This window comes from Rhinatrema bivittatum, chromosome 13 (assembly GCF_901001135.1).
Source record: "Rhinatrema bivittatum chromosome 13, aRhiBiv1.1, whole genome shotgun sequence".
Classification (NCBI taxonomy): domain Eukaryota; kingdom Metazoa; phylum Chordata; class Amphibia; order Gymnophiona; family Rhinatrematidae; genus Rhinatrema; species Rhinatrema bivittatum.
In genome coordinates, this window is record NC_042627.1 from 79880744 (window position 1) to 80024922 (window position 144179).

The 144179-nt window shown below is 46.1% G+C and overlaps 1 protein-coding gene across 1 annotated transcript; it reads left to right on the plus strand.

The window, feature by feature from the left end:
* Positions 1-5996: 5996 nt before the first annotated feature.
* On the plus strand, positions 5997-51505 carry SMAD6 (SMAD family member 6). The gene is made up of 4 exons (XM_029575370.1): positions 5997-6933; positions 22238-22294; positions 23704-23781; positions 50660-51505. The coding sequence occupies exons 1-4, from the start codon at positions 6405-6407 to the stop codon at positions 51229-51231; spliced, it is 1236 nt and encodes a 411-aa protein (XP_029431230.1). The 5' UTR covers positions 5997-6404; the 3' UTR covers positions 51232-51505.
* The last annotated feature ends 92674 nt before the right edge of the window (positions 51506-144179 follow it).

Below are 144179 nucleotides of genomic sequence, written 5' to 3' on the forward strand. Positions count from 1 at the left end.
TGCAAATCCTGTTTATCCCACGCTTCCAAACAGCCTCATAACTCAAGGGTGTCACCAGGCGCCACTGAGTAACGAAATATCTCCGTCACATGGAAACACTTTGAGTTGGGAGAATAAACGTTTTGTCTGCACTGGGAGAAAACAGAGGGCTGGCTTCTCACTCGGAGCTCGCACACGCCTCTTGTCTCCGGATGGATGGATGAGAGAATATTGTGCTCAGGCAGTCCTGGCTTGCTGGCAGGCTGTGATATGTTTTAATGGCCCAACCTGAGCGTGTATATTGGGCACACAGAAATGTTTTTTTTCCCCGCAAGCTTTTATTTATTTATTTTTTTCAGGATGCTGCTTTCTGTGGTTCCTCCTAATTCTATTGCCACAACCTTAGGTAAGAGGAACCATAGAAAAGAAATATTTTTTTGTTTTAAAGTAGACCCCTTGATGTGCAGCAAGACTTTACACCTGTTCTGGGGCAGGTGGGAAATTTGAGGGGTTACTAAATGCGCCTTTGGGTTAATAGCCTCATCCACATGGCATTTACACATGTGACAAGTGCTATTAGCTACGACTTTGTTTGGACACGCGTTTTGGAGGTGCTGATTCCGTTACTGCATTGGGGGTGATGGACATAGGTCCAAAACGCAGGGCCAACTGTGCGCTAGGCTGGGCATTTTATTGCTTCGGCCTTTTAATGTGGAAAAGTGCAAAATGATGCAGGTAGGAAAAATAATCCCAACTACAGGTAGACAATGCTGGGGTCCATGTTAGGACTTACTACCCAGGAAAGGATCCTCTGAATTCTTGTGGACAATTCTTGGAAATCCTCAGTTCAGTGTGCAGGAAATAGAAATTGAGAATAAAAGAGATAAGAGCATAATACCTCTGTATAGATCTTTGGTGCTTTGTGTAACTGGTTGCCCCAGCTCACAAATTAGGTAGCAGAATTAGAAAAGTTACAGAGAAATGATAAAGGGGATTGAAATTGGTCCTGCATAAGAGATTCATGAATACAGTGAGAAGCCTGGGAATGGGGGCCACGCTGTGGAATGGATTACAAATTGGTTGGCAGGAGTCAGGGGTAATGGTAAATGGAACTTACTCTGAAGAGACAATAGTGTTAAGTGGAGTGCCACAAGGGTCAGTTCTGTTCAATATCTTCACGAGCGACGCTGCAGAGGGGTTGAAAGGAAAAGTTTGTCTTTTTGCAGAAGATAGTAAGATCTGCAACAGAGTGGACAAACCTGAAGAGAATGAAAAGCGATTTAAGAAAGTTTTAAGAGCGGTCGAAGGTTTGGAAGCTGGGATTCAGTGCTAGGAAGTGCAGAGTCATGCACATAGAGAGCAGTAATCCAAGAGTTGTCCAGTTCTTATAAAATGCCACTGCGCAATTAATATTGAAAGCGATGTTTAGGGATCATGTGACACCGATCCCAGTGGTTACCAGTAGAACGGAGTGGTTACCAGTAGAACGGAGAATTAAATGTAAAATGTTAGTACTGATTTTTAAAACAATTGAAGGAGATGGCCCATCATATTATCAACTCTTATAGCAATATACAAACTGCAATGATCTTTACGTTCTCAGAATGATTTTCTTTTAGTTACACCTGCTCCTATTCCCTATGTGGTAACAAGAGAAAGAGTAGTTTCTGGAATGTGCTTCTTCTCATAAAGGATTTGAAAACCTTTCGTAAGCAATTGAAGACCCTACTTCTTTATTGAAGCCTTTGGGTAATGTTTGAGTTTTACTTGTTTTGTTTTTATATTTGACTGATTGATATTGATTTATGTTTTATGTTGATTAAGATAATGGATGTTTTTGTGTACACTGCCTAGCCCAACTTTGATTATTATATGCGGTTTATAAATGTTTTTAAATAAATAAATAATAGGCATGGCCAAGGACAGGGACCTTGGAGTAAAAAGTCATGGGATAGGTGGCGATGTTCTTTCGTGGATTACAAACTGGCTAAAAGACAGGAAACAGAGAGTAGAATTAAATGGACAATTTTCTCAGTGGAAAAGGGTAAACAGTTGAGTGCCTCAGGGATATGTACTTGGACCGGTGCTTTTCAATATATATAAATGATCTGGAAAGGAATACGACGAGTGAGGTTATCAAATTTGTGGATGATGATAAAATTATTCAGAGTAGTTAAATCACAAGCAGATTGTGATAAATTGCAGGAAGACCTTGTGAGACTGGAAAATTGGGCATCCAAATGGCAGATGAAATTTAATGTGGATAAGTGCAAGGTGATGCATATAGGGAAAAATAACCCATGCTATAATTACACAAAGTTGGGTTCCATATTAGGTGCTACAACCCAAGAAAGAGATCTAGGTGTCATAGTGGATAACACATTGAAATCGTCGGTTCAGTGTGCTGCGGCAGTCAAAAAAGCAAACAGAATGTTGGGAATTATTAGAAAAGGAATGATGAATAAAACGGAAAATATCATAATGCCTCTGTATCGCTCCATGGTGAGACCGCACCTTGAATACTGTGTACAATTCTGGTCGCCGCATCTCAAAAAAGATATAATTGTGATGGAGAAGGTACAGAGAACGGCAACCAAAATGATAAAGGGAATGGAACAACTCCCCTATGAGGAAAGACTAAAGAGGTTAGGACTTTTCAGCTTGGAGAAGAGACGACTGAGGGGAGATATGATAGAGGTGTATAAAATCATGAGAGGTCTAGAACGGGTAGATGTGAATCGGTTATTTACTCTTTCGGATAGTAGAAAGACTAGGGGGCATTCCATGAAGTTAGCATGGGGCACATTTAAAACTAATCGGAGAAAGTTCTTTTTCACTCAACGCACAATTAAACTCTGGAATTTGTTGCCAGAGGATGTGGTTAGTGCAGTTAGAGTAGCTGGGTTTAAAAAAGGATTGGATAAGTTCTTGGAGGAGAAGTCCATTACCTGCTATTAAGTTCACTTAGAGAATAGCCACTGGCATTAGCAATGGTTACATGGAATAGACTTAGTTTTTGGGTACTTGCCAGGATCTTATGGCCTGGATTGGCCACTGTTGGAAATAGGATGAGGGGCTTGTACACCCTGCAGGTGAGGAGGTGCAGGGGAGATAGGATACAGACCTTCAGATACATGAAAGGGTAGGTTCAATGGTGGAGGAGGAGGAGAGAGGTGCAGTTCCTGCACACTTAGCCCTCCCTTCCGCTCATGGCCGGTCTCAAGCCTGAGGTGATGTGCAAGCAGCAGCCTTAGTAATGAACGTCAGCACAGCCCTGATCCCTCCTCAGACAGGGCTTCCTGTTACCACAGAAATTAGTGCAAGGGCAGTGCCACAGCAAGGCCTGTGAGTGTGTGGTGGCCCCAAGCCACGTTCATTACTAATGCTGGACCCTGCAGAGGGCAGATGAAGGAGGCACTTCTGACCCCCATCTGAGATCATGACCCACGGTCTTGGAACCTTGGACTAGAACCAACTTCAGGAAATATTTCTTCACAGTCAGGGTGGTGGATGCCTGGGATGCCCTCCCGGAAGAAGTGATGAACACAAGAACAGTAATGGAATGAAAAAGAGCAGGGGACATACACTGTGAATCCCTGGAGGCTAGAGGATGGGAATGAGGGAAAGGGGTAACAGATGTTTACTTTAAGTGTAAAATTTCTGCAGGAGGGTAACCTGCACGGAGCGGCAGTTACTGCCCTTAACAGAAACATGGGGGTAACCTGCACGGAGCAGCAGTTACTGCCCTTAACAGAAACATGGGGGTAACCTGCACGGAGCGGCAGTTACTATCCTTAACAGAAACATGGGGGTAACCTGCACGGAGCGGCAGTTACTGCCCTTAACAGAAACATGGGGGTAACCTGCAGGGAGCGGCAGTTACTGCCCTTAACAGAAACATGGGGGTAACCTGCAGGGAGCGGCAGTTACTGCCCTTAACAGAAACATGGGGGTAACCTGCAGGGAGCGGCAGTTACTGCCCTTAACAGAAACATGGGGGTAACCTGCACGGAGCGGCAGTTACTGCCCTTAACAGAAACATGGGGGTAACCTGCACGGAGCGGCAGTTACTGCCCTTAACAGAAACATGGGGGTAACCTGCACGGAGCGGCAGTTACTGCCCTTAACAGAAACATGGAGGTAACCTGCACGGAGCGGCAGTTACTGCCCTTAACAGAAACATGGGGGTAACCTGCACGGAGCGGCAGTTACTGCCCTTAACAGAAACATGGGGGTAACCTGCACGGAGCGGCAGTTACTGCCCTTAACAGAAACATGGGGGTAACCTGCACGGAGCGGCAGTTACTGCCCTTAACAGAAACATGGGGGTAACCTGCAGGGAGCGGCAGTTACTGCCCTTAACAGAAACATGGGGTAACCTGCACGGAGCGGCAGTTACTACCCTTAACAGAAACATGGGGGTAACCTGCACGGAGCGGCAGTTACTGCCCTTAACAGAAACATGGGGGTAACCTGCATGGAGCGGCAGTTACTGCCCTTAACAGAAACATGGGGGTAACCTGCACGGAGCAGCAGTTACTATCCTTAACAGAAACATGGGGGTAACCTGCATGGAGCGGCAGTTACTGCCCTTAACAGAAACATGGGGGTAACCTGCAGGGAACGGTAGTTACTGCCCTTAACAGAAACATGGGGTAACCTGCACGGAGCGGCAGTTACTGCCCTTAACAGAAACATGGGGGTAACCTGCACGGAGCGGCAGTTACTGCCCTTAACAGAAACATGGGGGTAACCTGCACGGAGCAGCAGTTACTATCCTTAACAGAAACTTGGGGGTAACCTGCACGGAGCAGCAGTTACTGCCCTTAACAGAAACATGGGGGTAACCTGCACGGAGCGGCAGTTACTACCCTTAACAGAAACATGGGGGTAACCTGCAGGGAGCGGTAGTTACTGCCCTTAACAGAAACATGGGGGTAACCTGCACGGAGCGGCAGTTACTGCCCTTAACAGAAACATGGGGGTAACCTGCACGGAGCTGCAATTACAACAAGTTACTAAAACCTATCCACACCTAGCTACAATATCTATCTATAGAGTAACAGTAAATGAGGGCAGATAAAGACATTAAAAACTTTCAGGCCGATTCAGAAAAACGTGCGGGAGAGCTGGCGAACGCCCGCTCTCCTGGGCGCGCGATTCAGGAGGGTGGCCTATGCAAATGAGGGCCCGCGGTAAAAAGAGGCGCTAGGGACACTAGCGCGTCCCTAGCACCTCTTTTTTGACGGAAGCGGCGGCTGTCAGCGAGTTTGACAGCCGACGCTCAATTTTGCTGGCGTTGGTTTTCAAACCCACTGACAGCCATGGGTTCAGAAACTGGACGCCGGCAAAATTGAGCGTCTGGTTTTCAACCCATGAGCCGCGGGCTGATTTTAAATTTTTTTTTTTTAATTATTTTAAACTTTTAGGACCTCCGACTTAATATTGCCATGATATTAAGTCGGAAGGTGCTTTTCTGTGCACTTTCCCGGTGCCGGCAGAAATTAGCGCCTACCTTTGGGTGATGAAGCGTGATCTTCCTCAGAGGCCTCACACAGGCCTCACTTTGATACATGTAAATCAGGAACACAGCATGGACAGCTGAAGCACATTCCCTGTAAAGCATGAATACAGTATAGACAGCTGAAGCGCAGACCCTACTCAGACCCTTACTCAGGAGTCACTTTGATAAATGTAAAGCCTGAACACAGCACATAGATCTGTAGTGCAGACCCTCCTCACACAGGAACCATCTGATTAGGGTAAAGCATGTACACAGCTCAGACAGCTGAAGCACAGACCCTCCTCAGAGCCCCAGGCGGGAGTCACTCTGATGAGTGTAAAGCCTGAAAACAGCACGGACAGCTGAAGCACAGACCATCCTCAGAGCGTCACGCAGGAGTCACTCTGATGAGTGAAAAGCCTGAACACAGCACAGACAGCTGAAGCACAGACCCTTCTCAGAGCCCCAGGCAGGAGTCCTGAACACAGCACGGACAGCTGAAGCACAACCCGTCCTCAGAGCCCTGAACACAGCACGGACAGCTGAAGCACAACCCGTCCTCAGAGCCCTGAACACAGCACGGACAGCTGAAGCACAGCCCCCGAGCCCCAGGCGGGAGTCCTGAACACAGCCCGTCCTCAGAGCCCTGAACACAGCACGGACAGCTGAAGCACAGCCCCCCGAGCCCCAGGCGGGAGTCCCTCCGATCTATCTAAACCCTGCCGGCAGCCCGGAGAGCCGAAGCGCTGCTCCTGCGTGACCCCCGGCGCACGAGCTGGCGGGCTGCCGGGCCGGTGGGTGGGGCACCCCCCTCCCGGAGCCGCCGCTGGAAGAGTTAAGAAACTCGAGCTCTTGTTTGCGCAACGCTCGGAGCAGCGGAGCCGCCAAAGTGTCTAGACTGGCACATGACGGGCGGCAGCCAATGGGTCCGGCGCTCGCGCAGGGGCCTCCCGAGCGCAGAGCGGCGCGAGGGGCGCCCGGGCTGGCGCGGGCTCTGGCGCAGCTCGAGCCCCCCGGCCGCGAGCGCATGTTCGCTTCCCGACGCTCGAGCCTGCTGCGGCGCCTGTGGAGGAGCCGCGCGTGCGGGCCGGAGCCCGAGCCCCGGCCCGGCTGCTGCCCGTGCGGCGGGGAGGGCGAGCGGCGCCGGGCATGCGGCGAGCAGCAGGAGCTGCGGGCGCTGCTGCGGCGCCTGAAGGAGCGGACGCTGCGGGCGCTGCTGGAGGCCGTGGAGGGCCGGGGGGCGCCGGCCGGGGGCTGCCTCTTCCTGCCCCGGGGCGGCCTGCCCGCGCCCCCCCACCTGCTGCTCTGCAGACTCTTCCGCTGGCCCGAGCTGCAGCACCCGGCGCAGCTGAAAGCCCTGAGCGGCTGCCAGAGCCACGGGCAAGCAGGCGAGCAGGAGGGGGCCAGCGTCTGCTGCAACCCCTATCACTACAGCCGGCTCTGCGGGCCAGGTAAGGGGCGCCGAGGCGCTGCACTACTGCACCCCCCCCCCCCCAATATGCACTCACTGATTCTCTGTATCCATTTACTGCAGCCGGCTCTGCGGGCCAGGTAAGGGGTGGTGAGGCGCTGCACCCCTCCCCCCCTTCTCTGTACCTCCTCACTGACGCGCTGTATCCACTTACTGCAGCCCCTATCACTACAGCCGACTCTGCATGCCAATTAAGGGGAGGGGGTGGCTGAGGCACTGACCCCAGCACCCTTCACCCACCTTCTGCAGGATCCCACCGTATCCCCCTGTTGCACCCCTCCCCCACTTATTGCATCCCCTCAAGCACTCACTGCAGCCCTTATCACTGCAACTGGCTCTGCATGCCAGGTAAGGAGTGGCAGGGCATTACACTCCCTCACTGACCCTCCTGAACCCCCCCCCCCCATACCCTCATGTACTCTCTGTACCTCCTCACTGACCCTCTGCATACATGCATACACTTAACTGCAGCCCCTATCACTACAGCTGGCTCTGCAGGCCAAGAAAGGGGCACTGAGTCACTGTACCCCTCACCCACCTACTGCACCCCCATCATGAACACACCGCATCTCATCACTGACCCTTTGCATCCATTTATTGCAGCCCCTATCGCTGCTGCCAGCACTGCAGGTCAGGTAAAGGGCATCCAGGCACTTCATCCCCTCACTGACCTACTGCACCCATCTGCTGTACAATCGCACTGTATCCTATTGCACCCTGTCGCCCAGCTATTGCAGCCCCTATCACTACAGCCAGCTCTACTGTCCAGTTAAGGGGCACTGAGCTACTGCACCTGCTCCCCCCTCACTGACTCGGTGCAACTACCTACTGAACCTCTATTATTTCAGCTGGCTGTGGGGGCCAGATAAGGGGTGCCAAATCTCTGCATTCCCTGACCCATCTACTGCACCCCTTACCCACCTGTTGTGTCCAGTCAGTCATGTATGGAATGCCTATGTACCTGTTGTACCTGTTACCTATCTATTGCACCGCTTCATCTACACCACTCATACCTTACCCACCTACTGCACCCATCTACTGCACCCCTTACTCACCTGTTGTATCCAGTCACTCATGTATGGAATGCCTATGTACCTGTTGTACCTGTTACCTATCTATTGCACCGCTTCATCTACACCACTCATACCTTACCCCTTACCCACCTACTGCACCCATCTACTGCACCCCTTACTCACCTGTTGTATCCAGTCAGTCATGTATGGAATGCCTATGTACCTGTTGTACCTGTTACCTATCTATTGCACCGCTTCATCTACACCACTCATACCTTACCCCTTACCCACCTACTGCACCCATCTACTGCACCCCTTACTCACCTGTTGTATCCAGTCAGTCATGTATGGAATGCCTATGTACCTGTTGTACCTGTTACCTATCTATTGCACCGCTTCATCTACACCACTCATACCTTACCCCTTACCCACCTACTGCACCCATCTACTGCACCCCTTACTCACCTGTTGTATCCAGTCACTCATGTATGGAATGCCTATGTACCTGTTGTACCTGTTACCTATCTATTGCACCGCTTCATCTACACCACTCATACCTTACCCCTTACCCACCTACTGCACCCATCTACTGCACCCCTTACTCACCTGTTGTATCCAGTCACTCATGTATGGAATGCCTATGTACCTGTTGTACCTGTTACCTATCTATTGCACCGCTTCATCTACACCACTCATACCTTACCCCTTACCCACCTACTGCACCCATCTACTGCACCCCTTACTCACCTGTTGTATCCAGTCACTCATGTATGGAATGCCTATGTACCTGTTGTACCTGTTACCTATCTATTGCACCGCTTCATCTACACCACTCATACCTTACCCCTTACCCACCTACTGCACCCATCTACTGCACCCCTTACTCACCTGTTGTGTCCAGTCAGTCATGTATGGAATGCCTATGTACCTGTTGTACCTGTTACCTATCTATTGCACCGCTTCATCTACACCACTCATACCTTACCCCTTACCCACCTACTGCACCCATCTACTGTAGCTGCTCACTCACATAGTTTCCACCTACTGCACCTCCTCATCCATCTCTAGTACTCCTACTGCACTGTATCACTTTTGTGGGCTAGGTAAGGAGGTGATGCAGCCAGGTGATATACCATCTCAGAGCTACTGCACCCAGCTCCTGTGCCCTCCTACAACATCCTCATAGTAGTATCTGCTGTAATCATGCCCCTCGCTGTATTAATGTCAGCATGGGCTAAGTAAAGGAACTGTCTTTCCATCCCTGCTTCACCTACAGCGAATAACTGTACCCACACCATACTTCCCACATAGAAGTACCTGCTGTGCTCACCAGCACTTCTTACTGTATCTGCAAAACTCTAGCATCCCTGTGTCCTCACTGCCACCTGCCTTCCACCACCTCCTCAGTGAGCATGTACTCATCCACCCACCTACACTACTCATGCCACCCACCTGCCTTATCTTCCACATGCCTCAGTTGCTGTACCCCATCAGCATTCATCCACCTACTTACCACTCCCTTGTCACCAGCATCCACTTGCACTAACCACTGTCACTTGTGCCATTCTAGTAAGCTGTCATAACTTGTATCTGTCATAAGATCTCCTACCCACGGTGCTTGTTGTGACCTATCAGCCGTATTTACCTGTGGAATACTTTCCACCCAACATCTGCAGCTACCAACTTTCATAACGTACCTACCACCAATACTCACTAAGGTTGGCATCAGCATAGCCTCTACCCATTACCAGTTCTTAGTCTACCCATATACCTGCTTTATCCCAGTATCTGGCTCATTCTACTCACTTCCCTGCTTTGCCCACTAGTGCACAGTATCCACCATCAGCACATCCACTACCTGGGCAGGGCCAGCAGCAGTATCACATGTCTTCATGCTAGGATGATAATATACCGTTGTTTGTAATATCTATGTAATTGTATGGTGATAAAATACAATGAAAGCACTGTGCATATAATGAAACAGTTATATCCTGAAGAGAAGAACGTATCCTTAATAATGAAGGTGTCCTTGATAGGAAGGCCAGACTGTATTTTCAAGGTAGCAAGGGTGCCCTTAATGTCCTGATTACACAATTTCCATGGCAGAGGACTTTATAAAGCGCACACGCGGATGGTTCCCTGTCAGCTCAGCTTGTGGGGGCAGAGAGAAGGGACCTTTCTGTGTATTCCTCAGGAAGAAGTGGAGCTTGGTGATCATTTAAGAGGGGAAAGCTGCTTCTCACCGGGACCCTGAGCCTGCCATGACCCCATCATTTCTCACCTGCCTCTCCTTTTTCAGTCTGGGCTGGCCCCAGGTGAGGTCCTGGTAGGTATCAAGCCCCTTGCAGTCTCCTTTGGGCAGCTGTGCCTCCTCTCAGGGAGGATGTGAAAAGCTTTCTCCTCAGAGCCTTAACCTTTGTTTCCCATCTCCACAATGCAAGCTCATGTTGCAGGAGGAAACCATGCGCCTGTTCTGTGCAGTTGTATTTTCTGAGAAGCAGGGGTGCCTTGCTGACTTGGGGGACTTCTTGCAACCCTCCATGCATTTAGACTTTTTAATTCACTTGATTTGGCAGATTGATGAAGTGAGCCGTACTGGGCATTAATAGTGTAGTGGGTTTATAAAAAGTCTTTTTTTTTTTTTTTAATTAAAACGTCTTTGGAGCATTTGTTTGCTGGGAGGGCAAAATGATTCATCACAGGCCAGTGTGACCAAAAGAGCTAAACTGAGCCCATCCTGGATTCACTCCCACTGTTTTCATGGTTAAATCAAAGGACTGCACTGCCATGCATGGAATAGGGTAAAACCTGGACTGGATCAGTCAGGTGGGGAAAAAAATGGAGCCAGAGGGAGACCTGCAACCAGAACAAAATTAGATCGGTGTCAGGAAATACTTTAAAGGTAAAAACCAATGCCCGACTCTGGCCAGCAGGGGGACCTACTCCTGGTCCTAAGGGAATAGGACCTGGCACTTGTGCTTCTGCTGTAAAGCATTTTGGGAACATCTCACTGAGAAAAGCATTGAAAATCCAGGACTGGTTCACCTGTGCCTTAGGAACCGGAGTCAGGTGATCAGCCAGCCAAAACAAAAATTTCAACCTTCTTGTCTTTGAATTATTACACTAATCTGCTCAGAGCAGCAGTTACTGCCCTTAACAGAAGGCTTGGGGGTAACCTGCAGGGAGCGGCAGTTACTGCCCTTAACAGAAGGCTTGGGGGTAACCTGCATGGAGCGGCAGTTACTGCCCTTAACAGAAGGCTTGGGGTAACCTGCAGGGAGCGGCAGTTACTGCCCTTAACAGAAGGCTTGGGGGTAACCTGCAGGGAGCGGCAGTTACTGCCCTTAACAGAAGGCTTGGGGTAACCTGCAGGGAGCGGCAGTTACTGCCCTTAACAGAAGGCTTGGGGTAACCTGCAGGAAGCGGCAGTTACTGCCCTTAACAGAAGGCTTGGGGGTAACCTGCAGGGAGCGGCAGTTACTGCCCTTAACAGAAGGCTTGGGGTAACCTGCAGGGAGCGGCAGTTACTGCCCTTAACAGAAGGCTTGGGGTAACCTGCAGGGAGCGGCAGTTACTGCCCTTAACAGAAGGCTTGGGGTAACCTGCAGGGAGCGGCAGTTACTGCCCTTAACAGAAACATGGGGGTAACCTGCAGGGAGCGGCAGTTACTGCCCTTAACAGAAACATGGGGGTAACCTGCAGGGAGCGGCAGTTACTGTCCTTAACAGAAACATGGGGGTAACCTGCAGGGAGCGGCAGTTACTGCCCTTAACAGAAACATGGGGGTAACCTGCACGGAGCGGCAGTTACTGCCCTTAACAGAAGGCCTGGGGGTAACCTGCAGGGAGCGGCAGTTACTTCCCTTAACAGAAGGCCTGGGGGTAACCTGCAGGGAGCGGCAGTTACTGCCCTTAACAGAAGGCCTGGGGGTAACCTGCAGGGAGCGGCAGTTACTGCCCTTAACAGAAGGCTTGGGGTAACCTGCAGGGAGCGGCAGTTACTGCCCTTAACAGAAACATGGGGGTAACCTGCAGGGAGCGGCAGTTACTGCCCTTAACAGAAACATGGGGGTAACCTGCAGGGAGCAGCAGTTACTGTCCTTAACAGAAACATGGGGGTAACCTGCAGGGAGCGGCAGTTACTGCCCTTAACAGAAACATGGGGGTAACCTGCAGGGAGCGGCAGTTACTGCCCTTAACAGAAACATGGGGGTAACCTGCAGGGAGCGGCAGTTACTGCCCTTAACAGAAACATGGGGGTAACCTGCAGGGAGCGGCAGTTACTTCCCTTAACAGAAGGCCTGGGGGTAACCTGCAGGGAGCGGCAGTTACTGCCCTTAACAGAAACATGGGGGTAACCTGCAGGGAGCGGCAGTTACTGCCCTTAACAGAAACATGGGGGTAACCTGCAGGGAGCGGCAGTTACTGCCCTTAACAGAAGGCTTGGGGTAACCTGCAGGGAGCGGCAGTTACTGCCCTTAACAGAAGGCCTGGGGGTAACCTGCAGGGAGCGGCAGTTACTGCCCTTATCAGAAGGCCTGGGGGTAACCTGCAGGGAGCGGCAGTTACTGCCCTTATCAGAAGGCCTGGGGGTAACCTGCAGGGCGCTAGCTGGGCAGACTGGATGGACTGTTTTGGTCTTCACCTGCTGTCATTACTATGTCTTGCCTTGCAGGCTGCTTGGGTATTTATGCAGGATTTGGCACAATTGTACTTAGGTTTTCAGAGTTCTGTATCTCTTCCCCCCCTGTTGTTTTAATACCACGCAGGCCGGCTCCGCTCTGAATGCCCCTGACTGGCTTTGATTTCATTTACTAACTCTGGGTCCCCTTTGAGACTTTTCATGGTTTTTGCTCTTTCCTTCTTTTCCAAGCAGAAGTGAAAGCTGGGAGAAGAATCCCCTCTCCTAGCCTGCACCCCCCCCCCCCCCCCTCCCCGTGAGATTTGTATGACTTTCCTTCTGTGCACATCAGGCCTGCAGAGTGCACTAATCACGGGGCCTATATTTTGGGAATTCGGTCTCTGTATTCAGAGATCAGGTTTGCAGCGAGACACTGCCTGAGGTTATCTGGAATGGAGGCTTTGATCAGAATCCTTAACGTCAGTCGACTTTAAAGATAATTTATGTCTTGTTTTGGACTCTTTTGAAGATGCCTGGAAGCTGATCCCCCTCAGAGTGCTGAGGTTACCTGTCTGCAGCGCCTCGGGGGTTGCCACCCTCTCTTACTGCTCACTGACCACGGATTGTCTCCTGCCCTTTTTCTTGCTGCCTTCAGACATTTTGTTTTGCTGAAACAATTCTGCCTTTCTGGGACAGGAGGGCTCTGCTGCATGCAGGGCCTGTGTTAAAGCTGTTGAAAGCTACCTCGGATCACGGAGGCTGTGCTGCAGGTTTGTCTCTTCGGTTGCGTGGAGGCTTTGCGTTGGGAGAGGGGGGATCAGGTGGTTAAAGGTCCGTGAGTACTTCCCCAGCCTGTTCTTTAGATATTTCACAGCTCTTCCGGACGCACCTGTGGGGCTGTCCTGTTTATAAAGCTATCCCGGAGCTGTGCACGTTCTTTCACTGTGACTTGTGGCGTGCAGTCTCCCACTGGTGGCCAGGCTGACGTGAGCGTCCTAGAATGCACTGCACGACGCAGACCCTTTCATTCCTTACCATCCGGCTCTCATTTATTTATTTATTTATTTAAAATTTTTATATACCGACATTCATCCAGGATATCATATCGGTTCACATTGTAACATAAACTGGCGCTAGGCATGGCGCTTTACATTGAACGATTAAAACATGCGAACAAGGTATTAAAAGGGGGTGGGAGATAACATGGGAAAGTTTGCATTAAATTATATTATAGCAACGTTTGCAAATATATACATATGTACAATGGAAAAAGACTAAGAAGTGCAGGCAGGCTAGTGAGGGAGAAAGGGGAGGAGGAGAGAGGAGAGCTGAGAAGGAGGGAAGCTGTGCACACAACTTCTCCTCCTTCCTGTCAAGGTCTCATCAGGGAGCCATTGAGAGCAGTATCGAGCGGTGGCTGAAGTTCAGGCTGCCAGCAAGGTGCAGCCCCCCTCTGCTTTCTTCCTCATGCTTCCTGCTGGACTTTGGCTGACCACTGGGTATCGGTGCAGTAGTCGTACTCTGCTGTGCCTCTTTTTGGGGGGGGCTCTGAGTGCTCTGCCAGCCCTGGTCACCATGAGGAACAGGAGCCTGGCCCGGGAATGGAATCCAAAGTCCAGCGCAGCAGCAGCCGAGCGAGGGCAACAGGCCGGCCACAGGCTAAGTCTTCAGAGCCCAGCGTGCTGATGTGCTGCTGCTTCTGGGGCGCGCTCCCGGAAAAGCTGGCGTGCCTCCCCTCCCCCACAGGGCCCTCGGAGCCTGCACGGCTGTTTTCCTGTGGCACAACACAGTCGTGTAATCAGGCAGTGCTTACTTTTCGGCTTAGGTTGTAAGGCAGTGAAGAGGTATTGGGAGGGCACACCGCTGTAACAGCTCCTAGAAATAATGTGCTTTTTGCCCTTAGGAAAAAACCACAGCTGGAAAATGATTTTCTGTCTGACATTTTTTGGAGGGGGCAGCTGTTTTGGTTACTGTGCACCTATGTTTCCTTAAGTCTCCCTGCTCAGTATGTCCAGTCTGTCTGAGAGCAGGGCACCCACCCCAGATATTGATAGGGCATATGACCTCCTGCCTTAAAATAAAGTTTCAAAAAAAAAAAAAAAATCTCTGTCCTGGAGGCCACGCTTCAGCTGTCTCTGCTGTATTGGTGCGATGCCTTCCTGCAGCTCTGATCTGCTCTTCAGCTGTCCGTGCTGTATTCACACACTCAGGCTGATGCAGAAAGGTGAGCCCAGTCGAATGCACTTTTCGGCTGGCATTTGAGTGCTCGTTTTCTGGGCGCAAAACTTAACTGCCAACACAGCAAGGAGATATGCGCACAGAAAATGCGCGCTCCTACACGGGACTGCTGCTCAGCTCCCTTGCATGGAAATCCCATGCAAATGAGGACATTAAGTAGAACTCCCCAGTGCAGAGAGACTGCATCTGGCCAGTGTGCCTTTTTTGGCCTGGAAACTCCTGGATCAGTTAAAAAAAAAAATAAAGTTTAAAAAATAGTAACTTTCCTGGTAAGTGCTGGCAGCCACTTAGCTGGCTAATTACCAGTGACCCATGCCAGATAGCCAGGTAAATCAGTATTTATCCGTCTAGGTGGTAGCAGCTTAGTAACCTGTCAGGATGCTTCTTGCGTTAAAATGTGTGTTCAGCCTGTGCCAAGCATGCATCTTGAGCTTCAGGCACGTTTTAACTCCTGAATGCAATATCTAATGCATAGGGAGTTAAGTATAAATAAATAAATAACCTGTGTGCTGAGATCCAGCACACGTTTTCTTGGTGCCCAGATTACTGCATCGGCCTGTCTGGGCTCTGAGGACAATTGGTAGAGCAGCAACTCTGCTTTCTGAAATTTGTCTTGCTGAGAGTGGTTATTGGGGGGGAAATTTCTTTTGCATTAAACACAAATGTTGTCTCAGGAATTAAGTAAGGAGGAGAGCAAATGATGATGGGGTTCTTAATGGTTTTGTGCTGTGTCTGTAGGGAGAGCATTGCCTGGCGTCCTGATCCTTTGATGTATCGCTGGGCTTAGAGTGGAGTTAGGCCATGGCCTCTCTCTTAGGAGACTCCAGGGGACATGGCAGCACCGTTGCTTTACATCTTAGTCGCATTCTGTGCACACCCCCCAGGCCCTGTTCTCTTCCTTCATAAGATATTTATTCTGAGACACAAATGGATGCTTTGGGGTTTTTTCAGCCTTGGGCCCTGTTTATCTTTTTTTTTTTTTAATCTGCACGACTGTACTGACAAAAAGTTTCCGATGGTCACTAACAAACTCTTTTGTGCACATTATTAGAAGGAGCTAAGTGACAAGAAAGAATCTCCCTACAAACGTCTTGGGGGAAAGCAAGAAAGGCCTTTGCAGATATAAAATAATACTTTAATCTCTGTTCCTCTCGTTTTTTTACTTCCAGCTCGGTGGTTCCAGCACCGTGACCTCCTTGGGAATTTGTGTGTCCCGCTGGAACCCTGCTCCTCCCTGGGGTTGAGAACGCTGCCTCTGCAGAAGACCCTGATGCTAATTGAACTGGGGGACCTTCTGGGTGCAGCTGCACAACCAGTCCTTTAATTGCTGTGCTAAACCATTGTAGACTTCCAGCCCCTTTCTCTCTTACAGGCCGATACAGTACAGGGCGCTCCGGTGCACTGCACTGTTACCCCAGCTTTGGACGCGCTAGCTTTACCCCTTATTCAGTAAGGGGTAATAGTGCGGCAAAAACGCGCGTCCAACCTCCCCCCCGTAACTAATAGCGCCCGCAACATGCAAATGCATGTTGATGGCCCTATTAGTTATTCCCGTGCGATACAAAAAGCAAAATGTGCAGCCAAGCCGCACATCTTGCTTTCAGAAATTAGCGCCTGCCCAAAGGTAGGCGCTAATTTCTGCCGGCACCGGGGAAGTGCACAGAAAAGCAGTAAAAACTGCTTTTCTGTGCACCCTCCGACTTAATATCATGGCGATATTAAGTCGGAAGTCCCAAAAGTAAAAATTAAAAATGGGCCCACAGGTTGGAAGACGGACGCTCAATTTTGCTGGCGTCCGATTTCTGAACCCATGGCTGTCAGCAAGTTTGAGAACCGATACTGGAAAAATTGAGCATCGGCTGTCAAACCCGCTGACAGCCGCCGCTCCTGTCCAAAAAGAGGCGCTAGGGACGCACTCGTGTTCCTAGCGCCTCCTTTTACCGCGGTCCTAATTTGCATAGGCCACCCTCCTGAATCGCGCCCCCGGGAGAGTGTCCTGTGCGCTCACCGGCTCTCCCGCGCGTTTTTCTGTATCGGCCCGACAGTGTGCGGAGGAGTAGGAATGGGGCAGGTCTTCAGCTATTTCCTTCACCCCCCCACCCCCTATATTTAGTAAATTACTGTTGTCGGGATCCAGCTGGAGAGGCAGCACACAGGGGCCTGCCTTGTAGTCTTGTGGAAGGGATTTTATCAAGCTTGGGCCTGTGAGCTCCCCTCTGCTGTTTCTGTCTGGGGCTGATGATAATATACACTTAGCCGAGCTGCAGGCACCAGGCTGCCGCGCTCCTTATCTGGCTGAGAACCCAGGCACTTAAGCTGCAATGTCCCTGTTTTTACAGGGAAAAAAAATAGCTTAAAGGATGGCTGGAAAGTCTGCCCCCACTTTCTTCTTGTATTAATGACAAAGGGGACCGGCACAGGGGGTTTCCCTAAGACAACAATGACCCTTCAGCATCTCATGCCATTGACATTTTTTTTCCAAAACTTGTATTAGCCTAAAGAGAACTGGCATGGGGCTGGTGCATGCCCATATTCCATTTTTCTCTTCAGCATATTCGGATGAAAACTACACAAGTCTGCTTAAAAACCTGATCTTTGCCCTCCCTTTGTGTATGGCAAAAGCCCCTGTGAGAAACTGCCCCATAATGCAAAGGACAAGGGGGTCGTGCAGGTCTGTTTCTCCTTACGCTATGAGAGCTGGGTCCTGTCCTGTCCCGGAGGACGAGAGACGACTGGGATGAAAACCAGGAGTGGGCATGGAGCTTGGCTGAAAGCTGGGGGCAGCAGTGTCCTGCTTATTTAATGTCTGTTCCCCTGCAGCCCTTAGCTGTCAGGGGCTTGGAAGCAGGAGGGCTAAGCAAATACATTTTCAGATCAATGAACTCGGAGTTTGTTAAAATTATTTAAGTATTCAATTTTCCCTCTTAATTTTTATGGAAATCTTTTTTTCTTGACTGACTGTGGCAGCCCTTCACTGGTGGCCCCATGTCCTCCTGATCCTGGTGTCAGGAGCAAGTCACGATAGCGGGGTCACCAGCAGCAGCTCCCTGGCTTCTCACAGCAGCAGCAGCAGCGTTGCCACGCCCCACACAGGCAGCCACGGCATTGCTGCTTTAGCCATTCACACTGCATGCTAGCGGGGTCACTAGCAGCAGCTCCCTGGCTTCTCACAGCAGCAGCAGCAGCGTTGCCACGTCCCACACAGCCAGCCACGGCATTGCTGCTTTAGCCATTCACACTGCATGCTAGCGGGGTCACTAGCAGCAGCTCCCTGGCTTCTCACAGCAGCAGCAGCAGCGTTACCACGCCCCACACAGGCAGCCACGGCATTGCTGCTTTAGCCTTTCACACTGCATGCTGGCGGGGTCACCAGCAGCAGCTCCCTGGCTTCTCACAGCAGCAGCAGCAGCGTTGCCACGTCCCACACAGGCAGCCACGGCATTGCTGCTTTAGCCATTCACACTGCATGCTAGCGGGGTCACTAGCAGCAGCTCCCTGGCTTCTCACAGCAGCAGCGTTGCCACGCCCCACACAGGCAGCCACGGCATTGCTGCTTTAGCCTTTCACACTGCATGCTGGCGGGGTCACCAGCAGCAGCTCCCTGGCTTCTCACAGCAGCAGCAGCAGCGTTGCCACGCCCCAGACAGGCAGCCACGGCATTGCTGCTTTAGCCTTTCACACTGCATGTTGGGGGAGTCACCAGCAGCAGCTCCCTGGCTTCTCACAGCAGCAGCAGCAGCGTTGCCACGCCCCACACAGTAGATGTGACTCAGTTATTTACACTTTCGAATAATAGAAGGACTAGGGGGCATTCCATGAAGTTAGCAAGTAGCACATTTAAGACTAATCGGAGAAAATTCTTTTTCACTCAATGCACAATAAAGCTCTGGAATTTGTTGCCAGAGGATGTGGTTAGTGCAGTTAGTGTAGCTGGGTTCAAAAAAGGTTTGGATAAGTTCTTGGAGGAGAAGTCCATTAATGGCTATTAATCAAGTTTACTTAGGGAATAGCCATTGCTATTAATTGCATCAGTAGCATGGGATCTTCTTAGTGTTTGGGTAATTGCCAGGTTCTTGTGGCCTGGTTTGGCCTCTGTTGGAAACAGGATGCTGGGCTTGATGGACCCTTGGTCTGACCCAGCATGGCAATTTCTTATGTTCTTATGTTCTTAAGAACGTTGAATATAGCAGGAATAAATCTTTTTAAATACATGAGTGGTAATGGAGAGGAGGTTGGGAATTTATGAGCAGATTGACCTAGCGTCCTTGGTGGATAAATTGATGTAGACTGTACTGAAAGGAAAGGATGGTCATGTATGCGGGATTCGAGGCAGCAGATAGTGTCGGACAGATGTCAGCAATGGATTGGATCTGGGCGTGCTCTGGATCTATTGGACGATAGGGTGGGGAAGAAAGGAGGTGGTGGTGATGGTTAGGTATTTTATAGAAATTGTTATAAAGCTGGGTCATGGATGTGATGGCTTTTAAATTGATGGATACTGTCTTTATATTGCTCTATTGCCCTCCAGAAATTCTGGCCAACTATTTGACAGTAGTCATGAGCTTTTCAAACTTACTATTGGTTCAGTACCCAAGGATTATTCTATTGGGTGATTTGAAGCTTCATTTAAACAGTAAAGCAAAGGGAATATATAGTGACCTTACAGGTCTCCCTTGATGAGGCGTCGTGAGAGGGCTTGGAGGAAACCCCGGACTAAGGAAAAGCATCAGTCGTCAGGAATATAGAAATGATATAATGCAGCGAGGAAGAGAGAGTATAATTCACTTTATTTAATACTGTTAAACGAATTACTGAGCAATCTCAGGACAAAATTACTTACAACTTTTCCTCAGAAGATCTTGCAAATCATTTAAAATGCAGGTAGGGTGCTCTGGGGGAGCGGATTACCAGGCTAGTTGATTAAATTGTATTTTGGTGACTGTGTCTGGTAACGAGGAACCTTTGGATGATTGGGTCAATGGAATTTGAGAACATAGTGAATTCAGTGAGAAATTCAGACTGCGTGCTAGATCCCGCTCCGTTTTCCTATCTTACAAGAAGAGGGTAGTGAGAATAGGATTTCCGTAATCAATGTCTCTTTAAAGGAAGGAATTGTTCCTATGAGGTTTAAACAGACAACTATACAACCTGTTAAAAAAAAAAAGGCAATTTACCACCTGATGGATTATCGAGCTATCATCCGATTTCTAATTTGTTCTCTATGGGTAAATTGCTTAAAAAAAAAAAAAGTATTTTCTCAGTTGTCAGAATGTCTCTCTACAGATCAGATATTGCACCATTTCCGCGTGGCTTCAGATTGCGACACAGCACTGAAACCTTATTCAGATCCGTTACTGATTTCTTATTTTTACTTCAGATTTTAGTTGGCGGAGAGGCAGTTCTAGGGCTGTTCCTTGATGTCGCTTCCGAGCTCTCTGGCACTGTCCTTCCTGCTTTCCTTCTTGCATTGATTCAAGACCACAGCGGGTGCCTTTGGGAGGGGAATTTACTGTATATTATTAACTGGCACCACAAGGCTCTGATTTGGGCTACTCTTTTTTTTTAATATATACTTGTGGCCACTTAGTTTCCTTACAGATACCATTTAGAATGTATGCAGATGACTTACTTTATTTTATCTTAATTTAGTTTTAAATAAAATTGTCCCTAGTGTGCAGCTAATTAGTAATTGGATGGCCCAGAATCATTTCGTTTTGAACCTCCAGAAGACAGAAATGATCTAGATTTTTTGGCTACGCGTAAAATAAGTTCCTTATCTTTGTTAAATGTGACGGTTCTGTAATCTGGGTATTTTGTTTGACAGCAGATTGCCCTTTCAACAGCTCTTCCAAAATATTTTGAAAGCCTGTTATTATAAACTGTGCCTCTTAAGACATCTGAAATATATTTTGAAACAAACTGATTTTAGATCTATAGTTCATGCTTTTGTCCTAAGTACTTTGGATTATTGTAGCTCTTTGTTTATTGGGCTTCCTTGCTGCCAGCTGTTCAGGTTCTGCAAAACTCTGCAGCTCGTTTAATGGCTGGGCCCCAGCGTTGGGAGCATATAATCGCCAATATGAAAATAACTCCATTGGTTACCAGGTTTAAAATCCTTACCCTGGTCTACAAGTCCATGAAGTCTATTGCGCCCGGCTATTTGTCAGATCAGCTGCAGCTTATGTCCCAAAAATTACATTGAGAGCTGCGGATACACATTTTCTTGTTCTTACTGTAAAAATGGCGTGCTTGAGCGAAACGCGTCTCAGATTATTTTCTGTCTCGTTATCGTCTTTCTTGTGCTCACTTGAGGAACTTGGGCAGTTCAGGAAATTGTTGAGATCAGTCCTCTTTAGTCAGGCCTGTGATATCATCATTTAAATGTTTTGTTTTATGTTATTTATTTGATTGTTATATTATTATGTTAATGCTGTTTAATTGTATTACAATGTTCGAAATGTTATTTTATCTTGTATTCCACCTAGCACATATTTTTGATATAAGCTGAATAAAAACATTTTTTTTTTAAATAAATAAATGTTTTACTTGGATTTCAGCAAAGCTTTTGGTACAGTTTTGCATAGGAGACTGATTAATAAATTGAGCAGCTGGGCTGGATTAGAAAGTGGTCGAGTGATAGATTGCTGGTAAATGGAGGACACATCAAGAGGAGAGAAGATGACTGATTAAGAAAAGTGGTGGCCAGAAGGATAGTAGGGCGCAAAGGAAGAAAAAAAGTGATAATGCCTTGGTGAATAGTGTCTAATTCTGCAGGCCGTACCTCTGAAAGGATATAGAGAAGAGTGGAGGAGTGCAGCGGAAGAACCTGAATGTGTGTGTGTTTGTTTGTTTTTATTTATTTATGTATTTATTGAACCAAACACTTATGTGCCGCGTATTTCTCGGAGACATTCAGGTAGCGCAGGGGCTCAAGATCCTAAGGGGCCTGATTTACTAAATGCTTAGTAAATGAGTTGCTAAGCTTTTATGGAGGGTGAAGTGACTTTGCCCAAGGTCACAAGGAGCATCCGTGGGGATTTGAACCCGGGCTTGGCAGCCATGGCTGTAAGATGACGCTCCTCCTCCCGGGTCAGCCAGCATCCTGTTTCTTGATAGTGGAAGTGCCCAGCAGATCCATTCTCATGCCAGTCCCCAAGTGTACCTAATGCACCTGTCCTCCAGAAACCTTTTCAAAGCTTTTTTTTTTTTAAACCCTGCTTTACTATTGGCCTTGACCAAATCTTCTGCTGATGTCACGGGCACATGATCCGCTGAACAGTCCATGTTAACAGAAAAACCCAGAATATATTCTCGCTGCTACACCGGTTTACTGTAACGGGGGAGCGGGTAACCTTGCTGCTGGCCAGGTGTCTGATTTTTAACTCTCTCTCTCTCTCTCCCCCTTTCTTGCAGAGTCTCCACCACCTCCATACTCTCGCCTCTCACATAACGCTGAGCAAAAGCCCTTAGGTAAGTGTGCAGATCCCACCTGGGAAGAAGTGGGGGGTTGTTTTTAAATAGCTGTATACACAGGGAAAGGTTTCAGAATACAAGGACTCAGTAAACTCTGTCCCTCTGAAACAGGAGCGTGGTCCTCCAACTTATCAGTGACACGTGGAGAGAAAATGAATGCATCTTTTATGTAATGAGCAGCGCCTGCAGGTGTTTCTAGCGCAGCGTATCACATGGTGCAGGGGGAAGGAGCATCTCGCTGTACGGCGAATGACGTGGAAGAGAATCGGTGCAGGGATGTACAGAGCAGTGTAGTGCTTCCACGTGGTGCACAGATAGTGCTGTTCTCCTTTGAAAGCAGATTTCCACGGGTAAATTGCCTGTACTTAATGCAAGGAAAGCTGCGCATGGTTTACAATCCTCGGGAGTTCCCGAGGGCATGTTCAGGTCAGGAAGAGGGGGGAGACTTCCTTAGATTGCACCTTCAAAACCACTTGTTTTCCTTTTAAAATGAAAAGTGCTTGTGGTGCGTTTGCTGATTGCCCCGCGTGAAATGTATGTGGTGCCACGTGGTGTAAGCGTGTGGCACGTTTATGTGGCCCGGGGGGGGGGGGACAGCCCGGACATGAAGGTTGGCAGTGAGTCTGCTGTTCCTTGCCACTCCACACGCACAGGTAGCCACAGCCTTCCTCCTTGCTGATAAATTTGCACAGCAGAGCTCACCCTGAGAGGAGGGATTTTGGGCAGAAATAGGCTCTGAGGTGCCGGGCTTGAGTTTGTTGACAGCAATAAATCCCCAGTCGGGGGAAGGAGGGGGCCTGGTGGGAACTTGTTCAGACACTGCTGAGAGCTGCAGAGCTGGAGTGGAAAACCAGCAGCGTTAACAGTTTAGTGCTGAGCGCTTAATTACAGAATCTGAGGTGTGCAGGTAAGGGAGTGAGGAAGGACTTGTTAAAACAGAGCTTCCTGGGCTTCTGCAAGACGGACGGAAGGAAGCTAGGGGAGCATAAGCCGCTCCAGGAATGCAAACGCTGCTAATTAACTATTGTACCTATGAATAGTTGAGAGGATTTAATGTAACTTTATCCTGTGAGCGCGCCGTGTCCTGACCTGCTGGTGAGAGGGGCCTCCTCCTCCTTGCCGCACTGGGCAGGCCTGGATCTGGGCTGCAGCCCCGGGGCAGGCCCAAGGTGTGGGCTACAGCCGCTGGGTAGAGTTCTGGGGTGCAGAGCCCGGAGCCATTTTTTGTGGGGGGGTCCGAGGAGTGGATGCACGAATGAGATGCGATTTTTGTTTCTTTTTTCCAGGGCTCTCTTACATAGATGAGCACCACTGAACCATGCAGAACAGACGTGAGTGCAGTGCACGAGCGCCAGAGCCACTCTCTCTCTCTCTCTCTCTTATTATATAACTTCTCTTTCTTCCAGATCTCTCGGATTCCACGCTGTCCTATATGGAGACTGAGGCCACCAGCTCACCCGACGTCAGCCCTGCACATGTCTCAGGTGAGCCCGCAAGCTGTCATTTCACACATTAGCATGAAAGCTTGTTAAAGTCCCAGAGAGTTGCAGAGTTGAAAGTGGAAGGAGCTGCTGAGATGCGGGGAGCCTCCTTCATGTCCTGTTACGTTGCCCTGGATAATCCTTGCCGCCGTCCTCTGCTATCGCTGCAGCAGTGGGTGTGTGGAGGAAGTGAATTTTGCTGCACCTCTGGTAACTGTTGATGATAAAGTGGATGGCACCCGTTTGTATGGGCTGAGGTACAGTCGAATGTGCTGCTCTCCTCAGCCTCCAGAGGGGAGGAGTCTCTGGAGGAGTCTCTGAGGATTGTTGCTCTGTATTTCGCTGTTTGGGATTCTCTGGAGGTTGTTGCTCTTTCTGTTTCGTGGATCCTGTCTTTTTCAGGTCAGGGTAAGGAGAATCAGTTTTTCAAACTCAACTCTTTGGTCTCCCAGACTTTTTCCCTTCCTTTGCTGGCCGGGAGATATTCTTGTTCAGCGGTTTGGAAAGTGAATTGCAGAACGTGCTGGTAGAGCGAGAGGGTGTGGGAGTTAATGAAATAGGTGAAGTGGGAGAGAAGAAATGGGGCTCTACCCGTTTTTAAACAATGTCAGGCCGATGCAATAAACTGTGCCCAGCCTAGTGCACGGGTTCACGTGCGCTTGGACAAGCTAGAGTAGCACCCAATGCAATAAGGAGATCAGCGTGTCCAAAACGCACGCCCAAGCAAGCGTGTAGCCAATAGCTCCCATCACATGTAAATTCCATTGTAGATGAGGCCGTTACTACTATTATTATTATTATTACGATTATTATTACTATTACTATTATTATTATTACAATTAGTATTATTATTACGATTATTATTACTATTACTATTATTATTATTAGCTATTACACCCTGATGCAGAAAATCGCCGGGTGCTCAACACACACTTTTTTAACGCAGCAAATTCAACTCCAGCCCCGGAGGTGGTGTTAAGTCAATTCGCGATTGAAGGGCTCGGGAGAAATTAAAAATAGGATCCTCTGTGGTTCCTCCTAGTTAGTATCTTTGTGACATTTTAAATGCTTAAGAACAATGGTATAATGTGATGGCTTGATGAAAAAACACAAATTCTGGATGCAGAATAGACCCGCTCCGGGCCAGTGTCGCCCCTTGGAACTGTGGATGTATATTGGAAGAAATTGACCCGAAGCGGGGATAAAACGGAGGCTTGCACTGAGCGCCTGTCGCAGTTGTGGGTGCCCGATGCATTTGAGTGCTAGTGTCTGAAATAAATATAAAAGTTTGCGGAGTATGGTCAGGATATATGATATCTACTCCATTCTTCCAAGGCTTTGTTAAGTTTGTGCCATACGGGTTTGTAGTTAATGGAGAGCGAATCCTGGGTAGCACTGAGGTAAACAGCCAGATATTAAATCTGGGAATGCGCCCACTTGAATTTAAGCGACCCTTGTAAGTGGGTAACCTCATGGGGTGGGATACTGATAGTCAAGATCTCAGATTTGTCCCATTTCATTTGTCATATGCCTGAGGGAGGTCTCAGGGTGAGTTAGTTTTAGAAAGATATCGTCTGCATACATAGAAAGCTTAGAACACGCCCCTCCCAGGACGAACCCTGTAACCGCGGCGTCCTGACGGATGTTAACCGCAAAGGGCAAAAAGCAGTGGGGATAGCGGGCATCCCTGTCTGGTCCTTCTTCCAACCGTGAACATGGGGGAATATCCGCCATTAATTTTGAGACACGCCCTGGGGGTGCTAAAGAGCTGCCAAAGCCATTCAAGATAAGGGCCCCCAAAACCCATTTTCTCCAGAGTATTTATTTATTTTTATTTATTTATTTAGCATTTTTCTATACCGACTTTCCAATAACAGAATTATTGATCAATTCGGTTTACATTCTCAACAATAACAATGACAAGTAAATGTCTTACAATGAACAGGTCGAATTAACTTGGATTAAGATATATGGGGTTAATAACTTAATTAAAAGGTACGGTGCCTAATGTAGTATGAAATAGATATGGCCAGTGCTCAGGATCTCAAGCAGTTATTGATAGAAATTGCTGCGGCGTTGCATGGTGCTGTCTCATTGCACTTTCTATCACTGTACACAGAGCGTGCGACCTGCCCAGGGCATCAGATTCTCCATGGTGTGGGGAATCCTGGGAATCTCTTGGCATGGTTGTGTTGATGAGACACTTGCTGCAAATCCTTCAACTGAAAAAAAAAAAAAAAGCCTAGTAGAAGTTGGTAGGTAGGGGCCATGTGGCCCTCTCTGCCTGGTTTGCCCGGCCTATGCTGCTGTGGGTGAGGATATCTTCCCAGCTGTCCTCTGTACAAGCATGACTGCATGCACTACTCTAGCTGTGGACATCATCCTTCCTTACCTGTATCCTACCCACTGTCCCATTCGTAGATGGTTTGGATGCTTTTTCCATGTGCTGGTCTCCTTGTTGATCTCTGAAGCCTGCAGTGCCCTCTGTGGCATGGGGACACCTCTCCCACAACACTTGTAAAACACCCAGCTAAACATCTTTAAAATGTGTAGAGGTGGTAAAAGCAACACGAAGCAACAGAGAAGAGCCCTACACACCTGCAGCACTGACACCTGATGCCTCTCGGTAACCCTATGTCTTTCAGTTGCTGTGCACAATCTGAGCTCGAATCAAAGTTAACATTAATAGGATTTCTTTCTACTGCTGGCTGGCCATTGCCACTCCGAGGGGAAAGAGCCAAGAAAAACCTTAGATCTTCCATTGAGGGCCTACAATTTGCACACGAAGCTTTGATCCTCAAATTCCTTTCCCTCTGAAACCACAAATTTCAGTTTCAAGAACAACAAAGAGGCTCATTCTTCGGCAAGGTTATCTGTGTGATCTGCGCAGAAATGTTCTCTTTGAGAACCTGACTGGACTTTTGGCGTGAATATTGAGAGCCATGCAAGTGGCGTTGGCATGCAACCCATGGCAGGGCTGATGCACCTCTTTGAGGCACAAGCTCTGGGGTTGATTGATGCTTCAGTTACGAGGCTTCTTTTTGTTAACACTACAGCTCAACGAATTTTTCAGAGCCAGCCTTGCACAAGGTCTCTCAAACAATCAGGCTGGCTCTTTTTTTTTATTGGTTTATTTCTTAGTGCATTCTGATGGCTGCCTCTCGTCATCTCTGTGTTCTCTGCACTTTCCTGGAGTTTCTGGCATGTTAAGCTCTTCTGAGTGTTGGCGAAAGGTTTGTCAGTCTCCAGTACAATTCTAAAAAAAAACCAACCTGTGGGAGTGTGAGGAGAGTAAAGCGAAGGCGAGCACCTGAAACACGTGGCACTTTCTGACCAATCTCTCCCCGAGAGTGGCAGGATCTGTGGAACTCGGTGGCCCAACGTTCTGAGCTGGGTTGGAATGCTTTCCCATCATGATGCAGCAGCCACGTCATGGTGGTTTGAAAAAAAAGCACCTCACGGGTTCTTTGCTGCATGATTTTTCTAGGGGATAGTTTCCCTTTATTTAACTGCCTGGCTGGAGAAGGACAGAGGTGGCGTTGTCTTCACTTGCACACACCCCTCCCCCTTCTCTCTCACATCGCGACCCTTTGACCGGATATGGCCACTTTACTTTCAGGAAGCATGACCCAAATGAAAATTATTTTCAAAAGCCATAAAAGTGAAACATTCCCCCTCCTCCTTTATTTCTGTTGTAACCATGTCTGGAATTGACATAATCCTATTATTTTTATCATGTCTGTTTGTTTTAAATAAAAGTCATTTAGAAATACTTTTTGCCTGTAGCTGCTCAAATTCTGTGCCTGGTTGGCACCAGTTTTCCTTTCCCATCGCCTGTCCCTAGAGTTAAAGGATTTTGTTTTTTTTGCACCAGGCATATGATGTGGCCCCTAGCAAGAGCTTCCACAGCTTCCACAGGTCTTCAGGTCTTTCTCAAGAAAAGCCATGAGAGCAGCTCCTGCTCCTCCTCCTCCTTTCCCAGCCTTGGGTTCCCTCGAATTTCCCAGCACCTCCTCGGTAACACCAGAAAGTTTATTTCCTTCTCGTCATGCTGATGACTTCACACATTATCTGGCCCTGGCTGCCATAGGATGGGGGTAGAACTGTGTGACGTGACCACAATCTGAGTGCTCACTGTGAGGGACAGAACAGACTCATTAAGGTAACGCGTTGGGCTCACTTATCCATATCCTGCATTTATGACCTCGCTCTGTTTTGGTCTGATATCTTCTTCCTCAATCTCAGTGCTTTAATTTTGGTGCCAATAGCCTCCATTTGAAACTCCCTGGGGATTTTTACTCTGTTTTAATAGACCTCTCCTCCCACGAGTCCCGTTCTAGACATGGAAGCAACGGTACTGAGGCCGGAAGCCATGCACCGGGACCCCTTCCAGAAACCTGCATTCTAAATCCAGCCACCGTGTGTTGACCTCTCCCCCCAAGGGCTGTGAACACTGCCTCCCCAGCTGATCCAATCCAGGAATCAAAGCTTATTTTAAAAAATGTTTATCTAGACTACATTAGGCACCGTACCTTTTAATTATGTTATTAACCCCATATATCTTAATCCAAGTTAATTCGACCTGTTCATTGTAAGACATTTACTTGTCATTGTTAATGTTTAGAATGTAAACCGAATTGATCAATAATTCTGTTATTGGAGAGTCGGTATAGAAAAATGCTAAATAAATAAATAAATAAATCTGGGGAGGCAGCACTTGCCACCGGGCCAGCCCGTGACTGTGTCTGGGTTCCAGAGCCAACAAACTCCGCCTGGTGATACCGACCCAGACTGGGCTGGAGTTTAGAATCTCTGCTGAGCATCAGTAAAGCCGGGACTGGATCAAGGGTTTCCAGGTGGCACTGAAGATGGGACCTGGCGAGAGGAGGAGATGCTGCAGGGCAAGCATTCAGATTTTGAAGTATTTCTTTGAAGAGCAGAGCAGATACTGAAACGTTTAAGGGAAGATAAATAAATGAGCCAGCCGGCCTCCCAACTTCCAGCCAAAACATTAGGCTGCTGTTTCCTGTTAGGCTAAGAGTCCCCGGGTAGTACCCGCTGCTTTGATGTCACTCTGGCTCTATCCGTCACATGCTGCGTTAGGGCTGGGGATGGGGAAACGCAGGCTCACCAGCGCTGTTTCCTGGTAGCCAATTCTGCCTCTGTGCAGGCAACAGAGTTACCCAAACATACAAAAAATGGTTTCCATTTTTAGTAAGGATTTATGTTGGATATTGAATATGTTGAACAAGCTTTCTCATAAACTCTACTTTCCGCCATGGTCTTAGTCCGCACTGTTTGATTACTGTTTGACTGTTCTCTATTACCCTAGTTTTGTTATCCAGGTTCTTTTCTAACTTGTTAAATGTAAGACAAGACTTTGTCATTGTTGTTTCGCAAGTTACAATGTAAACCGAAGTGATAATTAATCCTGTTAATTGAACCTCGGTATATAAAAAGTTATAAATAAATAAATACATTTTTCTTTTCAGATAGTAAATAACATCCAGGCACGTCTGATACAGGGGAGTGCCACGTTTCCTTCTAAGAGCTGGCATGGGTGACGGAATAAATCTGTCTGTAGACAGTGCTGTGTGTGTGTTTCCAGCACTCGCAGGTGTACAGCCCTGCACTCCACATTATAGCGCAGGGTTTATTCCACCCACCCCCTTTTTGCTGGTATTCAATAAGCAGCTGATAGCTACAAACATTTTTCATCTGAGATTCGTATTTAATTATTCACTTTGCCAAATGCAAGCTCAAGCTGAATTAGAAATTCAGGAGCAGTTAGTAGGTCCCTGCCTGGGGTAAGTGGGGGCTTACAGCAGTGGAGGGGGAAGAGTGAGTGGGATAAGCAGGATTTGAACCCTGGCTTCCCTGGTACGTGGTGCTGCTCCAACCACTAAGCTGTTTTGCAATCAGTTACACTGCCGCCAGCAGCCCCTGAGCTCGACAGTCTCACTGGAAAGGATCCAACTCTAAAGCCATTGATAAAATATCGGCATCTGAAAAGTGGAAGGTTTGGGGGTTTCCCCCGTTTTTGTCATGCTGTTTTTTTTTCTTTCTTTCTGATTACTTTCTATTTCAAATTGGATCCCGATTTTTGTAAATAATAAACCTGTCCCGGCATATGTCATTGGTTAGACGAGAGATCCTGTTCCATGCTGATGACACTGCCTCCTTGTGGACGGCCATGGGAAGGGTCATCAGCTGCGTAAAAGTGCTTTGCTTCCACCTCTGTGAATCTTCCATCGTTCGGGCCTTGAGGAAAACTTGGAGGTGGTTTTGTTCACATTTACATTATCAGTATTCTGGTTCCCCCTTTTTTTGGGTGATATGCAGTTTCAGCCGGGTTTGAACCCTTTTGGAAGTGTGTGTTCGTTTTCAGCCTTACGAGAATCTGTGGTGTGCCTCGTATTTCTTTGGGTTTTTTTTTTTTTTACAAGTCAGGCTCCACGTTCCTAGTCTAGTTTTGAAGATTTTGAAAAGTGAAACATGGGCCTCAGTGGCGGAGCTGTTGTCTCTGATCCATCCCAGATGATGATGTCATATTGAAACGAGTTCACCCAACAAACGGATTCCTTATTTCAATATCCATCTTTATTTCACTCTTGGCAACAGGGGCTACATGTCACCTTGCTGTTAAAACACTTTTTCTTCTATTAATTCTTTATCTGCAAATATGCTCCTACATGAGACTTAATATAAATTTCTCATGTGATTTAGTGCTTCTCAACATAGAGCTTTTGTGGCTAAAAGTGGCATCCGGCGATGTGCGTCTGAAGGGTTCTAGCTTTCCCGCTACCTTGGGCACGCGAGTTTGGGCACAAAATTCAGTTAGACGTGGCCGATATTGCAGGTTTTTCTGATCTGTGTGATCCTGCCTGGGTTTTGTTTGAAGATTTCTTCATCGCTTCCTCCCTGCAACCAATATACAAAATTGTGGCATAGGAAGGGTTTTCTGTTGGGGCAGAAGAGGAAACGTCTTAGGAGAGCGGAGCATGCCTGTAGCTTTGCCCGCTGGGCAAATGCTTTATTCACTTCAGCTGATAAGGAGAAAATACCTGCTAAATGCTCTCTCTTCCTTACTTAGATGCCCTCCCACCTAAAGCACAGAGCCCAGTACCAAACAGTTAGCGTTTCACCGATTTCCATTTCTTGTTTTTCTTCTTTGCCTGCCGTACATGAATTCGTGCTGATTTACTCCTCTTGCTGTACAGATGGGGTAGGTGGGTTCATTTCTTGTTTTTTTTTTGGGGGGGGGGGGGTTATTCGTTGTAGCCTTCTTGGGTGTGAAGTGTACAGAAACAATGGCTTTCACGCCACTTCTAACTCATTGCATTTAATAAATAAATTTATGAATTCGAAAGTGATCCTGGACGCGCGATTCTCTATTTAAATTAAGTGTCGCGCTAATAAGGAGGCGGCTGTCAGCAGGTCCGACAACCGACGCACTTCAGCTGTCCGTGCTGTGTTCATGCTTTACATATATCAGTGTGACGCTTGCATAGGGCTCTGATGAAGATCCGCTCTTCAGCTGTCCGTGCTGTATTCATGCTTTACATATATCAGTGTGACGCCTGCATAGGGCTCTGATGAAGTTCCTCTCTTCAGCTGTCCGTGCTGTGTTCATGCTTTACATATATCAGTGTGACGCCTGCATAGGGCTCTGATGAAGATCCGCCCTTCAGCTGTCCGTGCTGTGTCCATGCTTTATGTGCATCAGGGTGGTGTCTGAGGATCAGCACAGCAGCACCCCTGGATTTACTTAGCTTCATAAGGATGGGAGTGCCAGACTCTCGCAGAAAGAGAAATGGTCCGGAGGAGGAGGGCCTATGCATTCTCTAAGCAGATGGAGGGGAGAAGCTCCCGCTTTATCAATCTCTGTAAAGCTTTCTGCATTGTTCCCTGTAAGAAGAGACGGCTGCAGGAGCCTTTGCGCAGTCATGTGGAAGCTCTGTAGAGGAAATCTCTATTCCACAAGCAAGTGAAATTCCTCAGTGAGCAGCTAAGAATGTAAACATTCGCTCCAGGATAACGTCGTCATCCTTCCATGACTGAATCATTTTTAATGACACAGAAATATGTGTGTGTGCAAGGAGCTGGTTCTGGCATACGTCCCGCTGTTGGGAGTAAGGCAGGGGCTGCTGGCGTCCGTGCTTGGATCGGTGATAAAACCTAAAGAGAACACAACTTGGGCACCATATTTCAAAAACAGTAGGTACATCAAATTAACCCCACCGTATGCAGATCTGTCTCATGCATATTCATTTAGGATATCCTGAAAACCGGGCCTGTTAGTGGCCCTTGAGGACAGGAGTTGGCCACCCCTGATCTAGTTGATCACCAGGTCCTTCTGCAAAGGCTGAGCCAGGACGAGCACTGCTGGAATGGCCCTTTCTTGGTTCACTTACTTGTGGGATGGCAGTCAAGCAGGTAATGTGGGCTGAATGTTGGTCGTCTGAATTTCCACTGTCTCGATCTACATTCAGCCTTTGACACCCATTCTTCATTGCTTTAATGTGGCATTTCATAATTGTCATTGATAATTTATGCTCCTGTGGCTCAGGTTAATAGGTGCTTGGAGGCCATTAGTAAGTGGTCACAGCAGCCTTGTTAAGTGGCTGTAATTTGGGGGTGCTATCTGTTTTTGGATGCACAAGGTAAGGTTCAAAAGCAGGAACTGACCTAAACTCAAAAAGTAGTTTGATATTTCTGGCAATCAGGCCTTTGACTCGCGTGTTAGTTGGATCAGAATTGGATTATTGCAGTACGTTGGTTTGTGATTTACTTCCGACTGAGTGGATTGGTTGCAATAGGTGCAGAATGCAGCAGCGTGGCTCCTTACTGGATCCAGTTTCTAGGATCTTATGTCCCCCAGCGTTTAAACATTTGCCTGTGCCATTGTCTTGGTATCGGTCCGGGTTACCTTCAGGATAGGCTTTTTTAATATGTTCCAAATCGTTAGCTGTCAGGGAGAGGGCTCGTTGGTGGCCTCACAATAACAGAAGTTTGCTTTTTCTGTACTGGCTCCCACTTTTTTTGAAGCAGTTTCTCTGAGTTGCAGCTTGCTTAAGATTACTTGTTCTTCTGCAAGCAGTTAAAGAAATATGGATAATTTGTATTTTATTTTTAATGTATTATTGGTTAATTGTAATGCAGGCAATACTTGTTCTGTCATTTTTAGATTGTTGTGACTTGCCTAGAATTTGTTAAAAGAAGTGCGTCGTGTAATAAATATTTTTAAATAAAGGGGGTGAAGATGGTGCAGTTATTCCTTCACTCACCCAATTCACGCTCAGCCTCCCTTTTTCCCCCTCCCTTCGTCCTCTCAGTCTTCCTTCAACACACTCAAGCTGACATATGCTCACTGAACATAAGACTTGTCATACTGGGTCAGACCAAAGGTCCATCAAGCCCAGTGTCCTGTTTCCAACAGTGGCCAAGTCAGGTCACAAGTACCTGGCAGGATCCCAAGGGATAGAAAGATTCCAAGCTGCTTATCCCAAGAATAATCAGTGGATTTCTGCAACTCCACCTTAATAATTGTTAAGGAACTTTTCCTCCAGGAACTTGTCCAACCTTTCTTAAACACAGCTACACTAATAGCTTTCACTATATCCTCTGGCAAGGAATTCCAGACCTTAATTATGCGTTGAGTAAAAAAAAAAAATACATTTAAACCTAATAAGGGAATATATCACCTAGTAACTTCATTGTGTCCCTGATCTTTGAACTTTTTGAAAAAGTAAGCAACTGATTAATATTTACTTGTTCCATTCTACTCATTATTTTATAGGCCTCTATCATATCTCCCCTCAGCCATCTCTTTTGAACCTGAAAGATGTAGTAGGCCAGATTGACAAACTAAAGAATAGCAAATCACCTGGACTGGATGGCATGCACCTGAGGGTTCTGAAGGAACTAAAAAATGAAATTTTAGATCTATTAGTTAAAATCTGTAATTTATCATTAAAATCATCCATTGTACCTGAAAACTGGAGGGTGGCCAATATAACCCCAATATTTAAAAAGGGCTCCAGGGGAGATCCAGGAAAATATAGACCAGTGAGCCTGACTTCAGTGCCAGGTAAAATAGTGGAAACTATTCTAAAGATCAAAATCACAGCGCACATAGAAAGACATGGTTTAATGGAACACAGTCAGCATGGATTTACCCAAGGCAAGTCTTGCCTCACAAATCTGCCTTATTCTTTTTTGTTTTGAAGGGGTTAATAAATGTGAATAAAGCTCAACCAATAGATGTAGTGTATTTGGATTTTCAGAAGGTGTTTGACAAAGTCCCTCGTGAGAGGCTTCTAAGGAAACTAAAAAGTAATGAGATAGGAGGTGGTGTCCTTTCATGAATTACAAATTGGTTAAAAGACAGGAAACAGACTACGATTAAATGGTCAATTTTCTCAGTGGAAAAGGGTAAACAGTGGAGTGCCTCAGGGATCTGTACTTGAACTGGTGCTTTTCAATATATTTATAAATGATCTGGAAAGGAATACAATGAGTGGGATAATCAAATTTGCAGATGACATAAAATTATTTAGAGAAGTTAAATCACAAGCGGAATTGTGATAAATTGCAGGAGGACCTTGCAAGACTGGAAGATTGGGCACCCAAATGGCAGATGAAATTTAATGTGGATAAGTGCAAGGTGATGCATATAGGGAAAAATAACCCTTGCTGTAGTTACACAATGTTAGGTTCCATATTAGGTGCTACAACCCAAGAAAGAGATCTAGGCGTCATAGTGGATAACACATTGAAATCGTTGGTTCAAATCGTTGGTTCAAAAAAGCAAACAAAATGTTGGGAATTATTAGAAAGGGAATGGTGAATAAAATGGAAAATATCATAATGCTTCTGTATTGCTCGATTGTGAGAACGCACCTTGAGTACTGTGTACAGTAAAAGTAATCGGAGAAAGTTCTTTTTCACTCAACGCACAATTAAACTCTGGAATTTGTTGCCAGAGAATGTGGTTCGTGCAGTTAGTATAGCTGTGTTTAAAAAAGGATTGGATAAGTTCTTAGAGGAGAAGTCCATTACCTGCTATTAAGTTCACTTAGAGAATAGCCACTGCCATTAGCAATGGTTACATGGAATAGACTTAGTTTTTGGGTACTTGCCAGGTTCTTATGGCCTGGATTGGCCACTGTTGGAAACAGGATGCTGGGCTTGATGGACCCTTGGTCTGACCCAGTATGGCAGGTTCTTATGTTCTTATGCTGCACCCCTGCTCTTCCAGTACTGAGGATCCCCGTTAGTGCCCCATACACACAGCTGTGAATGCACCTCACAGCTGCACCCCTGCTCTTCTAGTACTGAGCTCCACCCACCCACCTGCATGCCCACAACTCTGTTCACCTCCAAAACTAGAATCTTTTTTTAAGGGTAAAATAAATGTCTGCTTAGTCTGCAGCTTTTATGAAATGGAATTGCTCTCACTTAAAGGACCACGCGCTTGTGCATCTGCAGGCACAGCTGAAAGTTACTCGTTTACAATGGTTATTTCTTGAGCAGATCAGACACAGAGCAGAGCCTTCTGCTGTGGCCAAGCCATGCTGCTGTCTGACTGGCCACCCTCTTCACCAAGAGGGGGGGGGGGTGTCTGTGCTGTACCCCACACCCTCCAGAGAGCCTGACGAGTCAAGTCATTCACGTGGGAGGCAGTTTGTCAAAATCTTTTTTTTTAATTTTAGAACTGTAGAAGTGAGTTCCCTATCATTTTCGGCTCTGCGTGACATTGCTACCCTTTCCCCGTGCTGGATTTTAGGGAACCTCCGTGAGCTTGGGGTTTTCTGAGGATGAGAAGGTGATGCATACAGATGGCACTCTGTGCCAGCGCCTGTTAGCTTGGCCTCTCTCCCCTCCCTAGAGCAGTCCTACGTTCAGAAGTGCCTGGCAGCAGGAGTTTGCTGCCCAGCCTAGCCCTGGTTCTTAGCAGCAGAACCATGAGCCAGGTGTATTGGGCTGGAAGTTAGACACCAACACTGGACTGTCCTCTCAGAACGATGCTCCTATTGACAGTCTTATTCCTTTGCCTGGAAAGCTGAGCTCCAAGCAAAATTAGGGACTGCATCTGGTGAAGGTTTTTTGTTTTTTTTCCCCGTCTTTTTTGCATGAGAAAGCTCGGAGTAACATTATAATTATTGCAAACTCTGCGGTGCAGAAGGGGAGGGGAGATGTGCTGTTCAGTCTGAAGCTGCTGCCCAGTGCTCTTAGAGGTTTAAATTACAGGCACTGGCTGCGGCCTTTTCCCTTTTCTCTCAGACGTTTTGCCAACTTGCAGTTTGCTTAATGAAATCCTGCTATTTCGTTTAAACACAGGAATATTCTTTGCAGATGTTGTTTTAACCCAGCTCTGTAAAATATATGTGAAGTCTGCACTTTCTTCCCTATTTATAACAATTTAAGAACGGTCTCATATGCTTAAGCTTCCTGAGCTGCATCCCCAGCACTGAGAGCTCTGGCGTTCTCTCCCACCCAATACACGATTAGAGGCGAGCAATCAGGAAACAGCTTAAAACAGGGTGGTTTGAGCAGGTTTTCATTAAGACACATTAACACCTTCCGGGACTCCCCACCCCCAGGAATTCTTAGCTCTAGTTAAAAATACTTAATATGTTTTATATGATAGTACCATCATGTATGGTTTTATTAAATTTTAAATTGTATTTTATTATTTTGTAATTTATAGTTAAGTATGTTATCAGGAGATATAAAGCTATAGACCCTTACAGGGTTTTAATTCAATTATGTTCCATTTTAATTTTATTTTATTATGAGTTTTTGGGACAAAGTATTAATGGCTTGTCCAACTTTTATGTAAACCGAGGTGAAGTGTACACGATATGTTCGGTATATAAAAATGCCTAAATAAACACTTCCATGAGAGGATCTCAGTGGCAGCAGGGCGCAGCTGTCCGAGTACCTACAGGAGAATTGCTTGAAAAACTATTTCCTGTCCCTAACCACGCTGCAGGGCAGGAAGACCATCCCCAGGCAGCTCTATAGCCTCCATCTCACTGTACCACACTGCAGAGCAGGAAGACCATCCCCAGGCGGCTCTATAGCCTCCAATCACTGTACCACACTGCAGAGCAGGAAGACCATCCCCAGGCGGCTCTATAGCCTCCATCTCACTGTACCACACCGCAGAGCAGGAAGACCATCCCCAGGCGGCTCTATAGCCTCCAATCACTGTACCACACTGCAGAGCAGGAAGACCATCCCCAGGCGGCTCTATAGCTTCCATCTCACTGTACCACACTGCAGAGCAGGAAGACCATCCCCAGGTGGCTCTATAGCCTCCGTCTCACTGTACCACGCTGCAGAGCAGGAAGACCATCCCCAGGCGGCTCTATAGCCTCCAATCACTGTACCACACTGCAGAGCAGGAAGACCATCCCCAGGCGGCTCTATAGCTTCCATCTCACTGTACCACACTGCAGAGCAGGAAGACCATCCCCAGGCGGCTCTATAGCCTCCAATCACTGTACCACACTGCAGGGCAGGAAGACCATCCCCAGGCGGCTCTATAGCCTCCGTCTCACTGTACCACGCTGCAGGGCAGGAAGACCATCCCCAGGCGGCTCTATAGCCTCCAATCACTGTACCACACTGCAGGGCAGGAAGACCATCCCCAGGCGGCTCTATAGCCTCCGTCTCACTGTACCACACTGCAGAGCAGGAAGACCATCCCCAGGCGGCTCTATAGCCTCCAATCACTGTACCACACTGCAGAGCAGGAAGACCATCCCCAGGCGGCTCTATAGCTTCCATCTCACTGTACCACACTGCAGAGCAGGAAGACCATCCCCAGGCGGCTCTATAGCCTCCGTCTCACTGTACCACGCTGCAGAGCAGGAAGACCATCCCCAGGCGGCTCTATAGCCTCCATCTCACTGTACCACACTGCAGAGCAGGAAGACCATCCCCAGGCGGCTCTATAGCCTCCATCTCACTGTACCACACTGCAGAGCAGGAAGACCATCCCCAGGCGGCTCTATAGCCTTCAATCACTGTACCACACTGCAGAGCAGGAAGACCATCCCCAGGCGGCTCTATAGCTTCCATCTCACTGTACCACACTGCAGAGCAGGAAGACTATCCCCAGGCGACTCTATAGCCTCCATCTCACTGTACCACACTGCAGGGCAGAACCACTATTCCCAGTCGGTTCTACTCCTTCCTTCTCGTTGTGTTTGCATATTGCTTTAGAATTTTATTCTGATTTTGGAATGGAAACTTTTTACCATTTGGCATAGGCATGATTTGAGTACTGAAATACCTCCATCCTGGAAGTATGATGCTAATCTCCCACATCTTTAAAAAAACAGAAAGCAGGACCTAATGAAAATAAGAAGGAGCATAAGTACTGGCCAGTTAAATGTGAAACACTAATAAAACAGGCCAAAAGAAGCAATGCATGAGATCATCAAATGTGCAAATAACACAAAATATTCAATCCAAGCAAGCAAGCAAGCATCCTGTGAGGATCTATAGTTTGTCAGGATCCTTGCCAGTCAGAACTGGGCATGAAAATTGCAAATAACATGTAACGTGGGCAAGCGTGCAGCTACGTTGTGTACTGGGAGTCTGCACTCAGGAAAAAGATCTGGAGTCCTTGGGGACAGTACATTGAAATGCATGGTTCAGTGTGTGATGGCCGAAGGTTAGGAATGGAGAATAATGCTGGACCAATCCATGGGGCAACTGAGCCTTGAGTAGTGCGTGCAGTTCTGGTTTCCTCACCCACATGATAAAAAGAGAGGCTGAACAGGTTAGGGCTTTTTAGGCCGAAGAACTGAGAGGGATATGACAGAGGTTTATAAAATCATGAGTGGGGTGGAATGGTTATTTACGCTTTCAGATAGTACTGAGACCAGAGGATACACCACAAAACCAAGTGGTAGCAAATTTAAATAGGATTGGAGAAAGCATGTTTTCATTTAACGCACAATCAAGCTGTGGAATTTGTTGCTGGAGGATGTGGTCAAGACATCAGGCATAGCTGGGTTTGGGTAAGTTCCAGGAGGAGAAGTCCGTACTTTGGGAGAGCCATAGCTTTACCCCTGAGAAAGAGGAAGAAGATCAGATCTGCACTTCAGGATCTCCCAGGTACTTCCTAGAGATCTGGGCTGGCCACGATGAGAGCTTGATGGACACGGCACAGTATAATCTTCTGACGAGCTAAGCTGTGCTGCTGTCTGCCTCCTGCCTCCTGCCAGAGTCTCTGAGGGCAGCGGGTAGCAATGTCGGCAGTTCATGGGCCTCCTTAGGGCGATGGAAACCTGGGAGACCATAAGTAAAGCAGGGAGAGTCTCTCCTGGTTTCCAGGGAGCGGCTGTACAGTCCCCCTCATTCTCACTCCCTAGTGTCTGTCCAGTTTTCAGGCCCTGCCTCGTGCATCACTCGAGCAAAAAGTTATAGAAGTATTTCATTAGTAACTGAAACAAACAAATAGAGATCTTGCCTCCCTCTCTTACAATGCCCGCACTCCATCTGAGACACAGGAAGGTAGGAAACCTGCATGGAAGTGCAAGAAACTGCAGTTAGCGGAGTTTGGAGGTTCTGGCAGCACTAAATATACAGAAATAAATGTACAAAGGTTTCCTAACCACTAAACTGATGGTAAGGGGAGGGGGCACTAAATGCTGCTTTACCCGTCCTCCCAACTTCACATTCTTAGGTTTCTAATATTCTGGAGGGGCAGACGCAGGAGTAACATCAGAAAATCTCTGTTCAGAGAAACGGCATGGAACAGCCTCCCAGTGCAAACCCAGGAACAGAAGTCAAGAAAACATGGGATAAGCACAGAGGATCCTTAGCTGTGGGAGGGAGTGAGGGGTAAAGCCTGGGATAAGCACAGAGGATCCTTAACTGTGGGAGGGAGTGAGGGGTAAAGCCTGGGATAAGCACAGAGGATCCTTAGCTGTGGGGGAGTGAGGGGTAAAGCCTGGGATAAGCACAGAGGATCCTTAGCTGTGGGGGAGTGAGGGGTAAAGCCTGGGATAAGCACAGAGGATCCTTAGCTGTGGGGGAGTGAGAGGTAAAGCCTGGGATAAGCACAGAAGATCCTTAGCTGTGAGGGGTAAAGCCTGGGATAAGCACAGAGGATCCTTAGCTGTGGGAGAGTGAGGGGTAAAGCCTGGGATAAGCACAGAGGATCCTTAGCTGTGAGGGAGTGAGGGTAAAGCCTGGGATAAGCACAGAGGATCCTTAGCTGTGAGGGAGTGAGGGTAAAGCCTGGGATAAGCACAGAGGATCCTTAGCTGTGGGAGAGTGAGGGGTAAAGCCTGGGATAAGCACAGAGGATCCTTAGCTGTGGGAATACAAAAACCTACTGATCACAAAAATGAACATGTTTAAATTTGAAGTATTGGTTAAATATTAATCCTTTATCCATCTCTGAAAGAAGAGAGCCTAACAAGGAGAAATGCTAATAAATCAGTGCTATTAATTGGGAGCAATCCTTCAGCTCTCACTTCTATGTTCAGGGAGACAGTAACACTTAACCTAATCTCTTTATCGTGAACAATCTGTAATACTTCAGTAATATATATTAAACAGTTCTCTTGAAGATGACAATCTAGATTTTGGTTTTATAACTCATAGCATTATCTAATTGTTCAATCCTTAACATTAGCAGGCAAAGAAGAGCACATATTCTTAATAGAATGGTTATCGGTCACCGTAAGTCTGTGTTCGAGGTCCATAAACGTTCTGGAGGCGCCCCCTGTAAATACGCATAGTTGTGAGACAGAATGGTTTAAAGCAGACTCCATCTGAGGGACTCCTTCCCAAATGTCTCTACGGGCCACTTTCGTTGGTTCTTCCATATCTCCAGGTAGAGAAGCCTTCATAATCGGCACCGAATGATCCGTATCTCTAGCGCCCACCTGCTCTTGTGACGGAGAGGGAAGGTAGTTCCACGCTGCTTCGCAAATCAGGCGACCTACTGCATAGAGAGCAGGGCAGATTTCCCTCCGTTCCTTGGTCAGGGCCTGATGAAGCCTGTCCAGAGATGGGTGCGTTGCCTGGGGTCCCACATCCCCTACAGATTCCGGTGGGGGTAAAGGGGGTGCAGGCAGAGACCTCGCCTCTCTCCCCTACATCTTCAGGCGTTTGGTCTTCCGGGTGAGGTGGAACTGCCCAGCGGTCCTGGGCTGGGTGTCCCCCATTCCAAACTCCGGGGAAAAGTCAACAGAAGGGGCACAGGCCGACCACTTAAGACCCCGTGCGCCTCGAGACCCCGTGCGTCCGCCTCTGCCTGATGCTCCGGGCATTGAGGGAGAAAATTCCCCCATCTGCCTCCTTTTAAAAAAGCAAATGCTAAAGCGAGGGGAGCACAAGGTTTTTTGTGATTTCAGCAGTAGAATAATCTAATCCGGATGCCTCGGCCTTACTTCAGACCTCTGAGAGCGAAGTCCTTAAACCAGCAACGTTGATCGTCTCCTTACTATTGCAGCCAGCAGAGACTGCACACTGACTTTGTATTTTAGACATCGTACGGTCAGTTTTTTGGTCCTTAAAGTAGAGAGACCCAAAGAGGAGGAAGCAGTTTCTTGTGATGTGACACGAGGGTTTTCCAGCTCTGTGCATTGTTTGTCTTAAAACTTCCCTACAAATGTAGGTATAGAGATGTGCCCTGTGTGTTTTCTCAGCCTTCCTAACTTCCTCCTTTTCTAATTATTAAATCTTGCACAGGGAGCACCGGCCTTGACTTCGCCAGGAGTGAGAAATATTATTCTTTACTTTGACTTGTGCTATTCAATCCCCATCTTTTGAAGACTTAGAATTGAATTAGTCACATTGATTTCTTAATTTGTTTATCCCTGAATTGTTTTTCATGTTGTTAATTCTAAATAAGAAAAAAAAAAAGAGTGTTTCAGAAAGCTTTAAACCGGAGTTGATTTATGCTTATTAGATACGAATGTTTTAATTAGGCCTGGTTTAACATCCTGTTATACTTGGAGGCAGTTCAGGAGGAGGAGATTTTGCCTATGAATGGATTTTTAGGTAGCGAAATGTTTACTAAAACACTCAGATCATAAAAATATGTAATTTAGTGTATGGGGTCAATTTACTTGCCCTGTTTTTCGTACGTGGCCCTAGATTTGTAGTTGTATTTTACTGTGTGTGTGACTGTAGTTTTCTGCTGGCTTTTTGCTGTTGGTTTTACGATGTATTGTGTACTACGGTGCTCTGGGCAATCTGCTGTGCAAGTAACAATCAAGAAATGTAAGCAATTATATAACAAGTACATAACGTACCCTTTAAAGAGAGCAGCATTAGAACAGATCCAAATAAAGACTTCCGGTGAAGCTTTCCCTGCTTCCTTTCTCGGGCTGCAATAGACATTTTGGAAGCAATCTGCTTTACTTCATCATAAGAACATAAGAAATTGCCATACTGGGTCAGACCAAGGGTCCATCAAGCCCAGCATCCTGTTTCCAACAGAGGCCAAAACCAGGCCACAAGAACCTGGCAATTACCCAAATACTAAGAAGATCCCATGCTACTGATGCAATTAATAGCAGTGGCTATTCCCTAAGTCAACTTGATTAATAGCCATTAATGGACTTCTCCTCCAAGAACTTATCCAAACCTTTTTTGAACCCAGCTACACTAACTGCACTAACCACATCCTCTGGCAACAAATTCCAGAGCTTTATTGTGCGTTGAGTGAAAAAGAATTTTCTCCGATTAGTCTTAAATGTGCCCCATGCTAACTTCATGGAGTGCCCCCTAGTCTTTCTATTATCCGAAAGAGTAAATAACTGATTCACATCTACCCGTTCTAGACCTCTCATGATTTTAAACACCTCTATCATATCCCCCCTCAGTCGTCTCTTCTCCAAGCTGAAAAGTCCTAACCTCTTTAGTCTTTCCTCATAGGGGAGCTGTTCCATTCCCCTTATCATTTTGGTAGCCGTTCTCTGTACCTTCTCCATCGCAATTATATCTTTTTTGAGATGTGGCGACCAGAATTGTACACAGTACTCAAGGTGGGGTCTCACCATGGAGCGATACAGAGGCATTATGACATTTTCCGTTTTATTCATCATTCCCTTCCTAATAATTCCCAACATTCTGTTTGCTTTTTTGACTGCCGCAGCACACTGAGCCGACAATTTCAATGTGTTATCCACTATGACGCCTAGATCTCTTTCTTGGGTTGTAGCACCTAATATGGAACCTAACATTGTGTAACTACAGCAAGGGTTATTTTTCCCTATATGCATCACCTTGCACTTGTCCACATTAAATTTCATCTGCCATTTGGATGCCCAATCTTCCAGCCTCGCAAGGTCTGCTTTGCCCATCCCGTGTGAGACGTCCCTCACAGTGCCAGGTTTAAGTTCTGTTATTTCTCTAGCACACTCTGGCCACTTCTGATTCCTTTGCCGCCGTAGGAAATATTAACCCCTTCTGGCCTGTGCTACTGCAGCAGGCGAGGTGGGGGAGGGGAAATGGCCTTGATGTCTGCCTTTGAGGGGCGGGCGGAAGCCCTGAGCTCTCGCAGGCTGTGCCAGGTTTGGGAGGGCAGAATTTCTCTCTCATTAAGAGACCGGGATGTGCACCCTCGTTCCTCCCAGCATCCCTGTCCCTGCAGGAAGTCGCGGCGCCAGTGCTGTAAGGTGCGCTCAGCGGCGTATGCAGCTTAACGCGCACCTGTGCACACGCACCTGTGCACACACACGCATTGGTCACAGACTTACTTTATAACCAAAGTCGCAAGGAGCTTTGTGCACGAAACGTGTGCGTGCAACAGTGAACATACAGGCAGGGCTGGCGCGCTCCGTGAGGTGAACTAGGCGGTCGCCTCGGGCGCCAAGCATTAGGGGTTTCCAAAGAGCAGCCACGTGGGGATGTGAGCGGAGCCCACCCCTGCCTGCGGCAAAGAGGAGGAGAGATGTGGCGGGCAGCAAGCAGTGCCCATCCTGCTCGCGGCTCAGAGAAGCGCACCCTGGGCGGGCGCGAATGAGGTAGGAGTCGGAGCAGAGACCCAGGGGGTGGGCAGAAAGCTCTAATAACCCTGCAGCAGCCCTGCCCTCAGGTTACTGCAAGCTGCTGCAAATGCCTTGCTGAGGATGGCAGGAGCTGTCACTTCCCATGCAGAGAGGGGGAGGGGCGTGGCTCATGTTTGCTTAGGACTGAAAAACTTAACTCCTAGCCCAAGGTGGAATAACGTTTCCAGGGCTAATATTAGTGAATGGGTGGAAGCTGGAGTTGACCTGAACTCAAGGTTTTATGCACAGAAAACATTTTTGCGCATGTAAATCACGTTTTATACACGGAAAACGCAGAAACCGTGATTTTTCGCACATAAAAGGGAGGAGAAAGCGGTGTTTCCCGTGGGCCGTGCTTTTTCCAACAGTGCTGCATTCTGCTTCCTTCCCTGTCCCGGGGGGGCTTGGCTCGCCACAGGCGCTGGCTTTCCCCATCCATGGGCTGGAGGCTGCAGACGCCTTCGGTGAAGCTGGAAAATAACTTCCGTGGCCGTGGTTGCAAGAGGAGGCCTGAGCACCACAGGGCGTTATTTTTAACTCCTTCCTCCTCCCCCTTTCAAATTAAAATGTGCACTCGGCCTTAGCTTGCGTTTGTGTGCTTATGAACTCGGATGTATTAGCATACTATTTGCATACTATTAGCATACTGCATGGAAGTTACATTTTTTCCATGTGGGTTAAATAAAAAATGCACTGAATTTCGGCGCACAGCTTTACCTCGCAGCTCGTTACACGGGGCCCCAGGTTTTGCTGTCATGAGCCCTGAGCAAGGTGAGGAAATTCCCAGGATGCTCAGCGCTGCACACCGCCAGCCCAATCAGCACAGGAAGGGGGAGATGAGGAGGAGGAGGACCCCGTCCCATAAGTACTGATTCAGACCAGGGAGCCCAGCATCCTGACTCTGACAGAGGCCGGTCCACCTGGTTCAGAAGTAAGATCCGTTTCTTGTTGCTCACTCCCGGGATAAGCAGAGACTTCCCCAAGTCTACTGATTAATCCCTGCTATGCTAGATGCCTTCACCACATCCTCAGCGAGATTGTGCGTTGAGTGAAAAAATACTTTCTGCAGTTTGTTTTTAATACGCTACCTGTTGATCCTGTGGAGAGGTCCCTAGCCTTAGTACTGTTTAAAAGGGTTAATAACTGTTTCCTATTTACCTGTTCCCCCTCCTTTCCAAACTGATTTTATAAAGATCTCCAAGCTGAAGAGCCTAACCTGTCTGGCCTCCTTCATTAGGAAGCTTCTCAGTCTTATTGATTATTGCAATTACCTTTCTCTAACCTGTTGTGCTGAGACCCCATCCCTGTCCCCGTCTGCAGCCTTTCTCTGCCCATCAGTACCCAATGTACAGCTGCACTGGGATCCTGGCCTTGCTCCCATCCCTGTCCCTGTCTGCAGCCTTTCTCTGCCCATCAGAACCCAATGCACAGCTGCACTGGGATCCTGGCCTTGCTCCCATCCCTGTCCCTGTCTGCAGCCTCCCGCTGCCCATCAGTACCCAATGCACAGCTGCACTGGGATCCTGGCCTTGCTCCCATCCCTGTCCCTGTCTGCAGCCTTTCTCTGCCCATCAGAACCCAATGCACAGCTGCACTGGGATCCTGGCCTTGCTCCCATCCCTGTCTGCAGCCTTTCTCTGCCCATCAGTACCCAATGCACAGCTGCACTGGGATCCTGGCCTTGCTCCCATCCCTGTCTGCAGCCTTTCTCTGCCCATCAGTACCCAATGCACAGCTGCACTGGGATCCTGGCCTTGCTCCCATCCATCCCTGTCCCTGTCTGCAGCCTCCCGCTGCCCATCAGTACCCAATGCACAGCTGCACTGGGATCCTGGCCTTGCTCCCATCCATCCCTGTCCCTGTCTGCAGCCTTTCTCTGCCCATCAGTACCCAATGCACAGCTGCACTGGGATCCTGGCCTTGCTCCCATCCATCCCTGTCCCTGTCTGCAGCCTCCCGTTGCCTGTCTGTGCCCAGCTATGCTGAGACCCTGTCGTACCTTTCCTTGCAGTGAGATCCAGCTTTTCCAGCTGTTATTGAAAAGCACACTTGGCTGCTTACTGAAATGTTGTCTTTACCCGGCTTCGGTGTGGTTCCTAACTTAACATCCTCTGTCATTCTAAGCACGCAGCAGGATGCTTTAATTCCTTTTCCTCCTCGCTCCAGATACACTTAATGTGGGGTGAAAATAATGTGAAACTTTGCCTCATGCACGTATGTATGCGTGTGGCTGTAACATGCCTCAGCTTCCTCTTTGTGAAAGAAAACTGTGTACAAGTGGAGAAATATTTCCCCCTCCTGAGTGAAAGTCCCCAGCACTCTCCAGCAGGTCGTCTCTTGCCCCCCCCTGGGCAGTCCCACATCTGACGGCCTGTGTGCATCACAGTTACCACAAAACACTATAGAGTGTCACTGTTTGAGAAGCCGTTGAGTAAAGCTGCAGGAAACGTTCCCTAACTTTATTTCTAGAACTTTTGGGAAACATGAAGCCGTGTGATTGTGCAGAGAGTCGGCCTGGGAAGCGGTTTCTATGGATCCCAGTTCCTGTTTGCTCCCGACTGAAGATTTGTGGCTTGGAGCTGGAGGCGGCCTGTCGCTCATCACCTCCCTGCAAATGCCTGATCCTTGGAGTCATCCTGGCTGACGTTCAGAATGCCCGGGGAGCAATTACACACGGAGTCGCTGCAAACGCGGCAGGCCAGAGCCGTGCTCTCTATTATAGTAACGTTGTTCCTCCCTCAGATGCTAGGGCCAGAGTTTTATCTCCTCTTGTAAGTGCTCTGCAGGCTGAACGCTTTACTTTGGTTTATAACTTGTTCTGTGCCTAGCACCTTCTGCAGGAGCTTGCGTAGACTCAGAGTTGGGGGCTTGTGTTGCAGTGGTCAGATTTACAGTTCTGTCGGTCGTGCAATGCTTTTTTTCTTTTTCCTAGAAAGGAAGGTGGCAGCGCTGGGATGCAGTGGCCCCGCCTCCTGAAAGGTTGCCCTGCTTCCCTGCAGCTGTCTGCAGGGCTCAGTCGCAGCTTGATCCCTCCCACAGGTGGCAGGCATAAGAGAGCAGCGCATTTACCTGCTGGTGCCGCCTCTGCCTCCATCACGGCTTGAGTAAAAGGGGGAGACCATCAGTGCTTTTCTCAGATTTACATTCAGAAAACTTTGGGTTTACACGTATTGCCAAAGTAATAGATAAAATGTTAAAAAGGAGAAGACATACAAAATAGTTCTAAAAGCAGTAATTAAAATTACAGGGTACAGAAAGATTAATATGGACAGAGGGCGCTGCTGTGTATTCTCCATGGTCCTAGCGGTATAAAGGGCTGGTGCCCCAGAGAAGTGACCTCTGCTTCCTGCTCTGTCCAGCCCCTCTCCTCCCCTCCTCCTGGGCAGCAGCCTGCAGAGATCAGGAGGAGGGAGGGGTAAGCCTGGAGCAGACAGAGCAGAGAAGAGCTGCTCTGCTTCCCAATCCTTCCCTGCCTCTCCTGTCATTTCCCAGAAGAGGTGGGGGGGAAAAAAAAAAAAAGGTGCTGGTACAATGAAGTACCCTGAGAAAAAGAAACCCCTGGTGTCTTGTGGTTCTGGTTACAACAGGGGAGCGAGCGCTGGGCTGGGAGTGGGGTTACTGTGTGGCACGGCTGCAGGCCTGCTTTTATCTCAATAGATTTATGGAGTTGTACTTCCTGCTTTTCTTAGGTATTAACAATGTCCATGGGGGTAGCTGGTGGAGCTTGTTCATGACGACTTGGAAGTGCTTAGTTGCTCATTTATATTCCCTCTAACAGAGGCAGGAAGAGCCCACAGGGCTTGATCTGTTCTGACTTTCCATGGAAGCCTTTAGTATTTTCTTGTTTTATTTCTCCTCCTGTGCAGTATCGTTTATGCTAGGAGAGCCACGCCACCCTCTAGTTTCTGCCTCACCACTTGCAGTGCCTGTCACAGGGTTAGGGTGACTCTATATATATTTACTTCTTCAGGATGGATTCATTCAGTTCTGGTTGTCTTTCATGTTTGTACAAGGAGATGGAGGATTGGTAACCAGAAACACCTGGGCTGCATCGATGTGGTATAGCGTGAAAGGGAGGTGGCTCTGACTCCTGGGCCGTGCCACCAGGACTGGGGATATTGTGCACACAGTGTTCATAGCAGGTAGGGAATGAGGAGCTCGCAGTTGTGGATCAGTGGTGATGCCTGGCAGCCAAAGGCTTCCAACGATAGCCGCGGTCTGTGGCTTCTGGCCACGGACTCTCATTGGTAGGCTGATGTGATTATGTTACCCCGTAACGTGGTAATGACGGCAGAAAAGGACCACATGCTCCATCCCAGTCTGCCCGGCAAGCTTCTTATGCTAACATCCACCCCCAGGTTTCTCTTAATCCTAGTCCATGCAGTTACCCCCAGTTCTTATGATAAGGGCAGTAATATTTACAATAAAAAAAAAACCAAGCAACTGTCAAACCCATAAATAAATTACTGCTGGCAGCATTTTTACAGGGGGAGGAGCCTTCCTGTGAATTCTGGCAATGCTGACCTGCTTTGGCTTTTGGACTCTGCCGTAGACGCAGACCTGTGCTTTCTCCCTTACGTCTGCACATCAGTAACCCCCACCATAAACGTCTGGGCCCGACTGAATCCAATTCCCTCCCTGCCCTCCAAGCTGACAGGGAGGCTGCAGTTGCGTTGAAAGTATCAAGGCTTCTTGGTTGACAGTGGTAATCCCGGTGCTTCTGCTCAGGGTAATAACTGTTTCACCGAGCAGGGTCCCGTCTCTCCCCCTCCCCCCCCCCCCCCCCTGAACTTTTTCTTCATCTCTGTCCTCCGGCCTTCAGTGTTCATCCCAGGCCCCTTTGAATTTTTTGTCTCTTTACATCTCCACCACTTCCTCAGGGAGGGAATTCCAGGCCCCACCACCCTCTCTGTGAAGAAATAGTTCCTGAGGTTGGTTCTGAGTCATCCCCCCTGCCGAACTTTCATTTCATGACCCCTGGTCTTTGTACTTTTTGATTTGCACCAATTTTTAAAGCAAAAATACCTGCTTGCTTTTGATTTGCAGTTTGCTCTGCTCGCTGAGCACAAGCAGTCACTTGCATCTGATTTTTCCCGCAGGTGGATTGTTGCTGAGTGCATGTCTAGGTTTAAAAATGCCTTCCACACTTGTACATTTCCTCTTCACTTCCCTCCCCAACCCCCCCCCCCCCCATAAGTCACTTGCACAAAATAAATACATCAAATTAAAATCGCAAGACTCAGGAGTAACATCAGAAAATAATGGTTAATAAAACGGAAAATGTCATAATGCCTCTGTATTGCTCCATGGTGAGACCGCACCTTGAATACTGTGTACAATTCTGGTCACCGCATCTCAAAAAAGATATAATTGCGATGGAGAAGGTACAGAGAAGGGCAACCAAAATGATAAAGGGGATGGAACAGCTCCCCTATGAGGAAAGGCTGAAGAGGTTAGGACTTTTCAGCTTGGAGAAGAGACGACTGAGGGGGGATATGATAGAGGTGTTTAAGATCATGAGAGGTCTAGAACGGGTAGATGTGACTCGGTTATTTACTCTTTCGGATAATAGAAGAACTAGGGGGCACTCCATGAAGTTAGCATGGGGCACATTTAAAACTAATCGGAGAAAGTTCTTTTTTACTCAATGCACAATTAAACTCTGGAATTTGTTGCCAGAGGATGTGGTTAGTGCAGTTAGTATAGCTGTGTTTAAAAAAGGATTGGATAAGTTCTTGGAGGAGAAGTCCATTACCTGTTATTAAGTTCACTTAGAGAATAGCCACTGCCATTAGCAATGGTTACATGGAATAGACTTAGTTTTTGGGTACTTGCCAGGTTCTTATGGTCTGGATTGGCCACTGTTGGAAACAGGATGCTGGGCTTGATGGACCCTTGGTCTGACCCAGTATGGCATTTTCTTATGTTCTTAATCTTCACAGAAAAGACAGTAAGAGAACATTCAGGAAAGCCTGGGATAAGCACAGAGGATCCTTAACTGTGGGAGGGAGTGAGGGGTAAAGCTGGGGATAAACATAGAAGATCCTTAGCTGTGAGGGGTAAAGCGTGGGATAAGCACAGAGGATCCTTAGCTGTGGGGGAGTCAGGGGTAAAGCCTGGGATAAGCACAGAGGATCCTTCGGTGTGGGGGAATGAGGGGTAAAGCCTGGGATAAGCACAGAGGATCCTTAGCTGTGAGGGAGTGAGGGGTAAAGTCTGGGATAAGCACAGAGGATCCTTAGCTGTGGGGGAGTGAGGGGTAAAGCCTGGGATAAGCACAGAGGATCCTTAGCTGTGGGGGAGTGAGGGGTAAAGCCTGGGATAAGCACAGAGGATCCTTAGCTGTGAGGGGTAAAGCCTGGGATAAGCACAGAGGATCCTTAGCTGTGAGGGGTAAAGCCTGGGATAAGCACAGAGGATCCTTAGCTGTGAGGGAGTGAGGGGTAAAGCCTGGGATAAGTGCGGAGGATCCTTAGCTGTGAGGGGTAAAGCCTGGGATAAGCACAGAGGATCCTTAGCTGTGGGAGGGAGTGAGGGGTAAAGCCTGGGATAAGGATGATGATCTTTAGATGTAAGAATACAGTCTTAGATAAACTAGGATCTGTGGTATTGCAGCAGGAAGGAGATTGGATAAGTTTTACAGTATTTATATGTATCTTTTGTTGTCTGTCTTTACTGTATTCTGCCTTGTACAGTTGGTTGCCGATGATAGAATATACATTTTTAAATAAAGAAATCCTTCCCTGCTTCAGTATTGTAGATACCGGACACTGTTCCAGTGCTGGCATGCAGTCGTCGTGTATCTATTGACTTGAGTAACTCTAATATTGGTGCCATCTCTCTTTCCACAGATGCCAGCATGTCCCTTGATACCATTAAGCAGAGTCACTGGTGCAGAGTTGCTTACTGGGAGCATAGGACTCGTGTGGGACGCCTCTACGCAGTGCATGAGCCGTCTGTCTGTATATTCTATGACCTACCTCAAGGAAACGGCTTCTGCCTGGGCCAGCTGACCCCGGAGCACCGCAGTGAGACAGTCGAGCGAACGCGAAGCAAAATTGGATTTGGGATTTTGCTCAGCCGAGAGTCGGACGGCGTGTGGGCGTACAACCGCAGCGAGCACCCCATCTTCGTTAACTCCCCGACGCTGGGCGTCCCGAACTGCAGGACCTTACTCGTGCGTAAAGTGCTGCCGGGCTACTCCATCAAGGTGTTTGACTACGAGAAGTCCTGCCTCCTGCGGCACGTGGGTGAGCTGGACTATATGGACGGCCCGTATGACCCCAATAGCGTGCGGATCAGCTTTGCCAAAGGCTGGGGACCTTCCTACTCCAGGCAGTTCATTACGTCGTGTCCCTGCTGGCTGGAGGTCTTACTCCACAGCAAGAGAGAGCCCGCACAAGACTACCTAGATTTAATATAAAAGGTTTATATATTATATGGAAATATATATTGAACTTGTACATACAAAGTCATTTTTACAGTGTAATTATTTATGCCTGCCACGATGTGTACATAGACAAAGGAAAAGGCACTTTGGCTTGTAGAGTTGTTTCAGTACAGATTTTTTTTTAAAAAATGATCTCCATACAGCAAAACTAGGTGAAGCATCTTCTTTTGGTGTATTCTGGAGTTTTTAAAAAAATATTATTCACACCCAGGCACCCATTAACAATAAAGTATTTGCATTGTGTATATATATATCTGGGCTCCATCCTTCTCCGTGCATGGAGGATGCAGGGTGTGGGTCGTGCCCAGAACATACCAAGCTCAAGGTGTGCAAATAACGTGACGCACTGCTCTCAGAATACCATGAAACCACTGGGAAGATGGACGAGCAAACCACTGGGGGGGCAGGCTTTTGCCTTTATTTGTCTTTCTTGTGTGAGGAGGTGGTTTTGGAAAGTTGCTCTTTTAACTGTGGTTCTCTGTCGGTTATGGTGCTGCTGTACAGATCGTCATCAAACTTCAGAGGCTGGGTATGTCCAGCTGGCCACATTGTAGCATGGAGAGTCCCGCTGCCGTTGCAGAATTTTTATCTCCCCCCCCCCCCCCCTCCCCTCTTTATTCTCAGACTGGCTAAAAGACAGGAAACAGAGAGTAGGATTAAATGGTCAATTTTCTCAGTGGAAGGGAGTGGACAGTGGAGTGCCTCAGGGATCTGTATTGGGACCCTTACTTTTCAATATATTTATAAATGATCTGGAAAGAAATACGACAAGTGAGATAATCAAATTTGCAGATGATACAAAATTGTTCAGAGTAGTTAAATCACAAGCAGATTGTGATAAATTGCAGGAAGACCTTGTGAGACTGGAAGATTGGGCATCCAAATGGCAGATGAAATTTAATGTGGATAAGTGCAAGGTGATGCCTATAGGGAAAAAATAACCCATGCTATAATTACACGATGTTGGGTTCCATATTAGGTGCTACAACCCAAGAAAGAGATCTAGGTGTCATAGTGGATAACACATTGAAATCGGTTCAGTGTGCTGCGGCAGTCAAAAAAGCAAACAGAATGTTGGGCATTATTAGGAAGGGAATGGTGAATAAAACGGAAAATGTCATAATGTCTCTGTATCGCTCCATGGTGAGACCGCACCTTGAATACTGTGTACAATTCTGGTCGCCGCATCTCAAAAAAGATATAATTGCGATGGAGAAGGTACAGAGAAGGGCAACCAAAATGATAAAGGGGATGGGACAGCTCCCCTATGAGGAAAGGCTGAAGAGGTTAGGACTTTTCAGCTTGGAGAAGAGACGACTGAGGGGGGATATGATAGAGGTGTTTAAAATCATGAGAGGTCTAGAACGGGTAGATGTGAATCGGTTATTTACTCTTTCGGATAGTAGAGAGACTAGGGGGCACTCCATGAAGTTAGCATGGGGCACATTTAAAACTAATCAGAGAAAGTTCTTTTTCACTCAACGCACAAAAAAGCTCTGGAATTTGTTGCCAGAGGATGTGGTTAGTGCAGTTAGTGTAGTTGGGGTTCAAAAAAGGTTTGGAGGAGAAGTCTATTACCTGCTATTAATGAAATTTACTTAGGGAATAGCCACTGCTATTAATTGCATCAGTAGCATGGGATCTTCTTAGTGTTTGGGTACTTGCCAGGTTCTTATGGCCTGGATTGGCCACTGTTGGAAACAGGATGCTGGGCCTGATGGACCCTTGGTCTGACCCAGTGTGGCAATTTCTTCTGTTCTTAAGTGCATTTTCTTTTCCTGCTGTATGCAGGCTCATCCGATCTGGGCACAGACGGTGTTCCTGCCTAACTCTGAGCAGGGAAATGGATAATGTCCCAGACTGCTGGCTTGTTGGCTGCCCTGGGGCAGGGGGTTCCTACCCGCAGATCCTTACGTTCACGCAAGCATCAAACGTGTGTAGGCGATCTGGAACGTCTGTTACGTTTCAAACCTAGAGCCAGTGCAGTGGCTGTAACCATGTCGCAAGGAGACCCTGGAGATCACCGTGGCATCCAGTCGGGTGGGGATTTGTTGCAAACCTACCAGCAGATTGCAGGTTCTGCAGGAGAGCTTTACTTGTGTGTGTGTCCCCAGTGCTGGGCAGTGTCTGATACCGGTGTGCTGGCAGGGATGCAGGAAGGTTAAGCTTTACTTCACTCTATTGCTTCCTCTGTGGCTCTCAAGTTCTTCTTTTTAATAACAGATATGCATTATTTATTATAACCAGACCTCCTGTTCTTAGAAATCTCCTGGCCGGATGTCACGCTCCAGCTGTATTTCTGCTTTACACGTACCTCTGTGACACCTGCACGAGGGGCTCAGCTGAAGTGTGCTCGTCAGCTTTCCGTGTTGTGCTCACGCGTTCTGTATCTGTGTAACACCCGCGGGAAGGTGTGATGAGGATCAGCATAGCAGTGCCTACAGCGGGACCTGGTAAGTTGTTTTATTAAAAAGACAAATATTGCTCAGGTCTGAAATGACAGCCAGCACAGAAATGGGGAGGGGGGGAACCGTGATTTTTCTTTGCCTTGAATTTTGCTGACGCTGTCATCTAAATATCTTTATCTACTGCACCAAAAGAAGTCCTTATCCAGAAAAGTCATTCAGCGGGGAAAAGGCTGCCACGTGGGAACTGGTGCAGGAGAGCAGAGGAAATAATTACAGAGAATAAAAGAGGAGCCTGAATCCTAACAGCGCTCTCTCTCTCGCGCTCTCTTGGAAGGTGAAAAATCCCACGAAGGGCAGCTCTAATCAACTCCGCACTAGTGAGAATATTTCCTTCTTGACACACAAGTATGGTGAAGGCCTCTAAATTGCTGGATAGACTCTTCCCTTGCTTGTAGCTGTGTCATACCTGCCAATGTCCCAAATTGTTTTTATTAGTAATATTTTGGTATTTATATAGTGCCCTGAATTGGGGAGCTTTGCAAGAAACTTGCATGGCTTCACTACTTTAGCCATAACTATAAAACTATTTCTGCTGGCAAAATGTCTATAATTTCAGCACTGAGTGTTTAAAAAAAAGTCCATTCCTCTGGAGATGGTGAAACCTATTACCCCTTAAGTGTAGCAGATGGCCCTTGTTTTGTGTGTGCTGGAAAGAGAGGGAGGTTTTCAGTAGTGAGCGCCCTGGCAGCAGGCTTGCAGCTCGGATGTGTACACGTATGTATAAAGGCACACAGTCACAGATATGCATGCAGACACACTTCCTCCTTCTGGATAAGTTATTATCAGGTGTATAATCCTTATTAGAAAGTGCAGCGTGACTGAAATTAGGATCCCTGACTGCTCTCCCTCCTGGAATCCAGTCCTTACACGCTGGCTAGGCTTGCAGCTCGGATGTGTACACGTATGTATAAAGGCACACAGTCACAGATACGCATGCAGGCACACTTCCTCCTTCTGGATAAGTTATTATCAGGTTTATAATCCTTGTTAGAAAGTGCAGTGTGACTGAAATTAGGATCCCTGACTGCTCTCCCTCTTCCCCTCCTGGAATCCAGTCCTTACACGCTGGCTAGGCTTGCAGCTCAGATGTGTACACGTATGTATAAAGGCACACAGTCACAGATACGCATGCAGGCACACTTCCTCCTTCTGGATAAGTTATTATCAGGTGTATAATCCTTGTTAGAAAGTGCAGTGTGACTGAAATTAGGATCCCTGACTGCTCTCCCTCTTCCCCTCCTGGAATCCAGTCCTTACACGCTGGCTAGGCTTGCAGCTCGGATGTGTACACGTATGTATAAAGGCACACAGTCACAGATATGCATGCAGGCACACTTCCTCCTTCTGGATAAGTTATTATCAGGTTTATAATCCTTATTAGAAAGTGCAGCGTGACTGAAATTAGGATCCCTGACTGCTCTCCCTCTTCCCCTCCTGGAATCCAGTCCTTACACGCTGGCTAGGCTTGCAGCTCAGATGTGTACACGTATGTATAAAGGCACAGTCACAGATATGCATGCAGGCACACTTCCTCCTTCTGGATAAGTTATTATCAGGTTCATAATCCTTGTTAGAAAGTGCAGCGTGACTGAAATTAGGATCCCTGACTGCTCTCCCTCTTCCCCTCCTGGAATCCAGTCCTTACACGCTGGCTAGGCTTGCAGCTCAGATGTGTACACGTATGTATAAAGGCACACAGTCACAGATATGCATGCAGGCACACTTCCTCCTTCTGGATAAGTTATTATCAGGTGTATAATCCTTGTTAGAAAGTGCAGCGTGACTGAAATTAGGATCCCTGACTGCTCTCCCTCTTCCCCTCCTGGAATCCAGTCCTTACACGCTGGCTAGGCTTGCAGCTCAGATGTGTACACGTATGTATAAAGGCACACAGTCACAGATATGCATGCAGACACACTTCCTCCTTCTGGATAAGTTATTATCAGGTGTATAATCCTTGTTAGAAAGTGCAGCGTGACTGAAATTAGGATCCCTGACTGCTCTCCCTCTTCCCCTCCTGGAATCCAGTCCTTACACGCTGGCTAGGCTTGCAGCTCGGATGTGTACACGTATGTATAAAGGCACACAGTCACAGATATGCATGCAGGCACACTTCCTCCTTCTGGATAAGTTATTATCAGGTTCATAATCCTTGTTAGAAAGTGCAGTGTGACTGAAATTAGGATCCCTGACTGCTCTCCCTCTTCCCCTCCTGGAATCCAGTCCTTACACGCTGGCTAGGCTTGCTCTTCTTTAGGGGATACCTCTCGGGGGGTCTGCGGTCTTCGCTGTTGGTAGCTGGAGAACTGGTCACTTGTTTTGTAGAGTTTGCCCCTTAGGCAGGACTGTGTCTGAACCCACTGGTGGGTTTTTGGTGGAGCCCCTCGTTGACCTCTAGTGGGGCGCCTCGGTGACCCCATAATGAATGGTGGGCCCCGGGTACCAGGGAGGAGCAGCTGTAATCCTGGGTCCCACGTCTGCTTCTGTTGGAGTCTTGTGGCCTCCAGCTTACCCGGGCTTGTGCTGATTTCCTGTGCTGCTTTAATCCCTCTTTATTAAGGTTGACAGACGAAAGTTATTTACTGATTTGTATAAGACGTGTTTGCTAGTTTCTCTGGAAAGCCCCCTATACAGAAAAATCCCCAAAAGACACAATGTCCTTTCTGTCTTTAATGTCCTGCATGAGGCCTTGGAGTGCAACCACCCAGGACCTTAATCTATCTCATGGTATGGATTAAATGTATTTTCCACCGCAGATCCTCTGTGAGGTCCCAGGAGGTCGTGAGATGTATTTGTGTAGTGTAATTAAATCTTTGCTGCTGTGAGTAGCCTCCATGGGGACAGTCTATCGGTCTATCTGTCTGTCAGCTCACAGGCCCTTCTTTCTACCTTCTCTAACTTTTGCTGAGCCTTTTTGAGGATGGGGGCCCAAATCTGAGCCTTACACAGAGGTAGGCTGTTGTCCTCGTTCTTTGCTTTTGCTGACATGCTCCTATTTTAGACTTTTGGTACTCATTCCCAATTTATCTAAGGGCTTTTTCCGGCTAAGTGCTGCCCGTTCAGAGAATATGCGTTACCCTACTCTTACCCACATGAAATCTCACCCGCAGGCTGTCTAAAGTATCCAAGCCCTGCTGGCTGTCTGCAGCATGACTCTGGAAAACGGTAATATTGCTGCTTATTTCTGTGTCCGGTAGGTCATTCATTAAAAACACGAGATGACCCCTGAGGGCTCCACTTAGAGTATGGGCCACTAATTCTGACCCTTGTTAGTCTCCCCTTCTAACCCACCTGCAAATATTTATTTTATTTATAAACGTTTGATATTCTGCCTTTTCGTAAAAGTGGGCACCAGGCGGATTACATGAAATAAGGCAGAGAGTACACAGGTAATGGATGCATACTGTAAGTCAACATTAGATCTGTGTAAGGAAGCAGCTGCACTGGATATAAATAAGAAAATGATGCATCTCACCCTGCTGGTGTTTAACTTAGGAGCCAGTGGCACAGAGGAAACCTGGAAGTGAGCAAACCTTGTAGGATTCGTGGTCAGGGAGACTTCCAGTGCAGAAACATTTCTTGGAAGGGAAGACCTGGCTAAGCAGCCAAGCTACGACTTTTATCTGGAAGGTGAGGTAACAAATTTCCAGGCACGGCATGAGGGATAACTTGGAGATTTTAGAGGCAGAATAGCTGACTGCAAAGCCTTATGCATGGATAGAAGGAGGGTCCTTTAGGAGGAGGGAAAGTTCCTTCTGCAGGTGTAGGAGAGCAGAGGTTGAGAAAGATATTCAGGGTCCAGTTGATTTACGCATTTGAAGACAAAGCAAATTTGTATTAAATTGTAACCTGATCTCAACTGGGAACCAGTGTAGGTGACAAATTTGCATAATATTGTCGCTGGATTTGGCCCCTACCAAACTTCTAACTGCCGTGCTCTGTAAATGTTGGAGACGTTTGAAGTTGCATTGTGCAATGTCATGGAACAGAGAATTACAGCAGTCTAAAGTGGTTGGTGAGCAGTAAGTGACAGTGGTTGGGTCGCACTTCTCAAAATAGCATAAGTGCACAGAGATGTGGGTTTCCACTGGGAGATGCTGGTCACATTGTACCCCCAGACTGTATACAAAATCTTTAGGTTATAAGGGGGTTCTTGTCAAGGAGGATAAAGTTAACCACTTCTGAGAGACGGTCAATCTCTGTTTTGACCTAAAGCTGGATGATATCAGCAAACGGGTGAGATTCAGTGTTGAAAGTATCTTTGTTCAAACAAATGGTGTTGGAACCCACCAGAGAAGGAGCTATACTCGACTTAGTGCTCACTAATGCAGATAATGTCTCAGATGTCCAGGTGGGTACCCACCTCAGCAGCAGTGATCATCAAACGGTATGGTTTAATATCACTAAAAGAATAGGGAAAAGAACCACAAAGACCCGAGTTTTACAGTTCAAAAACACAGACTTTGAGGAAATGGGGAAGTACCTGGAGGAAGAACTTAAAGGATGGGAGAACGAGAGAGATGTGGATCAGCAGTGGACCAATCTAAAAGGAGCAATCGCCAAGGCAACTGCTCTATACGTTAGAAATGTAAAGAAAAGCAAAAGAAAATTGAAACCTATCTGGTTCTCAAAGGAGGTGGCGGACAAAATTAAAGCTAAAAGAACAGCATTCAAGACATATAAAAGATCCCAAAGGGAGGAACACAAAGAAGAATATTTGTATCAACTGAGGGAGACAAAGAAATTAATCAAGTTGGCAAAAAGTCAAGCGGAAGAGAGGATTGCCAAGGAGATAAAAAATGGTGACAAAACATTTTTCAGATACATTTTCCTTTATGTTTAAGTTATTTTACCCATGTATTCTGTTCCAAGTTTTAAGTCCCTGTTCTATGTAACTTGCATTCTACATGCATGTCTTGTTCAGTTATAATGTAAACCGAGCTGATATGCAATCCTGCATGAAGCCCGGTATATAAAAATGTTAAATAAATAAATAAATAATACATCAGCGAAAAGAGAAAGATCCAAAGTGGTATAGTGAAATTGAAAGGTGGTAATGATCAATGTGTGGAGGGAGACGAAGAAATGGCAGAAATATTAAACGAATACTTCAGTGTTCACTAAAGAAGACCCTGGAGAAGGACCATCTCTACACAACAAAAAACTGGTGGGAAGTGGAATAGATGAAAATCCTTTTACAGTAGAAAATGTGTGGGAAGAGCTAAAGAACCTGAAAGTGGACAAAGCCATGGGGCCTGATGGGATTCATCCAAGGATATTGAGGGAGCTCAGAGATGTTCTGGCGGCTCCACTGTGTGACCTGTTCAATAGATCCCTAGAAACGGGAGTGGTGCCGAGTGATTGGAGAAGAGCGGTGGTGGTCCCGCTTCACAAGAGTGGGAACAGGGAGGAGGCTGGCAACTACAGACCAGTCAGCCTCACTTCAGTGGTGGGAAAAGTAATGGAGTCACTGCTGAAAGAGAGAATAGTGAACTATCTACAGTCCGGAGAATTGATGGACCAGAGGCAACATGGATTCACCAGGGGAAGATCCTGTCAGACAAATCTGATTGACTTTTTTGACTGGGTAACCAAGGAATTGGATCGAGGAAGAGCGCTCGATATCATATACTTGGATTTCAGCAAAGCTTTTGACACGGTTCCGCACAGGAGACTGGTGAATAAAACGAGAAGCTTGGGAGTGAGTGCCGAGGTGGTGACCTGGATTGCAAATTGGTTGACGGACAGAAGACAATGTGTGATGGTAAATGGAACCTTCTCTGAAGAGAGAGCGGTTTTAAGTGGTGTACCGCAAGGATCGGTGTTGGGACCGGTCCTGTTCAATATCTTTGTGAGCGACATTGCGGACGGGATAGAAGGCAAGGTTTGTCTTTTCGCGGATGACACTAAGATCTGCAACAGAGTGGACACGCCGGAAGGAGTGGAGAGAATGAGACGGGATCTAAGGAAACTGGAGGAGTGGTCGAAGATATGGCAGCTGAGATTCAATGCCAAGAAGTGCAAAGTCATGCATATGGGGAGTGGAAACCCGAATGAACTGTATTCGATGGGGGGGGAAAGGCTGATGTGCACGGAGCAGGAGAGGGACCTTGGGGTGATAGTGTCAAATGATATGAAGTCTGTGAAACAATGCGACAAGGCTATAGCAAAAGCCAGAAGAATGCAGGGCTGCATAGAGAGAGGAATATCGAGTAAGAAAAGGGAAGTGATTATTCCCTTGTACAGGTCCTTGGTGAGGCCTCACCTGGAGTACTGTGTTCAGTTCTGGAGACCGTATCTACAAAAAGACAAAGACAAGATGGAAGCGGTACAGAGAAGGGCGACCAGGAAGGTGGAGGATCTTCATCGGATGACGTACGAGGAGAGATTGAAGAATCTAAATATGTACACCCTGGAGGAAAGGAGGAGCAGAGGCGATATGATACAGACTTTCAGATACTTGAAAGGTTTTAATGATCCAAAGACAACGACAAACCTTTTCCGTAGGAAAAAAATCAGCAGAACCAGGGGTCACGATTTGAAGCTCCAGGGAGGAAGATTCAGAACCAATGTTAGGAAGTATTTCTTCACGGAAAGGGTGGTGGATGCCTGGAATGCCCTTCCGGAGGATGTGGTGAAGACCAGAACTGTGAAGGACTTCAAAGGGGCGTGGGATAAACACTGTGGATCCATAAAGTCAAGAGGCCGCCAATGAAGAGTGGGTGACTCGCCAGAATGATGGCTAATGCCTGGAGACAATACCCTTATTCAATAAACGTACACATGCTTACTGTGACTCCAACATCATTCTAGCTTCAACAGCAAGAGGAAATGTGGAATAAAGGATCTGCACTCACAAAGGGGGGAGTAGCTGGCTTGTTAATGCGGTTACTACCCCAAACCAAATAAGCCTGTTACTTCAATTTCTATGCAAATACAGCATAGTTCTCTGCTTCAACGGCAGGGGAGAAGAAAAAACTGATACTACACACATCCAGCAGAGCTCTCTGCTTCAACGGCAGGGGAGAAGAAAAAAGGGTTCGCACTCACAAAGCGGGGAGTAGCTGGCTTGTTACGGCGGTTACTACCCCAAACCAAATGTGCCTGATACTTCACTTTCGATGCATATCCAGCATGGCTCTCTGCTTCAACAGCATGGGAGAAGAATAAACTGATACTTCAAGCATATCCAGCATAGCTCCCTGCTTCAACAGCAGGGGAGAAGAAAAACAACCAATAAGGGCTGTATAACATAGTCTGGGTAAAACAAATAAGCATGGGTGTAGCTTGCTTATTGCGGCGGTTACTACCCCTACTACCCCTAACTTATCAGCTAGATATTCACTTGGATGCAGCTCCATCACTGCTTTCTACATTAATGGTGGGGGTGGAAGGGAAATAGAACCAAGAGCTAAGAGAAACAGATAAGTATGAGAGAAAAAAGTGTGTGAAGCTTGCTGGGCAGACTGGATGGGCCGTTTGGTCTTCTTCTGCCGTCATTTCTATGTTTCTATGAAAGAATGGATGAAGAGTCGGCTTGGGCAGATGGAGATGTTGAACAAGACTGGGGAAAGCATTGAATTCTGGGGCACTCCACAGGGGAGATCCCATGATGTGAATGTTTTGTCGACCTGGGGGACAGACTGTGATAGGTTGATCAGGCATGATTTGAACTATTCAAGAAACAGAGCCCTCAGTGCTGATGTCTGTCAAGCATTATAGCAGGAGTAGGTGGTCAACAGTATCAAATACTTCAGAAAGCTCTAATAGAGGTAGGAGGGAGTTTCTACCTTGGTCAGCTCGTGCAGTAGATGGATAGTGTTGGAGGAGAAGTCCATTAATGGCTATTAATCAATTTTACTTAGGGAATGGCCACTGCTATTAATTGCATCAGTAGCATGGGATCTTCTTAGTGTTTGGGTAATTGCCAGGTTCTTGTGGCCTGGTTTTGGCCTCTGTTGGACACAGGATGCTGGGCTTGATGGACCCTTGGTCTGACCCAGCATGGCAGTTTCTTATGTTCTTATGTTAAGGATAGATTCCATTCTGTGGCCTTTAATGTAGCCAGACTGGTAAAGGTATAGGATGCTGGCCTCCCCTAGGAATAGGAGTTGAAAACAGACCACTTTCTCCACTAGTTTGGATAGGAAGGGAAGGCTGGAGACTGGGTGATAGTGATCAGCTACTCTGGGGCTGTTGCCTGGTTTCTCCACAGCCATTTTTAGTGGGACAAGGAAGTGGCCTTGGGTTAACCTAACAGTAATTATGGTGGTCAGCCAGGGGACTAGGTCTTGTCTGAGGTCACAGATGGATTTGGGAGGTACTGGGCCTGAAGGGCAAGGGGACTGATAAGAGAAGATCTTGCAGAGAATCAACCTCTTTGGGAGGAGATCATACTGAAAGGCCAGTGGGATGCAGGCGAGAAAAAAGGTTTCCATCCGCGGCTGTACCGACGCCGGCAAGGGAGTCGATGTAGATAACTCCCTCAATTTCGCCTTGCGTTTAGAATGAGGCATTGTATTCTTTGGGAAAAAAATTTTCAAAAGCAAGCAGAGAGCGCCCTCTGCATGCCTGACTCAAACGGCGGCCATTTTGCTCTCTTGGCGGATGCTCTTTAATAATATAGCAGACAGTGGTAGGAAGAGGACGGGGAAAGGCTTGCGTGCAAGTTTAAGGTTGGGAGCTCATAAGGTCTTCGTCTCAAGATGGCAGAGAAAGTAAGAGGAAAGCATCAAAAGCTGACCTGGATGAGGAGTGATATCCTACAACAGGTCAAACTTGTATAGTTGACAGCTGGGAGATATTCCTGGCTAGCCCTGTGGATGGGAACCATAGCGTAGCTGGTCTGTTTTTGCTTTGCTGTGTAGGAAGATATTGCTTGGCTTTCAGTGAGGGGGAGATGGGTCCTGGGCTCTCTTTCTGCTGCTCTCCAGAGGGACAGTCATGTTTAATCTGCTGTAGCAGAAATGCCAGGAGTCGGGTGCCACCTTTATAGACCAACCAATCTATGTCCACTGATGGAGTCCACTCTGTCCTGGAAAGCTCCGTATCATTGTATCATTGTCTTGCGGGTGCCTCTGCAGTGGGAACAGCCCGAGGAGCTCTGCAAAAGAAACCCACTCGCAGTGACACTGGATTCCACTAAAGTCAGAGGTGAGGCCTACAGCTTGCAGAAGGAACCTCAGCTCTTCCATGCAGTCAGTGGAAGTGCGGCAGCTCTTACAGTTGGCGCTTTGTGAAATCATCCCTTTTTTTTAATAAGAGCGGCTCCTTTTTGGCAAACAGCAGCCCATAGCAGTCCCAGATCATCGTGGTGGCTCTTGCTGTGATTTTAGAAGAGATGGATTAATTATTTTCTGCTGTGCGACAGGAAGCATTTGAGAAAAATTGGCTCCTCTCCTCCTCTTTGTCTGTGCTGAAGTTTTGTACCCCTTCCTCTCCTTCTGTTTTACTGTTTCTCTTTCTCCTCTCTCTCTCTCTCTCCTACTCTTCTATTTTCCTAGTTTGCTTGCAAGCTCTTTGCTGCAGGAAAACATCTTGCATGAATGAGCTGTGAGCGAGGCCTGGATGTGACTCAGTTACCGAACCACCACCTCCAGCCAGGCCTCACTCACCGGCCAGGAGCGATCATCCATGCACAGAGGCCAGCTCCCAGCAGAGACATTTTGGGATTTCCCCAAAAACCATCGCAACTAGGCCCCCGGAGCCAGTCCAGCTTTTCTTAGCCACTGTCCCACTGCATTCTGGGGCCTTTCCTCCAAAACACTGAACTTTTAAGTGGTAGAGTGGGATTAATAAAACATGGGGCATGGCTAGCACTAGGCTGTGCTATTATTAGGGGAAATTCTTGTCAATTTCAATAGTCATAATGCTATCAAAGGTAGTGATGCCACTTGGATGTGTAGAGCAGAGCAATACGGCCCATCTAGTCCTCCTCATGCTTCCACTGGCCCTGTCCATGTTGGGACACTACTGGCTCAGAGGGATGAGTGTACCTAACACCAAGAAGTTACAAGGGCACAGGAGAACTCCTCTAGTCTTATAGCAAGAGGTGAGAACGGAGTAGAGCCCGGGAGGTTACAGAGACACAGAGGAAACTACAATAGTGTTACAGTATAGGGGGGAGAGGGGAGAGAGCTCAGGAGGTTACAGGGACACAGGGGAACTCCTCTAGTGTTACAGTATAGGGGGGAGAGGGGAGAGAGCTCAGGAAGTTACAGGGACACATGGGAACTCCTCTAGCGTTACAGTATAGGGGGAGAGGGTAGCAGAGCCCAGGAGGTTACAGGGACACAGGGGGCTCCTCTAGTGTTACAGTATAGGGGAGATGGGAGCAGAGCTCAGGAGGTTACAGGGACACAGGGGAACTCCTCTGGTGTTATAGGATAGGGGGGAGAGGGGAGCAGAGCCCAGGAGGTTACAGGGACACGGGGGGAACTCCCCTAGTGTTACAGTATAGGTGGGGAGAGGGGAGCAGAGCTCAGGTGGTTACAGGGACACAGGGGAACTCCTCTAGTGTTACAGTATAGAGGGGAGCAGAGCTCAGGAGGTTACAGGGACATGGGGGAGCTCCTCTAGTGTTACAGTATAGGGGGGAGAGGGGAGAGAGCTCAGGAGGTTACAGGGACATGGGGGAGCTCCTCTAGTGTTACAGTATAGGGGGGAGAGGGGAGCAGAGCTCAGGAGGTTACAGGGACACAGGGGGCTCCTCTAGTGTTACAGTATAGGGGGGAGAGGGGAGCAGAGCTCAGGAGGTTACAGGGACACAGGGGGCTCCTCTAGTGTTACAGTATAGGGGGGAGAGGGGAGCAGAGCTCAGGAGGTTACATGTACACCAGAACTGTATAGGAAAAGCAGGATTCTTAACTAAACTCTTGTGAGTTTGTTTTCTGCTTTCTGAGCCCTGCTTGTGTCTGTTTGAATTGCAAAATTCTCCACAGTCAAGATAGGAAACTGTGACGCTAATCTTGGCAAAATCAGAAATGACCCACATGGTAGAGAATTCAAGCTTTTTCTTTCCTCCTTTCCTTGAAAGCTTTATGAATAGACTCTGCTGTAAGGTCCTGCAATAAAGACAGAAGAATGTCGTAAATCATGGGGCTGATACTGACTTCATGGCCCACTAGTAATTTTCTAGAAATTCATAAGCCTTGGGGGACATCCGTGCTGAAAGTGTGCAAATCTAGGAGTGCCACACATCACAAAGCACTTTTTTTTTTAAAGCTAATTATGGCATGCATACCATGCATTTTTTTAAGCTGCTGCTATAAATGAACCCTGTAATCACGTACATAGCATGTTATAAGTTTGAAAACAGCGTTTGTTTTAAAGTAAAAATTGTTTTGATATGGTTCTTGGAAGTGATCATACTAGAGCTGTGAAAATTGGAAATGGCCTGTGATATCTACGAAGGTACAAAGCTCCCTACACAAAACTGCAGTGACATCACCGTAGGCAGCTCCAAATTTGGTAGTGCAGTGATGTCGTTGTAGGAATGTGGCTCCATACCAAACTGAGTGATGTCACTGCTGGTTTGCTGTTCTGTATGCAGAATTGCAGTGGTCATCACGAAAATGTATCTCTAAATATCAAAGTGCAGTGGATGTCATTATAGGAATGTGGCTCTATATATACTTAAGGAAATTCATGCCTTAACATTAAAAGTAAAGTTTCTAAAATCACATTACGTAAAAGGGGCAACTTTTAGAATGGTACATGATGTAGAATCAAGCAGGAAAAATGTTCTGCAGGAAACAGACTGCACTCTGGAATCCTTATTGAACAAAATTCCCAGTGTAGCGCCCAAGAGTACAGTAGTGGGGGTGTACACCTGCTCAAAATGCCAGGATGAGTAAACAGACTGTAAAATGCTAACAGAAGTTAGCCAGGCTAAGAAAATTGGCAACACAATACTAATGGGATGTCTAATATTGATTGGATAACTGTCAGAACATGCTAGAGCGATAGTTCCTAGATGCTATGAGTATCTGCTTCATGTAGCAATTGCATTAGAGCATTAGTTCTAGTACTCAGTGGAACACAAAAACCAGTACAAAGGATAAAGATGGTGGATCTTCCTGGCCATAATGATCATAATGCAATTACATTTAACAATCACCGAAGGGTGAATACTAAATAAAACCACTGCAATAGCATTTACATTTAAAAAGGGAGGAGAGTATGATAAAAGAGGAAACTAGTTAGACAAATTCTAAAAGGAGAGGTTGTCAAGTTTAAAATTACATTTGATCTGGGCTTTCAAGATGGTATTTCATGCATTTAAAAAAGAATGTAAGAAGACCATATGACTACCAACATGGTTTAATGGTGAGGTAAAGCCAAAAGAGCCTTTCTCAAAAAATGGAAGGCAGACCCAAATGAGGAAAATAGGGAATAGCATAAGCACTGACAAATTAGATGTAAACCATTAATAAAACAGGCCAAGAGAAAATTTGAAAAGAAGCTTGCCAGAGAGGCAAAAACTAACAACACTTTTTAAGTACATTTGAAGCAAAAAAACCTGTGAGAAGGTCAGTTGGACTCTAAATGAACAATGGATAAAAGGGATGATCAGGGAGAACAAGGAATAGCAGAAAAACTAAATGATTTTGCTTTGGTCCTTACTCAGGAGGATTTGGGACGTACTCATACCAGAAATGTTCTTTGGTGATGATTCTGAGCAACTAATGCAAATTACAGGGAAACTAGAAGATGTTTTAGATAAGAACATAAGAACATGCCATGCTGGGTCAGACCAAGGGTCCATCAAGCCCAGCATCCTGTTTCCAACAGTGGCCAATCCAGGCCATAAGAACCTGGCAAGTACCCAAAAACTAAGTCTATTTCATGTAACCATTGCTAATGGCAGTGGCTATTCTCTAAGTGAACTTAATTAATAGCAGGTAATGGACTTCTCCTCCAAGAACTTATCCAATCCTTTTTTAAACACAGCTATACTAACTGCACAAACCACATCCTCTGGCAACAAATTCCAGAGTTTAATTGTGCGTTGAGTAAAAAAGAACTTTCTCCGATTAGTTTTAAATGTGCCCCATGCTAACTTCATGGAGTGCCCCCTAGTCTTTCTGTTATCTGAAAGAGTAAATAACCGATTCACATCTACCCGTTCTAGACCTCTCATGATTTTAAACACCTCTATCATATCCCCCCTCAGCCGTCTCTTCTCCAAGCTGAAAAGTCCTAACCTCTTTAGTCTTTCCTCATAGGGGAGCTGTTCCATTCCCCTTATCATTTTGTTCGCCCTTCTCTGTACCTTCTCCATCACAGTTATATCTTTTTTGAGAGGTATTCCAGAGCAGAGGCGGGGAAGGGTTTATTTTCTCTGCATCACCTTAATGGCTGCAGAAATCCAGCTTGAGGAACCAGATTCCGTCTGTGCAAGCAGCTTTCTAAGCCCTGCTGACTGACCCAGACTGTGCAGATACTGCTCCCACTTCCTAGGGGCTGGGACCGCTTCCTATTGAAGAGATTACAGAACTGGAATTTCTCCAATAGAAAGACACAACTGCAAGCCTCGGCGCTTATCTGCTGCTTTACATCTGCCTGTGTATAATCTGCTAAGGCCCCATCAGTGTGTGGTTTGTGTGCACACAGACAGGACTGGAGTCTGGGGGTGGGGGGATGCAGATTTTTGAATGTCCCTTGGAAAAAGTAACCCTGAGGTTTATTCAACTGTTTTTGCATTGCTTATTTCCAGTATTCACTGCCAGATTGCTATCTGGTGCCATCTGTTCATCCTCACTGCTCTGCCTTTAGTGCTTTAAAGTATTAACTGCCATCCTACTGCATTTTATTATAACTGTTCTCCTGTTATATGCCTATTAATATTCTTCTGTTCTATCTACCACAGAACTGGTTTACACACAAGTTACTAGTAAAAACTATCCAGTGGGTTTTTCCTGGGTGGTGATTTTGTCTGCTGTACCCTGTTCCTGGGAATAAGGTGTGGAAAAGGGAGTTACTGTGCAATAACCCACAACCCCTACCCTGTTCTCTTCTACTCACAGGTCTCCCCTCCCTTGGTGGCAGCTTCCCTGTAATACCAGAGGGGAGTGCTACACAGCAGTTGTGGCCTGTACAGGCAAGTAGCAGGTGGCCAGGTGACCCCAAGAGAGTGTATTTGGCCCTATAGCTCGATGGACAGCGACACCCCGGTCCTAATTCTAGCAGATATGGAGATGCAGTTTCTTTTTGAGTGGTGCAGATGTGAGGGAGGGGGTCCTGCCCAGGCCGGAGACCAGCTCACCAGATCCAGCCTGTGGTGGACTATAATGGGCCAGGTGCATGACTCCAAAAGGGAATCCTAACCATCCTGTGTGTGTGTGTGGGCACAACGGGAGTCTTCCAAGGAGCAACCCACAAGCAGGAGGAGCCACGGGGCCCTTCCCTAAGGACAGCATGCTGAACTCACATCTTCACTGGAAAAGAAGGGGGAAACACTGCAAGACCTAAAGCCGTTATTACTCCCTGCGGAAATTGTTTCCACTGACACAACGCCTCTTATACGAGAAACTGTACCCAGTGATAAATGCCTACAAGCGTCTGAGGTCTTTCTCTGAGAAAGTCCCGGTGCTAAATGGATAAGACGACTGGGAAAACTGGATGGAGCAGGCCACCCAGATGGTGCAGGTGTGGGACTGCTCCGATTCAGAGAAATGGTGGTACATAGGTGAGAGCCTCCGAGGCCTGACTGTAGAAAGTTTTCCGACCTTAAAAACAGAAAAAGCTCAAGCCACACCAGAAGAGTGCTTAGATGCCTTGGAAAGCATTTTGGACCTGACCTATTTTTCCGGTTCTGGAAAATCAGTCAGAGAGAGGGAGAAAAACAAAAAAACTACAGAAAAAAAAAACCTAGAGGTTTCAGCAGTCACATGCTAGGGATCTCCAGGCTCAAGCTGCAGGACTTCTCCTCCAGGAATGTATCCAAACCTTTTTAAAACCCAGCTACAGTAACTGCCCTAACCATATACTCTGGCAATGAATTCCAGAGTTTAATTGTGCATTGAGAGAAAAATAATTTTCTCTGATTTGTTTTAAATTAGCCCCATGCTAACTTCATGGAGTACCCCCTAGTCTTTCCATTATCTGAAACAATAAATAACCAATTCACATCTACCCGTTCTAGACCTCTCATGATCTTAAACACCTCTATCATATCCCCCCTCAGCCGTCTCTTCTCCAAGCTGAAGAGTCCTAACCTCTTTAGTCTTTCCTCATAGGGGAGCTGTTCCATTCCCCTTATCATCTTGGTCCCCCTTCCCTGTATCTTTTCTAATTTTGCTATATCTTTCTTTAGACTAGAACTGCCCACAATACTCAAGATGAGGTTGCACTATGTAGCGATACAGAGGCATTATGATATTCTCTGTTTTATTCTCCATTCCTTTCCTAATAATCCCTGGCAATCAATTTGCTTTCTTGGCTGCTGCTGCAGACTGAGCAGAAGATTTCAACGTATTTTCAACGATGACACCTCAATCCTTTTCCTGAGTGGTGACTCAGAATGTGGAACCTTGCATTGTGTAAGCCATAATTTAGGTTGCCCTTCCCTACATTCAATATTTTGTACTTGACCACATTATTCATCTGCCATTTGGATGCCCAGTCTCCCAGACTAGCAAGTTCCTCTTGCAATTTCCCACAATTCTCTTGTGATTTAATAACTAAATAATTTTGTATCATCAGCAAATTGGATCACCTCACTTGTCATTCCATCTCTAGGCCATTTATGAATATGTTAAACAGCATTGGTCCCAGAACAGATCCCTGAGGCACCTCCATTGTTCACCTTTCTCCAATGCGAAGGTTGAACATTTAGCCCTTCTCTCTGTTTTCTATCTTTTAACCAGTTCTCAATCTACAACAGAACATTGTGTCCTATCCCATGACATTTCAATTTCCTAAGAAGTCTCTCATGAGGGACCTTGTCAAACGCTTTCTGGAAATCCAGATACACTATATCAGCAGGCTCACCTTTATCCACATGTTTATTCATGCCTTTAAAAAATGGAGCAGATTGGTGAGGCAAGACTTCCCTTAGCTAAATCTATGTTGGCTTTGTTTCATTAAACTATGCCTATCAATATGTTCAGTAATTTTGTTTTTTAGAATTCTTTCAACCATTTTTCCCATCACTAACATCAAGCTCACAGTCTGTAGTTTCCTGGATCACCCATGGAGCCCTTTTTAAAAATTGGTGTTACATTGGCCACTCTCTGTCTGATGAAGGCTCATGCCCAGTGAATTAGTTAGTCTGGTGGGGGCACCTTATAGACTAACACGGCTATCCCTCTGAAGATCTAAACCTCCAATCTGCAGGAACCGTAGTTGGTTTTAATGGCAGTTTACCATTTTTCATTTCTTTCAGCATGGGGTGATTAGAAGGGCCGTTGCGAGATGTGAGCCCTGAGTGCCAAGAAAAGGGTGTCGTGTTGCCCTTTTGAGAGTCTGTGAGCCTGCAATCTGAAAGGGAAAGGGCTACAAAACCAACCATTGCCCTGGTTGGCATTTTGTCCAGCAACAGTTCTGATGGTTAGCGTGTGCGGTAACTTGCTTCTTACCAATCCAAGAGCAAAAGAAAACTCCGTGGCAGGCAGAAATGCAGTCATAGTGTGTGAATGCAAGTTTGGGTAATAGAAGACCTGGGCATATGAGCGTCCCTCCGTCCATTTTAAGAGGTACATCCTTTTCATTTTGGCAGCTTAAATATGTGCAAAGGTCTGTAGAAATCTGTGATAGGTACACTTGACCATAAAAGCTCTTACTTCTGAGGCTATACTATGGTTGGAACTGGCCAATCTTTGTACTTTTTGGGCGTTCCAGCCATAACCTCTTTCATGAAACTACATAGTCCACGACTTTGACAACTTAAACATGAGCCCAGATTGTCAAGCATTCAAGAAAATATCTCTGAGAGATCTTTGGAATTCATAGAGATTTACTATATATTCTGGCATTATCTAAATAAATATGAGAGATCCTGTCAGACCAGTTCCATCTAAGGCTGCAGTATTGATGGCATATTTGATAGACCCTTGGCCATGGTGTTAAAGTGACAGAAGTCCACATAAGCTGCTGAGGACATCACTTACAGCACAGCAATATGACGAGTGAGGTAATCAAATTTGCAGACGATACAAAATTATTCAGAGTAGTTAAATCACAAGCAGATTGTGATAAATTGCAGGAAGACCTTGTGAGACTGGAAAATTGGGCATCCAAATGGCAGATGAAATTTAATGTGGACAAGTGCAAGGTGATGCATATAGGGAAAAATAACCCATGCTATAGTTACACAATGTTGGGTTCCATATTAGGTGCTACAACCCAAGAAAGAGATCTAGGCGTCATAGTGGATAACACATTGAAATCATCGGTTCAAAGTGCTGCGGCAGTCAAAAAAGCAAACAGAATGTTGGGAATTATTAGGAAGGTAATGGTGAATAAAACGGAAAATGTCATAATGCCTCTGTATTGCTCCACGGTGAGACAGCACCTTGAGTACTGTGAACAATTCTGGTTGCCGCATCTCAAAAAAGATATAGTTGCGATGGAGAAGGTACAGAGAAGGGCTACCAAAATAATAAGGGGAATGGAACAGCTCCCCTATGAGGAAAGACTAAAGAGGTTAGGACTTTTCAGCTTGGAGAAGAGACGACTGAGGGGGGGATATGATAGAGGTGTTTAAAATCATGAGAGGTCTAGAACGGGTAGATGTGAATCGGTTATTTACTCTTTCGGATAATAGAAAGACTAGGGGACACTCCATGAAGTTAGCATGTGGCACATTAAAAACTAATCGGAGAAAGTTCTTTTTTACTCAACGCACAATTAAACTCTGGAATTTGTTGCCAGAGGATGTGGTTTGTGCAGTTAGCATAGCTGTGTTTAAAAAAGGATTGGATAAGTTCTTGGAGGAGAAGTCCATTACCTGCTATTAAGTTCACTTAGAGAATAGCCACTGCCATTAGCAATGGTTACATGGAATAGACTTAGTTTTTGGGTACTTGCCAGGTTCTTATGGCCTGGATTGGCCACTGTTGGAAACAGGATGCTGGGCTTGATGGACCTTTGGTCTGACCCAATATGGCATGTTCTTAAATGACAAATAATCATCTAATGTGTATACACTATATATAACATTTTATTTTCAAAGTGTTAAACTGATTCTTAATGTACTATTTCATTGTGTTTGTCATGGATGATATCTGATGGGAAAGCAGCTTATTTTACGATATCAGTCACATTTGATTTGCTAGAGACAGCATCTTGCATTTAAATTCTAGAGCAGGGCTTAAATTCTTTGAATGGTTGGTCAAATGAAGGTTTTTATAGGATGTTTACTGAGCCCATAGGATTACGTCATGGAAGAGGCTGGCAGGGAATGTAAGAGTAATCAGGTTCCAGCAGGACTGAGAGGTGAGAGCGAGAGATAGGGAGGAGCGTGGGAGGCAGGGAGGAGATACTGAGATGGAAACAGAGAGACTTCATATCACGGTGCACTCTCGTTACAGAGAGAGTCTTTCACATCACACTGCAGGAACATGTGGTTACACAGCCTCCCTGCCCACGCCACTGCAGACTGGCGACAGGGTGGCGACGCTGGGTCTGGGAGCTCAGATGGGCACAGATTCCAGATCTCCAGAGGGTCAGCTGAATGCTGGGCAGCCCCCAAATGTCAGACAACAGCAAGGACTGGAGGAACAATGCAGGATGTGTGCTCCCTGGCTGAGGACGTAATCTAGCGCTGGTTAAATGTTTGCACTGCATTGTACCCTCCCAGAAAGCAGCAGGATGCTGAGGTCATGCTGCCACCCAGAAATCCTTTACAATTGCAAGTTTTTACTGTTTTTTTAAAAGGTACCTTTTAAAAATGAATCTATTTAGAGTTTTTAGCAAAACCAATTTGATATAGACAAGATCCTTGTGCTGCTTGGTGGGAGAGACGGAGCACGCGTGTCCGAAGTCTCTCCGTCCTGCTCCAGTAGGACATGCATGTGATGTGTTGCCCGAGAGACTCAGGGATCGCATGAAGGCTGCACAAACCATGTTTATGAGTTGGATTTTTTTTCATTAAGAAATTCAGCCAAGGTGGGGTACAGCTGTGAAATGGCGACATAGGATCCAATATTTCCAGCTATCCCTAACTTAGCTGGATTAGACTTGTGCGGCTAATTTACAGGGGATATTTAGCAGCACGGCTAAGCTGCTGGATATTCCCATATCTGGTGCTACTTAGCTGGGTAAAGCCTTAATTTAAACCTCCCATAGGGCAGGTATCAGAATAACTTAACTGAATAAGTCTGAATATCAGCAGTTATCCAGCTAAGAAGTGCCACTGCCTGCCCTCTGCATATCCAGCTTTCTTACAGGTCGATACAGTAAAGTGTGCTCCGTCGGAGCGCACTGTCAGCCTGCTCTGGACGCGTGTTTTCCCTTACCCCTTATTCAGTAAGGGGAGGAAAACACGCGGCCCACCCGCGGCACCTAATAGCGCCCTCAACATGCAAATGCATGTTGATGGCCCTATTAGGTATGCGCGCGGGATCCAGTAAGTAAAATGTGCAGCCAAGCCGCACATTTTACTCTAAGAAATTAGGGCCGACCTTTGGGTCGGCCCTAATTTCTTCCGGCGCCAGGAAAGTGCACAGAAAAGCAGTAAAAACTGCTTTTCTGTGCACCCTCTGACTTAATATCATAGCGATATTAAGTCGGAGGTCCCCAAAAGTAAAAAAAAAAAAAAAAAATTTAATTCGGCCCGCGGCTGTCGGGCCGAAAACCGGACGCTCAATTTTGCCGGCGTCCGGTTTCCGAGCCTGTGTCTGTCAGCGGGCTCGAGAACCGACGCCAGCAAAATTGAGCGTCGGCTGTCAAACCCGCTGACAGCTGCCGCTCCGGGCCAAAAGGAGGCGCTAGGGACGCGCTAGTGTCCCTAGCGCCTCCTTTCCCTCGTTTGCACCGCGTCGCCTAATTTGCATACTGGATCGCTCGCACCGGCGAAGGGCCGGTGCGTGCGCCGGGAGAGCGGGCGTTCGTCCGCTCTCCCGCGGTTTTACAGTATCGGACTGTTAGTCAGATAAGTAGCTTTTCTGGCACTGGTAAGACCGGAGGGATGTGGTCACAGTTTGCTTCAGTTTTGAATGATCTGGATTATGTGGGGGGCCTTATCTGTAAGAACGTAGTATAAAGCATTACAATAAGGATTTTTGTGATTTGATTCTTCTTCTTCTTGACGAGAGTGTGGAGCTTGCATAAGACGTGTGGTCTGAAGAGGCGGTCATTTACTGTCACATGGATTCATGGGAACATGGTTAATTCTGACTCCAGTGGCTTTTTATCTAGGTTTTTAGCAGAGCTTGTATGCTGCAAATAGAGTTTTCAGATCATGGAGTTATTTGTGCATCTTTTGCATGGGTAGAATTTCAGGTTTTTTGGATTTAGATGGAGTTTGTTATTTTTGGTTCATTCTTGGATGGCTATAAGACATGTCCGTAGCCTTTTTATAGCTGTTGGTGGGTCTTGGTCCATAGGAATTATGTATGCCTTTACTTCGACGTTTCTGGTTTTCAATAAATGTTGAAAAGGGAGGGAGTTATTATGGGCAAGTCTGCATTCCGAGGTCCAGGGATGCTGCTGCACACTTGTTGACAGGATTTCAAAGGGGCATGGGATAAACACTTTGGATCCCTAAAGGCTAGAGGATGTGAATAAATAAAAAAGCTTGGGGGTGACCTGCATGGAGCAGCAGTTACTACCCTTAACAGAAGGCATGGGGGTAACCTGCAGGGAGCGGCAGTTACTGCCCTTAACAGAAACATGAGGGTAACCTGCAGGGAGTGGCAGTTACTGCCCTTAACAGAAACATGGGGGTAACCTGCAGGGAGCGGCAGTTACTGCCCTTAACAGAAACATGGGGGTAACCTGCACGGAGCAGCAGTTACTGCCCTTAACAGAAACATGGGGGTAAACTGCAGGGAGCGGCAGTTACTGCCCTTAACAGAAACATGGGGGTAACCTGCATGGAGCGGCAGTTACTACCTTTAACAGAAACATGGGGGTAACCTGCACGGAGTGGCAGTTACTGCCCTTAACAGAAGGCATAGGGGTAACCTGCATGGAGCGGCAGTTACTACCCTTAACAGAAGGCATGGGGGTAACCTGCACGGAGTGGCAGTTACTACCCTTAACAGAAACATGGGGGTAACCTGCAGGGAGCGGCAGTTACTACCCTTAACAGAAACATGGGGGTAACCTGCAAGGAGCGGCAGTTACTGCCCTTAACAGAAACATGGGGGTAACCTGCACGGAGCAGCAGTTACTGCCCTTAACAGAAACATGGGGGTAACCTGCACGGAGCGGCAGTTACTGCCCTTAACAGAAACATGGGGGTAACCTGCAGGGAGCGGCAGTTACTACCTTTAACAGAAGGCATGGGGTAACCTGCATGGAGTGGCAGTTACTGCCCTTAACAGAAACATGGGGGTAACCTGCACGGAGCGGCAGTTACTACCTTTAACAGAAGGCATGGGGGTAACCTGCACGGAGTGGCAGTTACTACCCTTAACAGAAACATGGGGGTAACCTGCACGGAGCGGCAGTTACTGCCCTTAACAGAAACATGGGGGTAACCTGCACGGAGCGGCAGTTACTGCCCTTAACAGAAACATGGGGATAACCTGCACGGAGCGGCAGTTACTGCCCTTAACAGGAACATGGGGGTAACCTGCACGGAGCGGCAGTTACTGCCCTTAACAGAAACATGGGGGTAACCTGCACGGAGCGGCAGTTACTATCATAAGAAACTTGCTGGGCAGACTGGATGGCCCATTTGGTCTTTTTCTGCTGTTGCTGCTGTTGCTATGTTCACTCTGCATGTAAAGGTAAATAGAAAGAGAACTCTGTCAGGAAAGAAAAGTAAAGAAGGAGTTGAGCTGAGCAGTGCTCTCGCTTATTGTTTCTGCAGTGGAAAAGGAATATTTTGGAGCCAGATTGCAGAGAGATTTGGAGAAGACCAGAAGCATTCCTGTGCAACTTCAGTTAGTGAGAAAGTAGATTAGGTTTTGGGGTTTTTTTGGTCAGAAAGCGAAAGAAATTGGCTAAGAAAAGTCCTCACCCCTGGCAGATGTGTTTTGCAATGTAACCCAGTGATATGGCTGTGCTCGAAAAAGAGTCATTGAAGAGACGGTAAGAAAAGGAGAAATTTGTGTGAGAGGAAATTTAAAGTTGAAGTTTATCAGCAGAGGTGTGTGGAAATAGGGAACTTTTCTTCCCTCAGATTACTAAGAGTCAACTACTTTTGTAAAAAAGGCGGTTTTCCTTGCGACCTGAAACGGTGAGTGACTGGAAGTAAATCTCCTGGTTAATAACTGGGCAGAAAATCTACAGAAAATTTCTCTGCTAACTAAAATCCTTCTCTACTAGAGCTGCACGCCAGTAAGACTGATAGACACACAATCAGAGAAAGAAAAGGAAATCGAAGTTCCAGGCGGAAATTAGATCAGGACACATGTTTTTTGTTTTATTAGCTAGTTCCAGTGACAGAGGAATATGCATACCTAGACTGTGCCAGAAGATAACTCACGCAAAGATACACAGCCTCTCTTTTTAATTTGTAATGCTCAGGATAGTAGAAGGACCAGAGGAACAGATGATGAAAGATTTTAAGAAGAAGAAAGCACGCCAATGCTCTAGCACCACCAGCAGGGACTGCAGAACTGTGCACTATTTCTTGCACACCTGTTACAAGGACAGACAGAAAATACTCACAGAAATACTCAAAGTAGTGCACAGAGCAAAAGGAAAGACTGACCAAACATTTAAGTCCAAATTTTTAAAGGCCTACGTGTGTAAAATCCTGGGTTTATATGCATGGCCAGGCCTGGCCATACACGTACACCCCGGTACGTGCGCAAGTGCCGGGCCAGGAGGCGGGGTCTGAGCGGGAAAGGGAGGGGCAGGCCAGGATGGCGCCATTGTACACTGTCCCGGAGAAGCGCGTGCCAGCAAGCTACTGTGCTCCAAAGGAGCAGCAAGGTAACAAACAAAAAAAAAAAGTTAGGTAGGGGTCGGGGAGGAAGGTTAGGCAGGGGGGTAGGGAACTGGGGGAGGCCAGATTGCATTGCCGCACGTATTTATGGAAAATTTGTCCCCCAGCACACGCCGCCTGCACATGCACGTGCAGATTTTAACATCCGGTGCACATGTGCAAGGGGCCTTCAGGTTTTATAACGTGCATCTGCTGGCATGAACCGCGCACACATGGACGACGTTGTGCTCCTTTTAAAATCGACCCCTCAGTGAGTACTGAAGACAATTTACATTTACCTAGTGATTTTCTGAGTAAGAACTGAAACCTGCAAGAAACAGAGTGAAAATATTTTGAGAGAAGAATTATTCTAGGTTTAAGAAATCTGCAGTATGTTTCAACTGAAATTTATCTGATTTTTTTTGTTGATGAATCCTTGTACCTGCAAGATAAAAGGGAGAAAGAAGCAGTGGCAGGCAATCAGTACCGGTTTAATATTTCATTTGTAGGTGTTAAAGGTGTTTCTGGAAAGTATTTACAAAAAGTTTTATCTGTTTCCAAAATAATTTTTATTCAGTTTGTGTTCTTTAAAAAAACCCAAAACGTTTTATTGAATTTGAGTTGTGTTATTTATTGCTTGTGAATTAAGTTATTGTATTTCAGGTTTTTATCACTGATTTTTTTTTCCTACAACTAATTCTTATGGCACTTACCTCTCTCCCCTACCTCCAGGGAACCCCTTTCTATTGTACAGAGAAGAGGTGATTGCCATTGGAGGACAAGTGAGGGAGAGAGGTTTCTGGCTGTGACCCCCGGTCAGGGCTGGTCCTCAGCTAATCCATGTATGGCAGGATACTGCTGCTGGAATCTGTTACTACCAGAGGTAACGCCAAGGCGAAGGACTTCTGCCTGCGCAGGGTTACAGTGAATACAAATTATGCCAAATATTGTCTTACGGAGAACAATTCCAAGCAGAAACGCACAGAAATATTCAGGCCCTTGATTTTTGTCTGCAAGAAGGATGCAGAGCCCTGAAAATCTGGATCCAGTTGGCAACCCTAATTTCACATATGGTGGAGACCATTTAAAGGGAATACTTAACGCATATTTACTTTAAATCCGGATACCCTACCATACTGCGACAACTCTGCCACCACAATGGGCAAGGACGTGAATGGGCCAGACAGTGTAAACATCACATCATCTGCAAACAGCCATAGTTTATTATCTATTTGCCCTGTTTTGATCCTTACACTGTTGCATTTTTTTTCCGTGTTTTTACTGAATCGGCCTGTCAATGGCTTTACCTCTCACTCCCCCTGCTAAGGATCTCTTGTGCTTATCCCAAGCTTCCTGAATTCTCCTCCCTGCCACTGCCTTCACTGGGAGGATTTTCCATGAACAGATATTGTTTTATTTTACTGCTGAGTCTAATCTCATCCAGCATGATAATGTGACTCTTACAGAAACCTAACATTAATATTATCAGTTCCTAAAATAGTAACTCACACATAGATAGCCGCTGTCATTCAGGGAATGTGTTAGTAATCTCGCCAGGACTCGATAAGGCTCGTTCTTACTGTACGTGACCCTGCTCATCCGCGGCATCTATGACTTCTATAAAATAATGTATATCACACTGTTGGATATCACTTGCTGACTATCACCCTGACTGTTGTAAATTACCTGTCCACAGCAGGCTCTGTTGCACAGGTTCCTGGTCAGGAAAATGCTGCTTTCTGTAATGTAGACTCCTCTCTCAGATCTCATACGATTTCGCCAGCTTAAATCCAGCCTGGAGCCGGGGTCTCTGGCTGTATCATGGTGGCCCTGCCCAGTGGAATTTCAAACTTGTGATTATATGCAGCTGCCCTCATGCCATGATTGTGAAAATGGGCCGCTGACAGCGTGTGGAGAGGAATACAATCAGACACTCTGTCTTTAATAGAAGGATGGCCTCACAGGAGATCCTGCTCTTTCTTTTTAACTCATGGATTGGGTATAATGGAGCACTTGTTGCTGTGTAAGGATGTGCATTAGTTTTAAACGAATTTGCAAAATGCAATGAATAAGGGGGAATTTGTTTTATTTGAGGGGCCACAAAATGAATGCAGGGGCCCCCAACTTAAACAAAATCTTATTTGTTTAATTAATTTAAAACTTCCAGTCAGGCCTAGCCCTAGGCCTGAAGCCAGAGCCTCGCCAAGGGCCTAGGCTGAGACCCAAAGCAAGGCCTGCAGCCTAAGTCTGAGCTTTATGTGGGGGTCTCAGCCTGGGCCAAGCCTGGGGCCTTGGCTGTGATCAGAGCAAAGGCCTAGACCCCCCTGAAAAATGATTTACCTGATTTATCAGGTACCCGAAGCAAGGCCCAGCCAGGTCCCAAACCTGGACCTCAGCCCTGACCCAGGCCCGATACTGGGGCCCGACGCCGCAGCCCAGCCCAGAGGCCGGGTCCCGACACTGGAGCCTCAGCCCGGCTCAGTATCACTTCTGAGTGTCACCAACAGTGCAAGCACGTGACAAAAGTCCTGTTACTCTACGACTCCAAGAGAAGAAGGTTACAGAAAAAGGCTTTTCCTGGAGAAGTCATAGTGCAATGTACGGTCGCCAGTTTATGAAAATGTTTCTTAATGGATTTATTTAAACTCGACTCCAAGAGAAGAAGGTTACAGAAAAAGGCTTTTCCTGGAGAAGTCATAGTGCAATGTAAGGTCGCCAGTTTATGAAAATGTTTCTTAATGGATTTATTTAAACTCGACTCCAAGAGAAGAAGGTTACAGAAAAAGGCTTTTCCTGGAGAAGTCACAGTGCAATGTAAGGTCGCCAGTTTATGAAAATGTTTCTTAATGGATTTATTTAAACTCGAGTACAAGAGAAGAAGGTTACAGAAAAAGGCTTTTCCTGGAGAAGTCACAGTGCAATGTACGGTCGCCAGTTTATGAAAATGTTTCTTAATGGATTTATTTAAACTCGACTCCAAGAGAAGAAGGTTACAGAAAAAGGCTTTTCCTGGAGAAGTCACAGTGCAATGTACGGTCGCCAGTTTATGAAAATGTTTCTTAATGGATTTATTTAAACTCGACTCCAAGAGAAGAAGGTTACAGAAAAAGGCTTTCCTGGAGAAGTCACAGTGCAATGTAAGGTCGCCAGTTTATGAAAATGTTTCTTAATGCATTTATTTAAACTCGAGTACAAGAGAAGAAGGTTACAGAAAAAGGCTTTTCCTGGAGAAGTCACAGTGCAATGTAAGGTCGCCAGTTTATGAAAATGTTTCTTAATGGATTTATTTAAACTCTACTCCAACAAGAGAAGAAGGTTACAGAAAAAGGCTTTTCCTGGAGAAGTCACAGTGCAATGTACGGTCGCCAGTTTATGAAAATGTTTCTTAATGGATTTATTTAAACTCGAGTACAAGAGAAGGAGGTTACAGAAAAAGGCTTTTCCTGGAGAAGTCACAGTGCAATGTACGGTCGCCAGTTTATGAAAATGTTTCTTAATGGATTTATTTAAACTCGAGTACAAGAGAAGAAGGTTACAGAAAAAGGCTTTTCCTGGAGAAGTCACAGTACAATGTAAGGTCGCCAGTTTATGAAAATGTTTCTTAATGGATTTATTTAAACTCGAGTACAAGAGAAGAAGGTTACAGAAAAAGGCTTTTCCTGGAGAAGTCACAGTGCAATGTAAGGTCGCCAGTTTATGAAAATGTTTCTTAATGGATTTATTTAAACTCGACTCCAAGAGAAGAAGGTTACAGAAAAAGGCTTTTCCTGGAGAAGTCACAGTGCAATGTACGGTCGCCAGTTTATGAAAATGTTTCTTAATGGATTTATTTAAACTCGACTCCAAGAGAAGAAGGTTACAGAAAAAGGCTTTTCCTGGAGAAGTCATAGTGCAATGTAAGGTCGCCAGTTTATGAAAATGTTTCTTAATGGATTTATTTAAACTCGACTCCAAGAGAAGAAGGTTACAGAAAAAGGCTTTTCCTGGAGAAGTCACAGTGCAATGTACGGTCGCCAGTTTATGAAAATGTTTCTTAATGGATTTATTTAAACTCGACTCCAAGAGAAGAAGGTTACAGAAAAAGGCTTTTCCTGGAGAAGTCACAGTGCAATGTAAGGTCGCCAGTTTATGAAAATGTTTCTTAATGCATTTATTTAAACTCGAGTACAAGAGAAGAAGGTTACAGAAAAAGGCTTTTCCTGGAGAAGTCACAGTGCAATGTAAGGTCGCCAGTTTATGAAAATGTTTCTTAATGGATTTATTTAAACTCTACTCCAACAAGAGAAGAAGGTTACAGAAAAAGGCTTTTCCTGGAGAAGTCACAGTGCAATGTACGGTCGCCAGTTTATGAAAATGTTTCTTAATGGATTTATTTAAACTCGAGTACAAGAGAAGAAGGTTACAGAAAAAGGCTTTTCCTGGAGAAGTCACAGTACAATGTAAGGTCGCCAGTTTATGAAAATGTTTCTTAATGGATTTATTTAAACTCGAGTACAAGAGAAGAAGGTTACAGAAAAAGGTTTTTCCTGGAGAAGTCACAGTGCAATGTACGGTCGCCAGTTTATGAAAATGTTTCTTAATGGATTTATTTAAACTCGACTCCAAGAGAAGAAGGTTACAGAAAAAGGCTTTTCCTGGAGAAGTCACAGTGCAATGTACGGTCGCCAGTTTATGAAAATGTTTCTTAATGGATTTATTTAAACTCGACTACAAGAGAAGAAGGTTACAGAAAAAGGCTTTTCCTGGAGAAGTCACAGTGCAATGTACGGTCGCCAGTTTATGAAAATGTTTCTTAATGGATTTATTTAAACTCGAGTACAAGAGAAGAAGGTTACAGAAAAAGGCTTTTCCTGGAGAAGTCACAGTGCAATGTACGGTCGCCAGTTTATGAAAATGTTTCTTAATGGATTTATTTAAACTCGAGTACAAGAGAAGAAGGTTACAGAAAAAGGCTTTTCCTGGAGAAGTCACAGTGCAATGTACGGTCGCCAGTTTATGAAAATGTTTCTTAATGGATTTATTTAAACTCGACTCCAAGAGAAGAAGGTTACAGAAAAAGGCTTTTCCTGGAGAAGTCACAGTGCAATGTACGGTCGCCAGTTTATGAAAATGTTTCTTAATGGATTTATTTAAACTCGACTCCAAGAGAAGAAGGTTACAGAAAAAGGCTTTTCCTGGAGAAGTCACAGTGCAATGTAAGGTCGCCAGTTTATGAAAATGTTTCTTAATGCATTTATTTAAACTCGAGTACAAGAGAAGAAGGTTACAGAAAAAGGCTTTTCCTGGAGAAGTCACAGTGCAATGTAAGGTCGCCAGTTTATGAAAATGTTTCTTAATGGATTTATTTAAACTCTACTCCAACAAGAGAAGAAGGTTACAGAAAAAGGCTTTTCCTGGAGAAGTCACAGTGCAATGTACGGTCGCCAGTTTATGAAAATGTTTCTTAATGGATTTATTTAAACTCGAGTACAAGAGAAGAAGGTTACAGAAAAAGGCTTTTCCTGGAGAAGTCACAGTGCAATGTAAGGTCGCCAGTTTATGAAAATGTTTCTTAATGGATTTATTTAAACTCGACTCCAAGAGAAGAAGGTTACAGAAAAAGGCTTTTCCTGGAGAAGTCATAGTGCAATGTACGGTTGCCAGTTTATGAAAATGTTTCTTAATGGATTTATTTAAACTTGAGTACAAGAGAAGAAGGTTACAGAAAAAGGCTTTTCCTGGAGAAGTCACAGTGCAATGTACGGTCGCCAGTTTATGAAAATGTTTCTTAATGGATTTATTTAAACTCGACTCCAAGAGAAGAAGGTTACAGAAAAAGGCTTTTCCTGGAGAAGTCACAGTGCAATGTACGGTCGCCAGTTTATGAAAATGTTTCTTAATGGATTTATTTAAACTCGACTCCAAGAGAAGAAGGTTACAGAAAAAGGCTTTTCCTGGAGAAGTCACAGTGCAATGTAAGGTCGCCAGTTTATGAAAATGTTTCTTAATGGATTTATTTAAACTCGACTCCAAGAGAAGAAGGTTACAGAAAAAGGCTTTTCCTGGAGAAGTCACAGTGCAATGTACGGTCGCCAGTTTATGAAAATGTTTCTTAATGCATTTATTTAAACTCGAGTACAAGAGAAGAAGGTTACAGAAAAAGGCTTTTCCTGGAGAAGTCACAGTGCAATGTAAGGTCGCCAGTTTATGAAAATGTTTCTTAATGGATTTATTTAAACTCGACTCCAAGAGAAGAAGGTTACAGAAAAAGGCTTTTCCTGGAGAAGTCACAGTGCAATGTAAGGTCGCCAGTTTATGAAAATGTTTCTTAATGGATTTATTTAACCTCTTTCTGCTCAGATCCGGTGACATTGTACAAAGCGGATTACAGTAAAACCCTGAGATAAAAATGATACATCACAAACTAATACAAGAAGAAAAACCATATATTAATAAAACCTCAGCAGTAACCCCATGCAGCAGCAGAGAGACAAGTTCTGCATTGACGTAGAGGCCTCCATAAATAGACCTGTGTTTTGTTTTTTTCAGAAGGATAATAAGTCGGTCTCTTGTCTACAAGGAAGGCCCGACTCCTAGCGTTCAGGTGAGCGCATTGCAAGCGTTGCCTATCAGCAGGACGCAAGGTCTAAGACGGAACATGAAATGATAAAAAGATTTTTTTTAATGTTTCAGAGCTGCTTTTATGCACGGCCTTAAAAACCAGAGCAAGCAACTTGAATTGTGATCTCATGGCGGTCGGGAGCCAATACAAGCTTTCCAAAATAAGAGTTACCCAGCACCGTCTTCACTCACCTACTGTAATCAAGCGAGCTGCGGCATTCAGAACCGCCTGGAGCAGCTTTAAGCGTTTCCTAAGTATAGAAGGACAGAGGCCAAATATCTTCCTAACTCAGAATGTATCTAACGCGCCTAACCAGCGCGGCTTATCAAATGCCCTAATCTGCGCTTTAAGGAATGGGCGATTCACTTTCTGCAGTCTTTAGTGCTATTCATCCGGGGTTCAATGCTGTAATCACAGTCTTCCAGATTTTGTACTGACAACCACACAGGCTAACGTTGGCCATCAGCATCTGTGCACAGCTGGACTTGCTATGCCGAGATTCAACCCCTTATACACCAAGAGGCAGAGGCCTTGGGTGCTCATAACATTTTCAGGGGCATACATCTGTGAGGTTTGGGCCCAGAGTGCAGCTGTCTGGTACCTAAAAGATCTGTAAGCCCCCCCCCAACCCCACCCTAACTTTTTCTCTCCCCCCCCCCCCCCCAAGATTTTGAGAATTAAATGAATCGCAATCAGCAGCTTCCCTCCCTCCAAGAACAATCCTATAAAAACTCCTAATTGGACACCACCGAAATGATCTCTGTTCCCAAGCAGCTTCTCTAGACAGACGAACCTTCTAAGTAACAAAGAAAACCAGAACATCACTCCTTAAAAATTCTTCTATTTGGGAATGAAGTCTGGGGTCTCCACATTATAAAAACCTGCATCTCGAGTTCTACAGAAACTCCCCCCTCTGGGGACAGACCTGGATCTAACTCGGCTTCAGCTACCAGCGAAAAGGTGAGCAGAACAGAACAAGGGCATGTTCCCTTACCACTCACCACAGAAAAATAATAATATTCATGTTCTGGTGACACCTCAGTAACATTAAAACAAACTCCCTCCACTACCAGGAACATTGTGCATTAATACAAAATCCTGCAAAACAAACATACTCAGAACCCATAGGAAGCCTGCCACACCATAACACCCTAACTGGCCGAATCAAACAGGCCTAAAACACCAATACACCTCTTATTAGGAAAACAGAACAAGCCAGGCTGCCATAGATCCCTATAGAGAAGCTACAAGCTAGCAGAATGCCTCACCTCACTCACATATACAGAACACAGACTCTGTATGCAGTGCAACAATGGAGAAACAGAATCATCACCATTCCTCATAAAACATCAAGAAATGTAAAACAATCATAATAGTAAAACCATAATAAAAAAATAATAATATTCCAAAACAGCTGATGAACAAAATAGCATCTAATAATTAAAAAAACATAAAAATTTGTAAATATTTCCCAAACACCAATAAAATATTTCAAAAAGCAGACACATCAAAGACCACCCAATAATTAAAACTCGTAAGGATAAAAATCTCCCACTGTCCTTACCTGGGAATTTCTTGATTTCCAGTAAGCCTGAGATGTTTTAGTGGCGTGGGGTAGGGAAGGCGCACAAATGTTTTTCTCTCTCTGTCAATATCCATAGTACCTGAATGTAATCCACTTTGTAGTGCCTAAAAAAGCAGACTATAAATATAGAAACATAGAAATGATGGCAGAAAAGGACCAATTGATCCACCCAGTCTGCCCAGTAAGCTTATGCCAGTATCTGCTGCACTGTGCAGGTTACCCCCATGCTTATCAGTTTCCCAGACCGTAAAAGTCAGGGCCCTCAGATGCTGTTCCAAGTGTGTTTTTTGCTTTTTTGGCATGCTTTCTGGTTGGCACCACAGCAGTGCATGTAAATATATATTGTAAGTGATATTGTACCTCAGAAGACTGTACTTTGTCCTTTTTCATACAAAATCTGTTATAATAAATGTATACTTTTTATTTTTGTGTGGAGAGGGCTGAGTATGTGTGTGTGTGTGTGTGGGGGGGGGGGCAGGATAGCGCTGTAAAGTTTGCCTACGGCACCTAATACCCTTGCACCTTTCCTGGGTTGAGGGGGTGGGGATGAATTTTTAAAGTTTGGGTGGCCGGAGAGAGCTGGTCCTTATTAGACGTGGAAGAGGGGCCCTGGACAGAGTGTGAGAGAGAGAGACAGAGCGTGTACGTGTGTGTGTGTGTGAGAGAGACTCTGACAGAGAGCGCATCTATTGTGTGCCTATTCCTAACCACTTAATTTTTGTTTTTCCAAAACTTAAGCATTTAAAATCAGAATGAGGAGGGAGTAGCATGGTAATTGGTCGCACAGGGCAGCAGAAACTCTGCACCGGTGCTGATGGCTCGATGTCCTAAACGATGCCTTGTACAGCTCTATTGTAAAGGCAGGACAGGCCTCAGGCCTCCCGTGAACGTGGGAGATTTCGGACAGCAGAACACGCTGCTCAACATCTTCTCGGAGACTTCCTTAGGACCGTGCACCGTCTCCAAACTCCTGCTGAATTTCCAGTTTTATGGCAACAACGCGAGCTGTCTTAAGAATCGGAAAAGTAATCAATCCGCACTGCCTCGCAAACGACATTAAAATGTAATGACCACCACGGAGGCACACCAGTGGTCTGCAGAACCGAGGCAGAGCTGCTCTTTTTAAATTAAGGATCACAAAAGTAAAACACTGTCAAAGATGATGTGAAAAGCATTAAACTGCAATTTACCATAATTATAATCCTGTGAGTTAACGCCGTCTGCCCACACTGAGCCTCACCAGCTCCATTCACTGATCTCCCAGCGGCAAGGACCATCCTTCCCCTGCACACCTCAGGAACGGCTCCCGACAGTCCCAGCACTGAAATAGCGCTGGCAAGGTACAGGGAGGTAAATGGAGGAGGTTCCGGGCCTCTTCCTGATTCCCTGCTTACACGTTGCTCCTTTATAACACTGTTTCACGGTTCCTTCCTCTAACATCCCCCACAGCTGGATTATTTGCTATCCCACTGGTTCTAGTGTAAGTGAAACTTATCACCTTACTTTTCATGTCTCCAGGTGAATCATTGATGGACCCTCATGAAAAACAGAGATTTCCGGCTAAGCAGGGTTGGGCCTGATTAGTACTGGGATGGGAGACCACGAGGTCCTACCTACAGCAATCAGAACTTGGGTCATTCGGCTCTGACTTCAGGATCCTCCTACCCAAAAGGTTTCCTTAGCAGGGCAAGGGGACGTTTTTTCAGACATGCAAGTCAAAAAGAGACCTAGGTATGCAGATCAATTACAAGCCATGACCTTCCTAAAGCCCAGCGCCTTTCCTTAAGGTTGTGGCCACAGGCCATGGTTGTGTTGCACTTTAGTGAGACCCTGTGCCTTCCCTAAGGTTGTGTGGCCACAGGCCATGGTTGTGTTGCACTTTAGTGAGTCCCTGTGCCTTCCCTAAGGTTGTGTGGCCACAGGCCATGGTTGTGTTGCACTTTAGTGAGACCCTGTGCCTTCCCTAAGGTTGTGTGGCCACAGGCCATGGTTGTGTTGCACTTTAGTGAGTCCCTGTGCCTTCCCTAAGGTTGTGGCCACAGGCCATGGTTGTGTTGCACTTTAGTGAGTCCCTGTGCCTTCCCTAAGGTTGTGTGGCCACAGGCCATGGTTGTGTTGCACTTTAGTGAGTCCCTGTGCCTTCCCTAAGGTTGTGGCCACAGGCCATGGTTGTGTTGCACTTTAGTGAGTCCCTGTGCCTTCCCTAAGGTTGTGTGGCCACAGGCCATGGTTGTGTTGCACTTTAGTGAGACCCTGTGCCTTCCCTAAGGTTGTGTGGCCACAGGCCATGGTTGTGTTGCACTTTAGTGAGTCCCTGTGCCTTCCCTAAGGTTGTGGCCACAGGCCATGGTTGTGTTGCACTTTAGTGAGTCCCTGTGCCTTCCCTAAGGTTGTGTGGCCACAGGCCATGGTTGTGTTGCACTTTAGTGAGTCCCTGTGCCTTACACTCTCAGACAGGCCGATGCAATACCGACATGCTAAAAACGTGCGTCCAATCACCTTTCCTGGGCACTCGATGCAATAGGAAATATCACCGTGATATTAAGTCGGAAGAATTACAGAAAAGCAATATTTTCTGCTTTTCTGTTAAATTTTGGAGCTCTTCAAGATTTAACCCCAGCTCCGGAGCAGGCGTTAATTTTTCAGTGTAAAAATGTGTGCATCAGGCGCACATCTGTTTGTGCTGTATTCATACTCTGGGTATCTCAGGGAGTTTCTCTCTCCTCTCCTGAGGCCTCTTGTCCACTGTTTGTGCTGTATTCATACTCCGGGTATCTCAGGGAGTTTCTCTCTCCTCTCCTGAGGCCTCTTGTCCACTGTTTGTGCTGTATTCATACTCCGGGTATCTCAGGGAGTTTCTCTCTCCTCTCCTGAGGTCTCTTCTATGCTGTTTGTGCTGTATTCATACTTCAAGTGCTGCTGTCTCCTCTGCGAAGGTCTCATTATAATGGTTCCTGAATCAGTACCAAGGCGGTAATGTCATACATACAACCTGGAAGATGTGTCCAGTGGCTGGAGCAGTGAGCTACGAACCAGGAAAGGCAAAGTTCAAATCCTGCTTCTCCCATTGTTATTTCACTCTCTATTGCTTCAGCTGCATACATTGTGAGCCATCTTGGACTTACTGGGGTCCATTTTCAGCTTCTGTACAGGTCAGCTACTTAGCTGGAGGCACATGCAGACCAGAGGAATGTACTGAGGAAGCCTTATGAAGCAGTGTGTCCCTGTAGAAGGGACATGCTGGCCGGAGGAATGTACCGAGGAAGCCTTATGAAGCAGTGTGTCCCTGTAGTAGGGACATGCTGGCCGGAGGAATGTACCGAGGAGTCATTAAGAAGCAGCGTGGCCCTGTAGAAGGGACATGCTGGCCGGAGGAATGTACCGAGGAAGCCTTATGAAGCAGTGTGTCCCTGTAGAAGGGACATGCTGGCCGGAGGAATGTACCGAGGAGTCCTTAAGAAGCAGCGTGGTCCTGTAGAAGGGACATGCTGGCCAGAGGAATGTACCGAGGAAGCCTTATGAAGCAGTGTGTCCCTATAGATGGGACATGCTGGCTGGAGGAATGTACCGAGGAGTCATTATGAAGCAGCGTGACCCTGTAGAAGGGACATGCTGGCCGGAGGAATGTACCGAGGAGTCATTAGGAAGAGGCGTGGTCCTGTAGAAGGGACATGCTGGCCGGAGGAATGTACCGAGGAGTCATTATGAAGCAGTGAGACCCTGTAGAAAGGACATGCTGGCCGGAGGAATGTACCGAGGAGTCATTAAGAAGCAGCGTGGCCCTGTAGAAGGGACATGCTGGCCGGAGGAATGTACCGAGGAGTCATTATGAAGCAGTGTGACCCTGTAGAAGGGACATGCTGGCCGGAGGAATGTACCGAGGAGTCATTAAGAAGCAGCGTGGCCCTGTAGAAGGGACACGCTGGCCGGAGGAATGTACCGAGGAGTCATTAAGAAGCAGCGTGGCCCTGTAGAAGGGACATGCTGGCCGGAGGAATGTACCGAGGAGTCATTATGAAGCAGTGTGACCCTGTAGAAGGGACATGCTGGCCGGAGGAATGTACCGAGGAGTCATTATGAAGCAGTGTGACCCTGTAGAAGGGACATGCTGGCCGGAGGAATGTACCGAGGAGTCATTAAGAAGCAGCGTGGCCCTGTAGAAGGGACACGCTGGCCGGAGGATTGTTCCTGTGCTGGCAGGAGGAACCCAACATCCATTCCAGGGAGAGCCCAATATCCAGTAGGGCACAGAAGAGATCTGTGAAGAAGGAAGGAACAGATTGCCAGCCTGAACGTTTAGATGTCCATTATGGATGCCACACCAAAGTAACAATCAAGAGGACACATTATTTTAACTGAAGACGTTTTCCCTGTAAACATCACTGCTGCGCTGCAGGGAAGGAGCGCTAGTGAGCACCCCGAGGTGTTAAGCAGGGCTCCCCCGCCTTGGGGTGTGGCGGGGCTGGGAGAGTAAAATCTGGAGTACATCAGGAAAGCAGCTCCAGCAGCTGCTCTCACCTCCTATTCCAGGATAAGCAGAGAACAGCCACTCTCGTGACATAGAGAGGGGCGGGGGGAGGGGACTCAGGAACAGCAAACTGTCCCAGGCCAGCACTGTGAAAGCAGTGAGTCCGTTCTGGAAAGCACACCCCCTCCCCCTCCTCAGAAGACAGGCAGAGGGAGTCCTGCTCGTTCCTTGTGAATACGGGAGAAATGTGCCTGTGGCTGCAGGTAATGAGGAGCTGCTCTCAGCTCTGCAAGATTATCCACCCCCGAGGGCATCATCAGGCCCCTTAAGTTGTGCTATTTGCCTCCTGCCGTGAACTGGCAGGAGTGGATGCCATTGACTGATGAGGCTAAACAGGGTCTGCCTGATGGATTTTACTTGGGAATTAGCAGGTTTACTCAGCCCTGCTCTTCCCTTTCCTAACACCAGCTACGTTAGGAGCAGCAGAAATTACCCCTATTTTGGGAAACAGAATGAATGACTAAACAAGGAATTGTGGTCTGAGTGGGCCTGAGCTCAGCCAGTTCAGGAGGAATTTATGTGGCAAAGGAGAGAGGAAACCTTGAGCTGATCCTCCTGCAGGGACGGGAGGGGGCAGGCAGCGCCATGCAGGCCAGATTGGGACCTGCTGAGGCTCCTCCCTGCCATGCAGTCCTCTATTTCCAGGCCCCATCCTCTTCTCCTGCTAAACCTCTGCTTTCAGCTTGAGTTTTCACTGCTTTTCCCTTCCTTCCATGCTTCTCCAGACTCAGCTGGCAGTGGCAGGACCCGGGCCACCGGAGATCACTGTCAGTGTTTAAACAGATTTTACGTCCTTCAGGGGGGTAAGAATGTCTGGGGGGGGGGAGAGGGACAGGAGCTTTATTTCAAACTTCCTACAAAAAAAAAAACCAGAAAAATAACAGAGTGAGAAGATAAAAAGGGATCCAGGAAAAGGAAGAGGAGAGAAGTAAAGAGTCAGAGGGTAGTGAAGAGGCTCCCAGCCACAATGACCTCTCAAAGGACGCTTGCATCTCTCTGGCCTTTACTATTGTTTTATCCACCTGCTTGGCTACCTTAAGTTCATCAGTTGCAATCATCCACGGATCCTGCTCTTCTTTTGTGTTTAGAGGAATTTCACTCCCAATACTGTCCCTCATCCTTGGGTTTTTTTGCATCCTACATGCCTTACTCCATATTTTTTAGCATTAAATCTTAGCCAGCCAGACCCTAGACTATTTCTTCAGCATTGCTGGATCCCTCTTAATGTTTTCCACAGCTTCCTGTCTACCCTGTTGCAGATTTTTGTATCATCATCAAAAAGACCAATATTTCCTGACAACCCTTCCACTATCTCGTTCCTGAAAATGTTGAAAAGGACCGATCCAAGGACCAATCCCTGCGGCAGACCCCTGATAACATCCCCCTCCTCAGACTGAATGCCACTTACCACCACCCTTGGTCGCCTCCCACTCAGGCGCTCTAGGACCCATAGCAAGGAACGCTCAATTCATTTGTAAGTGTTCCATGCAGAAAGGTATCAAAGGCCTTACTGAAATCCAACTGCACTACATCTAGCGCTCTCCCCTGATCCAGCAAAGAAATTGATCAGATTTGTGGGACAAATCTGGTAAAACCCTGCTGCCTCGGATCTTGCAATCCATCAGATTCCAGAAACTGCAGTATCCTTGGTTTTAGCGGCGATTCCATTAATTTGCTCACCAGAGAGGTCAGACTAAGTGGCCTGTAGTCCCCAGCCTCCTCCTTCCTTCCACTTTCATGAAGAAGAACCACATCTGCCCATCTCCAGTCCTCAGGAACTACTCCCGACTCTAAGGAAGCATTGGAAAGGTCACCAGCGGAGCTGCCAGGACATCTCTTATAGCCCATCCAGCCTCCATCATTTTATCTATTTTAATTAGCTCCTCACGAACACGCTGTTCTGAAAATCGATTGAGGTTCACTTCACTTCCAGTCTTATTTGTGTTCGTTTTATGTGGTCCTGGCTCCAGGCCCTTCCACAGTGAATACTGAACAAGAATAATTGTTAAGGAAGTTCACTTTCCTCATCAGTCTCTACATAATATTCCCCTTCACCTTCGAGTCTCACAAGGCCACTTTTGCACCTCCTTCCATTATTAACAGATATAAAAACAAGTCTTGCTATTTTCTCTTCTCTTGAATGTTTGCAATCCTGACTACTTTCCCAGCTTCTCTTGGCTTTTCCAGATATTGTCGCCCGTCTTCCTCTTTTTGAGATCTGTTGCCGTCTATGAATGTGAACCTTTTCAGCTACTTTCTTAGAAAACCATAGCAGCCTTTTTTTCTTCTGTCATTTATTTACTTTCCCAACAAAACGTTTACGTGCCCTTGTGATATTTCCTTTAAGTTTTGCCCACGGCCCTTCTAATTCCCCTAGGTTTTCCCATCCAGCTAAAGACTCCTTGAGGTGCTCCCGCATTGTAAGAAAGTTACTTTTCCTGAAGTCTAGGACCCTCGCCTTGGAATGAACCTTCCTCTCCTGCGCTCTAATACTGAACCACACCATCCGGTGGTCACTGGATCCCATCTGGTGGTCCATCACAACATCAGAGATACGGTCCCTGTTGTAAGTAGCAGGTCCAATATCGCCCCCTCCCGTGTGGATTGCAATACCAGTTGACGGAATAATTTTCCCTGCAGAGAATCCAGGATCTCCGGCTTCTAGGAGACACTGCAGCTGGGATGAATGCTTGCACCCTTCATAACTCTCCCTGGATCACTGCGATGTGAGATTGTGTGCTCCATTACGTGTCCTCAGACCCTCTACTCAGGGTCCTCCCCAGATTAGCCCACCCTGATGAAACTAGAGAATGAGCTTTCTCGACTCCTGGTGCTGCTTTGGAATTCCCTCCTCATTTGGATAAGAAACATCAAAGAACCAAAAATGTTTAAAAAGATACTAAAAACCTGCCTATTCAAATTAACTTATGAAAGCACATGATTAAGTTCTCCTCGCTCCCTCCTGCCTTTGTAATCGTGTATTGTGAATCTATTTGTCTTTTCAATATTTTGTTTTAAATTGATTGTTATGTGCATTTTGTAGCTTGCCCTGAACTGTGAAAGGGCAGGAAATAAATAAATAAATACAATGTCCTAATCGATAACTGGCAGATTGGAAGCCCCTCCCCTTTTATAGTAATTTAAATTCCTCTCCATCTCCTCAATCTGCATATTATCAAGTGACAACATGATGTCATCACTGCCTAGGGCAGCTGCGCTGAGCATACCTAGCATTCCACATCTTGCCCTTTTTTTCCCATTTTATTACAAGCATTTAATGTTTTACTTAACTTAGGGTTTTCTTCACCCATCTCCAATCTTCCTAATTTAAAGCCTTCCTTCCTTGTCTTTTACAAGACACTGTTTCCGTTCAACAGATAGACGCCATCTTTGCTCAGCAGTCGGTGAAACATCGTGCCATGGTCCAGGAAGCTGAAATGCTCCCATCACACCATCTACACAGCCATTTATCTCCAGAATTTGAGCTTTCCTGTCTGGGCCTTCGTCCTTGACTGGGGCATAGTGCCCGTGGAATCTAACTCGGAATCTCTGCTCGTTAGGTCCCCCGTGGAATCTAACTCGGAATCTCTGCTCGTTAGGTCCCCCGTGGAATCTAACTCGGAATCTCTGCTCGTTAGGTCCCCCGTGAAATCTAACTCGGAATCTCTACTCATTAGGTAGCTCGAGGAATCTAACTCGGAATCTCTGCTCGTTAGGTCCCCCGTGGAATCTAACTCGGAATCTCTGCTCGTTAGGTCCCCCGTGGAATCTAACTCGGAATCTCTGCTCGTTAGGTAGCTCGAGGAATCTAACTCGGAATCTCTGCTCGTTAGGTAGCTCGAGGAATCTAACTCGGAATCTCTGCTCGTTAGGTCACCCGTGGAATCTAACTCGGAATCTCTGCTCGTTGTCCTGTTTGCTTGCTTACTTAAAACTTGGAAGTATGAAGTGTCTTATCTTATTATTTCAGACTACAAAATATATTTATAAATCTATGAGGTGTGTAGTTATGTGTTGTTCTCTTTGTAGACTTTTGTTGCCAAGGGTATAAAAGTAAAGCAGAGTAGCTAGAAAGAATGATTACCACAAAGATCAAATATGATGCTACCAATCAACTCAAAAGCAATTTACTTAATGTATTCTGTTTGCAGAAGAGACAAAACGACCTACATCATGAGCTATCTCTCCCCTTCCTGGTACCAAGCAGTACTTTTCTCCAACTGATAACTAGTAATTTATTCTAATCTATGATCTTTAATAGACCTACTATTTCCTATCATTTTGGCTGGAGTTAATCTTGCCCTGATTTGTCTGTGATCACTAATAGGTACAGTTATATACAATTTTCTAAAACCCTTCCTTAGTTTATAAAGTGTGTTTTTTGCATCTGTTAAGTATGTAGTCTATAAAGAATCCTGTCGCCTTAAAGATCAGACCAACTAGGGGACTGAAAGAAGAGAGAGGGGTGCTGAGGAACCGCTGAGGCCTTACCGAGAGACCCGAGCTGTTTTCTGGTCCCCGACGGGGCTGATTGGAGGATGTTCCGACGAGTGACGTCATCATCCGGAGACCATCGAGGGGTTTAAAAACTCCCCCACCGCGGTGTGTAAGCGGGACTGAAAGGAGAGAGAGGGGTGCTGAGGAACCGCTGAGGCCTTACCGGGAGACCCGAGCTGTTTTCTGGTCCCCGACGGGGCTGATTGGAGGACGTCCCGACGAGTGACGTCATCATCCGGAGACCATCGAGGGGTTTAAAAACTCCACCACCGCGGCGCGTGGCCGCCGCCGGCGCATACCAAAGCCACGCGTGCGGCTTAGTTTTATCTTCTGGACTGTTTCTCCCTAAAAACGCGGATTCCTGGTTTAAAACAACTACCCTTCTTGGAATACAACATCAAAGTGCCCAAGTAAGTGCAGCTCTCTCGTCTCTCCTTTATTTCATTGAGTAACCTTCAAGAACGTATGGGGAAAAAGAGGAAAGGAACTGTAAGAGTTTTTCCTCCCAACTCTGCAGTACCCCCACTAAGTTCCCAACCAACTATTGAGGGTTTCATGCAACCAATTAGTACCAGTACTCCATCAGGTATGTTGGGAATTAGGCCTAGACTCATCTATGCCTGTATCCCCCGGGAATTCCATCTCCCTGACTCCTGAACTCCGCTCGCTACCAAATCAGGACTTTTTGCGTTTGGCAGAGTCGCAGGAGGGTCTATTGCACCTAATGGGAGCGGCATCAGACCCTCCAAGAGAGGAGGACACTGCGAAATTAGATGTCCAGGCAAATGTTGGTTTGCCTGAGAAACCATCGATAATCACCCTGGAAACACTGTGGACTGCGATAAAAGGATTAGAATCCTCATTAGGGGTAAAAATTGAGAAAGTAAATAAATCTGTTGACATGATTCATTCTCAGGTACAGAGCCATGATACTGCCATTAAGAAAAATGTTGAACGTTTAATTGAGGTTGAGAAGCAATGTGATACTTTGGGTAAAACAGAAGTGGTTCTGATAAAAGGTCAAGAATTTAATTCTCGTAGATTGGAAAACCTAGAGAATTATTCTAGAAGGTTAAACTTGAGAATATTAAATTTCCCTAAATCACCAACTATGTCTCCTATAGACATGTTAAGGAAATTCTATGTGGAAATACTTAAAGTGCCTCAAGAAACTATTCCCCCAATAACAAAAGCGTTCTATATACCTGTAAGAAATATTGAGAACCAAAATAACTTACCTCCAACATCAAATGTATTGGAAAATTTAACAGAATTTTTACAAGACTCTCAAACTACTGTTGAGAGTCGTGCCACATTATTAGTAGTGTTTGCTCTAGAACCTGATAAAATATGGACCATGAAATTGTTTTTCCGTATTGTAGAGAAAAAGTTTCTTGGCCAACAGATAACTATTTTTCCTGATCTTGCTAAGCCAACTCAATGGAGACGGAAAGCTTTTTTAATGAAAAAACAACGGGTATTAGCCCTTGGTGCTACTTTTATGTTGCAATATCCTTGCAAATGTTCGATAAAATTAGCTTCTATAAAATATATTTTCTTTAATCCTGATCAATTGGAAGGTTTTTTACAGAATAGAACAACCCCTATAAACATTTCTTCATAAATTTATCACGAGTGTTTCATTGGAATAAGAAATTAGTGGATATTAATTATTATGCTGGTCATTTCCTAAGTTGTTAGTATCTATAATACAGTCCCCATTTGTGGTCTCATATTGAACAAATGTGTACTTTAATTATCAAGATGTATAATTATGTTGTTTATTTCTTCAATTAGTTCTAAATTTCTAATATGTCAATGTGGTTTGACTATATTGTCTGTAAAAATTATGAAAATAAAGAATTAAAAAAAAAAAGATCAGACCAACTAAAAATAAATTACCTGAAATATACACTTTGATATTACTAATTAAGCTCCCCCTGATGTTTATCTAAATGTTCTGATTTCACAAATGACTACATTTATCTAAATTACTTCCTTGTGTTTCTCTGCCAGTCAATGTCCAGTGTAGTAACCCCCCACCCATGGAAGGGAGCCCTTTCCCTTCTATTCTTCCTTGCTAAACCTAAACAGTAATAATACCCAAGAAACAAATAAGCAATGCATAATAATCCTTTTTAAAAAATAAAAAAACAAAAGCAATTAAGAAAAATTATCCCCTTTTAAAATAAGGTCTCAGCGCTTGAATTCAAACTAGAAAATTGAGCTGTTTGTAGGTCAGCGCCTCCAAATTTGGCAGCTCTTTCTTAGCTTGGCTGACCTATATACAGAACTCCGGGCCAGATATAATTAACACAGGTAACGAGCTCCTTTCAACTCCCAAGGCTTCAAAGAAATATTTTCCCTTTGAACTACTGAATCCAAAGGCAGAAAAAAAAAACAACACAAAAAATTAGACAAGGCAAACTTTCCCCTTTCTAAACCTAATAATATACAACAAACAAAAAAGCAATGCAAAATATCCCTTTTTCAAAACTAAAAAGAACAAAAGCAATTAAGAAAATATATCCCCCTTCAAAAAGAGGTCACAGCCGTTGAATTCAAGCCAGAAAAATGACTTGAGCTGCTCCTCGCCGGGTAAAGAACTGTTTTACCTCTGGAAATGTCTTTGAAAATCAGCCTCATTCAGTATTTTTCTTTCTTTTTTTTTTTTAAGTCAAACTTTATTGTATCAACACAAAAAGTACTAAACCTGTATTTGAAAAACATTTCTGCAATCCCACTTCTTGTATGGATACAATCTGTGCACCGTCCTGCCTCCCTCCCTCTGCCCAGCCAGGATTCACAATAACAAAACACCTGAAATCACAAAATGACATCGAATGAGGTGGAAACTGAATATCTTATATATGGAAAGCACCCGTCAGCCTCCTCTGAACCAGCACACTAGTCTGTATCGCTTTCCTCGACAAACATGGGAAACCAACACAGTATTTGTCTTAGGTGTCTTTGTGTACTGTGAAGAGCCTTCATTTGGAGAATCCTTCAGTCTGTATAAGCCCCTGGGTCCCTGCCATGAGCTCAGGGACACTTCTTTCTACTTTGTCTAACATTTGGAGATCTCTAAATGTGTGTCCTCCATGGAGTACGCAGGCCTGGATTTGTCACTAGGCCTGTGCCTAGGGTGGCAGTTACCTGGGGGGGGCGGCAGGCAGAGAAAAAATAAACCCCGTCTCTGCCATCCTCCTGATATCCTGTGAAATCCTGCCTCGTGCTTGCAGCTTCTTTTCAGGGCGGCTCTATCGTGACGCAGGGTGAGGCAGCGGCCTCAGGCAGCAAAACATGGCCCCAAAATACTTCTGCCGCAGCCACCTCACCCCTACCTTCGCCACCAGCGGCACAACGTCAACAAACTGCCCGCAGGAATCCCCCTCCCGCGGGCAGAAGACTCCTCGGGCTGGTGACACATCTTCTCTGAGGCACCCGCAGGGTTCCCAACCCCCACAGGCAGAAGAAAATATAAAACAGCAGCAGCCCAGCTTGAATGACACCACCCCTGCAGCGCATCTTCAGTGATGTAGTCCACACCGCCCACGGCGCATCTGAGAGTAACGCGGCCCTTTCCCCTCACGGTGCAACTTTGGCCTGGTGGCAAAAGAAACTTAGCACAGCTTCAGCAATGTGTTCCCCAGCCCCCCTCCCGGCTCAGCTTCAGTGACGCGGCCCCCCCCCCTCCCGCGACGCAGCCCCCTCCCCTTCCATCTTATGAGTGACACGGCCCCCCCCTCCCCTTCCATCTTAAGAGTGACGCGGCCTCCTCCCCTCACAGCCACCTTCAGTGACGCAGCCCAGCAGCAGAACATGAACCTTGTCAAGCCAGCTTGAATGACACCGCTCCCGTGACTCAGCTTCAGTGTCGTGGCCCACCCTCCTGTGGCTTTGAATGTGGGAATGAGAGAAAAGGAGAGTGCTTGTGTTTGCCAGGGAGAGAGAAAGAGAGTGCCTGTGTGTATGAAGCGAAAAAGGAAGCCTATGTGTGTGTGTGTGTGTGTGTGTGACTGAGAGAGAGAAGAACCACTGAGTGTGAGAGAGTGCTTGTGTGTGTGTGTGAGAGCGAGAGCGAACCACTGAGCATGAGAGAGTGCCTGTGTGTGTGTGTGAAAGAGAGCAAGTCACTGAGTGTGAGAAAGTTCCTGTGCGTGTGAGGGAGAAGGAGCCACTGAGTGTGAGAGAGTGCTTGTGTGTGTGTGAGTGAGAGAGAGAAAGAGCCACTGAGTGTGAGAGAGTGCTTGTGTGTGTGTGAGTGAGAGAGAGAAAGAGCCACTGAGTGTGAGAGAGTGCTTGTGTGTGTGTGTGAGTGAGAGAAAGAGCCACCGAGTGTGAGAGAGTGCCTGTCTGTATAAGTGTATGTAAAGGAGAACTCCTCTCACAGCGGCGGCCCTCTCGTAGGGCCTCCCTTTCAGCAGCGGTCCTGTCGCGGTCATGCTCACGCCCCTGCCCCCCCAACCTCCAGCGGCAAACACATTTCCCGCCTCCATGCACCGGCTCTGCTGCTTTTTCCCTCCGCTTCTGCTGCGAGGATTTCCTGTTCTCTGCAACAAAATCACATCGGGGCCTTGCAGCTCACCCCCTTCCCCCAGGCCAAGGAACACCCCCTCCCAGAGCATCAGCAGGCCTCCCACCCAGACCTGTACTTCTGGGGCCGGGGCCATGGCCTCGATCGCTCCCTAACCATCAAAGTAAGTTGGAACTTCTTTTTTCACTTGTGAGTGTGTGACTCAGTGAGTATGACTATGTGTATGTCAGCGAGCATGTTCGGGAGTCAGTGAGTACGAGCTTGCGTGTGACATAGGGCCGTAGTAAATATTGGTAGAAGAAGACCTGCTTTTGTATAGGGGTCTATGTAGCTTGGCTTATTGTGTTTTCCTAATAAGTTTTACTATTATAATTGATGGGTTCTATTTAGAGTACTTACTCTATTAGTATACTTTTACTATCATGATTGATGGGTTCTATTTAGAGTATTTATTCTATTAGTATACTTTTACTATCATGATTGATGGATCCTATTTAGAGTATTTATTCTATTAGTATAGTTTTACTATCATGATTGATAGGTTCTATTTAGAGTACTTACTCTATTAGTATACTTTTACTATCATGATTGATGGGTTCTATTTAGAGTATTTATTCTATTAGTATAGTTTTACTATTATGATTGATGGGTTCTATTTCTAGTACCTATTCTATTAGTATAGTTTTACTATTATGATTGATGGGTTCTATTTCTAGTATTTATTCTATTAGTATAGTTTTACTATTGTGATTGATGGGTTCTATTTCTAGTATCTATTCTATCAGTATAGTTTTACTATTATGATTGATGGGTTCTATTTCTAGTACCTATTCTATTAGTATAGTTTTACTATTGTGATTGATGGGTTCTATTTCTAGTACCTATTCTATTAGTATAGTTTTACTATTATGATTGATGGGTTCTATTTCTAGTACATATTCTATTAGTATAGTTTTACTATTATGATTGATGGGTTCTATTTCTAGTACATATTCTATTAGTATAGTTTTACTATTGTGATTGATGGGTTCTATTTCTAGTACCTATTCTATTAGTATAGTTTTACTATTATGATTGATGGGTTCTATTTCTAGTACCTATTCTATTAGTATAGTTTTACTATTATGATTGATGGGTTCTATTTCTAGTATTTATTCTATTAGTATAGTTTTACTATTGTGATTGATGGGTTCTATTTCTAGTATCTATTCTATCAGTATAGTGATTGATGGGTTCTATTTCTAGTATCTATTCTATTAGTATAGTTTTACTATTAAGATTGATGGGTTCTGTTTCTAGTACTTATTCTATGAGTATAGTTTTACTATTATGATTGATGGGTTCTATTTCTAGTATTTATTCTATTAGTATAGTTTTACTATTGTGATAGTATCTATTCTGTTAGTATAGTTTTACTATTACGATTGATGGGTTCTATTTTTAGTATCTATTCTCTTAGTATAGTTTTACTATTACGATTGATGGGTTCTATTTCTAGTACCTATTCTATTAGTATAGTTTTACTATTATGATTGATGGGTTCTATTTCTAGTATTTATTCTATTAGTATAGTTTTACTATTGTGATTGATGGGTTCTGTTTCTAGTACTTATTCTATGAGTATAGTTTTACTATTATGATTGATGGGTTCTATTTCTAGTATTTATTCTATTAGTATAGTTTTACTGTTGTGATAGTATTTATTCTATTAGTATAGTTTTACTATTGTGATTGATGGGTTCTATTTCTAGTACCTATTCCATTAGTATAGTTTTAATATTGTGATAGTATTTATTCTATTAGTATAGTTTTACTATTGTGATTGATGGGTTCTATTTCTAGTACCTATTCCATTAGTATAGTTTTACTATTGTGATAGTATTTATTCTATTAGTATAGTTTTACTATTGTGATTGATGGGTTCTATTTTTAGTATCTATTCTATTATATTATACAGGAACATTCGGTATATAAAAACCAATAAATAAATAAATAGTATAGTTTTACTATTATGATTGATGGGTTCTATTTCTAGTACCTATTCTATTAGTATAGTTTTACTATTATGATTGATGGGTTCTATTTCTAGTATTTATTCTATTAGTATAGTTTTACTATTGTGATTGATGGGTTCTATTTCTAGTACCTATTCCATTAGTATAGTTTTACTATTGTGATAGTATTTATTCTATTAGTATAGTTTTACTATTGTGATTGATGGGTTCTATTTCTAGTATCTATTCTATCCATTTAGTATTGTTTTGGTATGGGAGGTTTACTATATTGTAATTGTAATTCACTCTACTCCTAGTTTTCTGTCGAACGCCTTTACAATTGGCTTAATACCATATGGTTGCCAAGTGTCTTTTTTGAAAGGTTTACTGGTTGGCACCACAGCAGTGCCTGTAAAAATAATATGTTCTGATATTTGTACCTCAGAAGACTAATGTCCTTTTTCATGTAAAATCTATTATTATAAATGCATAATTTTTCATTGTTTGTGGTGAGGGCTGGGACCTAATACCCTTGCATCAACCTGGCAAGAGTGCGCCATACACAGACCCCCACCAGTCAGCCATCTCCCATTTCTGCAGGGGGCAAATGCTGGGGAAGGATGGGAGACAGGTCGTAGCAGTCCTGGGAGTGTGGCAGGGTTGCCAGAAATATTAGCACTGACACGCTATCTGTCACTCTTCTGGGAACTCTGACCCCTGCTTTTCCCCCTCTGCAGGATTTCAAATCATTGAAAGGGCCAGCCTTGGAGGGGAGAGAAACACCATCTCATCCCTCGCCTCAGGCAGCAGATCACCTTGAGCCGCACCATTTCTTGCTTGAGAATACGTTGTCCTTGAGTTAAGTCATGGAGCTTGCTAGCGTGATAAAGGGAGTATTTTTTTTGCCAGTGGTTGTTAGGTCTCTATGTTCTATGCCAAAGGTCCTTGAAGCTGCAAGGCATAATTTCTGGGTTTTTTCTGTGGGAAAGTAACTGTGTTCGTGTTGTTATCTAGAAGTGTTCCTGCTCACTGGCACAAGGTGGAGAGAGGTTAACAAACCTTCACCTGCCTAATGCTACTACTCACTACTAATGCTAAGCTAATATTTATGTCCGCCCCAATGCTGTACTAACCCTAACATTTTCTCTCTGAAAGAGGACTACATCTTCCTTCATGTAGTGGGGTAAAACCAGGCCTGACTCAGCTTCTGCCCTTTCACATGGAGCCATATGGTCACCTTACTTATCTAGTGGTAGGACGATATCATTATTCCTGTGATGCAATTGGTGGTCCGCCTCCTTACCTCCTCGCCTTCTCCTGACGCTGTGCCCTCCCAGTGAGACACGGCCATCCGCTGTGCTTGCCTCCAGTCTCCCACTGGCTTCCTGGTATCGAGCCCTCCTCTGAACGTGGCAGGAAGCCGCACTGTGATTTTTCGCCTTCTTCACAGCAAGACGCCGCAGGATCCTCGGGACCTGACTCCTCTAGGGCCAAATGTGCCAACTGCCCCAACCTTAAAGGGCCAGTGGTGGGAAGCCGCTGGAGGTGCTCCCTGATGACATCATCAAGGCAGACCTATAAAGGACTGAGAGACCCCTCCAGTGCTTCGACAATAGGTTGACATTCCTGGAAGTGTGCATTGCCTTGGCATCCCTGCATTCCTGTGGTGCCTTGTTCCTGCGGTGCCTTGTTCCTGGTTCGCGTTCCTGCGTTCCTGCGGTGCCTTGTTCCTGGTTCGTGTTCCTGTGGTGCCTTGTTCCTGGTTCGTGTTCCTGTGGTGCCTTGTTCCTGGTTCGTGTTCCTGCGTTCCTGTGGTGCCTTGTTCCTGGTTCGCGTTCCTGCGTGCCTTGTTCCTGGTTCGCGTTCCTGCGTGTTCCTGTTGTGCCTTGTTCCTGGTTCGTGTTCCTGTGGTGCCTTGTTCCTGGTTCGCGTTCCTGCGTTCCTGTTGTGCCTTGTTCCTGGTTCGCGTTCCTGCGTTCCTGTTGTGCCTTGTTCCTGGTTCGCGTTCCTGCGTTCCTGTTGTGCCTTGTTCCTGGTTCGCGTTCCTGCGTTCCTGTTGTGCCTTGTTCCTGGTTCGCGTTCCTGTTGTGCCTTGTTCCTGGTTCGCGTTCCTGTTGTGCCTTGTTCCTGGTTCGCGTTCCTGTGGTGCCTTGTTCCTGGTTCGTGTTCCTACGTTCCTGTGGTGCCTTGTTCCTGGTTCGTGTTCCTACGTTCCTGTGGTGCCTTGTTCCTGGTTCGCGTTCCTGCGTTCCTGTTGTGCCTTGTTCCTGGTTCGCGTTCCTGCGTTCCTGTTGTGCCTTGTTCCTGGTTCGTGTTCCTGTGGTGCCTTGTTCCTGGTTCGCGTTCCTGCGTTCCTGTTGTGCCTTGTTCCTGGTTCGTGTTCCTGCGTTCCTGTTGTGCCTTGTTCCTGGTTCGCGTTCCTGCGTTCCTGTTGTGCCTTGTTCCTGGTTCGTGTTCCTGCGGTGCCTTGTTCCTGGTTCGTGTTCCAGTGGTCTGTTCCTGGGACCTGTGTTGGCAGTCTGGTCATCTCCTGCGTTCGTGTCTTCATGGTCAGTCTTCCTTCGTCTGTCTTCAGTGTCTTGTCTTGCCCCGGTGGTCCCTCATTCTCCTTCCTCCTCCTTGATCCTTGTCTCTTTGGATTGGACTTCTGGCTTGTTTGGATTGGACTTCTGGCTTGACCCCAGATTGGACCTTGATGCTGCTTGACCTCTGCCTGAAGCACGACCCTGCCTGCATCTGACCTCAGCCTGGACCTAACCTTGCTGTCTGCTGTCTGTCCTGACGCTGCTTCCTTCTCCGTGCTGGCCTGCTACAACTTCAACCCTCGGGATCTTTACCTTCACAGACTCCCGCGCCTAAGACCAGCTGGCCCTGGCACCTGAGGGCTCAACCCTAAGGGGAATGTGGGCTGGTATTGGCGAAGCTCCAGTTGGGCCTCTGCTTCTGCCAGCTCCGCTTACTGACGGTGGGGACCTGTGGGGCTCCTCGCTGCAGGTAGTGCCAACTCCCCCTCGACCTAAGAGTCCCACACCTGCAACATCCTGGCTAACTCTCTGCACAGAACCTTAGGGAAAACAGCATCTTGAGTGAGAGCTAAAAATGGGGTTTCCTTCCATGGAAAACCATTCCCATGCTATCCCCTGCCACTGGCAGAAGGAGAGGCACATCTGCCTCCTCTGCCTGTATCACTATGAAGCTTGAACCATATGAGACCAGCAGGTCCCACAGAGTGAGTGATAACACTGGAAAAGGGAAGGAGGAGATAGGAGGCTAAATATGTAGTTAAGAGGCTAACGGAGGTGGCTAAATAAAGATAGGAGGATAAGGATAACCAGTTAATTTCTGTTTGAAAATGTCCTAAGGTGTAAGGTGGTTACTGAAACTGTACCCTGGGGAGGAGGGTTTTCAAAGGGATTTTGACTTCTAATTAGGCACCTAGATCCATGGACAGAGCTACTGGAAAATGAGTCAGGAATATGAAAATTGAAACAGAAGAAAAAATAGCAAATATGGTAAAACTGGGGGACATGACTTTTTTTTTAGCAATATTAGTGATAGAAGGAAGTGCAAAAGTGGCATTGTGAGACTCAGAGGTGAAGGGGAGGAATATGCAGAGGATGAGGAGGAAAAAGCAAAATTGCTTTATTTATTTATTTATTTTTAACTTTTATATACCGACGTTCCTGTATAGAATACACATCACACCGGTTTACATAGAAACTGAACAGTCACCTGAGAGCGATACAAGGAACATGTGATACAAGAAAATTAATAACGTCACAACAAATCAACTTTGGATACGTTCAATTAAATACAAAGAAAATGAGAAACTGTTGAATGCCAGGTGAAAAGCTCACAACCTTGAGAGCAGGTTAAAGGGTTAAATATTTCAGTTTAGTGTTCACTGTGGAAGGGCCTGGAGCCAGGACCACATAAAACAAGCACAAATAAGATTGGAAGTGGGGTAAACATCAATCGATTTTCAGATCAGTGTGTTCGTGAGGAGGTGACTAAACTTAAGTAGCTAAGGGAATGGGACCAAATGGGATACATAGAAGATACTAAGGAAACTTAGAGATGTCCTCGCAGCTCCGCTGGTGACCTTTTCAATGCCTTCTTTAGAGTCTGGAATAGTTCCAGAGGATTGGAGATGGGCAGATGTGGTTCCTCTTCCTAAAAATGGGAGGAAGGTGGGAAGTAGGGAAGAAGGTGGGAACTACAGGCTAGTTAGTCTAACCTTTACGTGGTTATTTATTTATTTACATCTTTTTGCTATACCGACGTTCAGGACAAAGTCTTATCACGCCGGTTTACATCGAACTGAACCTGGGGAAAGTTACATATTACAAGGGAGTAGTCAAATAAATTCAGGATAACTTAGACAGAATAGATTAGAACTTAACTCTAAACTTAACTTAGTTCTTAAGGAAGGACAGGGTTGACTGGGTAGGATCTATGCGAGGAGGGGGGGTTAAGAATAGAGAAGGCGGAGGTGATTTGAAGCCTGATTATAGCGAGATTAAATCGTGGTAGCAGCAAAAATTACAGCATGACAACAACATTACGCGCGTAAATCTTTTAAAATCCGCCCCTTTCCGCTTAGAAGAATTTCACCTCCAATACTGCACCTTTCCCTTGGATTTTTACACCCTTAATGTAATTCGCTGCAGTTTTTAGCGTTAAATCTTAGCTGCCAGGACCATTCTTCGAGCTTCACTAGATCCCTCCTCATGTTCTCTGCTCCTTCCTGGCTGTCCACCCTGTTAAAGATTTTGGTATCAGCAAAAAGACAAACCTTTCCTGACAACCTCTCTGAGGCGCACGCTAGTAACAACCCCCTCCTCAGAGAAAACTCCATTTACCACCAGCCTTTGTCACCTCCCACTCAGCCAGTTTCTAACCCAGTCAGTCAGTCTAGGATCCATATCAAGGGCGTTCAATTTATTTCTAAGTCTTCTCTGTGGAACCGGGTCAAAGGCCTCGCTGAAATCCAAGTACACTACATCTAGCTCTCTTCCCTTGATCCAACTCTCTGGTCACCCAATCAAAGAAATTGATCAGATTCATCTGACAAAGTTTACCTGTGATAAAACCCTGCAGCCTCGGATCTTACAATACATTCACTTCCAAAAATTGCACTGTCCTTTGTTTTAGCAATGATTCCTACGCTCACAAATGTAGGCCATGCACGTAGGTTTAAAAATCCAGCCCAATGGATCTGTGGGGTGATTGTATCTGATGATCTTAAGGTGGCCAAGCAGGTGGATAAAGCGATGGTGAAAGCCAGAGAGATGCTTGGCTGCATGGGGAGAGGACTGGTCAGCAGAATAGGGAGGTGACACTGCCCCTGTATAGGACCCTGGTGAGACCTCACTGGGAATACTGAGTACAGTTCTGGAGGCCTCACCTTCACAAGGATATAAACAGGATGGAGTCGCTCCAGAGGGAGGCCACTGAAATGGTCAGAGGTCTTCCTTCTAAAGCACAGGGGGAGAGACTCAAAGATCTAAACATGTACACCCTGGAGGGAAGGGGGGATAGGGGAGATATGAGAGAGACATTCAAAGGTTTCCATGCACAGGGGGTGAGCCTTTTTCAATGGAAAGGAGGCTCTGGAACAAGGGGTCATGAGATGAGGGTGAAAGGGGGAGCAGTCAGGAGTGACCTTAGGAAATATTTCTTTACAGAGAGGGAGGTGAATGCATGGAACAACCTCCAGTTGGAAGTGGTGGAGAGAAAAACAGAATCTGAATTCCAGAAAGCCTGGGATAAGCACAGGGGATCTCTGAGGAAGTGATAAGATTTATAATGCTAAATTAATTGGGCGTGTGGGCAGACTGGATGGGCCATACGGTCTTTTTCTGCCGAGAAGTTTCTACGTTTCTATGACTATGTTTAACCCCCGGTAATGCAGGCATTCCGGGATTGTGCCTGAGTGAGGAAGGAAAAGTATCCACTCATAACCAAATTTTCAATTAAACAAAGCGGATTGTTCCCCCAGAACCTCAGCCTTACAAATAGCAGGAGCAAAGGCTAAAGGTATTTTTGTACCCACGGTACATACCCGTAGCCAGTTGTACAGAGAAACTGCTTGACTTTGCCCCTGTGAAGCTCATTGAAATTTACTCCTCCTGCCACCCTTACTACTCCCACTCCTATTTATCATTGCTAAAGCACTGCTGGACATGCACTGTGCAGATACAAATAAGATACAGTCCCTGCTCCATGGAGCTTACAATCCAGTCATGACAAGCAAGTTAGGATTTAAAAGCAGTTTCAAATGGTGGCTCTTTAGACTGGACTTGAATAGGGCCAGAGAGTAATTGTGCTGCACCAACTCAGGAAGTCTATTTCCTGCGTACGGCACAGCAAGATGGAAAGCACAGAATCATGAGTTGGCAGTGGAGGAGGAGGACCCAGATAAGAGCTACTTGCTGGATGAATGGGGTTTACAAAGGGTGGAGAGAGAGAAAATATATAATGAGTAGCTAAGAGGGAATTGCTGGATGCAGGAGCTTCTGAGATTGGGTCAGTGCTAGCAAATAAACTGGGGTCTGTATAACTTGCTTAACTAAACTATTTCTCTCTGCTGGGAAGCTTTACTTGTTTTGGGCCTTTTGAAGTTTCTTTCTACTAGGGAAGTTTGCCTGATTGTGTTTGCTGCTTGTTTGATTTGTCTTTGAAGTTTAATTCTCTCTGCTAGGGAAATCTGCCTAATTGATTATGCTTTTTGTATTTTATTTCCTTCTGCTTGGAAGTTAGTTTGCTTGATTGTGTCTTTGAAATTTATTTCTTTTTGGTTGAGAATATGATAGATCTGTTTCCTTCTTTATTTGTATAAGGATTAATTGTTTGAATTGTAATGTGAATCATCAAAGAACTGTTGGAATAAAAGGTAAATAGAAAGGCAAGGACAGGACAAATTTCAGTCCTGAGGGAGTTGCTGTTGAAACAGGAGCTGCAGAGACTGCGACTTGGCACTGGCTAATAAACTGGGATCTGTATACCTTGCTTACTAAACTATTTCTTTCTGGTTTGGAGTCAGGCAGGTAAGATTTAATGCTAAAAAATGCAGAGTCATGCATTTGGGCAACAAATGCCCAAGGGAGCGGTACAATATCGGAGTGAAATTCTTCTAGACATAAAGAATAGCAGGAACTTGGGATGATTGTATCTGATGATCTTAAGGTGGTCAAACTTTGGAATAAGGTGTTGACAAAAGCCAGAAAGCTGTTTAGCTGCTTAGGGAGAATAACTGTCAGCAGAAAAAAGGAAGGGAGACTTCATTTGGAATACTGTGTACAGTTCTGGAAATTGCACCGTTAACAGGTTATTAACTGGTTGCCGTTGGTCTGGAAGGTGGCTACCAAAAGGGTCAGTGGTCTGCATTCTGTGTTTCTAGGAGCTGCAGAGTGAATGCATTTATAAACAAATCAGAGACATTTTAACTATAGGTGGAAGTGGATGGGGAGCCAATGTAATGACTTCAGAAGAGGGGTTCCATGGTCATACTGACATTGAAGATAGATACGTTGTGCAGCCGAATTTCGAAGGCCCACAAGGTGATGGATTTCTGTGGTGTTATAGAGAAAGAACCAGCACACCTTAGCAGTGTTTTAGATCTTTGCAGGAAAGAAAGAGAAGCATCAAAGATGACCCAAGGTTACAAGGCCAAATATGTTGCTCCCTTAATGATCAGGGGCCCATTAAGAATAAAACATTTGCACCTTCTGTCGATCAGAGCCAGCATTAGACATGTTCAGGGCCCAGGGCAGAAACTAAGGAGAGTGACATCACTCAGGTTCACCGAGGGGGCCCCTTGTAACGCTGAGGTCCTGCAAAATTGCTCAGCCCTGCCCTCCATGATATCACATCACATGATAGCGAGCAGGATTGCTGCCTTCCAGCTGCACTGTCTTTTTATTGTAGTTTCATCTTTGTTCTCCCTCCCGTGAGATCATCCCACAGATGATACGGCTGAGAAACAGACAATGGGACGTGGACTGGTTAAGGAGGGACCAGCTCTACCCCATTAAACCTGTTTGCCAGGGTTGTTCAAGAATGTTGCTTGCATCACAGGGGTGGGTTTTTTTTGTCATTTAGGGATTTTTTCGGGGCCGTTGTTGTATTTACGGTTAGAAAAAAAAAAAGAAATGACTTCAGTTAGATAACAGAAAAATTAAGAATGCCTTGCAAAATAAAAAAGTAAGTCTGTTTTAATGTTTATGCTTTCAGTTTAATTATCCATACATCGCAATTTGTAATAGATGCCTTTGGGGTTCACACATTCAATACCAACCAAAAAAAAAAAATCCCCCGAAAGAAAAGAGAGATTTTATGGGAGATAGCATAACTGCCTGCAATTTGGCTATTTATTCTGTCTTTGGCATTTTATGTCCTGCATTAGCTGAGGCAATTTCATGCATATGGATATAATGCATTAAGCAGAGACATTTAAATATAGTGAAACTAATTTTATGATGATTAGTTGAAGGAAAACATTGCATTCCTATCATCTATATAGGAGCCAATTTGCATGAAAATGCTCAAAGTTGCTATGCCAACATTTCCTGCTTTGGCGGCCGAGGTCGTCTCTGTGTCAAGACTTTGTATTAAAAATCGGTCTGCAGAGCCCGCGCCTAATTCATGGAGAAGCTGCAGGCCATTTGTTCACAAAGCACTTGGAGTAAAACAAATGAATAGCTAAAAGACTCATTTGCATGATTCCCATTCGAAAACGATTCCCCTGAAATTAAAAAGCGAGAAGCGGCAGGCCGGGCCGGGCCTGCCGCTTGGGAAGATGGATGGGCAGCCGAAGCGTGCGAGGAATATTTCCGGCCCTCCCCGGGCTGCGCCCCCCCCCCCCCCTCACATCACGCAGTAATTAAAACGATTTACCATTGCTACTTAGCTGCCATCTGCCGCCGTGAAGCCTGCGCAGAGCGGCAGCGGGAGGGAAGGGCCTGGGCGTTGGCGAGTCGGGCGCCGCTGGCCAGGCCGCGGGATGCGAGCCTCGGAGCCTGGCGTGGCATTCCTGCAGCCCCTGCTGGGGGCCTAGCTTGCTGGGCAGACCGGAAGGACCATTTGGGTCCTGTTCCGCCAAATGAGTCGCCCAAGGTCCCAGGCCTAGGGCCTAGCGCTGGAAATGGTACCGGATGTTGTATAAAATGTGCTTCCCAAACACATCCGGACCTGACCACATGTAAATAAGGACCATGCAGTTTACAACGCTCCTTTAAACAAACTCAAACACAAAGTACACTTTATTTGAGAAACTGGTAAAAATGTTTTATAAAGAGATGTGACCCTACACGAACATCTCAACATAGGCACAGTCCTACGTCCCCATCTGTCCAGATAAACCTGATGTCGCTCCTATTTCAGTGTATTAGTGGAGGAAGCTGAGACCACATCCAAACCCTGCCATCAGAGCACGTTCAGGACATGCAGAATGGAAGTCGCGCTATGGTTATGGATGCAACGTGTCACAATGACCCGAGAAGCTGCTGCGTAGCAAACCTGTGCCAGACTAACATGGCTGCTAGCCACCAAGCTTCACTAGCCCCTTTTTAGAACAGCTAGCATGGCCACTAGATAAGGAGACTGGATAGTCCCAAAACCAAAAAGGTCAGGATCGCACAGAACATCTAGACTATGACAAAAAAAGACCATCCAGAACTTAAGTACCGACCCATTCAGTCCATTAGGAGACAGGATACTAAGACAGAAAATTCACTTCTGTTCCAACCAACTGCCCCAACTCCGGGCTGGGCACAGGGGCTGCCATGATCGTGGGCCAGAGCTGCACCCGTTCCTCCAGCGTCCTTCCTGCACGGGAAGGGCAGGCAGAAAGTACATTTTCCAAGGCCCCTATGGATTTCCCTTTTCTGGGATTCCACAGTGCCTTTGGTTTCCTGCAGGACATTCATCCTGCTGGACTGTAGAACATTAACGTACTGTATAGTGTCACCCCTCCACCAATTTAATCTGCCCTGTCACATTGATATAATTTATACCCTGGTAACACTGTATCCCATTGGTTATCCTTCTTCCGCCAGGTCTCGGAGATGCCTATAAAGTCTCTTTCCTTGTATAATGTCATACATTCTAACTCACCTGTTTTACTGTTCAAATTTCTGGCATTCACATTCAGAAATTTGAATATATGTTTTTTATTTGTATTCACAACCTTCTTATTAGAAGATGATTCAGGCAGTTTGCAGTCATTCATATCTGTCTGATCTTTATTTAAATCCAGATGAGTTATTTCAGCTTTAACCACAACCTCTCTATCAGGATTTTCTAACTTACCTGTTTTGACCACATGTATGGAAGATACCTCCCTCTGAACTATGCGCTTCTGAGACACTATTGGCTTTTCTCCATGGTCTAATTTAAAAACTGTTCTGTCTGTTTTTTTTTAATGTTAGTGCCAGCAGTTGGATTAAGGTGGAACCATCTCATCAGAATAAGCTTCCCCTTCCCCATAATGTTCTCCATTTCCTAACAAATCTAAACCCCTTCTCCCTGCACCATTATCTCATCCACGCATTGAGGCTCCGGAGCTCAGCCTGCCTCTGGGGTCCTGCATGTGGAACGGGCTACCCTGGAGGTTCTGGATTTTAATTTCCTACCTATAAGCTTAAATTTAGGCTCCAGAACCTCCCCTTCTGCGCCTTCCCATCTCATTTGTACCCACAGATGCCGTGATAGCCAGCTGCTCCCCATCAGATGATACTTCATGTCTACTTTGCAGAAAGTGTTGTGTTACTGTTCTGACATTCTGCCTCACAGCTTTCACTCTCTTCCTTTCCACTCCAGCATCGTGATGCATGCCAGTCATTTACTGTATAATCCAGACATTGCAAGATGATTATGGAATAATGAGGAGGATCTGATTTCAGGGTGTCAGAGAAGCAGATCTTAGCGTTGGGAGGCAGTAGCAAGAGAAATGTGCCTTTCGCTAGTTCCAAAGCCGCTCACGGGAAAGCAGAGAGAAAACCCTGGTGACTACGTGGGACTGCTTGCTAGTGAGGTACAAGAGCAGCCCCAAACTTGTCTCCACGGGTACGCAGCTGGATTCTGACTCGCGGCCCAGTGCCGCCCAGCAGAGACGGGGGCTCTGGCCCAGATCAGGGTCTCGTTCTCCAGGTTAATGTCCAGGGATGTTGTCGTGGAGTCATTTCTAGCTTCTGAAGGAAGGAAGGAAGGCCTGAAATGGATGAAGTTGGATATTTGCCCAACAGCCATGCCAGTATTGATAGGTATTGGATTATTTCAAATCTTTGTGGATAGAGGAGGGGTGCTGGATGGGAACAGAGTGGGGGATCTTCTGTGCTCAGCTGCCGACAAAATCGTCCTGGTTCTCAGGGCTGGCAACTGGGTCAGGGCTGCACGACTCAGCTTGCTTTTCTTTTCTGCCGTCAGCTCCTCTGCTTCTGTTACTGATGGGTCCTGGAAAGAGAACTGAGCATGTTTCCCCCCATGATCTTCAGCTAAGCTTGTGCTTGAAAAGTATCCTAAGTCCAGCTGGACACAGCCAGGGTTAGGGCAGGTACACTCGAGAGCCGAGCAGGTAACTCAGCTCTAAAAGGCAGCGCGAACCCTGGCCTAGCCCCTTGTAGAATTTATTTGATTTATATTCCACTTCTCAGCCACTTTAGAGCAGATTACATTCGGGTACTGCAGGCATTTTAACTGAGTAAACAGATGTGAAGCGGGAAATATTTAGGTTTAACTGGCTAACCCCTGCAGTGAGGGAAATGCAGGCCATGTGACTGTGCTTGCTGAAAGTTGTACACTCAAGGTCTGCGGACAGAGCTTGTCCTGGTTAAACTCAAATCTCTTTGACGTTGCCTTTCTCCATGAAACGCAGGACAGCCGAAGGCCAGAGATGCGCTGGGAGGAAATTCAGGACTGCCTGGGTCTGTCCTTCCTGCCCATCTTAAGCCGGGGGGGGGGGGGGGGGGGGAAGAGTAGCTCTGGCAATGGGGTTGATGCAGGGGCTTCCAGGGGAGCACGAGAGCCCCCGAGGTTTCTTGTGAGGGTTGGGGACAGGAGGAAATAAATACAAGAGTCATTCAAGCCAAAGGGCCAACATTCAAAAGACTTACATGGTTACAATTGGCTTTTAGCCGCATCAATCTAGTTAGATTTAATCAGATATTGAGCATGGCTTAACTGTTAGTTTTGTCTGCTCGGCTATCACTCGGTATTGACCCCCAATTGTCTGAAGGCTTTCACTGCTCCCCAACCGAATGACTTAAAAAGCAGCCTTGGAAAAAGTTTATGCCGAGAAGCCATTTCAAGCTGCAAACAAAATATTTGTATGTAAATGGAAATATTTTAGGTAGGAGTTGAAGAGCAAATGATTTTTTTGTCTCTGCGGAGTGTAATGAGGCATTTCAAGGGTTGAAGTCTCTCTACATGTAATATTATCCCATTCTGTAGCACATAAAGCAGCTTATGGCCCATTGTACACGAGCTCCTCACCGCTCAGTCTCCGCTCTTTGCTTGCGAGCAATGTGTGCAGACTTTATTGCTTTGCTAAATTAAAGCAGTGTTGATTTTATTGGAGTAAATTAATAAGAGCTGTGCTTTGTGGCCATATCATGGGGATATTTGCCTCATGCCTCAGACAAGATGATGACTGGCTTTTACAGCTAAAGCCGCTTGCAGGATCGACAGACTTCAGATTAATTAAAAGAAAAGCTTCATCTGGCAGTACCGTCTTCTGCAGAAATGTACAAAATGCAAAGTATCTTTTTAAATCTCATTTAATATGTGTTAAGGACTAGATGACAAATGATCTCCCACCCTGATTCTGACAGATGCACCACCTTTCTGTGTGGCTGTTGGGTTTTTTTTAATGTTTCTCTTTCCATCTCACTTCTCTCTGTGATAATATTTATTGTCACTTGTATAGTGCATCCGATGCTGGGCTCCTTCTCCAAAGCCGCTGAAGGTCACGCAGTCCCAGCCTCATAAGGTAAGGATTTTGAAACCGCTGGCCGGCCAAGGAAGCTGAGTATTTTTGTTACATTTCAGAATGAAACCTCCTGTGTACGTTCCTTCTCCTAAACTAACCCCCTACCCACTTTTCTCCATGGCTAAAACTAGAGATGTGTTTCCCTGCAGTAAGGGACATTTTTCAAACCTTTTCTTTTACCCACCTAGAAACGTCTGCCAACTGCCCTCCCCATGATAGTACAGGGCTTCACGTTAGCAGGGTCATTGACCCTTTAGATGCAAGGTCAGAATATATTGCTTCACCGATTATATATACAGCTTCCATTTTCTGAGGACTAAGAAATTCCTCAGTCTTCACATCCAGTTTAATCCAGTCCCTCAGAAAGCTGGATGGCCACAGCAGGGTCACGATTTACTGGAGTAAAGATCACGGGGCTTCGTTCTTCCATCACATTCCTGGTCAGGTTGCCCAGCCTTGGTACTAAAAGCTCTTTCCACCCTCTGGGTGTCCTATGCTGGTCCAGAACTGCCCATCACCTTCCCCAAGGTGCAGTAGACTGGTTCCCACTCTGTTTCTGCTAACGATGGAGTCATCTGCATCCTCATCTGGCTGAGATCGTAAATACTCATCTTGATCAAGGTAGGCTACCAGATGTTCGTAAAGCTGCAAAGGTTCACCCAGTGCTTGGAAAACAGAATTCCGAACCAGCACTGTATAAAAACTACAGGCTGATTTCAAATCTTCCTGCACTTTCAAAAATATTGGAAAAAAAAAGTATTGTCACAATGGACACCTTTTTTAGAAAAAAACCTCTTGTGCTTCATCCAAAGCAATCTAGATTTAACATAGCAATGATGGCAGAGAAGGACCAAATGGTCCACCCAGCAAGCTTCCTATGGTAGTATCTGCCGCGCAGTGCAGGTTACCCCCATGTTTCGCTTAATGGTAGCAACTGCCGCGCAGTGCAGTTATCCCCAAGCCTTATGATGATCCATAAAAACTTTACCGCTGGCAACGTTTTTATTGAGTCATGAGCCTTCTTTAAAATTCAGACAGTGCTGCTGGACATGCTTTGCTTATGGACTCGGCCATAGACACAGTCCTGTGCTTGTTCACTTAAGTCTATGTATCAGAACCACAGACCATAAAGGTCAGGGCCCAGTGTTTGCTGTCATCTGAATCCAATTCCTCTTTTCCCCCTGACACTGAAGTGGAGAGCGATGTTGCACTTATGTCAAAAGCATCAAGGCTTGTGGGTTAAGGGTAGTAATCCCATGCTTTAGGGTAGTAACTGCTGCTCTGTATAGGTTCCCCCCATGCTTATCAGTTCCCCAGACTGCAAACATCTAGGCCCCTCATTGGTTGCTGTCAAATTCCAATTCCCCTTTTCCCTCTGCCATTAAAGCGCAGAGCGATGTTGGAGTTGCATCCAAAGCATTAAGGCTTATTGGTTAAGGATGAGCAGGTTACCCCCTATGCACCGTTGTTTATTTATTTATGCTTTTTATATACCATTGTTCCATATGTAGATCTCAATGGTTTACAAATATAGCACTGAGTTACATTGTAAAAAGGTAATAAATTTCAAACTGCATTAATATAAAAGTGTGAATAAAAGATATAAGAGAGTTATTAATGACTTCAACAATGTAAAATAATTCCAAGGAATTATTCAAATAGAAGGTTTAAGAGAATATAAAAGTAAAAGGAAATTAAGTGTAAGATCAGTCTTTTTACTAAGTAGATTGGATTAATTTCAGGTGAGTTCATAGGCTTTTTGGAAGAGCCAGGTTTTGAGATCTTGTTTAAATTTCTTTTTTTAGTCTTAGTGAACTAGGTAAGGAGTTCCAAAGTTTGGGAAACATGTGATCTCTGATTTGGGTTAGATGAATAATATTGTTGGAAGGGATTGAAAGAATGCCTTTGTTTCGGGATCTTGGATCTCTTGTTGGATTGTGGAGCTGTATTGAAATTCCAGGAGGAAATGAATCAATATTATTAATATTATTTTATTTCCATCCTCTAGCCTGTAGGGATCCACAGTGTTTATCCCATGCCCCTTTGAATTCATTGACTGGTTTTGTCTTAAATGTCTTCTCTGGAAGGGCGTTCCAGGCATCCAACAACCTCTCCATGAAGAAATATTTTCTGGTGTTGGTTCTGAGTCGTCCTCCCTGGAGTTTCATTTCATGACTGCTAGTTCTACTGATTTCTTTCTAGCGGAAAAGGTTTGTCGAATGTGCATCATTGAAACCTTTCAGGTATCTGAAGGTCTGTACGTATCTCCCCGTACCTCCTCTCTTCCAGGGTGTACATATTCAGATCCTTCAGCCTCTCCTCATACGACTTCTCATACAGACCTCCGCATTTTGGTTGGACTTCTCTGGGCCTCCTTCATCCTGACTTTGTTCCTGTTGAGATACGAGCTCCAGAACTGAACACAATACTCCAGGTGAGACCTCACCAAGGACCTGTACAAGGGGATCATCACCTCCTTTTTCTTACTGGTTATTTCTCTCTCTGTGCAGCCCTGCATTATTCTAGCTTTAGCTATTGCCTTGTCACATTGCTTCACCATCTTCAGATCTCCAGCCACTTTTACTCCAAGATCTCTTGGTCCGTGCACATCAGTCTTTCACAGCCCATCACAATCAGCTCTTTTAGATTACTGCACCCCCTTTGCATGACTCTGCAGTTCTTGGCTTTGAATTCCAGCTGCCAAATCTTCAACCAAGTTTTCTTAAATCACTTTTCATTCTCTCTACTTCTTCAGACATGTCCACTCTATTGCAGATCTTAGTATCATGTGCAAATAAACAAACTTTACCTTCTATCCCTTTCGCAATGTTGCTCACAAAGATCTTGAACAGATCCGGTCATAAAACCGATCCCTGTGGCACTCCACTTAACACCATTCTTTCTTCAAAGAAGGTTCCAGTTACCATTACCCACTGTCTCCTATCAGTCAACCAGTTTGTAATCCACACCACCACCTTGGCACTCACTCCCATGCTTCTCATTTTATTCACAAGCCTCCTATGCAGGACTGTATCAAAACCTTTCCTGAAATTCAAGTAGATCACATTGAGCGCTCTTCCTTGATCCAATTGTCTAGTCACCCAAACAAAAAAAATCTGATTTGTCTGACAGAACCTCCCCTGGTGAATCCATGCTGCCTCAGGTCCAGCAAACCTCCTGACTATAAATAATTCTCTATCCTTTCCTTCAGCAGAGTTTCAATTACTTTTCCCACCACTGAGGTGAGGCTTACTGACCTGTAGTTTCCAGCCTCCTCTCTGCTCCCACTCTTGTGATGCGGGACCACCACCGCTCTTCTCCAATCCCACGGCACCTCTCCCATTTCCAGGGATCTATTGAACAGGTCCTTCAGTGGAGCCGCCAGCACATCTCTGAGCTCCCTCAGTATCCTGGGATGTACCTCATCCGGCCCCATGGCCTTGTCCACTTTCAGTCTTCCTGGCTCTTCCCATACATTCTCTTCTGTAAAGAGAGTTTGTCTACTCCATTCCCATCTAGGGTCTTCTCAACCAGCAATGGTCCTTCTCCAGGGTCTTCTTTAGTGAATACTGAATTGACGTATTTGTTTAATATTTTTGCAGCTTCTTCATGTCACAACACCTTGCTCCTTGTCACCTTTCAGTTTCACTATACCACTTTGGACCTTTCTCCTTTCGCTGATATCTAAAAAATGTTTTGTCGCCTCATTTTATCTCTTTGGCCATCCTTTTCTTCTGCTTGACCTTTCGCTTTCCTGATTTCTTTCTTCGTCTCCCTCAGTTTCACCAGATATTCCTCCCTGGGTTCCATTTTTTGGGATCCTTTAGCTTCCTGAACGCTGTTCTTTTTTGCCTTATTTTTTCAGCCACCTCCTTTGAGAACCAGATCGGTTTCTTTTTCCTCTTACTCTTGTTTACTTTCCTATCACATAGATTTGTTGCCTTTGTAATTGCTCCTTTTAATTTTGCCCACTGTTGTTCCCCTCACCCATTTTCTCCCAGTTTTCTAGTTCATCCTTCACGTAAGTCCCCATTTTGTCAAAGTCCATATTTTTTAAATTGAGAACTCTGGTCGTCATGTGATTTCTCTGTATCCTATTTGCGATATCAAACCAATACCATCTGATGATCACTGGTGCTCAGGTGGGCACCCACCTGGACATTAGAGACTTTATCCCCTTAAGTGAGCACCAGACCGAGTATCACTCCCTCCCTCCCTCCCTCGTGGGCTCCTATACCATTTGTTTGAGCAGAGCCCCTTGAAGGTCTTTATTTAAGATCTTATATTCCGCAACCTCCAGACATCTGTTTGGTGCGGATGACATAAAAACATTCATAAAAATTGTTAACAGAACACATAGATCAGTTACATCTTACAAAGAACATAGTAAATTAATACATAAATAACCAACTCAAGAGAATGCCTCGTGAAACATTATTGCCTTTGCTGTTTTAACTGAAACATTTTAAATCCTGTTGCTGTTTGAGAGTAACTGGGAGCATATTCCACTCTAATGCAGCCACAGAAGAGAATACTCGCCTCTTCGTGTGTCTTAGCCGTGTTGGTTGCTAAAAGGAGGGCATCCTGTGATTGTATGGCACAACCAAGGATGGACTATTCAAGTTGATTTTTCAAAATACATGAAGGAGTAAGTCTCAATAATTATTATCCTGAACCTGCACCTCCATTTTACTGGAGCCAATGCAGTTCTTTCAGGACAGGCGTTATGTTTTATTTTATTTTTATTTAAAAACATTTCTATACCGTCGTTTAGTAATGTACCATCACAACGGTTTACATTTAGGCACGAATAGGTTTGGTTTCTAGGTTATCCATAGTGTGCCAATATTTACGGTTACATAGATTAATAATATACTCTAAACGAGAAGTGATCTCTTCACAACTGCTCTGATATTACTCGGGCGGGAGCGTTTTGTATCGGCACAAGATTTTGAACAACCATCCGAAAAAATGAAGTCGGGAGTAGCATTTTTAGAGGGCGAACCAACTTAAGTTTATATAAAGCTGTGTTAGCTACTTAGGCAATTTGTTGCTTTAAGGATAGCACAGCGTCCAAAAAAACACCCAATATTTTAATTTCAGATTGAATTGGCACTGGTAGAGAATCTGAGATCCTTGTAAAATCAAACCCCATGCCCACCCCAAGGACCTGGATTTTCTTCATATTAAGAAATAATCAGTGAGCAAGGAACCATTCCTGAAGAAGGCTAACAGCTTCTTGCAGACTAGTTTCAGGGAAGAAAAAACAGAATATCATTAACATATATAAAATATTTAATATTGAAATACTGAAATCTCTCTCCTATAGGGGCCAGGTAAATGTTGAATAATGCTGATGACGGGAAGATCACGTGAGGCAGCAAAGGAGACAGATGTAGGTTTCCCTGCTCCGGGCTTCACCTCCACATCCAGCCCCATCTACCGCGCTAAATACTCAGCAGAAACTGTGATATACTTTTCACAGCTCGCCCAACATCTCGGGGTCACAATTAAATTGGCCATGGCGACCCGCGTGATCCACAAAGACAAGGATCGGGAAAGAGAAAATAACCCGAGGTCTGGATCCGCCATCTCCTCCCGAGGCTGCGCCGCCTGCGGCATTAACGTCAGTGCAGGATCCTGAGACTATAAAGTCGGCGATGGCGGCGGCGCTCGGTCCTGTAATTATGAAACATCGGTGATAAACTTTCCGAAATTACTCAAACCCTCAACGGTTACGAAACCCGATTTGCAGAGGTGGACGGTAGGGTGTCCGATGTTCAGGTCGGCCTAGTCGCGGCACAGTGGAACATTGTGCTTCTTCAGGCCTCGATGGCGCAACAAGCACAGCGCGTCGAGGACCCGGAGAACCGTTCCTGCCGCCCAAACATCCGGTTAACAGGGCTGCTGGAGACGATTCGGGATCATGACCTCTCGTCCCTGCTTGAAACCTGGCTGCAGGAGCAACTGGAACTCCCGGCCACGCACGGACCCCTGCGGGTGGAGCGCTCTCAAAGGCTAGGCCTAGGCAAGTCAATGCCACGCGCCCAAGGCCGGTAATAGCCAAATTACACAATTACGCTCACAAAATGGATAACTTGAGGGTGCTGCGTGGGGGCCATTCACTTACATACGAAGGTCAAAAAATCCTCCTCTTTCAAGATTTTTCAGCGGGCGAAGCGGCGAGCTATGGCGCCTCACTGTTGACAGCTTACAAATCTGGGCCTCCGTGCGACCTTAATTTATCCAGCTCAACTGCGTGTGGCGACACACGGAGATAAAATAGCTGGACACTCCTGAAGCAGCTCAAGCCTTTGTGACCGAGCGTACAGGCCGGGATCCGAGTAACCTGACCTGAGCTTGCCTCTCGTGGTACTGCGCCTGAGGCTGTTGGTTTGAGGCTTTTGCGATCTTTTCTTATCCCTGACTCTCATCAGTTTGCAGGTTTCCATGACTCTGTCTTAAGTTGGCCAGATAGCCGGTGGCTTTTCCTACCCTTTTTCTAATTTTTGCATGGAAGGGAAAGAAGGCTAGGCTTCCTCTCCCTTGGCTACAGGAGCGGGGGGTCTGGGAGTGCCGAATCTAAGCTTGTATAATTTGGCCAGTAATATGCGCGTGATTAGAGACTGGATTTTGGGTACCTCTTCGCATACCCCGTCTGTTGTGGATTGTGCCTTGGTAGCGCCTCTAGAGGTGACCTATGCTCTCCAAGTGCAGCCTACTAGACTCTCTACTTTTTTGACCTCTTCTATCATTATCCGTCCAATTCGGCAAGCCTGGGTCCATTTAACTAAACAAGTGCAGATACCTTGAGTTTGTGCATATTTACTGCCAATACTTGGAAACGCTGATTTCCCTCCAGGATCTCAAACTGCTGCCTTTCGGCTCTGGATACGCTCTGACATTACCTGCATGGGTCACTTACTCACCAGGGAGGGCCACCCGCTTCCCTTTACTGAATTCCAGGAATATTATAGGTCCTCAGTGTTCCCTTATCTACAATCACCCATTATTTGAAAGCATTACCTGTTGCATTCCGGCAACAGATCACATTCCAGAAATAAGAACAGATTTTACAACTGGAAAGAATGCCCATCCCTTCCCTGAGTTTAATAATTCCGGGGTTGCGCCTCATGGAACGTCAGATTCTGGCTCTCTTGCACCAAGGTTGACACTTCTTGCGCCACTTCAGGACCTCAGTCAGGGACTCAAGGGAGGTGATTTGGGGGGGAAGGGTTAATCTTTGATCTACCAATTGTGTATTTTGTTGATCGGAAAACTGTGCGGTGTAGCAGTACCCCGCACCTGCTGGTATGCTTGTAATTTTGTTATTGAAAATCCCAAAAAAAGTTTATACATAATGCTGATGACAGGGCTGACCCTGAGGAACACCCCACTTTAATGTCCTCCACGTGGAGTAATAGGATCCAATCTCTTGATCTATTGGTAAGATAAGAACGAAACCAATTCAATCCCCTTGAAGACCATGTCCTTAATAAAATGTCATGGTATAAAGAATCTAAAGCAGAGAAAGGTCTAAATGAATCAATAATCTTGAAGATCTTTGATCAAGGAAACCAAACTAAGTAGCAGGTACCCTGTGGAATGATCCTTACAAAAACCAAACTGATTAGTGTCAAGTAAATGACTTCTAGACATAAATTCCTCTAACTGTTCTAGTACTGACTTTTCAAGAAGTTTAACAACAGTTTTCAGATTTGATACAGGATGATAATTATTCAGATCACCAGAAGGCAGATTGATGTCTTTTTTTTATAGGTCTGACTGTGGCTTGTTTCCAACTATCAGGTAACACACCAGTGCTCAATGATTTGTTAATCACTTTCATAATATCGGAAGAGATGTCTTTCAGGTTTTTTACAACCTGAAAGGGGCATGGGTCTAACACAGATGTGATAGATTTTAGGCCTGATGCTCTAACTTCAACTTCTTTAGAGGATATCACTTCAAAGCTCTTCCATTTCTCTTCATGTCTATCTGTTTTTTCTGAATTGGCTGGGCATGCGACCTAATTGCTGCTGTAAACACAAGATTTTATTATCAAAATGGTCAGCTCACTGATTACAGCCTGGAAGGTCTGAATCCATAGGATCAGGTTAGTTGTTTGACTGTTTTGAAAAGATCCTCTATCTCTCTGCTTCTTGTAGAGTCCGCAGAAGGGGAGGCTCCAATCCACATCTGGCAGAGTAAAATCTCCAACGAGCACCACTTCTCCCTTCTTTCCCACCTTTGGGATGACCTCTGTCCAGTTCCTCTGTAGATCACACTGATGTAAATGGAAGCTTCATCTTCTCTCATAAAGCTTCTTCTCTACCTCACGTCCCTTGCTTTTCAGTTTGCTTGGATATTGTTTTTGACATACAGAGCCACTCCTCCCCCTTTCCTGTCCTCTCTGTCCTTCCTTAACAAGTTATAGCCCAGGAGAGACTCAGTGAATGGTAGAGGCGGAGCTGGACACTGTTGCAGAACTATACGCTGGTCAAACACCTGATCCAGGTCACACATGCAGAACACAGACAGAAAAAGTGATCATAAAGTATAAATACAAATGTGCAGTTGGAAATTGCAACAGGTCAGACAGCGAATATCGTTCCAGAATGGAAAAACAGAAATATCACCATTCCTCACAAAACAAACAATAAAACCATGAAATATAAATCATCATAATAGGAAAACCATACTAATAAGAATAAATATTTCAAAACAGGAGTCGAATAGAATAACATCCAATAATTAACTCATATAAAGATTTATTTGAATTTGCCAAACACCAATAAAATATTTCAAAACAGCAGATACATCAAATAAAGTCCATTATTTAAAACAAGGCTAAAAATTATCCTACACTCTCCATACCTGGGAACTTTTGATTTCCATTCACTCTGAGATTGTCTTGGACTAGTTGGGGAGAGAGAGGGGGCATACTTTATCCTCTCTCTCTCTATACACACACTCCCTAACATACAAATTTGTTTGTTCTCTCTCACACATGTTCACGCTCTTGCACACACCCTCTCACACACACACAAACAAAGGCTCTCTCACACACAGGCTCTCTCTCCCTATCTCACACATAGGCTCTCTTACATTCATGGGCTCGCTCCCTCACTTTCACATGCACAGGCTCTCTCACCCTGTTTCTCTCACACACAAGCTCTCTCTTACTCACTGGTGGTCACTCTCACTCACTGGTGCTCTTTCCCTCACTGTTACATGCACAAAAGCTGTCTCACATTCACTGTCACACACAAGCTCTCTCTCACTGGCACTCTCTCTCTCTCTCTCACACAAACACACACAAATACATACAAGCTGTCTCTCACTTATTGGAGCTCTCTCCGTCTCCAAGACACACAAACACTCATCTATGTTTCACTCTGTCTCTCTCTCACACACACACACACACACACACACACACACACACAGTTCTCTATCACACACAGGTTCTCACTCACTGGCACTCTGTCCCTCTCACACAAACAAGCTCTCTCAGATTTTCCCTCTCTCACATACAAGCTGTCTCTCTCTCACTGGCACTCTTAGGCTGGAGCCTCTGCTTCAGATGAAGCCCTGCTGGGCCTTTCCTTATGCACTGCAGGAGGAGGTGTCAACAGCTCCGCTGGGTCTTGCTTTATTCACCGCCAAGGGAGGAAGCACTGACGGCCTCGCGGGGCCTTCCTCTGTTTTGCGGTGGGCGGGAGGGGAGATACCGATGGCCCGAATGGGCCTTTTTTTGTGTGCCGCTGGAGGAGGAGAGGTGATGGCGCGTCACGGGCGGAGGTCTGAGGAAGGAGACTCAAGGCACGGGCTGTGGCTGCAGGAGGGAAAGGAGAAGAGCTTATGCAATGTTTCATGGTCTGGCGCCACCGTAGGCTGTGGAGTGAAACCACAGCTCCTTGCTGCTGCGCTGGGCTGGTGCGATGGCTTCCAGATACGCGCAGGCTCTTCTTCTTCTATTTCGTTTGCCGGCAGGGAGTGGGAACCCCGCCGACATTTAGCTAAATTTGTATCAGGAGGCAGGGGGAGGTGGCCACTGAGCGTTTGAAGGGCTCATTTTGCCACCTCGCCCTGCCTCATTACAGAACCGCCCCTGGGACTAGGATTGCAGAGATGAGGACTTCGAGTTTCTTTATTCTTAAAACTCGGGTGTTTTTTATGTTGATGTTTGAGAGCCAAAACAGTTAGAAAGACCAATTTACAAAAACCTTCACATCCTAGTTACAAAGGCAAGGAGTTTATCTGCAGGACTGGATTTCCCACTCGGTCCACGTAAGCTTGTGTCTAGGGGAGGCCTCTGCTCAGCCTTCCTCCCTCTCTCCCCATCCATCCCCTGTGCTCTCAGATCTCCTTCCCCTCCTCTTTCACCCCTTCTGGAGATCCCCCTCCCCCTTCTCCTCTTCCTCCCTGAGATCCCATCCTGTACTAAGATTCCTTTTCCACCACCAGAAAACTAGGAAATGAGCCCAATAAACAATCCAGACAAGTAAGAGAGGCTGCAAAACGAGTGGTTGTGGACTTGTTTACTCTGCCATGGAATCCTTTGTAGCTCTGCCAGAAAAGTGGAGGCTGTGACTGGCGCTCTCTGCCCCTCCCCTCCCCGGGGTTTTTTCGAGGAGGCCCGGAGGAGAGCCTGGCACAGACATTAGTCACTGGGGCAAGACGGAGGGAGGGAGGGAGCGAGCCTGGAAGCTGGGCTCTCTTCTACCAGGAAGAGAAAACGATACCTTCTGGGGTGCTCTTCCCAGACTGCGAGGGGTTAAGCAGCAGAGAAAAGGAGCTGCCAGGGGCACAAAGGGCCCCCACATAGGGAGGGAGGAAGGCAGAGCCAGGATAGAGGGGGGCAAGAATAGACCTTAGAGATCCTGTTGGAAATGAGGACCTAAAATACTGAAATTAAAAAAAAACAAACATCTTTACTACAGGGTCCCCATAGCATCCCTTCCTACAAGAGCAGCTCCTGTTAGCTGTGATCAAAACACTTTGCACAAATATTTTTCTTCCATTTATTCTCTTTGCCATGACTTTCTATTAGCTTCCCAGTTTTTTACAAGTGGGTCCTAGAGAGGAGAGGATGCAGCCCACTCTAGAGCTACCTGCAGTGCTGCTCTCCGACCGAGCAGCAGAAGGATGAGATTATCATGGCTGAGCGCAGTATTTAATGCCTGAGACTAGACTGCGGGTAGGGGCCTAGCTCGTAATCTGCCATCTTGACTCGTCCCCCTAGAGGCTGTCCGTGTTGCTCCAGTCCAGAAGAAGCTATGGGAACAATAGATGAAGAGAGAGAGAATTCATGTTGGCCCTTCCAGTCTGCCCAGCTGTGAACCAGGCACTTGGGGTAGACTAGCAGATAAGTTCCTATTCTCAGCCCAACACCACCTCCACATCTTTTACCTGAACTTTCAACCCTTCTCCTACCACCAGACTCGCCGCGACACCCCGAAGAATCAGGACGAAGCTTAGGGGTCCTACTTGATCAAAACCTCAGTATGGAAACCTCTCCAAAGTAGTAAAAATGTCATTCATGCATCTTCGTCAGATCTGCCAAGCACGGAACCAGCTCGCTAAAGACGATCTGGCTCCAGTAATCAGCAGCAGAATGCACCGCTGCAATTCTTTACTCAATGCACCTCCCTACACCATTCAAGATGCCTGCAGCTCCTACATAACACAGCAGCAAGGATCCTGGGAAGAGCAAAGTGATGTGGTGAGCCTGGGAAGCTTTCTCAGAGCTACGGCTGTCAGTCTCTCTAACTGTCTGCAATCCAGCTGCAGCTGCACAGGGTAAAAAAGACGATCTGGCTCCAGTAATCAGCAGCAGAATGCACCGCTGCAATTCTTTACTCAATGCACCTCCCTACACCATTCAAGATGCCCCCAGCTCCTACATAACACAGCAGCAAGGATCCTGGGAAGAGCAAAAGCAGAGGTCACGTGATGTGGTGAGCCTGGGAAACTTTCTCAGAGCTTCGGCTGTCAGTCTCTCTAACTGTCTGCAATCCGGCTGCAGCTGCACAGGGTAAAAAAGACGATCTGGCTCCAGTAATCAGCAGCAGAATGCACCGCTGCAATTCTTTACTCAATGCACCTCCCTACACCATTCAAGATGCCCCCAGCTCCTACATAACACAGCAGCAAGGATCCTGGGAAGAGCAAAGTGATGTGGTGAGCCTGGGAAGCTTTCTCAGAGCTACGGCTGTCAGTCTCTCTAACTGTCTGCAATCCGGCTGCAGCTGCACAGGGTAAAAAAGAGGATCTGGCTCCAGTAATCAGCAGCAGAATGCACCGCTGCAATTCTTTATTCAATGCGCCTCCCTACACCATTCAAGATGCCTGCAGCTCCTACATAACACAGCAGCAAGGATCCTGGGAAGAGCAAAGTGATGTGGTGAGCCTGGGAAGCTTTCTCAGAGCTACGGCTGTCAGTCTCTCTAACTGTCTGCAATCCGGCTGCAGCTGCACAGGGTAAAAAAGACGATCTGGCTCCAGTAATCAGCAGCAGAATGCACCGCTGCAATTCTTTACTCAATGCACCTCCCTACACCATTCAAGATGCCCCAGCTCCTACATAACACAGCAGCAAGGATCCTGGGAAGAGCAAAAGCAGAGGTCACGTGATGTGGTGAGCCTGGGAAGCTTTCTCAGAGCTACGGCTGTCAGTCTTTCTAACTGTCTGCAATCCAGCTGTAGCTGCACAGGGTAAAAAAGAGGATCTGGCTCCAGTAATCAGCAGCAGAATGCACCGCTGCAATTCTTTATTCAATGCGCCTCCCTACACCATTCAAGATGCGTCCTAGGATGCACTAGGGAAGAATTCTGCGTCCCTAGCCTTAAATGCATCGGTGTCCACATTTGCGACGGGCACTCATTACAATCGTCTGTTTTATCCTGCTTCAGGTCAGTTTCGCCCAATACACACGCACAATAGCAAGGGGTGAAATCGGCCTGGACCACGTATCTTGTGCATCCAGAATGTTTCTTTTACATCAAACTTTTATTCTTAAAACACGACAAGCAGATTTAAGTATCACAACTATACTAAGTAGGAGCTACCACAGAGGACTGCATTTTTAAATTTGTAATGAGCCCTTGACTCGTGGATTGACTTAATGCCAGCTCGGGGGCTGGAGTTAATTTTGCCACATTAAAAGTGCGTTGGGCGCCCAGTGATTTTCTGCATCGCAGGATAATAAGCAATAGTCTCATCTACATGGAATTTACATGCGATGAGAGCTTTTGGCTGTGCGTTTGTTTGGGCGCGCTAATCTCCTTATTGCATCGGGTGCTAGTCTAGCGCATTCAACGGCTTGTATTTTATTGCATTGACCACTTGGAGTGGACCTTTGGGTAACTGACTGGGTTAGAAACTGGCTGATTGATAGAAGGGCTTTAAACTCCATAATCCCATAGGAAAAATTGCATGGGATGCAGATGATAACGTCTTGTTGATGCAATCGGTGGACCATGGGCCCGTCCCGTGGCTCTAACCTCCAGCCCGGGCCCGCCCGTACCATCTCCCGACCCTGCAGCATTCCTGTGAGGTGCGGCCGTCCACCGCGTCTGCCGCCACTTCTCCATCAGCTCCTCGGCATCGGGTCCTCCCCTGAGCGGGGTGAAGGGTCGCACTGCAGCCAGTCTTCCTCGGCACATCAGGTCGCCGCCAGATCCCTGGGACTGGCCCCTCCCTAGGACACGCACGTGCCGACTGCTCTAACTTTAAAGGGCCAGTGGCGGGAAACCTTGGGAGGTGGCCCCTTATGACATCATCAAGCCAACCCTATAAAAGGCTGAGAGTGACTCCCATCCAGTGCCTTGATAATAGGTAGTCTTGTTTGAGAAGGGCTTTGCCACTGCATTCCTGTTTTTCTGAGTTCCTGTGTCTCGTTCCTGGTTCTCTTTGGCAGTCCAGTTCATCTTGAGTTCTTGTCTTCCCTTGTCTGTCCTTCAGTGTTCCTTGGATCGGATCTTGGTGCTGCTTGACCACTGCCTGCACCACGACACTCGCTGAACTCAGCCTGTCTCAGATCTTAGCCTGAACCTGATCTTCTCTGACTGCTGCTTGTCTTGACTTCGCTTCTTCCTTCGTGCTGGCCTGCAACGTCTTCATCGCGACAGAGGCCCTCACCTAAGACCAGCCGGCCCTGGCACCTGAGGGCTAAACCTAAGGGGAACGAGGGCCTGGTACTGGTGAAGCTGCAGTTGGGCCCCTGCTCCAGCCGAAGGTGGGGACCCTCAGGGCTCCTCCCTGCAAATTGCGCCAACTCCACCTTAGGCTAAGGGTTCACGTCCACAACACTTGCTCATTACAAAAACGGATAAATTGGTGCCAGTTTTAGTAAACCTTTTGGACTTGCATTGGTAAACTCCCAGGTGAAGAATACAAAACCGACAGTGTTACAGAGAGGGCCAGAGATCAAAATGTGCAGCTGCTTGGGAGGTTTAAATTTGTTGGAATCAAAGTATCGACGACATGACAGAACTTTATAAATTCAGTTTTCTGGAGACTATTAGAAAGTAAAAATCTGATATAGTCAGGTGGACATCTCTTAGCACCTGCTATATTTATGTCAACATTTAGTCTGTGATTTATCTGATAAGCTATCTGCTTCTACTAAATGTCTTTCAGAATGAATGGGAGACCCCTGCGGATTAAATCCACCACTTTGCAGCAGCGGAGGGATAGCGGAGGTGTCTTCCTGTACCTGGCATCAGCAGGATGGGTAGGAGGTGAGTTACCTCAATCCCGGCGGAAGCTGGAAAGGCTGCAGATTCAGGGCCTTAGCCTAGCATCGTTGTGGAGCGAGCAGCCCTGCAAGAATTCTTAGGAATAATCTAGTGACAGATTTGGCAGAGTGTAACAAGGAATATGGGAGGTTCGCCTCTCTTTCTTCGTAGCTGTGACAGAAGGAGGGAAAGAAATGTAAGTCTGCTCAGCCAGTCAGGGAGGCAGGAGCAGCAGCTTGGTCTGGGGGGCTCCATGCTGTTATTACTTTTTTTTTCTTTAATTTTCAGAGGCCTAATAAAGAATCGAGGAGAGACGTATCCCGGAACGCGCTCTCCTTAAAAACCGCACGAGCCCCGGAAATTAATTTTCTTCATTTGAGTTTATTAAAATTGCTCTCATCGATCTCCTGCACTTAAATATTTTATTTGCACCCCACCCCCACCCCCATATTAATGGCTGCAATTTCTCCGGTGACTTGTTCATGTCATTAAGACTGTACAAGCTTTAATGTCATTAAGGCGGGCAGGGGACGGGCTTTCACCTTAATTATGCGACTTCAGAAGAAAAACATCAAAGTTTGCGTGAAATTGGAATAGTATATCTAAATTGCCTCATGTTTATTTTAACATGAACAGTGAGTGAAGTTAATAGGCTCCTATATTATGCAAAGCAGCTATTTGTGTCCTGCCTCTCCCACGCTTTACCGGGGCTTTCAAGATGTTAAGTAATAACTTATGGAAGAGGAGGCTGCAGAGGGCATCAGATGCTGGGTAAAGAATTAAACTCCCAGAGGCTGCCGGAAGTTCATTTCTGACCCATGTATCCTGCTCTGGGAAGGACACGGAGAGGAGGGGAGCGCGAGACCACCGCTCTTATACTGAGCATCAGTCGGTCGTGACTGGAGAATCCCACCACTCTTATACTGGGGATCAGCTGTGGCTGGAGACTCTCACCGCTGTTATACAGAGGATCATTTGTGACTGGAGAGTCCCGATGCTCTTATACTGGAGGCTAGCTGTGGGTTTAGATTCTCACCGCTGTTATACGGAGGATTAGTCATGACTGGAGAATCACGCCACTCTTATAACAGGGATTAGCTATGCAAATCTCATTGCTGCTATTCCAAGGATCTGGAGAAAGTCACTGCTGTTATATTTACAACCATGTTGGCAGCTTCCATGTCTTGAGAGGGAGGTCTGAATAGAGCAGGTGGAGTTGTAACTTACTGTCATTTAGGTGCATACCCAGGGCCTGATAACCTTGTCCAGGCTTTGCCTGATAGCTACAAGATTTCTGCTCTGCACTATCAGTGGCTCATGCCCCATTGCCAACCTAAGCAGATCCTTATTTGAAAAAAGTGAAGGGATAGCAGAAGTATGACCCAATAGCACCACAAGTCATGGGGTAGCCTATTATGGATATTTTTTTATGTGACTGGTCCTGAGCAGCAGAGTGAGCCATTAATACATTTTTAAAATAATAATAGGAGTAACCTACACAAAGTGATGGTTAAATCATAACAGCACTGATATGGCTACATCGGGCTTCCAAGAAGGCTTTGAGGTAACCTGCATGAAATGATCAGCATGGGCAAGCTGGATATTTTGGACAAGATTATGCTTGGTTTGTTAGCCCTGTGGATTCTTGAGACATGGAAGGGGACCTGGGTGTTGGATTTAGGGTTGGTCTTGTAAGAATCATAGAGGAAAGTAACAAGGCCTGAAATGGCCTCCTAGTGACAATGACCGAGGCCGCTGCGTGAACAGATTCTGGCCACGCTTGGGACGATATTTATTTACTGATATTTGATATTCCGCTTTTTACCATGAATGACCTGAAAGCAGATTACAATAAACCTAAAGTAGGTTACAGTAGTATTAAATCAGCAAACAATATTGGTTGAGGATCTTACACTTAAAACCAGATTGATAGCTAACTTTGCTGGTGTGGTAGACATAGGAATACTTCTGTGGTAAGTATGGGAGGCTGGACAGGAAGTCTCTGCTGGGAATGCTTTAACCTTCTTCCTGAAGGGGAGGGAGCTGAGCAGCAACTCATTTAAATATTGCATCAGGCGCCCAGGAGACTTGGCTGCGCGCACGTTAGCAAAACGGGCACTCAACACAAGCATCCATTTTAATGCACGTCTTATTGCATTGGCTTTCAAAGATGCTCAATTTATTTATATGCCTCCTTGCTGAAATCCAAGTGCACTACGTCTAGCGCTCTCTCCTGATCCAGCTCTCTGGTGACTCAAAGAAATTGATCAGATTTGTCTGACAAGATTTACCTCTGGTAAAGCCCTGCCGCCTCAGATATTGCAATCCATCAGATTCCAGAAACTGCAGTATCCTCTGTTTTAGCAGCGATTCCATTAATTTATTCACCAGAAAGGTCAGACTAAGTGGCCTGTAGTTCCCAGCCTCCTCCTTCCTTCCACTTTCATGAAGAGGAACCACATCTGCCCGTCTCCGGTCCTCCGGAACTACTCCCGACTCTAAGAAAGCATTGGAAAGGTCACCAGCGGAGCTGCCAGGACATCTCTGAGTTCCCTTAGTACCCTTGGATGTACCCTGCCATGTTATCTACTTTAAGTTTAGTCACCTCCTCATGAACACATTGTTGGGTTTGAGGTTTACCTCACTTCCAATCCTATTGGTGTCCATTTTCTGGCCCTTCCTCAGTGAACATCAAAATATTTGTTAAGCAATTTCACTTTTGCCTGGTCAGTCTCTACATATTCCTCCTCTTCACCTTCGAGGCTCACAAGGCCACTTTTCCACTTACTCCCTTCACTAACATAGCTAAAATCATCCCCCCATTTTACCGTATTTATTTTTTCTTGTGTCGGAATGTTTGCATTCCTGACTACTTTCCCAGCTTCTCTTAGCTTTTCCAGTCATTGTCGCTCGTCTTCCTCTTTCTGCGATCTCTTGTAGTCTATGAACGTGATCCTTTTCTCCCTTACCTTTTCAGTTCCTTCTTTAGAAAACCATCACAGCCTCTTTTTCCTCTTCCCTAACAAAAAGGTTAACTGTCCTTACAATATCTTCTTTAGTTTGCTAGGTTTTCCCATCCAGCTAAAGAGAGATTTCATGCAGGATATTCACAAAAGTGCTATCAACGGGGAGGGGAATTCAATTTGCCAGATGTTGGTTCGGATATTCCAGCTGTGCTGTCTTCTAGAAGCAGGGAGAACTGGATGTGGAACCCACTCTGTGCCTGGTGTTTACCGATGGGTTTCTGATGTTGTGGTGGATCATTATTTGGGATCCAGTCATCATCGAGTGGAGAGGAAGATTCATTCCAAGACAGGGGTCCTGCACGTCAAGGAGTCGTTCTTCTGCATATTACATCAGATTAAATGGATGTTCCACCCACCGTGCCTCTCCTCACTTAGTAAGCACTGATGGGCCGATACAGTTCAGTGCGCTCCAGTGGAGCGCACTGTTAACCTGCATTTGGACGTGCGTTTTCGACACGCTAGCTTTACTCCTTATTCAGTAAGGGGTAATAGCACGTCGAAAGTGCGCGTCCAACCCCCCCCCCCCCCCCCCGAAACTAATAGCACCGCAACATGCAAATGCATGCTGATGGCCCTATTAGTTATTCCCGCGTGATTCAGTAAGTAAAATGTGCAGCCAAGCCGCACATTTTACTTTCAGAAATTAGCGCCGACCCAAAGGTAGACGCTAATTTCTCTCGGCACCGGAAAAGTGCAAAGAAAAACAGTAAAAACTGCTTTTCTATACACCCTCCGCCTTAATATCATGGCGATATTAAGTCGGAGGTCCCAAAAGTTAAAAATAATTAAAAAAAATAAAATAAAATCGGCCCGCGGTTTGAAAACTGGACGCTCAATGTTTCCGGCATCTGGTTTCCGAACCCCTGGCTGTCAGCGGGTTTGAGAACCGACACCGGCAAAATTGAGCGTCGGCTGTCAAACCCGCTGACAGCCGCCGCTTCCATCAAAAAAAGAGGCGCTAGGGACGCGCTAGTGTCCCTAGCGCCTCTTTTTCCCGCGGGCCCTCATTTAAATACTGAATCACACGCACAGGAGAGTGGCCTGCGCTTGCCCGCTCTCCCGCGACTTTTATTGAATTGGCCTGTGTGTTTGTTATATTTAATGCCACTCCTCCCGTTCTTCCTGAATAAATTGTAGCCTGGAATACCCATATCTTAATTGTAATTTGCAGTGGCCCATGTCTCCATGACAGACAGCACTGTACCCTCTAAGCTGTAAGTGTGTGCATGCACACAGGTTGTGAAGCCTATGCACATGGCAAAACATAGCACACACAAGAAATCCCGATATTATTTGCACTTCACTGACTCATGGAGCACAATCTGAACTTAGTTTATAAAACATTGCACAAAGCAAAATGTTTGCATGACAGCCGCTACTTCCAAGTCAGCCTCTAGAGCCGAGAGTTTATTTTCCATAGTAAGAGCATTAGTGTGCACAGCCTTCCAGATGTTACAAGTGTTTTACTTACCCCGAGGGCTTTGTTCACCCATCCCTGTCGATGCCAGGAGGTTTGCCAGTCTGTTACTGGAAGACACTTCACCCCCTTCTGCAGTAGGTGGGCCCCATCTCTGCTCCACAGTCCTTGGAACACCATCCCAAGGTCGACACCATCTACGCAAACATTTATTCATCTCCAGAACGTGACTTCTCTGCCTCTGCCTTTTTCCTTGACCGAGTAATACAAGAAGGGAGTAGAAACAAAGAGATACTTCAGGAATTACACCTGGATCAAAATGTGACACAGGAATGGCTACGGAGAGGTGAAGAGAGATCGATGATGGCAGCAGAAGACTGTAGACATGGCCAGCAAAGGAAAATATGGGGAAACAAATGCAGATTCTGGAAACAGTTACCCATCTCATCGTTGGGTGCGACGTGCTATGTCAGAAGCCCTGTGCACAGAAAGGCTTAATAAGGGGGCACAGCTCATTGATTGGGAACTGTGCAAACACTATTACATCGCTGTACCAGAAAAGCACTGGGATCACGACCCTGACAGATCACCTGGGACATTCCCATTTCAACCGATAAACAGCTTGAAGCTAGGAGACCAGACCCTGTGGTAAAGGAGACAAACTCAAGAATGGCATTACTAATCGAAGTGACTGTGCTATAGAACATATGGAAACAGAGAAAATCCTCAAGGACTTAATGATGCAATCAGAAAACAAAAAAAGATGGCGGAAAGACACAGAAAGAGTCCTAATTGACTGGCTTGATAGGAAGACTTTCTCAGTGTACCCTGATATGTTACCGGTACATAAATCACCTTCAGGCTGATGCAATACAGCGCGCTCGGCTGACCACAAGCTTTACTGGCGCTTGGACGCGCATCCAAAATCCCTCATGCAATAAGGGGATTAGCGCGTCCATACCAGCACATTGGAATTAGCGCTCATCCCATGTAAATTCATGTTAATGAGGCTATTACCTATTTCCCTCCGATGCAAAAAAAGTAAAAAACGTGAGCCCAATGTGCACATTTTTACTCTCAAAAATGAACGGCTGCCCCAGAGCTGGCGTTAATCCTTGAGGAGCCTCAAAAGTAAACAGAAAAGCAGAAAATACTGCTTTTCTGCAATTTCTCCGACTTAATATCGCGGCGATATTATGTCAGAGGAACCTAAAAAAGGAGAACAGAAAAAAAAAAAGGTGTCGTCAGCAGTCAGGTTAGGAAAACGGACGCTCTGGCTTACATGATGTGCGCAAAACGGACCCATTTGGAGGCAATAGCCAAAGGCCCCCACAGAAATGATCTAAAAGGCAGTTAAAGAGCCAAGACGCACGCAGGTGCAACCTTCCACGTGGTCACTTCCTAAAAGTGAGAACCAGATCCACTCTGAATGAGAGATTCAGCCCTGCTCCAAGGGGCATTAGTGGTGGGTGCCGTAAGAGACTATTGGGCTGTTGTACCCTCAGACGTGGCATGGGGAGATCACCATCTACATTATTCTAATTCATGGGTTAGATTCATTTTTCATAAAGTATCCCCTACCATCATCTGTTACTCCCAAAGCGAAGCCATTTGCTAGTAAGTCCTTGTAGCAAGTCATTGCCTCGGCAGACCTGTGCAGACGGTGGCTGCCGCTGACATGCAGAGGATACCCTGGCGTGGACGTGCAATCTCAGGAGGATGCAGCGTCCCCTGCCCCCAAGCTGCTGGAGAGATGGGACATGCAGAGCAGCCTTCCCTGCAGAGTCTCACAGCAGCCAGGCAGCGCCGCTCGTGTGAAAGGGGTTTTATGGGGAGGGAGAGCAGGATTTTACCATCTAGGAAGGGATGTCTTCCGCTCCTTCTGTAAACCGTCAGTGTAACTGCTGAGCTTACCAGGATCCCATCGCTGCCCTGTCCATAGGTGAGGTATAGGGCTGGCAGTAAGGACTTACGGACCTCGGGTCCCACTCTAACTATCGCTACGGTCTGTACGCAACTAGGAAAAGTCCAAAGAAAACAAACGTAGCATTTACCAAAAGCAACAGCAGCGGCTGCCACCCCGAACACTGTTAGACTGCTCAGCAGTACTGACGCTGCTTTTTATTTTTATTTTCTTAGGGGAAATTAGTGAGTAAAGTTTTTTAAAGTCCTGACTTGTGCTAACCAGTACCATGTGAGCAAGGGGGATTCCTCCTTCAAAACCCCATAAAAAATATTCCCAATCCTTCCCCTTAACCTCACTCTCAGAAGCATCCGCTGAGGAAAATAGGAAAAAGCCTAAGCACTGGCAAGGTAAGGGTAAAACATTTATAAGGCAGGCGAAGAGAGAATTTCAAATCAAGTTGGCCGTAGAGGCAACAACTCATAATAAAAACTCTTTAAAATATATCCGAAGCAGAAACCTGCGAGGGAGTCAGTTGGACCATTAGATGACTGAGGGGTTAAAGGGGCTCTTAGAGAAGATAAGGCCATTGCAGAAAGACTAAATGAATTATTTGCCTCCGTGTTTACTAATGAGGATGTTGGGGAGATACCAGTTCCGGAGATGGTTTTCAGGGGTGATAAGTCAGATGAACTGAACCAAATCACTGTGAACCTGGAAGATGTGGTAGCCCTGATTGACAAAGTAAAGAGTAGCAAATCACCTGGACCGGATGGTAACACCCCAAAGTTCTGAAAGAACTAAAAAATGAAATTTCAGATCTATTATTAGTAATTTGTAACCTATTATTAAAATCATCCATTGTACCTGAAGACTGGAAGGTGGCCAATGTGACCCCAATATTTTAAAAGGGCTCCAGGAGTGATCCAGGAAACTAAAGACCAGTGAGCCTGATTTCAGTGCCAGAAACATTGTGGAAATGGTTATAATGAATAAAATCACAGAGCATATAGATAGACATGGTTTGATGGGACACAGCCAGCATGGATTTACCCAAGGCAAGTCTTGCCTCACAAATCTGCTACATTTGTTTTGAAGAGTTAATAAAAATGTGGATAAATGTGAGTTGTTAGATGAGAGGCTTCTAAGACAATTAAAAAGTCATTGGTATGAAGGCGATGTCCTTTTGTGGATTGCAAACTGGTTAAAAGACAGGAAACAGAGAGTAGGATTGTTAGAATTGTGCTTGGGTGAGGTTGACGTAACTTATAGGGAAGGCCCTGTAGGTCCTCGCTGCCAGCTGGCAGAACAACTGGAGCTTCGCCTATACCAGTCCCTTTTGCCTGGGCTTGAGCCTTCAGGTTCTGGGTGCCGGCAGGTCTTAGGTGGCAGTTCTGAGGCGCGGGCAGTTCTGCTGGCTGGTTGAGGTCGAGGCAGGCAGTATGAAAGGTTGGTCATGGTGCAGGCAGGCGGCAAGTAAGAGTAAACGAGGCACATGCTAAGGTCAGTTCCAAGAAATCAGTCAGAGGGCAGGCAGGCTAGGGAAGAGCGAGGAAGGGCTGGAGGCCCACAACAAGATTGGGCAAGACTGAAGTCACAAAGGCAGGTTGGAGGACGAAGGAAGGGCTGAAGAGACGAGGCAAGGCTGGATACACCTGGAAGTGCAGAGGAAGCAGCAACTCACACTCTCAATGAGTCAACCTGTTACGGGAGGCAGTGTAGCGCCCTCGAGGGGCGTCAGCAAGTGAAGTTCCTGCTGCAGGGTCTTTAAGTATTGGCACAGGTACCTAAGAGAGGGCCCAGCGGTCAGCATCAGCAGCTTCTCAAGCCGCAAGGAGCAGTGGCATCCCAGGCCACTAGGAGCAGCGATGTTGGCAGGGCGGGCCTGTGTGGGGTAAGTGAGACGGCTCGCTGGAGCAGCCCGCAAAGCCGGTAAATATAATGAGGATTAAATGGTCAGTTTTCTTAGAGGAGAGAGGAAAGCAGTGAGCTGACTCAGGGATCTGTACATATATAAATTATCTGGAAAGGGGAATGACAAGTGAAATGATCAAATTTGTAGATGATACAAAATTATTCAGAGTAGTTAAATGACAAGCAGATTGTGATACATTACAAGAGGACCTTGAAAGACTGGAAGATTGGGCATCCAAATGGCAGATGAAATTTAATGTGGATAAGTGCAAGGTGATGCATATAGGGAAAAATAACCCACGCTATAATTACACAATGTTGGGTTCCATATTAGGTGCTACAACCCAAGAAAGAGATCTAGGTGTCATAGTGGATAACACATTGAAATAATCGGTTCAGTGTGCTGCGGCAGTCAAAAAAGCAAACAATGTTGAGAATTATTAGGAAGGGAATGGTGAATAAAACGGAAAATGTCATAATGCCTCTGTATCGCTCCATGGTGAGACCGCACCTGGAATACTGTGTACAATTCTGGTCACCACATCTCAAAAAAGATATAATTGTGATGGAGAAGGTACAGAGAAGGGCAACCAAAATGATAAAGGGGATGGAACAGCTCCCCTATGAGGAAAGACTAAAGAGGTTAGGACTTTTCAGCTTGGAGAAGAGACGACTGAGGGGGGATATGATAGAGGTCTTTAAAATCATGAGAGGTCTTCAACGGGTAAATGTGAATTGGTTATTTACTCTTTCAGATAATAGAAAGACTAGGGGGCACTCCATGAAGTTAGCATGTGGCACATTTAAAACTAATCGGAGAAAGTTCTTTTTTACTCAACGCACAATTAAACTCTGGAATTCATTGCCAGAGGATGTGGTTAGTGCAGTTAGTGTAGCTGTGTTTAAAAAAGGTTTGGATAAGTTCTTGGAGAAGTCCATTACCTGCTATTATTTTTTATTTATTTTATTTATTTAATGTGTTTTGTATGCCGTCATTCGGTTTTGCCATCATAACAGTTTACAGAAATATGCATCAGGTTGTAACATCATCATCACATAATCTTAACATGTAGTGTAGGTTAGTTTCATCTATTAGTTATTATTTGCGCATCAAATTATTACATACTGCAAAGTGTTTACATACAAAGTTTTCACATACTGCACGTTTTAAATATTGCACAAAGTTACCTACAAAGTTATTACATATTGCACGTTATTATAAACTGCAAATTGTTACGTATTGCAAAGTGTTACCTTTTGCAAAGTATTACATACTGCAAAATTCTGTCCTCGTGCCATGATATTATTTTAAGTTCTGTCCTCCTAAGATATTTTCAACATACTGTTGTTACTTAGCTGGGGATTTATCCTTTTTTATGTTGTTGGGTTGCGTGTTAGCTTTGTATGCTTGTTGATTTAGTGAGTTTGAGTAGGCTCTCATGAAAAGCCAGGTTTTTAAGTCTTTTTTTGAATATTTTCATGCCTGATTGAGTTCTTATTTCACTTGGTATAGAATTCCAAAGTTTGGGGCTGGCGATGGATATTGCTCTCTCACGTGTTGTGTTTAGTCGAGTGATTCTTGCGTGAGGGAGTTTGAGGAGGCCTATAGTCCTAGATCGTAAGTTCCGTTTGGATTGTGTGTTACTATGTATTTGCTTAGCCAGTTGCCTTGTTGTCCTATGATTATTTTATGCAGGGTTGTCAGAACTTTGTATTCTATTCGGTATTTTATTGGGAGCCAGTGTAACGAGATTAGTATTGGAGTGATATGTTCATGTTTTTTTGATCCTGTCAAAATTCTGGCGGCTGTGTTCTGTAGGATTTGGAGAGGACGTAAAGTAGTTAGAGGTAATCCTAGCAGTAGGGCGTTGCAGTAGTCTATGTTAGAGAATATGAGTAGTTGAAGGACTGTTCTGAAATCATCTTGTGTGAGGAATGGTTTAAGACGTCTGAGTGTCAGTAATTTGTGGTATCCTTCTTTGATCTTGTTGGTTATGTGGGTTTTGAATGAAAGTTCCTTGTCAATGGTGATTCCTAGGTTTCGTGTATGGGTGACAGGTGATATTACAGTTTTTGGATTCTCTGTTGTGAATGGCTTCGTGATGATGGTGGTGTTCTTTTTGTCTAGGATGATTAGTTTAGTTTTATCCATGTTTATTATTAGTTTCATGTCATTTTTTTATTTCCGAGAGACAGATAGCAGTTCTGTCGTATGTGTCTTCCAGAGTATTCTGTATATGGTCAGCATATAGGTAATGGGTCAATCCAAGGCGTTCTTAATGTATGACAGATTGGGAGGAGGTATATGTTGAATAGTGTAGCTGATAGGGCGGATCCTTGTGGTACTCTTGTGTTAAGGTTTACTTTATTGGAGAGGTTGTTGTTGTACATTACTTTGAAGCTCCTGTGTGATAGGTAGGAGGAGAACCATTTTAATGTGTTACCCATGATTCCTATTTCAGATAATCTGCCGATTAGGATGGAATGGTTGACTGTGTCAAAAGCAGCTGATAAATCCAGGAGTATTAATAGGTAATTTTGTCCTTTGTCAAATCCTCTAAGCACTGTGCTTAAGTTTTTTCTGAAACCGAATTGAGAGGGGTGAAGAATGTTGTTTGTTTCAAGGTAGTCTGAGAGTTGTGACTGGACAATTTTTTCTAAGATTTTTGCAATGAACGGTAAGTTTGATATAGGTCGGTAGTTTTGAATGTTTTCCAGATCTAGGTTATTAATTAAGTTGACTTAGAAAATAGCCACTGCTATTACTGGCATCAGTAGCATGGGTTCTATTTAATGTTTGGGCTCTTGCCAGGTACTTGTAGCCTGGATTGGCCACTGTTGGAAACAGGATGCTGGGCTTGATGGACCCTGGGTCCATCAAGCCCAGCAGTGCTTCAGTACACATTAGGGAAGGGCTGCTAGGTGAGGTCTGGGCTGTGCCTCCTACTGCTGAAGAAAGCACATGTCCAGCATGGAGGCTCTCGGATAGTCCCTGCAGCAGGCGATGTCATTAAAGCGGACAGTCTGAGAATAGTTCTCCCAGCTCATTGGTAAAAGGGAAGTGACCCATCAGGGGGTAATTTAGTAAGATTGCGCATAAGTTTCATCAGTTCACAAAGCGGATTTACATGCATAAACTCTGTACTCACAATTAAAATCAAAAAGGATACGAGAGTGTCCCAACCCCCGGGCCCCACGCCTCCCGACGCGCGCACAGGCCACTCTCCTGTGTGCGCGATTCTGTATTTAAATGAGGCCTGGAGGTAAAAACAGGCAAAAGGAGGCACTAGGGACACTAGCGCGTCCCTAGCGCCTCCTTTTGGACTGGAGCGGCGGCTGTCAGCAGGTTTGACAGCTGATGCTCAATTTTGCCGGCGTCAGTTCTCAAGCCCGCTGACAGCCACGGGCTCGGAAACCGGACGCTGGCAAAATTGAGCGTCCGGTTTTCGACCCGCGAGCCGCGGGCCGACTTCAAATTTTTTTTTTTACTTTTTTTACCCTTCGGGACCTCCTACTTAATGATATTAAGTCGGAGGGTGCACAGAAAAGCAGTTTTTACTGCTTTTCTGTGCACTTTCCCAGTGCCCAAAGGTAGGCGCTAATTTCTGAAAGCAAAATGTGCCGCTTGGCTGCACATTTTGTTTTCTGAATCGCGAGGGAATACCTAATAGCGCCCACAACATGCATTTGCATGTTGTGGGCGCTATTAGGTTCGGGGGATTGGATGCGCTTTTTCAGCCCTTTACTGAATAAGGGGTAACGCTAGCGTGTTGAAAACGCGCGTCCAATGGTGTCCAATGGCGGGTTAACAGTGCACACTGTATCAGCCCGAGTGTGCGCACGCAATTTTGTAAAGGGGCTGTTAGGAGGGTAAACAATACATCCCCCCCCCCCCCCCAGCCATCCTACAGAGCGGAGGGGAAGAGAGAAACCGAGAAACACTGGACCGGAGGCAGATGGAAAGGAAAGGTTTTCCCGCTCAGCGGCAGGAAGAGCAGGAAGAAAAGGCTCGGGCCGCCTGCATGTGCTGAGGCCCAGGATGCCCGAGGTTGGCAGGTCCTTTGGAGGACGATTGCAACCTGCAGCTTTCCAAACTTCATCCCAGCGGGCGGAACTGGAAGCGGGGACCAGAACACGGAATCACCCTGGGCCCAGCCCTGCGCCTGGGGACAGAGGAAGAGGCTCCCCTGTCATCTTACCCTCCCCACCTCGAGAGACAACCCTGACATCCTGCCCTCCCCACCCAAGAGGCACCCTGTCATCTTATCCTCCCCATCCAAGAGGCACTCCTATCATCCTGCTCTCCCCACCTCGAGGCACCCCTGTCATCATGCCCTCCCCAAAGAGGTAAATGCAGCCCCAGGTTTGTGGCCCGGATGCTGAGCAGGAAGTGCAGGAGAGCTGCTCACCCCTGCTTATTACACAGAAGGCTGCGAGCATGGATCTGCAGTTCTCATCTTCCTGAGGCTGCCGTCTCCATGCAGCCGGGGCTGTGAATGTGCTGAGCATTAGCTGGCAGGCTCCGGAGCTCTGCAGGACAGATGTTACTTTCTTACTGTCAGCACATTATGGAAGTGCACAGCTGGGACTCCGAAATGAGTCCTGCAGCACTGACACCCGGCTGGGCCAGAGATCCTGGGGGTGTGGCTGCCCCCGATCCTCGGCACTGACAGCTGCAGTCGCTCACTGGCCCGGCTCCTCTCTATCACAACCTCTCTCTTTCAGGAGGAAGGCCAAAAACGTTTTGGGAGAGGGAGTTTATATTATGGTAGTAAAAACAAGGTTTCTAAGATATATGGAAACGTTCATACAGCTGGGTGTGACTGCCCCCTCCCTGTAGGGCCACACCTCAAAGTGAGTGTCAGACCTTAGCACACCTCAAAGTGAGTGTCAGACCTTAGCCTCTTAGTGAATGGAGCGGGATTCCCTGTGCCTGCACTTCCAGGCCGGTACATTCTCCAGCTCTTAATTAGTCACAGAAGTAAATGGTAAACAGCACTAATGATCTGATGGCAGCTGCAGTAAGGAGTGCCCTGCCTGCCAGAAAGGTTCTGCGAGGGTCCTAACAGCACAGCTTTTGGGAGGCTGTGGGGTTTGCTGGTACCATTGGACTGTAAACCAGTGAATCACTTTTGGACTCTGTCTTCCTGCTCTCAGTGCCAGGCTGGATTTTTATTTGGAGCGGGAGTCGGTGAGACTGGACTGGTGAGCAGCTGAGACCCCAGACCCTAGCAGCCCTCCCCCACCCCAGGAGGTCAAGGGGCTGTGCCTGGCCAGTGACTCTCCTCGTGTGGCCCCATGCCCAAGAGCTGACCAGAAAGGGGACCATAGGAGGTGCCATCCTGCCTCCTGCAGTGCCTGTCTGTCCGCTCCACAGGGGGTGACTTGTTCCCTGTTGCTCACTTCCAGCAGTGATCCCTAAGGCTGTCTCGCCTTGTGCAAAAAATCAAAACAAGTTACAAACCAAGCTTTCGTACAATTAGAGTAGCACTGGCTGCCTGCGCTATAGGTTGAGTGCCAGGGTGAATAAGCAGGGCCTTCTAGTTCTTTGTAAAAGAAAGATGCTTAAACACCTCGCCCTAGTTCCCAAGGAAATGGGTTCCAGATAAAATGCAGACACCCAGAGTATGAATACAGCACAAACAGCTGAAGAGAAATCTCAGGAGAGGAGTCAGCAGCTCCCTAAGACATCCAGAGTATGAATACAGCACAAACAGCTGAAGAGAAATCTCAGGAGAGGAGTCAGCAGCTCCCTAAGACATCCAGAGTATGAATACAGCACAAACAGCTGAAGAGAAATCTCAGGAGAGGAGTCAGCAGCTCTGAGACACCCAGAGTATGAATACAGCACAAATAGCATAAGAGAGACTTCAGAGTAAGAATTAGAGAAGGTAAAGTTAAATGAAGATAGTAAAGCACAAGGACCAAAGAATTGATCTGGTGACTGTGACAGGGACTGAATAAAGGAGACTGTTTCATGGGCACGAGCTCCGAATAGTGCGCTGCAGTCCCAGGCCAGGTGCAGACCACACAAGGGGATTGGTCAGTGGCACAAAATATGACGTGAGGGCTCGTTGGCCAAAGTCCTGCTGCTCCAGATGGCAAGCAGCTTCTCCAAAAAACTTCCTGCAGACAGGATCCAGCTCTGCAGGCCAGGCTTGACTTTCCTGACATGTTCTGGTATCCGAAAAGCTGAGAGCAGAGGGAACAAGAGACCACAAATGAACGACCTGGAAACCGCCCGACGCTGCACTGAGATGGAAGTGAACTCGTTGCATTCGGGGGCAGAGGGACACAGAAAACCTTAGCAGGAGAAGGGCCCCATCGGGGGCAGAACCTGCGGGTGACGTTCTTCGCATGCAACCTGTGTCTGGGTTCCCCTTTGCACACTGAGTGATCTTTTTATATCACAAGGACCAGAGTGGCCCTTCCCAGAGCCCGGGTGTGTGGAGTCACAGAGAGGAGGCGTGCGTAGTGTCCCCTGACGCTCCTGCAAGTAACAGAACTCAAGGGCCCACTTTGTTTCTTGTTCTGTTTCCTCCATCCCCTGTCCTGAAAGGGTGGCTGAGGCCTCCAGGCTCTAGGACTTGGGCGATTTTTCTAGGGATCTTGAAAGAGAAATCCAAAAGAAGAGGATGAGATTTCCTCATCGACTGAATTCTAAAAAGTGGAGTTCTTATTGGAGTCAAAGGAGGTCCGATGGTACCAGAACATCTTTTAACTGGGGGTGGGGAGGAGGAGGTCAAGCTCCATCCCCAACTCCCACTGCCAATTTCACACTGTAAGGATCTGCTGCAGAGTGCTCCTCTGGCTGGCAGGTGGCGCTGTGAGCCGCTTCAGCTATCTGTCTGCTCTGTGCCCCTCGCTTCCCGCCCGGCGGCCATCTTGCTTCCTGTATAGGCCTTTGGTTATACTGAGGCGTCTCAGCAGTTGGTTGCTAGAGCTTGGTCCTCCCTTCTGGTCCTAGTACTCTGGCTCCGTTCCTGTATCCAGAAGACAGCATTATCTTCTGCGCTATGCGTCCTGCTGGCATTGGAAGTTGTGATTAAAACTCCTGCCATGAGCAGGCTGCACAGAAGGGGGAGGATTGCAGGGAGGCAGAGCACAGTTGGGGCAGCAGGGAGGAGTCAGGTTCTTTAATTCATAGTTGACTCCATTGCTGCTTTTTGGTTGTTTTTTTTCTATGCGGATATCTAGATCCAAAGTGCCCTGATCAATTTAAATAATTTTAACGATTACCTCACCAATATTGCAAATTGGCTTCTTCTTGTTAAATGTTAACCCCATTAACATTACTTCTCTCACTAACAGACAAAATACTAAGAGGTTTTGATAACAGTAAACATTACATCCTTATAATGCTCGACTTATCTGCAGTCTTTGATACAGTAAACCACAAAATACTACTAAAAAGACTTGAAGAAATTGGATTATGTGACAAAACAATAAACTGGTACAGATCCTACCTAAACAACAGGTTCTTTCAAGTCCAGATAAAAAACACATTATCAGAAAAATTTAAACTTGAAACAGGAGTACCTCAGGGTTCAGCGCTGTCTGCTACCCTCTTTAACATATATATGCTACCCTTATGTCATCTGCTGGCAGGCCTAGGGATAATACATTACATTTACGCAGACGACATTCAATTAATTCTACCAATAGACGACACAATTG

Excerpts from the sequence above, each read along its gene's own strand:
- SMAD6 (XM_029575370.1), top strand. The coding sequence starts at position 6,405 with ATGGGTCCGGCGCTCGCGCAGGGGCCTCCCGAGCGCAGAGCGGCGCGA. Across the intron at positions 22,295-23,703 it reads CGCTGAGCAAAAGCCCTTAG|ATCTCTCGGATTCCACGCTG; the intron begins GTAAGTGTGCAG and ends TCTTTCTTCCAG. Across the intron at positions 23,782-50,659 it reads CAGCCCTGCACATGTCTCAG|ATGCCAGCATGTCCCTTGAT; the intron begins GTGAGCCCGCAA and ends CTCTTTCCACAG.